This window comes from Aplidium turbinatum, chromosome 14, assembly GCF_918807975.1.
Source record: "Aplidium turbinatum chromosome 14, kaAplTurb1.1, whole genome shotgun sequence".
In the NCBI taxonomy this organism is placed as follows: Eukaryota; Metazoa; Chordata; class Ascidiacea; order Aplousobranchia; family Polyclinidae; genus Aplidium; species Aplidium turbinatum.
Genome location: NC_137485.1, coordinates 13,159,319 through 13,303,497, shown reverse-complemented (window position 1 = coordinate 13,303,497; position 144,179 = coordinate 13,159,319). Strand labels below are relative to the sequence as shown.

The following is a 144,179-nucleotide window of genomic DNA, read 5'->3' as shown; positions in this document are numbered from 1 at the left end:
ATTGGTGATTGATAAACAACCCTCAAAATGTATATATGATATAATATAATTTTAACAAGATGTTGCATCGTTTGCTCTTGTCCTTAGTTAAAAATCATTAGCCTACCGATCCATCAGTACATAATAGTCATTTATCGGTGAAACTTGGCTGATACTATCAGCGATACTAAAAAGATTTATCAAAATAAACTTTTGATAAATAGTGTCTTGTTGTAATAACATAAGCTATTAAAAGGGCAATAACGTAATGGATAAATCATGCGGATCAAAGCGTTTTTGAACAGTTTTGATTCGTTGTAATTTTAAAACAATTCTGAGTGATGTTATTTTAGTAAATTTTAGAGCAGTTAATTAGCCTATGGTTTCTTCATTTGCTATTATGATTTAGCATTAACATGTATATATATATATTGTCATATCCTGGGCCCTGGCTTTACGCAGGGTAGTTGAAGATCTGGATTCAGGCAAGGAAGCCAATCTTCATGTCCACCTTCAGACATGCCATTAAGTATCTTGCCAAGGACCCACCCTCGTGCATTTGATCGGTGTCGAACTTGATCAAATTATCTGTCAAAAACAGAAACATTTAAAAACCAATATATATATAATTAAATAATGTATGACAAGGTAACAAATGATTAGCACTGGCATGAAGCTTTTTAATTTGCCTTTCACTTTCTTGTGTTACTCTCAGTGATAATGACTTGAAGCCTCTTACAGTTTTGCTTGTCTTGGCGTTTAAAAAAACTCCTTGTTCCTTTTGAGTAATTTTTGCAACCCTAAAGTAAGTAAAGTATGTCGGGATCGGCCTAAAAATGTGATATCGGTAATGATGCACCTCTAGTTTTACGTTATGTTGATACTAGTTGTCAGGCGTTGGGCCATTACTAGTGAGCGGAGTGTTGAAGATTATCATTCAATTTTAACTTGTTCACACTTTTATAACCAGACTAACAATTGTATATGTAATGTTTTATTTGATGTAAATTTTGCTCAGTTTTTATTTTTTTATTTTTAGTAGTTTTTCGTATCAAGTGCTCTTCCACTGTAACATTGATTGTTTGTTATTTTCTTTCGCCAAACACTCAACATTTTTTTAGTTTTGGCTGGTAACATGTGTTGAAATTTCCTTGTGATTATTTCTGGAGCTGATGTATATTATAATAATATTGTACATTTGCTGAGATTGAAACTGGTGAATTCATCCACCTGCACTAGATGCAGCTAAGAAAGTAATGGTTGTTATTATTATACTGTGTGTGATTCTTACATTTACCATTTTACTGAAGAGCAAAATCAACGGTACTTCAAGTACATTGACAACATTCTTGATCAAATTATCTTGTCATATGTTTAACAAATATTGTTGATTTGTTGTGATAAATTCTTAAGTTCTACCACATGAAGCAAACAAGATTGGAAGTTTTGCCTACTTTTTTCACGTAAGTTTTATTCTTTTTTATCTTCCGTTTCTTTTGATGATTTGCACACTACAATAGCGCCAGTTTTCACCAGACCAACATCTTAAATGTACATATTTTCAAATCAAGTCTGCCAGTGGAATACCAAGAAGTCTTGACTTATGTAAGAACATTATGTTTCCAACAAGCTGGTAGATTTCTTAGAAAAATTAACTTTAGGTCAACGTATTGTATCGTTATTGCATCATCATAGAATTTTCTGTAGAATGTATTAATTTAACGTTTATCCTGACAATTCTACCAGTGTAAACTATTACATGACATCAGTAGACAGACCAACATGACTCTTACATTGAAGAATTATGTCCAGTAATTATATTAAATGACTACGTTTATTCTTGGTGGTTTAGCTGGAAATAAATGTAACAAACTTGTAGCCACAGGAATTTATAAAAATGACGGATCGCTGTGGAGTCGAATGCAGCCACTCATTTAAATGGTGAGCTTTTCCGAGAACGCTCATGCATGTGAACAGCTTACCCCTTGCAACTATAACGCCAGTCTGCTGACTTGGGTCTAAAAATAAATTACTGTGTTCTCTGATTTTGATTTGACGTGCACACGCAAGATTACGACATATTGTTTGTTTGTGTTTCGTCGTTATGTTTTGATTGTTTTCAGAATTACTGCTTTCAACTGTTCTTCAATAATCATGCATCATGTAAACTGTTTTCACTACTGTTACCATTTTAAAATGTGATATATTATCTTCTAATACCACACTTGTGTACTTTATAGATTGAAAGTAACATCAATATTAACTTTTTCTTGTACATTTTCTGACGAAATAAAATCTTTTGAAATGATCAATGATTTCTAGAAATACACAGATGGCAATTACATAGATGAGTCATCATCGGTTTGTTTTTTACCACTTATCCACTTTTTCGTAGCCTATCCCGCAATATTCCATGATCATAGGCAGTGATGGGCATTATCGGCGATAATTTATCGGCGATAATTATCGGCGATAAATTTTTATCGCTTATCGTTATCGCTTAACTATTTTTTCAGTTATCGTTTGTCCTTATCGCCAAAGGCAATATTTGATTATCGCCGATAATTAATCGCCGATAAATTTTAAGTGGAAAAGTGGAAAGACCATGAAAAGTAATATTTTTACTAGCCACCTAGTTAATGAAACTAAAATTAAAACCATTTCTTCTTCAGTGCCTGAAGTGTGTGTGCAAAGGTCGTTGTCATGGGAGGGGCACTCCCCCTGCAACGACGGCCCTGACAACACAACAATTTTTAGAGTTGCAAATTGCAATGCAATGAAATGCATGCAACAAGTCTCTTGTTGTTTTGCTGCAATCGGCAATCGCGAGTAAATTTTACAATTAAAATGTAAGCGCACAGGCGGTACAGATTCCTTTGAAGCGAAGCGACAGAAATTGGCAAGTGGTTTATGAAAGTGTCTCAATACGAGGCCGCATTTACATCGGAAACATGGTCTTTCGCGCCACCATCACTGAAACAAGTCATTGCAGAATATGATATTGCTTGAAGCATTTGACATGCAGACCGACATCACACTTTTTGCATCTTGTAGTAGTTTTTGCATGACAATAGGCGCATCGAGTTGCATGGTAAAATTATGCTAAATACAGTATAACCTTTCTCATATACCTATGCTGCATAGCCGAGTGGTGAGAGCGCTGGAACGGCAATCGAAAGGGCAGGACACTTAAAGGCATGCCTGAAAGTGGACATGAAGACTGGCTTCCTTGCCTTCTCGTCCACTTAATCTAAATCTTCAACCACCGGGCGTAAGCCTGGATACGACGACGATTTACCTATTTTTATTCCCACTAATAATACAGTGCCTATATTGTAATTCTTATCTCAACGACATAGCCAACGCTCAATCAAATATTTTTATTCCCACTAATAATACAGTGTCTTCTGTGTCTATACCTGTATTGTAATTCATATCTCAACAACTCAGCGTTCTGTTATTGCTTTAATGATGGTGATCACAAAGAAAACAGAAAATTTATCTGAAATTATCAGTAAATTACGATTATTATGTTATTGTTTTTCAACAAACACGAATAATTTGACAAGCTTGATGGATTTCACAGTATGCACATTTTTACTACCAATAACGCTTAAGATTACTGATAAATTTTCAAGCATTTTGCGTTTTTTGAAACTTTTTCAATTATTGCTGACTTTGCTGTAAACAGCCCGTAGAAAGCAAAATACAAAGTTTGGAGTTTTTTATGGTATTTTCATTTGATTTAATTATTTTTCCTACTGCACGTAAGCGGCAGTGTAACTCAATTGATAAAAGCATCCAACTGGTATCTGAAGGTATAATTATAAGCACGGCGGTTACTTCAGTGGTTTGATTCTGGATCAAGAGGTTGACGATTCGATACCTATTGCCGCTGTTGCGATTTTATTTATGCATAACTTACAAAAAGTTTTGTCCCTTTACAGTATATTATATTCAATTTTTCGTCATGTTGATGAAAACAGTTCGTGCTGCATGGGATGGGGCAGCGCTAATAAAGAAAAAAAAATTATCGTTATCGGACATTATCGGCGATAATTTATCGTTATCGCTTAACTTTTTTTTGATTTTTCGTTTATCGATTATCGTTATCGCTTAACTGAAAAATGAGTTATCGCGCCCAACACTGATCATAGGACATAGGCCTTTATTAAAAAACGGAAGGGGCTTTATTATATAGGCTACTTCAACGTCTTGAAATTATAAGTATAACTGTCAAATGACATTATTCGTCATTGTATTTGAGAATTTTCTCAATTTCGTTGAGGTGGAAAGCTGCTTAGCCTGTTTCTGTAATCTCTTGTTTGGTGCTGATGCCATGCATGGTTGCGCCATAATGGCGTAAAATGTAGGCCTAAGCCATTGCTTGTAATTTAAACTGAGAATAGTACAAGCATCAAGGTTCAATAGAACGTTCATAAGTCTCAACGCAAACCCAGCACCCAAACACAAGTGCTATCCGACGCATGCCAAATGTTACGCTTTTGCTTAAAAACATGGCGGCACAATCGTTTTGTTCGGTCAGCTTTCATTTCAAGTCATAAGGCTTGGTGTAGTCTGAGTTTGTTTACCGAAACCGAGCTTTTAAATTTATTTACCGAAACCGTTTGCAGATTTTGGTCTGTGTACTTCGATTTGTAACTTCATCTGTAAGCAAAGTTTTAGAATTTACAACCGGTTTTCGTCGCAAAAGGCAAAACCAACTGGCACGAATAAAGTTCGGTAGCCACTTTAACAAGGAAAAATTTTGGCACTGCAATTGACTAGGATGCACCGCCAACCAATCATAAGCTACGTTTTCTATGACGCGAAAAAGATGATGATACAAAGCAAATCAAGTGATGGATTTTCTGTCAGCTGGTTGGCTTAGGGGTTAGGGCTAGAAATTAGTTATTTCATTGACGCGGGTTCGATTCCCACCACTGCTATTGCCCTTTTTTCTTCTGTAATTACCTAATAAAGTTCAAAACAAGCATTAACTCTCTGGCTGAGTGCTAGAAAGGTCACAATTGGACGGTAGCCTCTTATAACATGTTCTGATTGGTTGGCGGTTGCATTCTAGTCAATTGCAGTGGCAGAATTTCTACTTGTTAAAGTGGCTACCATAAAGTTCAGCGATAGCAGCCTTTCCTGCACCCAACCAATGAAGCGTGACGTGGAAAACAAATCACTTCACGAGCTGAGTTCATAGTGGTGAAGCACAGTTTTTGAACGCTTTGGTTGTTGTTTTGATCGAACAGTCGCTCGTTTTAGTCTTACATCTTGTATTCAAAGTACTTTATTGAATGAGTAGGCCTATTACAAATCTGCTTTCAGAAAATAATTGAATTTACTGCGGGCCATGGGCCACCTAAACTACCGCCTACTATAGCCTACTGCACGCGACCACTGAACGAAACGACCTCGCATAGATAAATTTTATTTTAAAATAATTCAGTTAACAGCTAAAGTAGGTGGGTAGAATACAACTAAAGCAGCCTAAACTTGTTATTTCATTAAGAATTTAAACTTGGGCTTATAATCTTTTTGTGCAGCATTTTCGTTGATTACTTGATGTTTTTGTCTCACCTTGGCCTATGCTTAAGGTCACTCCAGGTTTCTAGCCACTTCATGTGACTTTGTATAATAAATCATAAGATTGCAACACACACCCTTTCATTTTGAATTTAACTAAGCTTACAGAACAGGTGGAATTACCAGTGGCGTACGCAGGGGGGGCCATTGGGTCATGCCCCCCCCCCCCCTTAAAAATGTTTTAGAAGTTAACGACGTAGATTAAGGCATTTAATTTGTTTTGCATTGCTCTGTCAAAGCAATTACTGTAACAATGTTGTTTTATAGGCTAAGCCAATACGAAATGCATGGCCCACTCCACCTACCCCACCCCAGGTATGCCAATGTAGCATGGTGTTCTGTAAGCCTATTACAGTGATTAGTGAGAGAGAAATGGATATAGTCTAAACTAAAACCATACTGGGATATCATGAAGACATCTGGGATATCAATGGCCAGTGGCGTAGCCAAGGGGGGGGGGTTACAACCCCACTTGGCACGCGTGTGACGTCACGATATTGAGAATGATGCTTTCAGTCTCTTTATGCTAGGGAATGATGCTTTCAGTTTAAAAAAAACTAGCCTAATTTTAAACAAAAGTGCATTAAAAGAGCGAGTTTTGCCAATGCCAAACATTCAAACATCTCAGCCAGGAATTAACAACAAGAAAACATAGAGACTTAGCTTTATTTCCGAAAAATGCCGAAGAAAACATGATCTTATCCTTTTGCTATGCCACCTGACAGCAATATTTTACAGAAATATTCATACCCACATTTTTGTTGAAAATGCTCTCAGAATGCACCAAATTCAAAGTAATTTTTCAAAATTTTCTGGGGGAGGCCCCCCAGACCCCCCGCCGCTGGGTGTCGTCTTAAGCGAAAACGCCGTCGGGCTTCGCCCGCCGGTCGTCAAAACCCCTCTTTCGAAATTCCTGGCTACGCTACTCTCAATGGCCCCCCCCCTTGAGAAAATCCTGCGTACGCCACTGCTTATTACCATACTTTTTGGTTAGGCTACTATAATTTTGTTAAATTATTAGCCTATTCACTATTGTCTAAATATTTGGTAAACTTTTTAACATTGTAAAATTCAAATTAACTTCAATTTATGGTAGCCTAGGCTAGTGTAGCGGCAGCATGGTTGAGTGGTAAGAACGTTTGTGCGTCTGTTCGACACCGCTCCCGGCTGTGACTTGGGAAAGACGCTTAATGGCATGCTAAAATAAGGGTAACAGCTGACTCGAAGACTGGGCTATATATATCTTCGCTGCTTCCTGTTGTGATCGCAGCAGGGGGGTCTAGGTGGTACTTTTGGACCCGGACCCGGGTTTAAAAGATTCCCCGCAACTTCAAACATTATCAAGATCTTAATATAATCAGATCTAAAGGAATTGCCATCAGAGGTTAAAACAGCCACTTCCTTCGTCAGATGGTAAAGTACTGGGCCCCCTTCTGGGTACCGGGCCCACTTCAGCTCTCTGGTGGTAAAATAGCCACTTCATCCACCAAACAATACAATGAAAATTTAGTTTAGTTTAATATAGTGATTTCCCTAACCATGAAATATAACCCGAAACACGAATTTCAAAATAAACAAGCTTCTTCTTCGTCGTATGAGCTGTTCTTCTGGACTATATGTTTGGGCATGATGTCATCAGCCACTCGACAGTCTCGTCATCCAGGGCCTTCAGTCCAGGAGCTCCATGTGGTGGTTGATGGATTGGGCAGTCATGGACGACATGATCTACTGTCTGGTCTGTGGCGCCACAGCTAATGAGACGCCAGAGCTAATGAGACTGTTCAGCGCAGGGTGGGTAGGAAAATGCTCTTTTCAGGGCACGGCAGTGCTCGCACTGTCGAAAAGTACCGACGACCCACCGTACTGCAGCTGAACACCGAGGGCATCACGGCCAGCAAGCTCAACATCATCGAGCACCTGGCCACCAAGCATCAATAAACAAGCTAATGTTTGTTTAAACTCAAAAACTGAAATGGGAGGCTACAGGTAAGAAGATTGCTATCCCTATTTCTACACTAAAAAATATACCAAAACCTCTTTTCAGATTGCAGCAATCATCAAAAGTTTGACCTAGGCCCAAAAACCTTTTCCAAATCAAATTGAAAACTTTCTGACCGTCTGTACTAACTTTGCTGTAAATTCTCTTCTGGTGACCCTAGAATGACCAGTGAAACATCAATGGAATCGGGAAGTAATCGGCTTCTCTAGCGCCATGTGACAAAAATAAAAGTTCAAAAGAGCAACCGCTAGATAGAGATAGTAAGTTTTGTGGTTCGGGAAATTTTAAGATTGCGCAGGATTTGTTAAACAACCTGCTTTTGGCATATCGGGTTTGATCTATTCCTCTTAATTTTCTACTTTGAACGGCATGTATCATCCTCATTTTAACAGCAACCTTTACATTCATAACATTGTCGATGAAAGGGGCCCGAAAATAAATTGGTAGGCTACCGGGCCCGAGAAATCCTGTCAACGGACCTGGATCGCAGTGTAGGCTACATAGCCTACTCTAGCGGGTCTAGCCTATATGTTGTCGCAACGTGATTCGGCTAGTCTATCCCTGAACCTCCATGTCAACGCTAGCCTACTGGGCAGGCTGAACAAATTATTAAAATCCTTGTGAAGTCGAAAAAAAAAAATATTTAAAACGTAGCTTGCATTTCAATCCTAAAGTAATCACCAAACTTCTACGGAAATCCAGTGTTTATTTGTTTGGGAAAATGCGAAGTGTATGCTTGCGTTAAATGCTATGAGATGTTCTACAGGTGAAAATTAAGCTAAACTATCACAAGATGTATAAAGTGACAATCTGCTTTTATTCCGACGTTTCGTCAATCAGACACGACTGACTTCTTCAGGGGGCTAGACCAGGTAGTGACTACCTGTCTAGCATGGCAAAACACAGGACATATTGCTGAAAACAACTAAACATGCAAAATGAAAATTCAACTTCTGGACAAAAACTTATCGCGCGCAAAGTTTGAAATAAGTTGGAAAAAAGGGGGGACTTAATTGCGATCAACAAGAAACTTAAATAACAACAAGATAGGTGAGTGAACGGCATGAGTCATGAATCGAGTTTTGTACGCACTACTGCACAGTTTTACAATCAGCATGAAACCAATTTAAAAAAATGTCAAATAAGCACTTACCTAAAAGTTTAGTATCGGTTCGCCTACTTATAATTTATCGAAATTTTTAATTGATATTTTATCGCCATTGTTGAACCAAGAATACACTGTAAAAAATTCATCTGAGTTTGTACAATTAATCAAAAACACCTCTGTTGATTGCAATAATTGCTTTGTTTCTTTTGATGTTGTGAGCTTATTTACTTCCGTTCCTCTCAAAGAATGTTTGCAGATTATCTCTCAATTACTTTCGCAAGATAAGTCTTTACACGAACGCACTAAACTTTCTATCAATGACGTCACAGAAGCTTTGAAATTGTGTTTTGAGTCTACTGTATTTTGTTATAATAACGTTCTTTATCGTCAAATTTATGGTACGCCGATGGGTTCTTGCATTTCCCCGGTCGTGGCTAACCGATGTGATGATTGCAATTTAATTTATGTTGGCCAAACAAAACGAGATCTCAAATCTCGCATTAATGAACACAAAAGAGCTTTCAAATATCAACGCCCTGAACATTCTGCTCCTTGCATGCATGCCATAACTTCAGATCATAAAATAACTTGGAGCAATTCTAAAAGTTGAAAGTGATTATAAAAAGCGAATGTTTTCTGAAAGTTGGTTCATCAATCAAAAGCCTCATGTAATGAATCGCAATGATGGCATCTCTTTTCCCGCTATCTACAAAAAACTATTGTAAGTGCTTATTTGACGTTTTTTTAAATTGGTTTCATGCTGATTGTAAAACTGTGCAGTAGTGCGTACAAAACTCGATTCATGACTCATGCCGTTCACTCTCCTATCTTGTTGTTATTTAAGTTTCTTGTTGATCGCAATTAAGTCCCCCCTTTTTTCCAACTTATTTCAAACTTTGCGCGCGATAAGTTTTTGTCCAGAAGTTGAATTTTCATTTTGCATGTTTAGTTGTTTTCAGCAATATGTTCTGTGTTTTGCCATGCTAGACAGGTAGTCACTACCTGGTCTAGCCCCCTGAAGAAGTCAGTCGTGTCTGATTGACGAAACGTCGGAATAAAAGCAGATTGTCACTGTATACATCTTGTGATAGTTTAGCTTAATTTGCACCTGTAGAACATCTCATATCATTTAATTTAATGCCTGGTGAACAGCCTCATTCAATTTTCTGAATGCTTGCGTCTTGATCAATAGGTCGTTGGGCTATTGAGTCCAAAAAGCGACCAAAACAAGGTAGTGTATATGAGTAGTGCGTTATGCATTGTATTGGGGGTAAATGTAAGTATAGCCTACCCTGCACATGCATAAAGCTGTTTGATAAGAACCCTAGATAAGGCTGTTTGGTACGAACCCTAGGTCGAATCCTTTGCGATAAGAAAAGCCATCAAACTACGTCCAACGATATTGACTACTATCTCGGTTTCACACGCAAAATTTCAGTCATTTTCCACGGTTCAAGAAAACGATAATGTCCCATTGGTAAAGCGTAACACTGGTCACCGATTTCTCCTACTTGACTTTCATTGAGAGTTCCATTTATGGTCAGCCCAGATAGCCGCAGAGATGTTTTGTCCACCAGCACGGTATAGGTGTTGGGATCACGGAAAATTCTCAAGCACACGGCTGTCTGGAAGAGAGCTGTCAACACTCGTGACGGCCAAGTCAAGGTTTGTCCTTTGTTCCTGTTCCCCAGCAACCGGAGTGAAAACTGGCTGGTTCCTTTGGGTTGAATAGAAAGGCAAGATGGTTTGTAGAGGCCCACAGTCAGCCAATAAATCTTCGTCGCTGCTTGTGTTGTTGTAGCCCCAGTCGGTCTGCTAGCAGTTGAAATCGCCAGTGTAGAGACTGGGGGAGGAAAACGTTGGAAGGGAAGAAGGTAACTTTGGAAGGGCTTGCAGATATTGACGATGTTATAGTCTGAGATAGCCTATATATGCACACCCACTCAATCTCGGCATCAGCGGAAGATTGATCGACATAGGTCCACTTGAAGCTCTCATGCACAAACGTGGCAATGCTGTGCTTCCTGCTTAGGGTAGATCCGGCTAGCGTTTAGTTGGCAATAGCTAGCCTATCTGCAGAGGTGCAGTGGGTCTTTTGAAGGAAGATAACGAGTGCCCAGTTGGTATGGGCAAGCTGCTCCACAAATTTGAAGGTAGGGTAAAGCTAAACAAAGGCAGAGGAGCATAGGGCCGTGGAGAGGAAGATCTGGACCCGTGATATCAATGGGCTCTCCGGACTCCAAATCAAGGCACTTTTAAGCCTAGCCTATCATAGCCTATATCCAAAGAATAGGCCTACGCCGTAGTTTCTTTAAGTTCCCGGGCCTCTTGGAAAGGTTTCAGTTACGGTACTAAAATCATCCAGGGCCCGAGTACGAAAGTAGGCTACGCTCCTAGACTCTCCCTTCAAAGCTACTGCAGAGTAGAGGAGTAAATTGATTATTTGAAATGGTGATCAATGAAAAGGTTATTGAAAGTTTAACTTGATTTTTATAGCCAACAAAATAACCAATAGCCTAATAAATCGGTGCTGTTCAAGCAGAGCCAGGTTAAAGTTTTGGGTTATTTTTAGAAATTACATTTTTTGCAGGCAAGGCTACTTTATATCACGTAAATTTGTCACTTTCTGCTTTATGGCACAGGTCATAACATATTCCCATTGTAAAAGAGAAGCAATATGTTCAAACAAAAAGCTTTATGCTCATACCCACCACGTAGGCAAGGCTACATATCAGAAAAAGGACTTTGATTGCCTACTTTTCTTGACAACACAAAACTAAAAAAAAATGTAGCCTACCGTACCGGTACCGTACTGAAATAAGTTAACTGGTGATCAAGATTGGTGTTAAAAAACTTGATTTATCCATATCGCCTAGAACCGATAGCTCCACTGGTTCAGCGTTGTCGGCTGCGTAGCCGAGTGGTGAGAACGTCTGCGGACGTTCGAAAGAACGTGGGTTCGAGTTCGACACCGCTCAAGAGCATGCAGCTGTGTCTAGGCAAAGACACTTAATGGCAAGCCAAACTAAGGGGAGCAGCTGACTCGAAGACTATAATGTCACTTCGCTGCTTCCGGTCGTCTGTTGTATCGCATCTGTGATCAGGGCCGGATTTAGCTGATGGGGGGGGCGGGGCACTTTTAGATCGGGGGGCCCCCGCGCAAAAAAAATTTTAGCGCCTACGGCGCGAAAAACTACGTCTACAGTAGCATTAATCCAGCACTGCACAAACAAACATTTTGCAGAAACTTCAAAGGCTGAAAAAAAAAAAAAACATAAAATCACATTTTTTTCCATCGCAGTGTAGGCTACTGTGTGTTATCGCAATGGGCGCAAATAAAAACACGATTATTATCAGCGCCTGACTTTATCAACGATGAAACTGCAAAATTAATGCGGCGCTGGTTCGAATCTCATTGTGTGCGCTTGTGCAACGCGCGTTTCAAGGATTGCTGCCCATTCAGTGGAATCTAGTGAATGGAATAATTCACAGGCAACACTTACACAATAGGAAACTTTCCTCTAACACGGTGACCGGGCTTGCGTCAGTGGTTTAACTCCACAAGCATGCAAAACTGCCTAGATTAGGCTCTAAAAAAGCTTAGTCAGTCCGAAGATAAAGATTCCCACAATCAAATAATCACCAACAACCAGCTTTATGTTGTAAGTAGCCTATATCTTTGTTGGAAAAAAATCAAGGTTGTGACTTGTGAGTTTTTTTATAGGTATCAGTAATTTTCTACCGTATATTTGGGCGCAACACGGTTGCAGATCGAAAATAGGAAGGACTTTGTCAATCAATCAATCAATGTTTTATTTGTCAGTAACAGGAACATAGGTACATGTTTGAAATATGCAATATACACAATACAAAAGTTACACAAGTTCCCATACCGACAGGGAGACAACGAGACGACCATACGGTCTACTTGTCAATTGCTACCCTACGGAAATTACGATCTTGCCATTTAAAGTAAGCTTACAAGAGAAAAAATAAAACGTTGAAACGTTCCCGCGCTTCAACAACAACAAACGCAGAAAAAAAAACAAAAAAAAAACATATGTGGGATCTGTATGTTTTTCTTGGCCAATTTTAAATTTAGATTTAAGTTTGTCTTCCCGTAACGTTGAGTAAAGACTAGGCCTCGTACAAACTTCAACTTGAGAAAAAATGAATATAAAATCAATCATCTACTTCATTGTTCAATTGTAAGAGCAACCCAATTTTCTGACACAGCCAAGCTGAAAACGACCCTTTCTGATATTTAAACTAACGGTTCACTGATCACAATTAATGCGTCGGGAGGTGACGTTTACGTGTCAAAAAAATGGTTTACCTCTGCAAGTTTATGATTCCATGTTTATTGTGCCACTTTGCGGTTATTTTCGCCAGTGGAAATGATTAAAAAATATTCCAGTTATGAAATGATGGTTCATCCTTTCTTTTACAGAATTTTGTCCTTTTTGTTAAATTGTTCAACTTGTGACTTACTTTAGTCTTAACCATGGGAATGCCACGAAAGAAGACCAAGACTCCACCAGTGATGAGCCATGAATTTGTTATTCAAAATCATGCAGATATCTTAGCTTGCATTGCTATTGTGATTGTTATGGGATTGCTATCAGAAGTAAGTAGTGCTGAAAATTACTTTCTCAGATATCGTATTTTACTGAATACTGAAATATTTTGGCGTTTATCAGAATAAATAATTGCTTCTAGCAATCATTTTATCAGTAAAAACAACGTTTATCTGATGAATGTTGCAACTAGTGCTAGAAGTGATATTTTAATAATGGCTAAATTCTAAATTGTTACCATATGTTTGCTTTGTTTACAGTTTCAAGTCACTGACATGTCTAAAGTCTTACTTGACACAGGATTGTGTTGCTCTATCTACATTTTTGATGAACACATGGCTATATTTACCGCACTAGTGTAGCAAGATATTTTTCATATCAACCACTTATTTTCAACCACTTATCAAAAACCCTACTAAAATTTGGCAAGAAGCACGAGATCGATCAAACTGGAACATCATTGTACATCGAGGGCTGCATCAGCTATGATACCTAAAGAGAGAGAGTAGCAAGATAGAATTCTGCCCGTTTTATTTTTTCTAAGTATCACTATTTTGGGATCTGCATTAGGGCATTTTACCCTCCAGAGAATTGTAATAGCTTTATTTGATTTATTTTGATTTGCTTTTTTGACTTGTTGTGTGGGATTACAATGATGTGTTGCAGCATACATCACCATAAATTCAGCGTTACACAAACTTAAGTTGTGAAAAAAAAATTCATGTAATGTTCGTTTGTCAGTTAACCACTTACGGATGGAATTGTTTACCGACAGCGATGTCGCTCAGACGGTATTAAGTTTAACATTTTCCGGTGTTTCCACTAAAGAACAAAATATAGTGTTTCCAAAAATGATTTAAACATTTGAATTTTCGAAAGACGTATATATCTGCCATCCGTCTTTTCGTCATGTACCGAAATGCATAAATATATGTCCGCTGTCTTTTCGTCATGTACCAAAATGCGTAAATATATGTCCGCCGTCTTCCAGCAACACTTTTTCTTTGCGTACAAGTACGTCATCCGAGCTGAAGTGGTTCAGAAACTGTTTAATTTTTTAAAGATATTACTGTAGGCCTATTTAACAATATGAGAAACACATCAGTCACATCATTACCGTATCTACTTATCAGCTTTAAAGCGCAATGACAAGTGAAAGTTATATATATCATATACTGCAATATATGAAAATGCATGCCAAAAAGGGAGTTAAATTTAATTAAGAAGAGATGGGTGCTTGATTGTTAGGCTACTGAATATGGGTTGTACTATGAGCTTTCAAATGTATATGTGTTTGCTTGTAGATTACATCAAAAGTAAGCAAATTGTTCATATTTTTACAATATGGATTAAAAAATGAAACCGAATTAGCTGAATTGGAACCAGGTGTTGCAAATCGTAAGTACGAAGTATTTTTCTAATAAGAGATTTTTCCTTCTTAAATTGCTTGTTTTATGCTGTAAAATTTTATACATTGCTTGGAAATTCATGCATTGCAAGACCTGTGTGAAATTTATAATATGAAAAAAAGGTGATGTTAAGCTGAAAGTACAATAGCCTATTTTACAAGTTATATACATTTTTTATCGGATGAACAGTCTAAACGCCTCTTTTCAAGAATATCAAATTGAAAGCAGTGCGAGTAGGCTAATATCTCTCTGACTTCTGTATAACGGATTTGTAACTTTGTTTTTGCTATTTAAGTTGAGGTTTCAATTACCAAATAACCTTTGATCAGAAAAATGGCCGCTGCATGTGGACTAAATGAAAGTTTGTGTTTTTTTAATTTGCAGAATATGAAAGAGGAATGCTTGATTTTTTTATTGTATTTTTTGCTGCATTGATGCTGGCGGTGACACATGCTGTCATACAAGAGTATGCAATCGATGTGAGTATGAGTGCAAGGTTTCATCATCAATTGATTGATTTAAACAGTGTTTCACGTTAAGAATTTTAATAGTGTGAGAAAGCAAAGTCATTTAAGCTGAGCCCTGAAGACCACTGAATCAGTTTGTAGATTAAAATTTAACTTTGATGTTGGATTGTACGCTATAACTATCTTATGCTTGTATGGGCTGAGTAAAACATTATGTTTTTTACAGAAATTTGTTCGAAAATTACACTTGTCAAAAACAAAAAATAGCAAGTTCATTGAGTCATGCCAGGTTTGCATTTGGTGTGTAATCTCTGCAGGATGGGGTGCTCATATAATCTACAAGGTATGTTTCAGTCTCTGCTAAGTGCTAACAGAAACTGTTGCTTGAAATTACAACACAATCATTGCTTAGTACATGATATTGTTCCATATTGATCAATGACATAAAACTTCTGTTGTATCCAACAGAGTGGACTTGTTCCAAGCATAACTCTGTTATGGGAAGGATATCCTCACAGCATCTTGGAGTGGGAAACCAAAATCTTTTTCGTGTGCCAGGTATAATATATTATATATATATAAAAGATCTTTTTAGATCTCTTGAAGAGTCACTTTTATATAAAACAATTACGTGTCTTACACCTACTACTGGCATCTATTCTATATTCTCCCAAATTTTAACAGGGCTCTACTTTTTCACTTAAAATTTTTTATTGATATATAATATGTATTTACTAAAATTTTACTATTTACTATTTAGTGTGGTATTTGCTAATTAGTGTGGTACTTTTTCTTGATTATACAGTAAAGTTTGCCTTGTTTGACTTAGTCTCTGTTATCATTTTGCCAAAATTGATATGCTTTTTCTGGGCCCTTGAGATTTTGGTAATGCCTCACTCTACTGTATAATTGCAGGTTGGTCTCCATAATGTTAATTATATGCAGTTATAGTTGATGTATGTGTGTTACTTCTTGAGTGCATAATTTTTGATAGTACTTTTGTTGTTTCCGCAGATGGCGTACTGGTTGCATATGTATCCTGAGTTGTATTTCCAAAAGACCAGAAAGGAAGACATTGCAGACAGGGTTCAATATTATACTTTGTATCTCATCTTCATCACCGGAGCATATATTTTACAGTAAATACGTGATATTTGGTGTTTCGTTTACAAAGTGGTTGCTTACTTACGAGCCCGTACCTATTTGTGTGGTCTAATTTGTAGTGATTTCGTTCGTATTAAAAGTATTTGTATAGAAAATTTTTTTATTCTTATTAGGTTCTGGAGAGTGGCAACTGTCATACTCACCTTGCACTACACTGCCGAGGCTATTTTCCACTGCAGTCGTATTTGCTACTATGCGGAAAAGAACGACCTGTCCAAGGCTGGGTATGTATATGAAGCTTGAGCTTTTAACGCTGCAACAATGAGACAGAACATACATAAAAAAAATTTTGACAAAAAAAAAAGGTCAAGTCTTAGAAACCACAGAATATTTTTCTTGTTTGTATTGTATGTGAGTATTTACTATGTGAGTAGCCATTTTTTTATAAGGATACCGTCTTATTAACACAGCCTCACATATTAGGGCATGACTTTGTAGTTGCACTTCAACTCATAACAGGCATTACAAATATATTGCATACGGCCACGATTGCATACTATCCTTTGATAAAAAAAAATGGTTACCTTCACCGATGCATGCTGCGTCTTGATTTTCAGTTTCAAGATATGGACGTTTGTGTTTCCAGTCGTTCGGCTCTTCATTCTCTCACTTAGCGTAGTTGTGTTCTGGTTTGGCTTGGGCAATGTGGAAAATCAAGGTTTGGATTTATCAACGGGAAAGTTTAACTCGTTTATAATAAGGTAACGAATTTTTGCAAATATTTAGTCTATGTGGTCATCGCAACGAGACTAAGATATGTGCTGTGCATTGAGCCAATGGTCTCTTGTTTGATAGTTCATGCATCCTAGTACACATGTTTGTAAACTAAAAACTGAATTTTTATCGAAAACCATTCGATTTTGTAGCAGCTTCCAATACTAAATATTTTTGAAGTGTAACTTTACGCCATCCCAACCTTAAAAATCATATTTTTTACTAAGTTTTACATAAAATTGCTTCAGTTATGCCTCACCAACAGCAGGTTTGCTATGATTGAGATAAAACTACTGCCTTAAAAACCATATTTTACACTAAATTTCTCATAAAATTGCTCCTTTTCTTAGTCACTTTCGACCCACACCAGTTTTGCAAAGATTAAGATGCGTTTTTGTTGTGCACAGAACGGTATGTTTGTCGAGCTTGTGTCTCTTGCAAGTGTGGCTGATGACTCCGTTTGTCAACTTGCAATTGAAACGGTCACGGGAAGCCAGCGCGACGAAGAAGAAATCTGGTTATGGTGGAAATAAATCGAGCCGCGGAAAAAAGAATCGTAAGTCGCATTCCTAACTACTGAAAGCCACTCTTTTTACATTGATTCAACATCTACAATTGTTGAACCAGTGTAAGAGGGGTGGATTTTGTCAGCTGTCTTCACCTTAAAGAGGATCGTTAGAGAATTGTTTCAAAATAGACAAGACTCTTAATCTTAGCATAAGAGTTGGATTAGAGATAATGTTTGCCGTCGGCTCCAGCTCGTGTCCGAGCATTGGTTTCGTCTTCAAATCGAATTTGGCTTTGTAATTGTATGGTGGTGTCGTACGTGGCTTTGGAGACCCAGTTTATGATGGAAAATACGTGGGCAAAAGTCACATTGTATGGAAGGTGCGGGACGTGGTAATTTTAGCTTTTCTAGAGATAATGTTAGAATGTATTATGATAATGTATATGATAAGATATAAGCAGTGGGCTATAAATGGGCAATTTTTAGTTTTGCTTTAGGGACAGTTTTTTTTGTGCTCCATTTAACCTATCTCAACATGAAATCACAAAATTTTTGGTCTGAGTTCCAAGAAAAAAGTGTGCAGGGCGAAAATTCAAAATGGCCGCCATTTTCCCTGAAAATCGCGATTTTAGCCATAATTTGGTCATTTTGGGGTATTTTTACCTGGTTGTGGTGTCTTACCCCATGTTTGTGGGGTCAGGCAATCTGTTTAAGCAATAATAAGTAGGGTTTAACTTTCACGTGTAGAGTTATGATATTGTTTGACAAAATTACCCACTTTTTTAAATCTATTTTGTGGTTTTTGTTTCGAGCATCAGCAGACTACAAACTGTATGAAATTGTCCTGCCTTCAGCTAAATCAATAAAAAACTTCAAACACAAAAAGGCACTCTGTCAGGAAGTAGCATCTGCAAATGCAGTAAATAAGAAGCCCACAACAAAAGTAACTCTGTACAGAGAAGTAGGATAATAGACGGTGATTGGCATCTATCCCACTTCGGTGATTCTCATCTTAAATTTTTTTAATGATGATTGCACTGAATATACGATGATCTCTCTATGTCCTCTCTTCATTGCCTTTGAAGATAGAGACCAAATAGTTGCCTTTATTGTTACGATGAAGAGACTACAGGTAGCTGCCAATGACCCTCGCTGGACTGCAGTACGTCTTTGGGAGCAGATTGATGCTCTCACGACAGATGCAGCAAGCAAAAATCTCAAGATTGATATAGGTGTTGCAGAACAACTGGCATTAAAGCATGTGCCATATCATTTGCTTTGTAAGTCCCATACATGTGAACGGTTCGATACAGACAATCTCAAAGCTATGGCTGCTCTTGAAAACAAAACTGGTCTTCGTAAACTCATTGTCAAGAGAGAGTCAGCATTGCAGGCCTAAATCCGGAAAAAATCTGTGGTTGAAACTACACTGTACTCTGGCAGCTCTTTTAAAGCTCGTAGCCCATGAAGGAGATGGCAAGACAGCATCTTTAGCAGAACAGTTTAGAGGAAGCTGGAGTATATAAGTCGTTTAACCTCTACAAAGAGCGACGTTTTACCCGACTTGAATGTCAGGCAGGTGCAGTCTATGATTGCATTCCGTACATGAAGCAGTTTATTGTCAAGACATAATAATCTTGTTAGAGCTTGTAAAATTTACCTTGAGAATGATTTCATCATAGCAGGATTCAAAGCACTTGCAGATTTTACATACTAAGTGACAATGCCCTTCCTTGAATGTGTGGAACGAGCAAACCAGGATTTGTTAATTGACATCCTTCTTCAGCTCTGCAGTGACCTTGCTGAAAAAAGATACACACCCTCCGGGACTACACTATGTAGAATGGACACATGTGAAAATGGAAGACAATGCTCCACAAAGCGATCTTGATCATCTTCTTCTTGGAGAGATGTGCAATTGTGCATCCAGACTGGAAAAGTAGAACTGCAGTGCAAGCGTAAGTATTGGGATGTTTATCTTAATGCTGCTCGAGCAACTCCTCTCCATACACTGGTATCCAACCAACAAAAAAAACTGCCGACACACAACTTGATTGCAGAGAGGTCTTGGTCAAATTTGGTTATCTTGCTTCACAATCGGCCAAACACTCAAACATGATGTTCAAGGCAAAAAGGATCAAAGATGACCTTATGCTAGCCTGTAAGAAAGACAAATCAATGAAGTTAAGCGGCCAACCACTACTATTCTCAAACAACTACATTTAATGGAAGTAACCTGGAGCAACAAGCAGAAAGAGAAGAAAAAGCAAAAGTTGAAAAAGAATTTACAAAAGAAAGTGAGAGCCAGTGATTTTATTTACCAACTCCTTGTGAAATGGAAAAAACATAGGGGGGGGGCCTTTTACATCTGTCCATGAAGTAAAAACTCTTGTTTCTAAAACGCCACCTAAGCTGAAGACATTCTTAAGGCAAGAAATCCAATATCAGAGAGAGTCACCCACCAACATGATGCAGAATGCAGATGTCCGCAGAGATCTTTACCAGGTCAACAAGGTATCCCAAAATGAGATGATTGAGAACCTCACTGTACTCCTTGGAAATGATTTCCAAGTTGAGGAAGCAGTGGTCTTCCCTTGTGAAGAGGTAAAGAGGCAGAGGGTCAGGATAAGGAAGGCCTGGTGTTCCAGCCAAACCTGTCACTTACCGTCATATGGGATGTGGGAGAAAACAAAAGATGGTACGCTGGGTTTTACCTCAACGATAATGGGATGGAACATTTCGAGTGGACCATCTGATGCGTGCTAGCACAGGAGATGAAACTTGGCAGCGACCACCTGGCACTGATGACATTCAGGACACTATGGAGCAACAGATTATCCTTGTGACAATTTCAGGAACTTGGGTCTTTTCTCGGAGAAAACCATGTTACATTTTAAACAATTCCCCTGAAATTGAAACTGTGTTTAAAGAAATAACACAATATAAAGGTAAAAAAAAAAACGATCAATTTGGTAAAAATTAGTATTAAGTCAACCTCCAATCGTCAGTGACTTTTCTGATATGCACTAACAGATTGCCTGACTCCACAAACATAGGGTTGAACACCAGAACCAGTGAAAACAAGCCCAAAATAACAAAGTTATGGCTAAAAATGTGATTTTTATGAAAAATAGCGGCCATTTTGGATTTTTGCTCTGCACACTTTTTTTTTGGATACAAGATCAAAGATTTTGTCATTTTATGTTGAGATAGGTTAAATGGAATAGAAAAAAACTGTCCCGAGTGAAAAATAACAAAAAAAAGTATTTTTGACCTATGTATAGCCCACTCCTAATAACATCAAATATAGTTACTACTTTCTAAAAAAAGTTTCTACTTTCTACAATTTTAGAAAGTAATAACTATATTTGATGTAATTTGCTCTGCTTGGCTTTTTGCTTGGCATTGAGCAGTTTTTGTAGTACGGTATTAATTGTTTAATAAGATATGATATGATTATAAGGACGGATAATGTTATGAGAATGTTAGGATCAAACTTATCTAGCGATTCATATCTCCTGACCCGTGTCTATGGTAATTACATTGCTCTTGGTTCTTGTTAAAAGATTATCTTTCATTGCAGAGAAAAAAAGTGGTGAAGCAGAGGTTAGGAATGGAGCTGGTGGCAAAATGAAGAAAAACTAAGAGGGCTTGCTCAACAAAATTCCTGCTTACGCTTCGACACAAGCCAAAGAATTGACAAAACCAAAGTTTTTAAATCCTGTTACGTTTGGACATACAATCTTAAATCCAGATTTTTATAAATTGCCTTGTTTTCTTCCTACTGCTTTTCCATCAGTACTTAATTTTCTTCACAGTTGTTTGTGAAGATTTAAATGGTTGTAGAGTTGAAATACCACAGAGAGGGGTTGTATGGGTGTTGAAATCGTTGTCTTCATGTTGTGGTTTGGGTTTTGGTTCTATGGTCTATAGTTCTGTTGTGAAACTTTGGGTGTCCGACGTTTTCTTCGTAAATTTTTCTTCGTAAAGTTTTTCGTAAAACAATTGTTCGTAAGCAATTCTTCGTAAAAGCAATTCTTCGTAAAGCAATTCTTCGTAAAGCAATTCTTCGGGCATGCAATTGACCGTAATACTAATTGTTCGTAAACAAATGTTCATAAAAGTTAGGCTACAGCTTTTTTTTAAAAAAACAGTTACAATTGTTTACGAACAATCAATTAGGATAGCCTATATGCTGGAGATGTGCTAATTGTGCTTAAACACATAATTGTGCCACTGAAAGAAATCTGCAGCTCCTTGCTCGTTCAAAGCACTGGTATGCTGACGGCACCTTCAAGACAGTGCCTTCACTGTTTGAACAGCTTTACACAATACACGGACTGACGGAAAACACTTCAGTGCCTCTGGTGTATGCCCTGCTGGGGGACAAAAGGAGATAGACATACATTCATGGAGTTGTTACCTGCTGTTCCAGAGACAATCATGACTGACTTTGAGATGGCCATGGTCAATGCAGTAAGCAGAGAGTACCCACTTTCAACTCACCGTGGCTGGTTCTTCCATTTGTGCCAGTGCATTTGGAGAAAAAACGATGGGAATGTATTACCAGATGTTGCTCAGCCAGTAATTGACTACTTTGAAGACACTTGGGTTGGGCGCCCAGATCGTCGTCAAGGGTGCCGTCCTCCAATGTTTGCAATTCAAATGTGGAACTGCTATGATGGCGTCCTCAGTGGCCTTCCCAAAACTAATAATAGCATTGAAGGATGGCACAGAGGGTTCATGTTCCAGGTATCTGCAAATCATCCAGATATTTGGAAGTTCATATCTGCAATCAAGCGACAGCAAAACCTAAATGAGGTTCGCATTGAACAGTATGTCAGTGGCCAGGCAGGACCCCCTCCAAAGAAGAAGTACAAGGACAGTGCAGAAAGACTATCTAGAGTCGTCCGAACCTGGCGTCAAGACTTTCAAGATGATGAAATTTGTGATTAGCCTACTTGCGTGGAATTGCACACAATACTTCATACTAAACTTGGCTTGTGGACAATTTGCACGAAGTTACTTAAAGTAGTATTGGTAGTGTTAACAAAGAATTGCTAAACACAGACAATTGTTGTATTCCAATAAATAACAAAAAATGCGCTTTTTCATTGTGCTTATTTGTTTATGTCTCGTAACTTGGTTATTCAGGAAAATTTGCATTATGCACATTCATCGGAAATTGCAAGACAAACCTTGTTGCGAAAAATTGTTCACGAACAATTGACCTATCACCTGTTTACGAACAATTCACCTATACGAAGAATTGATGTATACGAAGAATTGCTTTACGAAGAGTTGCTTTACGAAGAATTGCTTTTACGAACAATTGTTTACGAACAAATGTTTTACGAAAAACTGTTTACGAACAATTCACCTATAACCGAAACTTTGTTACTTCTAGTTTGGTTGTATGCGCTCAAATCAGAGTTTTTCATAGACAAGTAAACGGGATTCTGCAATTATTAAAAATGTGTTTTTTAACAGTATCGCAAAAGTGATGTATAAACCCATTACCCATTCTTCATGTTTTGTGTTCAGATTGTAAATGCTTTAAATTTTATTCAATTACCGATACAGATATGATACTGTACTTGGCAAATTAATTGTACTGTACTAATTTAGGAAACAACTCAAAGTGAAAGATTTACATGCGAATTGAAAACCAAAGCAACACATTTGTCTGCTTCTTACATTGCAACAGCTGCCACCCTGGACAATGGCGTTTTCTTCCATTTGTTCAAAAAGCTTTACATTTGCATTTAACACCCAGTGGTTCTTAACCTTTTTTTGACACGCCTCCCTTTAACAATAATTATATTTCCTGCTCCCACCCCCAGTTTCGAATAACTGTACATCAAATGTATCTTGTTTTTTGTTAATTACGGTACATATTAGTGAGGTACCGTACTTGAAACTGATTTTAGGCAACTAGATTTTTAATGCAAGGTATAACTTCAGAAATTGCGCAACGTTGCTTACGTCCTCAACTTTCAGCCTGTCGTTGGTCTTGACAGCAACTGCAGTAAAAAGGAGGATTTAGTGGATTTAATAAAAAGTGGCTGACGCCCTCCCTCCGGTTAAGAACCACTGATTTAGTCCCTTTGCATCTTCGACAAAAGAATACGGTTGCGTACAGTGTATAGTAGGATGTTTCATTTTTTCACGATTTTTGAAATCAAAAATGCTTGGGGTCTAATCAGATCGGATTTTGGCCACAAACAACCGATCCAAAATATTTTTTCGATCGGACGACTTTTAGAGGGTGCGCGGCTCCCCCAAAGTTTGAAAATTTGAAGCGTGGGAAAATTTGCAGGAAATATGCGATATCTCGGTAACGGAAAGTGATAGGAAGACGTGTAAGGTGTCAACTTGTGCGGAATGGCCAACTTCCTATCTGCGTTTAATACATTTTGCTACCCTATCTGCAACGAAAAAAAAGTTAATTGCAAAAAACTGTTTTTTTCATATTTTCGATGTTTCGTTCTACAGAAGCAAAACCCTTGGAACCAGTAACTACAGTGATTACAAGTTATAGAGAGCAACAAACATGTGCTATGGCATAGGGTACAAGTGTGCATCGAATGTTACACAACAATGGACTTCCTTTCACGATTGGCTTAGAATACCGTCATCTCCTATCGCACAGTGTCTCTCACATGTAAACGTTTCAGCATAAGCTACCAACACAGAGTAATTAAACAAAACAGTTGACATTGACGTGGCTGTGCAAATCAAGAGTCATACACCATGTGAACGCGAAGAAAATCATAAATTCAACAGTATGTACAATACTTGCGCACTAGAGGTACTCAAACGCAGGAACAGGGATCCCCCAGTCATGACCAGTGAAAGCAAAACAAATAAGCAACATCATGTAGAACGAAAATTCGGGCATGTTACCCAAGAATAAAAATTACTGCCGGCATGTAACACTTAATGATTATTCTTCAGCATTGCTTAAATGCACCAATAATCGCATTAAAGACAGCTTCACTATTAACAGAAATTTCCTTGAGAAAATACTTTACTCCGATAACTCTTTTCATAGTTTTGTTCTTTGCTCGATCATGCGTTTGAACCAAAAACACATAACGATCCATACCATTCACATTTCGATCATCATAATGAAGCTGCAGGAACTCGGAAGCAGAGATGTCATCATCACATTTTTCTAAACACAGCTTTCTTGTTTTCTCCCTACATCTATACATGGTAGTCGGTGAGGCAGCAATATCGTCACCAGCACATGCAAGCAACTGGTCAGATTGTTGGCGAGTAGAAGTGTTTCGCCGGTCAGCTAACATACAGCTTAAAGAACTTACGGCAGTTTTTCGTTTTTTTGTGTACATCTTGCCACCTGTTACTGCTGTCTTGGCGAAATCAGGATCAAGAATTAAGCCTCGTGTCTCATCTTCCGAAGACTCACTGCTGGAAACGGTTATATCAGCAGGTCTTCGCCTTAGCCTCTCCTGTGCTACCAGGCTGGAAGTTTCTGAGCTGGTCGAATAAGAGCAAGATGGTTCATCTTCGCTTGGTAACTTTTGCTGGTAAGAACTCTGATGACTCAATCTATTTTTTTACAAGAACTCTGATGACTCAATCTATTTTTTAAAGTAAACGATCTGTCGCGAGATGCAGTAATAAACATCTTTCTAGCAGAACTTTGATCTTGCAAAAACTCAACCTCCTCTTCTGGGATACGGTGCATCCATTGACAGCTACAAGAAAGTCTGCCGTTGTAAAACTTCACCTGTGATGGAATGGCACATTTACACTTGCAGATATCAAACAGCTCATGGAATATACCTTCTGTCGCTCCCGTCTGTGGCTGTTTTCTTTTCTTGATTGCCTTAAATTTGTTTATGAGCAGTTTTAACCTGGTCTCAACTCGAATGATGCTTATCACCGGAAGGCTGGCACTAACCCAAACATGAACTATATCATTTATCAACTGTCCCTTGACATCAGCAAAACATGGAGGCTTCTTAAAGAACTTGGGATTCGTTTCACTGCATTGCTTGCATAAAAAAATGTAGTGGTGAAGAACGCTTATGTTTGTGGGTAGTACATTCCCTGGCAGCTTTTCAAATTTCTGCAATGTCTCACTGGCGTCAAGTCTTGTTTCTGGCATAATAGCAATTGAACTAACTACTTCTGGGTACAAATAGCCAATACTTAAATCTTAACACCTGCAATGACAATCCATGGTAAATTATACCAGCAGATGGCGAATGACATCGACTCAATCTGCAACGGGAGCTTCTCAAAACAACCCTATACATTATAACTAACAAATCTTCTTACTAGAAACTCGAACAAGAATGTAGTTCTGAAAACTTAAAAAGCACAGTATAATATTCTACAAGTCGTCCACCTGCATTGTTAGATCAAAGTGCATTTAACAAAACCTTTTGTTCGTAAAAAATGTCATTTGTCATCACTGCAGTTACTGGAAGGGATTTGCTTCTGTAGAACTGGGAAGAAAACATCGAAAATATGAAAAAAACAGTTTTTTGCAATTAACTTTTTTTTCGTTGCAGATAGGGTAGTAAAATGTATTAAGCGCAGATAGGAAGTTGGCCATTCCGAACAAGTTGACACCTTGCCTGTCTTCCTATCTCCTTCTGTTACCGAGATATCGCATACTTCCTGCAAATTTTCCCACGCTTCAAATTTTCAAACTTTGGGGGTGTCGCGCACCCTCTAAAAGTCGTCCGATCGAAAAAATATTTTGGATCGGCTGTATGTGGCCAAAATCCGATCTGATTAGACCCCAAGCATTTTCAATTTCAAAAATTGTGAAAAAATGAAACATCCTAGTGTATAGACATTAAAATATCTTTAAAGTTTATTGCAAATATTATTCATGCGGCGTTGTTTAGTTTGTTGCTTTGTTTAGCACTAAGAGCTGTTCAGAACGTGTTCCCTGCAGATAATAATATTTGCTACTGGGTGCCTGTCAATGGTGTATATTTTCTTATTTGTCTAGCATTCCATGTCTCGAAGGCTTATGGTCAGTGATACACTGCCTTGCCATTGCCAGACGTCTGCAGATGACGAATCAGTGTAAAAAAGACCTTGTTTGGTGGCTGGGTTGTGTGAGCGACGTTGACAGAATAGTGATAAATGCCTAAATCACAAGCTACTGTAATTGCAATTGTATTTTATTGTAAAATTTGTTTTCACAGGTTTAATTTGTCAAAGTAATAACCATGTGACTTTTATCGACTGCAATGTAACGTGACTCCCACAAAATAATGACCATTGCATCGATTTTTTTCTTTGTAGCACTGCATTATGAAGACTGAATTGTTTTGCAAGTTTGGCTTCCTGTGTATTGCGTTAGCACGATCGCTTTTTTGTTTTCTGTTGTTTGCTCTTTAAAGGATCAAGACTTACAGCTCCAATTGTCGAAAGAAACAAATAATTTAGTTATTGTAAAGATACTTCTTGATCATGGATATTAGGTTACGTTATAAACTACTTTATAATTTACGGTAGCATCACCCGTTTGTTGGTTAAAGATAAAAATTTACTGCCATTCACAAACTAGCCGGAGAATGTTTTTGTGTAGTCTGCAGAGTTTTACATTTGTTAGCAATTTTTGTCTGCTAATTTTCGAGCTAAATACGGTTGGTAAATACACTTTGGTGGTTTGACATTTTGCTGTAATTTGGTTGTGAAGGAAGAATAGACAAAAGTAAAATTTGATTTGGATCATGTTGTGAATGTGGTTGCTTTATTACGTCACATGACAGGTGAATTTAATAAAGCTTGTTGCTCCGCAAGATTCTTTTACTCATAACTTTGCATACTGAGCACTATTCTAACAGTGGAAAATTACCAAATACGTATCCTTCAAAAGTGCGAGAAGCTGTAGCTAAGTCCAATGGCGTACGCAGGGGAGGGAGGGGGCATTGGGCTTTGCATCCCGTTTTAAAGAAAAGTTTCAGCAATTTAGCGAAGTAGAGCATTCAATATATTTTGGATAGTAAGTTTACTGTAAAACCAAATAACAATATTGTTAAAAACCGAGCAAATACTGAATCCTCGTATCAATGCCCCCCTGCAATTACATACCTCACTGACTTGAGTTTATCTTAAATGTATTACAAGGCCTGTGAGAAAATGTCTACTTGTAGATAGTCCTAAGGCCTGTGAGAAAATGTCCACTTTGGAACTATCTACAATACGATGGTACAATTGTGGTAAAAAGGTAATTTTCTTGCAAAAACTAGAAAAGGCTCGGCAAAGTGAAAATAAACTATAAATTGCGAATGTTTTCGGCCATGTGGGCTACTAAGGTGAGAGGAAGCAAGTTTTCTATGAAAGGCTTCGACTTGGAAGGTAAATGGGAAGAGCAAACGGGACGTCCAAAAAGAACAGGTGCAAAATGAGGCAGACAAAGTCGGACTGAAGGAAGAAGATGAGATGGAGAATAGGAATAAAAGCAATCGCTGCAAGGAAAGAATCGGCCACCCCTACTAGTGGTAGCCACTTTAACAAGACGAAATTCTGCCACTAAACTTGACTAGAATGAAACCGCCAACCAATCATAAGCTACGTTTTCTATGACGTGAAAAAGAAGATGATACAAAGCAAATCAAGTGATGGATTTTCTGTCAGCTGGTTGGCTTAGGGGTTAGGGCTAGAAATTAGTTATTTCATTGATGCGGGTTTGATTCCCACCACTGCTATTGCTCTTTTTTCTTCTGTAATTACCAATAAAGTTCAAAACAAGCATTAACTCTCTGGCTGAGTGCTAGAAAGGTCTTAATTGGACGGTAGCCTTCTTATAACATGTTCTGATTGGTTGGCAGTTTCATTCTAATCAATTTCAGTGGCAGAATTTCTACTTGTTAAAGTGGCTACCCCTACTAGTGGGGACAAAACCGAATTTGGATGATGACCTATTAGCCTTTATCAAGCAACTACATTACTGATCCACATGGATAGGAAAAACATAGCCTACCGTAACTGATCTACATGAAATGACTGTTACATTTGCCATTTGGTGAGTGTGTTACAATTATGTTACAACATACGCAAGGGCCCAGGTAGAAATATTTCAATGGGCAGCGCTCAAGAGCATGTGACTGTTTCTTTGGCGCGGGATACTTTATGACATGGACACGATACACGAAGATAGGCTTTCTTGTCTTTTCGTCCGCGTAATATGAGTCTTCGTCCACGGTCCACCTGGTCCTGGAGTAGCCTAATCCTGAATACGACATATAAAATGTAGGCTATTGATGCGTTAGGTTTTTCAATAAGAGTTTTAATTTTTCGATAAAGAGAAATAACTTGATTTGCTAATCAGATTTTGTAATTGTAACCTTACACAATAAGCTTACATCACAATGTCAATAACATATACCGTAGCCGTAGCCTACCATTTACCAGGGCCATTAAGACGATATTGTGGACCTGGTAGCCTATCGTAGTCTTTCTCTGCTTCCTGTCTGCTGTGAAATCTAGAGTGTTATGATCCTATTTTATTTGCATTGATTATAATAATTTGTCCACCCCGATAGCTCAATTGGTTAGAGCGTCACTTCTGGAACGAAGAAGCTTCAAGATCAAGCGGCGCTGGTTCGACTCTCGGGGTGTGCGCTTGAGCACCGCACGTTAAGGACTGCTCTCCATTCAGCGGCGTCTAATGGATGGAATAGTTCCCCGGCAACAAGACTTCAACAATCGGAAACTTCACTCTGTCAATCTCGGTGACCGGGCCTGCGTCAGTGATTCAAAGCCTCTACAAGAATGGGAAACTGCCAGGATTAAGCTCTGCAAGAAGCTTTCCCACTCCGAGGATAAAGATTCAATCAATCAATCAATTGTACCGTATACTATTCTTGCAACAGACGAAATAAAATGTTTCCTCTCTACCAATGAGATCCTTGAGCACCAAATCAAGACATTTTGTGACAAAAACCCACTGTATTCAAAGAGTTTGCTGTGGTTTGTTTATGTTCCCGGGCTCCTAAAATTATTCCCGGCCAAGGTCCAGAAGTTTCCCCTAGACCTCCTCTCTGTCAACGCTACTGCCATTCACAACCATAAAGAAACGCTTGGTGTGAAACAATTCAATCTGATAAGCCAGGAGCAACAAAAGACCATTTGGTCAGCTTGCTTTACTAACATTCAACTGGTTTTTAGGGCCTTTCAGCGCAGGACACTCTAATTGGTATAATTGAATTTCCACAAGATGATGATGTTGTTTTTTGCTAGTTTGATTTATTCGTTTTTTGTCATTGTTTCATGTCGTCAAGTTATAGCCTATCTATTTTGTGAATCGTGCAAGGCCTGGTGCGTTGCGCTTGAAATGGCTTTGCCCGTGGTAGGATTTCTTTGTGGGGTTTTCTTTGCCTGCCTTGCTCTTTGTTATGAGCTAAACGCATCAAGACGTGTTCCCCTTACGACCATCAGCACTCTTGATAACGCACCATGGCCGATCTTCATAGCAACTGTCCATACAAATCTTCAATATATCAGCTAAAGTTATGTAGGCTAATAAAGTTATAATATGTTTATTTGTTTTGTAACATTTTTTTTTATTTTCCCTTTATATCTTAAATTTTTCTGAAGGTGTTCCGACCGTGCCAAATTTTTTTCAACTCAATAACTTACTTCGATCACAAGCACGTTTTAACGTTCGCGTTTTGTCGCTTCTACCTTTTTCTCGACCTTTGCTATGTTGACGTGTATTGTTTTGATATGATGGTCAGAAATAAAAACAACTGAACTGAACTGAATTCAGAAACACAGACTGTCGAATTTAATAAGAGATAGCAATGTTTGAAAAAAACTACGTTGATGGTGTTCGGATACTCCCGAATGGATGTTGATAATGGATAGCTCAGTTGGTTAGCGCGTGACTTCTGGAACGAAGATTTATGCTCTTTTTTTTATACTGTACTACAGTATTGAAGTTTCTATCTTCTTCATTCCAACCACTAGGTGACAATTACACAAGTTGTCATAGATACGCACGCCATTTCTCGTGGCATTCGATTATTCCAGCTTGATCATTATTCCATATTTTGGTCTAGTGACAATAATCGGGAAAGCGCATATGTCAAAACAGTACATTTGCATTGATTTTACTTCAGCCGTGAGTAACTATTTTTACAGTGTACTTTCCACATTCTTCCACGATTGGTTGAGATCAAATGAGTTTAGAAAGTTCAGTAAAATCAGTTTGCAATGAAAAAAATGTGTATATACAGTATGTAGGTACGGTATCTTTTTTTTTTTCAAAAAAAGGTTATGTAAAATGAGAAAACTTAAATGTAAAAGAGGGTTCTTCACATAAAGTTTTCGAAGTTTTTTTTTATTAAACTTGGTAAATTTGCAATGAGAAGAATCTAATAATACTAGTGAACCACCGATAGTTGGCAACGGCATGTTATATTGTAGAGGTTAGCCTACCATATGATGTTTTTATATGTACTATAAATGATTTGAGTTTTGAATTTTACAGCATGCTAAGATGTGATAATTAGTGAAAAAAACATGAGTACCGGTACCCATAAAATTAAAAGAATTATTCCGACATTTGGGCATTTTGTGCCAAAGTATGAAATTTCAAATAGTTAGGAAAAAGGTTGAGGCCAGGTTCTCGGACCTAGTGTTACCAGACAAGGAATTCTGCCCTAATTTAAGAAAACTTTAAATCCTTTAAAGACATATATAAACATGCAATTTGGTAAATTTGAAGTCCTGGGCAGAGAGCAAAACCCTAAGATTACGTCTAACTTTAATCCTAACCTTCACCCTAACTCTGGGCAACTTCTATGAATAAACAAAGCGTTTGATCACAACCATGACAACCAGTGCCATAAAGATAACCACTTGTAACAAAAAAGGAAGTTCTGTTTATCATACATGTTGTATGAATCAGAATCGGATGCTGGAATGTGGGAAGTTTGTGTGGTAAAGGAACTGAAATATGTGAAGAACTAAGAAAAAGAAGGGTGGATATATGTGGCCTAGAGGAAGTAAGATGGAGGGGACAGTCAGCGCGGTTTTTAGGTGCCAATGGGAGGAGATATAAGTTATGGTGGTCAGGAAATAACACAGGAATCGGTGGTGTTGGTTTCTTGGTAAAAGAGGAATTATGTGAGAAAGTAATAGAAGTTAGAAGAAGGAGTGACAGAGTGATGACAATGGTACTTGCTTTTGAAGAGGAGGTAGTGAGGCTAATCTGTGCATATGCACCTCAAAGTGGTAGGGATTACTTAGAAAAGGAAAGTTTTTATGATGTTTTGGCAGAGGAATGGGATTTACGGAGTTCAAAAGAGTTGGTGTTTGGATTAGGAGATTTTAATGGGCATGTTGGAAAACAAGCAAATGGGTTCGAGGGCATTCATGGAGGGTATGGTTTTGGGGAGAGAAACATGGAAGGAAGAATGCTACTTGAATTTTGTGATGAAAGGAAACTTTGTATTGCCAACACATGGTTTAAAAAGAAAGAGAAAAGGAAGGTGACTTACATCTCAGGAGGACATGAGTCGGAAATTGATTTTATTGTGGTTGGGCAGGAACAGAGAAAGTACTTGAAGAATGTGAAAGTAATTCCGTGGGAGTTGCAGCATAGACTAGTAGTAGGAGACTTAAATATGAAAAAAGTGAAGAAAATTGTGAAGAAAGAACGAGTTTTTGTGAGAAATGTGTGGAAACTGGAGGAAAAAGAAACGAGAATTAAGTTTGTGAAAAGAGCAAAAGAGCTGGTAAACATGAGTGCGCAGGACTTGTGGGCTTCATTTCAGAAAGGTGTCCTAGCAGCATGTGATGAAGTATGTGGGAAAAAGAAAGTGAGGAGGGATCGTGGAGACACATGGTGATGGGATGAGGAGGTGAAGCATGCGATTTCACAGAAAAGAGATGCATACAAGCAGTGGCGCAAAAATGGGTCAGAAGAGAATAAAAAGAAGTATAAGAGTATGAAAAAGAAGGCAAAGAGGGTTGTTGCAAGAGCTATGAAGAATGGTGCTGAGGAGGAACTTAATAAAATGGGGGAAAGCCAAAACAAAGTATTCAGACTCATAAAGCAAATGAAAAGGGATGGGAAAGATATTGTAGGTTGGAAGATGTATAAGGAGTGGAGATGGGAAGTTGCATTTCAGCCCGGAAAGCAGAGGAGAAGTGTGGAAGGAACATATGGAAAATGTTATGAATAAGGAGAATGTATGGGATCATATGACAGAGGTTGGTCTGGTGGAGGGTCCAGTGGGAAAGGTTACTCGTGATGAAGTGGTGGAGGCAATGGGACAAATGAAACTGCATAAAGCAGCTGGTCCATCAGAAGTGAGCGTAGAGATGATAAAAGCAAGTGGAGAGTTGGGAATTGAAGTAATGCTACAACTTAGCCAAAGGGTATTAGATGGAGAGGGAATGCCGGAGGAGTGGAAGCATAGTATTGTTGTTCCACTGTTCAAGAGAAAAGGGGATGTGAGAAGTTGCAGTGCATATAGAGGTGTAAAACTACTAGAGCATGGAATGAAAATTGTGGAGCGAATACTAGAAAAGAGGTTAAGAACATTGGTGAAATTAAATGATATGCAGTTTGGATTTATGCCAGGAAAAGGTACAATGGGTGCTCTGTTTATATTGAGAAGAATGCAGGAGGAATACCGAGAGAAGCAGAGAAAACTATATATGTGTTTCGTCGACTTAGAAAAGGCATTTGACAGAGTACCAAGGAAAGTGATGGAATGGGCAATGAGGAAAAGAGGTATACCGGAGGTATTAGTGAGAGCTGTGATGTCTATGTATGAGGATGCAAGAACAAAAGTGAGAGTTGGATCAAATTATTCAAACGAGTTTTCTGTGAAGGTTGGTGTACACCAGGGATCAGTTTTGTCACCTCTGATATTTGCTATTGTGGTTAACTGAAGGAGTGAGGGAGGGCTTATTGAGTGAAATTTTGTATGCAGACGACCTGGTCTTGACAAGTAATAGTATGGAGGGAATGGAGAGAAAGTTTGAGAAATGGAAAGAAGCATTTGAAACCAAGGGTATGAAGGTGAATCTTGAAAAAACAAAAGTGATGGTGAGTGGAGCAGAAGGAACAGTTGTTGAGAGCAAAGTAGATCCCTGTGGAATATGTGGCAAGAGAGTGATGAGAAATTCAATGCAATGCAAGGAATGTGGAAAGTGGGTACATGCAAGATGTGCTAATGTCAAGAGAGCCGCAACAAGATTGGCGAAGTGTTTTGTTTGTGGGAAATGCAGTAAAGGAAGGAATGAAGTGGAAGGCCATGATGATGAGTTCTGCCATGGCATCGAAACAGTGACAGACTTCTGTTATCTGGGTGATCGGATAAATGGAAGTGGTGGATGTGAAGCAGCGGTGACAACAAGGGCAAGATTGGGCTGGGCAAAGTTCAGGGAATGTGGGGAAATGTTGCATGGCAGAAAATTTTCACTAAGGATGAAAGGAAAAGTATATCGGAGCTGTGTGCGGCCTGCAATGCTATATGGTAGCGAGACATGGGTATTGAGAGAGAGTGAACTGGCAATCCTGAGAAGAACGGAAAGGTCAATGGTGAGAGCAATGTGTGGGGTGAAAACGAGAAGGAAAAAAAGGACTGAAGAATTGTTGGATATGCTAGAGATGAGAGAGACCATAGACCAACTGGCAAGGGCAAATGGAGTAAGATGGTATGGACATGTGATAAGGAGGGAGGAAGGAAGTTTTCTTTGAAAGGCACTAGATCTAAAGGTGGATTGGAAGAGGAAACGCGGTCGTCCAAGAAGAACGTGGAAACAACAAGTGAAGGATGAATTTAAAAAAGTCGGACTGAAGGAGGAAGATGCAAGGGTGAAATGGAGAAAAGGGATTAAGACAATTGCTGCGCGGAAACAATCGGCCACCCCCACTAGTGGGGAACAAACCGACGATGGATTATGATGATGATGATGATTGTACGGCATAAATATAACCATGCAGTGGCAGCTCATGCAATTTGGTTGATACACCACAGATCGACACATTCTTTTGCAATGGAGTTATATTGAAAGGTTCTACTTGCTGTAGCATTGGTGTAAGTTGAGGGTACACAAGAAGATGGTCCTCTATTTGGAGCTTGGTGCCGCAGATACATGTAACTAGGCCTGTGTTGTGGCTGTTGTAACAGTGCATATTTAGTACGGCCAACACCGGTTCTGAGTCATTTGTAATGAAGGGGCTGCAGTCTTGATTTGATATTTTTATTAGCCGATATATACCGTAATACTAATAATCAATAAATTTTATTATTATTTATAGCTAAAGGTATGAACTGGAAGATTTCATGAAATTCCTTATGAACTATGGAACATTTTTAAGCCTCGTGGTGGACACTGATTCCCTTTCCAGCTCAGAATAGGCTCTAATTATGATTAGTTGTGCAAGACCATCTTTCCCTGCTTGCAAAGTTCAAGTTATACCTAATCACTTATCTGCTCATTTGTTATCTTTTTCTAATAGTCTTATGTTACAGTATTTAACCAGCCTTGAAAAAAGTTCCTGGGTGACATGTTTTATATCCAAGAATGGCTTTCATAATTTCTGAATTGTATGCAGGTAGCATTGCAATGAAACTGAGTTGATCAGCAATCTTGTTTATGAGATTGCAAAACATTTTATCACAAAGTATTGAATGATTTTTAATATCAGAAATGGTTTTACCCTTCATATTGGTGCAGTGGTTCTCAACTGGGGTTCATGAAAGTTTATAAATTTGCAGCATGATTGATGAATTATGACTAAAAATTGTTTGTAGTTTATTTGATTGAGAACCACTATTAAAATATTGAGAACCACTGTATTAGATTATATTAACTAAGTGCTCCTTAAACTGAGCAAGTACACCTATTGACAATTTTATCTGCTTTATACAATACTTGACTTAAAAAGTTCCTTTTGTATACTAAAGTTTCCATAGTGTGCCCTGACTTCCATTGCTGGTTGTCTTTTTTTTTTCAAAAATAAGTGGAATTAGGGTAGAGTGAAATTTAGCTGGAATTTGTAGTATTAGGCTAAGCTTCTCTCAAAAGCTTCTCATTGTTTTAAAGCCAATGCCTCACATTATCAAACAAAAAATTGTAGGTTATAGTTACATGGTCTTAGATTTTTTTTATCGCAGTTAAGTGTCTGAAGTACAATTAGAGAAGGGCACTCAGCAGTGATGTTATTATTCTTAAATAACAGCTAAAAGCATTGTTTTCAACCTTTTTATTGTGTAATCATAATGGTGAGTGTCAATAAGTGCTATAAACAAATACGGTTTTAATTATTGGATAGATTTTTACCAAGATTCTGTTCAAAATTTGCAATAATTGTTTAAAAATGTCTATGTACTGCTCTTTGGTAACAACTGCTACTACTCGTTTCCCCAGAGAGCTGTTGATAAAGTGCTTCATTCAAAGATTAATCCAAGCAGTACATTTATTCTCATTCATTCAAAATGTTGTCTATTTAATCTGAACATCTGCTGTCAGTGAACAGGTATTCTCATTTGTAGGCTATGAAATGTTTATGAAGTAATGCTCTCTCTAGCTTCACTTCTTCAGGTCTTGTCCTTTGATTAATACCGTAGCCTAATTCATTATTTAAATTTTCAAGATGGACGAAGTAACTTCTTCATCAAGTGAGTGAGATACATAGCTACCAATGCTTGTTTGAAGTCCAGTATATGCTATGGTATACAAGGTATCTTTCTTGTTTATTTATGCATTGCAGCATCACATTTCTATTCACTAATTTGAAATTGAGTTGGATGTGGCATTCTATTAAGCGTTGTAGGTTACAGGAGCTTATAGGTGTTGGCATATACCGTACCTTAACTGCAAGTTCAAACGTGATAAACTCAGTCTTTTGTGCTAAACTCAGACTCCTAAAACTCATACCACTACTGAAAACAACTTGAATTCATGAATTCAGTAGCTTACCGGCAATTATGAAAAAAGTAAAAATGTTATGCCCAATGCAGAACGAATAGGCTACTATTAGTTGTATGCGCAATATTTCATATTACACTGCTGTAGTATAGGTAATTTGTTAGTAATTAATACTAATTATAATTTCATTATTTATATACAACTGTCACTACAATCTAACCAAGATCTCTTAATATATCTTTAGCCTGTGTCACCCTTAAAAATTGACAGTAAATTCACACTTATCAAATGTAATTGTAGATGTTGATAGCTTCAAGTTGGAGACTCTGGCTAAGCCCAAGCCTGTTCCAAAGGGATTTGTGGATGATAGAAGATCTGTTTATTGGGTTGACAAGTTACCACCTCAACCTCCAACAACATTTGGTTAGTTTATCGTTCTAGTTATTCTTTTAAATTACCATACTAGTATATTGTAGGTCTTTGTAAACACCAATAACTCAGCCAAAACTGGTAGACCTACTTTTTTTGTTCAGTCGCAGTTGAATTCTAACTTTCCCACAATTTTCACTTAACTTTTGCAAATTCTTAATTAACCACAACCTATTCAACTATGTTATGTAGATCAATGCTTCCCAAACGGTGGGTTGCGACCCATTGGTGGGTCGCGAAGCATTTCTTAATGTTACTGAAAGTTAAATTTTTCTAAAAAATACTGACATTACGATGGATCTCACAAGTCGCAGTTTGGTCTTGAACAGTACTGCGCCTTTGCCATCGCTACTCTTATCTTCACTTCATTTGTTGACTTTCCATTTTCATGAATTGTACACCCTTTTTTCTATTGGATCGGGAAATTATTGCATTATCATTACGTAACAATTATGCAACAGTGTAACAAATATGTAACAGTTAAATGTGCTGTGTCGTATTAACTATTTCAGTACGTACGCCAGTAGTAAAGATGCCATAGGCCTAATAGAGATGTCATAGCCTATCTCATTGTGGGTCGCACAATAAAACTTGGTTTAAAAGTCGGTTGCGAACTGAAAAAGGTTGGGAAGCACTGATGTAGATAGTTTACTTCGGTAGCCACTTTAACAAGTCGAAATTCTGCCACTGCGAATGACTACAATGCAACCCCCAACCAATCAGAACATGTTATAAGAGGCTATCGTCCAATTGTGACCCTTCTAGCACTCATCCAGAGAGTTAATGCTTGTTTTGAACTTTATTTGGTAATTACAGAAGAAAAAGAACAATAGCAGTGGTGGGAATCGAACCCGCGTCAATGAAATTACTACTTTCTAGCCCTAACCTTAACCCCTAAGCCAACCAGCTGACAAAAATTCATCACTTAATTTGCTTTCTATCATCTTCTTTTCGCCATTTTTTACGTCACTTAAACCGTAGCTTATGATTGGTTGGCGGTTTCATTCTAGTCATTTTCAGTGGCAGAATTTCGATTTGTTAAAGTGGCTACCGTTTACTTCAATGTGATCGATTGATTGTGAGAATCTTTATTTTCTGACAGAGAATACCTTATTGGTAACTTAATGTTTGTAGTTTCGCTTACTTGTTGAGGCTTTGAACCACTTACACAGGCGAGATTAACAGAGTAAAGGTATGTTGCTGAATGAAAGCTGTCCTTGATGTGTCTTCTTTAAGCGTACATCTCCAGAGTAGAACCATTGTATTTTGGTCTTGCCGTTGTTTTATTCACAAAGTCTGGCGCTCAACCGACTGCTCTGGGACTGATCATCATCATCACCAAGTTCCTTCCTCTTTTCGAGGGTTGGAGGCAATGAAGCGTCAAGTTTCTGTGTTGTGCGATTTTTCTATTGCAGTTTGTAATCAAGTCTTGACCAGTCTTTAATACCATTAGTCAAAATCTTGGTGGTCTGCCCCTAATTCGTTTTCCATTCGTTTTTTCTTCTAATGGTTGTCTTTGAATAGAATTATAGCGAATCAACTGTTTTCAATTTTCTTGTTCTAATTGTTTGTAGAACTTCCATGTTAATTTGTATTCTAAAAGTAGCTATATACATTTTCGTTTGTGATTTTATCTTTTTATGAAATTGATATATAGCCTACTGTAGATTCTATTTGAATAAGGACCTTCTGATGATCCCCCTTTTAGGGTGAAACAGGTTGTAGAGGTTTTAGAGAGTAGTAACTGTATTTGATGCAATTCGCTCTGCTTGGCTTTTTGCTTGGCATTGAGCACTTTTTGTAGTATTAATAGTATCGGTATTTATTGTTTAGCCAATAGGCTACTTATATTATTATTTATATGGGAGTGGGACTGATATACAACTGAATATTACCCTCTTTCCACGCATGCTAAAATAATTGGTTTCTTGTAATCATTTATTTGGGTAGTGGCCTATGTTATTTGCCTTATGCTAAATCTCTATTTTTTAAAGTAATGCAGAATAATAAATATACAGTCAATATGGAAAAACGCTTTTTAAAAAAAAATATTTAAAATGTAGTCTACTGATAGCTTTCTGGTTTATCATTCTATTTCACGTCATCTTGCTTCACACTTTTTCCTAGGCTACAGTTGCCTTGTCTACATAGTTAAGCTTCACTTAAGGATTTAGTCGAATTAAAATTTTACAGTTTTGCATACGCACGAACAACCTTATAGCATGTAACTCAAATGTGCATAATTCAGGAGTAATATAATCAGTTGTATTACCTTTAATTAGGTTGCCGCAAATTTTATTTTCAGCATTATCTCCTCGGCTAGAGGAAATGGTTAAAAGTAAGAAATATCACAAAGACTTCAAGCCGGATCGTCCAACCGCGGTCTGGCCAGTTTCCCCGGCTGCTTTAGGATATCCTGAGAAGCCACGTTTAAAAACACTATCCAAACCCAAGCAGTATCATCCACAATGGACTCCGGAGCGTTCCGTTTATACTGACGTGAATGAAGCGGCTAAAAACGCAGTTACAACGAAACGGTGCGGCTCAGTCACTTACTTTAATTTCTTAAGCACGTTTATTTTAATAGAATACATTGGGCAATGCCATTAGTGATATTTTGATTAAAGCTCAAAGAAGATAATTAGTTGCATTGAGCTCAAAGAAGAGAATTAGTTGCATAATTAGTTTGCATTGTACTTTATACAAATCTGTATTGTTGAAGATTATATATTTGCTTTATTACTATTAATATGGATCACCGGTTTTGTGCATCAGTCTTGCTTGCGTAGGCCTACGCTCGAAAAACTTATGAAATGTTTTCTTGCATGGTCTGTGGTCTGTTATATTATCAGTGAAGATTATTTTGCTTAACGTAGCCATGTCTAATTTGTTGACCTTTTTCAATGAAAATTACTCAGGATGTGCGAATTGGCCAAGAGTAAGCATTACGATCCGCTACTGATCAAGTCGAACAGTTCTTGGGAATGGGGAGAATGGAAAACCGATGTCCCAAAAGAATGTCTTACTCATGTTGCTTCGAGTCGTCTGGAGCAACTGGCAGAAACAAAACCAATTCCCAAAACTTACCAAGACAACAGATCTGTTATGTGGCCAGTGTCACCAGGGGCTAAAAATGCACAGGTAAGCCTTTTTGATGAGAAGCTACCGTAGACGATTTGTGGTCCCGGAGCTATGAAGCGTTAGTTCACTAGTTGGAGTTTCAAAAATAATTTTTTTAAAAACAGCTTCTGCTTGCTAAACAATGTTTTGTAGAATTTTTTGCTTTATGACAGTTTAAACTCCGTTTATTTTATGATTGCGATTTTAAATCAGTCGGGCAAACATATTATGTAGCTTACGGTAAGTTACCACTAAAAAGTCTCGCAAATTTTACGAGATCAGTAAATACAGTAATTAGCAGTAGTGTTGATAGAGGGTTCAGGGGTGTTTTTGGACTCCGGATCATTTTAGGCCTCAGAATCTTTTTGGGAGCCTAAAAACGCATCCTTTTGGAGTTATTCTTTTATGTAGGGCACCCTGGCCTTTTTTTGCTATCGCACTCAGGCTATCCTCTCAACGACCATGGTAATTAGTACTTTAACAAGAAGACTTTTAAATTTAGATCCGGTTAAGCAAAAATATTTACAAGGCCCCTTATCTGATTTCCAAAAAAAAAAAACACCTGGCTCCACAACTACAGTTAGGCCTATTATTTTTTTACAAAAGAATAAAACGAACGCTTTTAGACACTTCTCTTTAGTATTGTTATGTCGAAGTTACTGAGTCTAGGCTACTTTGTCTTCGCCTACCCACCTCACAGCTAAACTTTTAGGCTACACTCGGTTGTTTGTGACTTACCTGAATTAGCATAGTTATGTAATAACCTCACAACGAAACTAATTTTTCAGCCCTCAAACCGAGAACACCAACTGGCGAGACCAAAAACGAGAATCGCTCTTGATCAAGACTACGACCCATACAAGGTCACTTTTGCAGCAAGGAACGCTGTTACGTCACCACGTATAGATGAGCTTTGCAAACCTATCCCAAGAAAAGTTCGTGTAAAAAAATGAAGTCACTATTTCTCTTTCACAATATATTGCCATCAGCTGTTTTTGGGAAAAAGTAATAAAAAGAAATTCTTCATACTTAGAATAGGTATCACTGATTGATCATCATCAAAGCAACATTGCATCAGTAAATCATGCTACATCAGGCTACGAACTTTTATAAAAACCTTACATAAATATATTAATATAAATATATTTACATAAATAAATATAATATAAATATATATAAATAAATATTACATAAATATAAATATATTTTATCATATATCTTACATAAAATTTTGATAACTGGGGAAGGTCTACATCAATTTACTGCAACTTGCCGTTTTGATTTCGTGTGTGGACATTGTTACTTGAGCTACTGACGGATTTAAATGAACACGGTGACAATGCAATTATTGCGGTTTAGATTTGAGATTAATTTTAATTGAGATATTGTATGTATTTTATTCGTTTAATGTAATTGAGTTCATAGATAGCTCATAAGTAAAGTAGTTTTATCATTTCCATATAGATTTTTCAAAGCTTGCCTTCATCTTGTGTAAAACGTGTGACTCTTTAAGTCTTTATATTTGAACAGTAGCTAGTTGTAGTTTTATTTGAAAACTTTGTAAGCTTAGATGACGTCACTCATACATGATAAAACATTTTTGTCAGTTACTTTCATTACAGCCATTGCTTGCATCTGAGATTACGTTTGCTTTAAAAAAAATTGCCCCGATTCACTCGTTTCATGTGCCATGAATTACCTTTGTGCCTTACCTACTGTAGAGATCATGCTTTACCTTTGAGATTTATTTTGTTGCAAGCTGTATCGATTACTTTTAGTTGATGGTTTTCCTTTTTTGTTTTAGGCTACGGTAGTAATTTATTTTAATGAAGTCAGAATGAAATTTTTCATTTTGAAATAAATGATTGTCATGCTGTTTGGCGGGCTAGTTTATGCATATTCCTTCTAGCCATCTGCTCCAAGATGCGGTGAATAGATTGTAAGGACGAACAGTAGCCTACACTGAGTAGACAGCAGGCGATTAAAAGAGTTGCATTACTGCTTTCATTTTGACACAAATTTGGCAATGCTATATTGTTAGTTAGCAAGGAATTGATTAAGCATTTGTTAGTCAGCAATGGTTTATTCGTCACACAAAACAAAAGTCTAATCCCGCTTTAGTGCGTAATATCAGCAAAATCAAGCTTACGCAAACTCGATCGAGATTGACAAAGTGAATTTTTTCGCTTGTTGTTGAAGTGTCTGTGAATTATTCTATCCACAAAGTGCCGTTGAATGGAAAGGTGTCCTTGAAGTGCATTGTTTCAACGCACAATGCGATAATTCGGCATTGCTTTACCGCCGTTTCTTCGTTCACAAAGTTGAACCCTCTTATCCAAATGAGTTGTAGTGGACTATGGCCTAAAGCGCTAACGGGCTGAATAAAAAGGCAACCACCGTAAATATTACAACATTAACAGAATTTAAAATCAGATACATATAGGCCTAACGAGGCTAACGTCATAAAATAGGGGTGGAAAATTTTTCAATAAAACGTTAGAAAAAAAGCATACTGTAGAGACGCATGGTAAGTGGGTTACGCTTACAAGGTAAAATATTTACTTTGCTTTACAGTCGTTTTCGATCCAAAAAATTTCATTGTCGTATAAGCAGATATTGTCAAAAAATATAAAATGACTTTTATTGAGAAGTCGAGCAATCTATTTTGTGGATTAGTCGTTAAAAATCGTTTTTGAAATTCATATTATGACATTACATCGCGCTTCATAAAAGCTCACCGCCTGGCACATGAAAATCCCTGCTGTGATTTTGTCGCTTTGTCGTAAACGATAAAAGGATTTATAAACCTAGGCTTGCTGGATATTCCAGATTTTGTTTTAACGAAATTAAAGCAGTAAAAGCATGATCGAACTGAAAAAAATTTCGTTTCAAACCAATCTCGAAAAAAATTGTTTCGAGAAAGGCCAACCACTCAATAGCATGTTGTATACACCTTTGCCTTTCTTTGATTACAAGTCATAGGCCTAATGTGTCAAACTATTTACAGCAACACAAATTTTGACAAATCATATAGAGTGGAACTATGTTAGCAGCCTTTATGGTATTCACAAGGTTGCTATTTTTGTCCTGTCGAGGCTTCACTTTTGTGTAAAACGTTTGTCATTGCGTTTTGCAAAGGTTGGATAATGTTTGTTTCTATGTTTTTCCACCTGTGCTCTCCTGAAACAATAAAAGTAGGCGATTGGGCGCTGTAAAGTTGAAGAATATGTAGGGTAATTGTTCGTTAAAATCAGATTTTTTAACTCATAGGCTACATCCAAAGCAATGTCTTTAATATGCAACAAAGCTGTTCCTTTAACGTGGCATACTGCTTCCGCACAATCCATAGCCTACTTACTTAGCCTACCTATCTCTGTGGTGAAGCATCTTCAATAACGCGTTTTGTTGAAGTTGGAACAAACGATATTGGTAATATTTACTCCTATCGTGAGTATACGTAGCTTCACCGTAACGCTTTTGCATGGGCATTTCTTCTTCACGGATGTCCGAATTGCTGCAAATGAATGAACTCAGGACTCAATATGTTTGTTTTAATAAATTATTATTTAGGCTATGTTTTTTTCAAACAATATCTTTTACATTTGCTTCACTCACTGGACTTAGCACAAAGTGTGACGTAAACTAGGTCGTTTACAGAAAAACAAGCTATTACGATGAACAACGCCGAACCAACGCCTTCTATAGGCTGTACATAAACTACTTTATATCTCCGCAAATAATTATAAATAAAGCTTTTAAAAGTCCTTTCATATCTGGCATGTAGCCTACAAAGGCCATGAAAGAACATAGCCTAAACCTTATCATTATAATTAAGGTTTAAATATGGCCTGCTTCTAGTAAAAATTTTGTTGCTGCAGAAAAGTTCCAATTTATAGAAACGTCCTAAATTTATTTTTGATGAAGTCCGAGTTTAGGCTACGTCAAGTGGTGAAATATGTGGTAGGCAATATTATTTAGTAGAGGGGAAGGCAAAAAATCTGTAGCCTATATTACCGAATATTGTTGTTGTTTGTTAATGACAGTGATCTTGATGTCCAAAAAAAAGGTTCAAAATTTGGGACTTCTTTTCTAAATTTTTCCTCCTTGAAGTTTCTGCCAACGCTATCATCATTTATAAGTGGCTGATATCGGACATTTGGATGCACATGCACCATGGCATTTTTTGCACCGACATCAAAGGAAGGGATTTCATGTTTTGATATTCTATAAGATAAACAGAAAATTATTTTATGGAGCAAACGCAATTGCAACTGATAAAAAAAACATTTCAGTAACTATACAGTAGTTCTTACCAAGACACAGCAATGTCTACAGACGTTGAATCAATGTAAAAATGACTGATTTGCTGCCTGGGTAAGCTAAAAATGAAAATAGGCTACAGCCTAATCAGACTTACGAATTTTGAAGTAGGTAGGCGTAGGCCTATATCATATAATTTATAAGCTGCCTGAAGCCTAGGTTTATATCTTTTCTACGGTCACGTAGCATAAATGATGCAACCAAATAAATTTTATTCCGATGGAAAACTGTGCTTTCATTGCAAGACTTACTTCCGTAGTAGGCTACTTACTTGCTTCCTATTAAACCCTCACCACATTTGGAATGAGCAGTGAAGATGAACCCAACATAAAGGACAGCCAAGTAATTGGATTTCAACGTTCTCTTTCCAAGAAGAAAAGAATTCATTTTTGTCGAAATGTGCAAACTTAGTAGGCTAGTTTATTTTTAAACTAGTGTAGGCTATCTATTGGACTTTCGGTATTTATTTTCAAAATTATTAGTTTTAATAGTCACAAGCTTAGCAGTAACACAAATAAGTTACTCTCGCTAACTAAATAGGCTAGGTAACTTTTAAGCTAAAATCTCATGGAATTTGATTGATCTTATTTTTTGATAAAAACAATAATTCGTAAGTTAGGGTATCTTTCCTCTGAACTGAGAAAGCCATTTTAAACCTTAGCTTGATTTTAGACGGTTCGCACAGCAGGCTTTGGGGGAAGGCTAACTTATTATAACCTGTAGGACTGTGACAAATTGAGCCAATCACAAATAGAAACTAGGGTGGAGATAAAAACACAACTAGGCTCCATTCCGTTATCCTTCAATCCTTGATATCGAAAACTGCTCCACTGGTAGCCTAGGTCTTTGCCAAGTAGGGCTTATGTGCAACTCAACCATATCCGAGCTGGTGTCCAACTTCTACCCTCAACCATAGGCATCTACGGAGTGGAATTGGAATTTTACGGAGTGGAATTTTACATCTACGGAGTGGAATTTTCCTTCTCTGGCAAATGTGGCGTTGAGGATCGTCCTTTGTTATGTTGACTTGTATTATTTTTGATATGATGGTCAGAAATAAAAAAACAACTGATCTGAACCGAGGAACACATCACGGACCATCTCAACAATAACTGCAACTTCAGTCGGACAATATTGAACGAAGATTTGGGCACATACAGGGGCGCCGGAAGCGGGGGGAGGGGGCGGATGCCCCATGCCTTCAGTTTTTCTGTGGATGGGTGGGCAGAGGAGGAAATGGTGCCATTTTAAGGTCATGTAAGCTACTGCACATTTTGCAATATAACAATTTCTACTATTCGCTTTTAGTCTAATTGTAATCTTTCATTATTGCCTCAAAATAATATTCACGACACAAAAGTTTGTATCACAGTAGGTTACATCTTTATAACATAGCATGATGCCCTTTCATGCCATTGTTCTTTGTATACCGGACATTCATTATATCATTACTCGATAATGAGCTGATAGATGAGCATTATCACTATATCTTATCTTAAAACTTAAAAAAATAGTCTTTCAGCAACAAAAGTGTCCTTTTTTCATAATCCTGCCCCTGCAATCAAAAATCGCTCCGGCCCCCCTGGGCACATACGAAAGCTCAGCGGAGCAAGTTATTTCATTTCCATGCAACAGATTTTTGAAAGTGATCGTAAACTCCGAGCTATTCTTGAATATCAATAACATATGTACAATTTAACTATACCGCACCTTGCCTTTCTACCACACAAAGATTCAATCAATCAATCACATCATGTGATCTGTTTCAACACCTTTTGATGCAGTTACCTTTGATTCTCGTGGAGCCTATATCGTTGAGTTTGAGCTAGTCAGAAGTAGGCCTACTGTGCATTTTTTTCCTTTTTATAGTTATAATAAACCATTGTATTTTATTCAGATGTAGTTAAATTGTATTTATGTTATTCCTGAAGAGGACATCTTGTGATGTCGAAAACATTCGATATTCAATTTGTTGCGTAGTTTTGTGTTTCTGTAAATGTAATAAATTTGAATATGTTAAACTTTATAACGTTGCTCGGCTTCGTATGCCTATGGTTCAACAAGACAAACTCTCTACCGAAGCTCTATAAATGTTAAACTATATTATAAACATCTGTATGCCAAATTTATTGAATTATTTAAGCTTACAGTTACCATTAACATACCCTTGTACTATTTGACTTGTCAGGGAATCGAACCTAATTCACTAAATTTGAAACCAGCAGCACGATAATCCACAGAACGCCATCTTACTTTTCTTATATTAATTTATTTCTATCGCATATGAATATTTGAGTCTGCATTTCAACTTAGTGTGCGATAAACCTTTGGCCTCTGTTTGGTCACATCAGAAATTCAGTTTCCAGTCCAGATCCTACTATTAAGAATTAAGTCCATGGATAGACCTTCTGTCAACAAAACTCAAATCCTCGTAGGCCTATGGACACTACACAGCAACGCATGATAAAAAATTACAGTTCAATCAGCCAAAAAACCACAACTGACAAAACATATGCGAGCTTCGATTTAAAAATTGAAATCTACTGAGAAGTTTTTATAACTAGGCTACTGCTGCTAGTCAGAAATGGCATTCAGGTTGCACAGCCTCAATTTATATGCAGTCAGCTACGATCGATCGCAACCTTTGTGGTCTAGACTGGTTATTAAAAATACACACTTTCAACAAAAAATGTGCGTATTCCTCTTTGAATGACACTTTTAGGTTGAAGGTTTGACATAAAGGGCATTTGTTTTGTTTGTTTGTTTATCTTTATCCTGCATTGCGGGAAAGCGGACTTGAGCGCTATGCATCGGTGTACGCCTTCCGACGTACACCTGACCCACGCTGCAGCTGACGGCAATGACTGTTTCCGGTTGTCTACTCTACTTATGACTTAAATTTGGTACTACCCATTACTCGAAATCGATCACTGGGTAGAGGCAATTATCGTAAAGTTTCTTGCCCAGAGAAACAACAGCAAGTGCGGGTGGCTGGAGTCGAACATGCAGGCTCTCGACTGCGAGCCCAACGCACTAACCATCAAAATCAAAAATCAAAATCAAAAAAAAAAATTCAAAATCATAAAACAGAAGTTTTGCTTTATGTTCAAAATCGTTCAATGTGGGTTATGTTTTAAACTGGCTTTGTCACTACCAAAGAAGATTTAATGACTTTGTACAGTAGTTCGGTGGGATGGCGTAACGGATAAGGCGTTCCAGTTATGCAAACCTGGATCGACTCCCGCCTTCAGCAGATTGTTGAAAACACCGCTCACCTCTACTTAGGGTTTAATAGACTGGGTGGGCATAATTGTTGCAGGAAAGGCGGCCGAGAGAAAGGAAAGGTCATCCTACTTTCCTTAGTGCCGAAGGCTTAGTACAGTGTTTCTCAACCTTTTGTGGCCCTACGCCCCCTTTATGAACTAGCAAAATTTTACCACCCCCCAATAAAAACGAAAAACGAAAAAAATACTATTAATAATACTACAAAAGTGCTCAATGCCAAGCAAAAAACCAAGCAAAGTGAATTACATCAAATATATATTTGCGAGCATGAAAACAGTATAGGCCAACTGGTAGTCGGTGTGAACCTTGGGCTTGGTGAGAAAGTGCCAGTTTCTTCACATCCGGTGTAAAGCCAGTGAGGAACATTCGAAGATCACCTCTTATGGATATGTCAAGTGGGTTTTTCTGTTTGGTAGGTAGCAGAACAACACAGCTGAATCCCTTTTCCACCAGGTATGAGGTAGGAAATGCTACCACGAAGATACGAGCTCTTTGACGACATCGTTACGCTGGGCAGTAGATAGTTTAAACCAGAATGCCCCCTAATAACCAAAACGCCCCCTTAAGCCTAGGTAATCATACCGCCCCCCTACAAAATCAAAACGCCCTCCCCCCCCCCAGGGGGCGGTACCGCCCCCGTTGAGAACCACTGGCTTAGTACAATGAGAATCTTATCTTCTCATACCCGACACTTGAATCAAGTATGGGACCACCTTTACCTTTTACAGTAGTTCCTACCAATTGAGCCTAATAATTATCACATTTATTAAAATAAAGCATAGGCCTACAAGGAGAGAGAAACCTTTTTGTTTCGTTCAATTATTGGACAGAAACAGAAATCTGTCCAATAATTTGGGGCTTAAGTTAATATGAGTGAGTTCGGTTAATTTGTTGAGGTATCCTGGATGTAGAAAAGTTTTGGTTTACTATCAAGGACGTAGGCTACGTTGTAGAGTCGGATCAATAACACCAGGCTCCAATACCGGGCATGCATGCCATGGTATTTCTTAACAATTTTAATGTAGGCCTATGCAATATAAAATATTCTGTTGTAGTCTAAGTTATACATTTTTCAAAGTTTTCTGGCTCAAAATTAACTAATAACTAAGGTCAAATAGCCAACTTACCGGCAGGGCCGTATTTAGCCTAAGTGCTGCCCTAGGCAGAAAGTGCTGCTCCCCAAAAAAATTGTTTCGATGGTGCGCTACGATTTCATCATCATCATCATAATCCATCGTCGGTTTGTTCCCCACTAGTGATTTATATTTTCAATTCCTTACAAAAAAGTTATTTGCACTGTTTATTTAAATAGGCCTACATCAATGAATGTCATTGGTGTATAAAGAACTAATTGTTTAAAATCGCTTCTGGCGGGCTTTTTCTCTTGCAAACAAATCAATAATTTTTTCAAAGTCTGTAAGTTAGAAATATGTAAAGATGAATTAATGCTCAAAAATGTGAGATCATTCATGTGATCATGCTTCAACGTAGACCGCCGTGCATTCTTGATCAGCTTCAAAATAGAGAATGATCGCTCTGCATTGCAATTGGTGACCATTGTGCAAAGTACCATTCTAATTGCCACTAGAACATTTGAGTATACTTCCTGCAGTCGCCTTTTCACAATAAAATTCGCCAGCACAGCAAAAGTAATATTTCCAGCAGTAAGTCCATCCGCGAAAAGTGATCGCAAAAATGAACGGAGATGTATGCATACTCACTTTCAAGATTCTCAAGGTCATCAGAGTAGTACTCCTCCAAGTCAGTAGCCTTTTGATTGATGTATTCAACAGATAGTGTCGTCAATTGTTCAATAAATGCAAATTTGGTGTAAGATCGTTTTTTCAATTGTGCTGCAATATTGTCTAGAATAGGCAAAAAAACATTTCTTTTCAGATTGGTTCGCTTATCCACAGTGACAGTGATATCATTGTCTCTAGTTTCACCGGGTAAAAGTTTCATTTTTCTCTGCCGTCCCTCTTCATAATCCACTCCTGGAAGCTGGTTCTTTGCCGCATCTTCAAATTTGTTGAAAAATTTATCTGCCTCTGATCGAATATCGGCTATTAAACTCCCCATTGTATCATACTGGGATACTGTAAGACCAATGTCAGCGTTGGCAGCTTGCAGTGCCACTGAAGATCGTGAAAAGTGTTGCAGTGTATAGGCCCAAAACACTGTCAAAAAAGCTGTCTCCAGTTTGTTCTCAATGCCGCCATTTTTATAAAACTTCATGAAACTAAAGTCCTTTCGTAAACTAGTCTTACTTTTTGGCTTGTTTACATACTGCATCAAGGCAAGTACACAAAATAGCCTGCAACTTTTCCGTCAACCTAACATTGACTAAAAACATTTTTTCTAGGCTCCTTTAAATTTACTTACAGTGAAACAAACCGGACAAAGATTAATAAAAATTGCACAGACAAGGCGATGACTTGCCATACACGACTTACCGCACTGTTTATAAATGTGTGTGATGTGACAACATATTTATTAATTGCTATATATCTGAATATATCTGTTGTGAATTATTATATTAACGTACAGTATTATCAATGTAATATATTCGTATATTTTGCCGCCCCTAATAATTTGCCGTCTAGGCAACTGCCTATTGATAAATCCGGCCCTGCTTACCGGGCTCTTTCAAATGACGTTAGACATCCATTAATGGCTTTATTGAAAAGAAGAAAACTTGCAGTTCGTCACTCTTAAGCTTATTTCCTTGAAGGTTTAGTCCTATATTTAGACAAGAAACATTTATAGTTGTTAGTGGTTATAAATCCAAAAATGTAGCGTAAAATTTTCATCTTGAGTTTTCAGGTAAATTAACGAAATGTCAATCAAATGAATAAAAATTTATAATCTTGACAAGGGAACGTTCAAATATTACGTAACGCCTTCGAGGGGGATGGGGGGGGGGGGGGGTATGCAAAGCGTTACGTTAGCGTCACATCGGGGGGGAGGGGGTTCAAGCAAAACGTTACGTAACGCTTTCGAGTACGGAATGGTAGTTTTTTGTGCTGAATTCGTAGTGAAAAAGCGTTACATGGGGGAGATGGGGATTGAAAAAAGCGTTACGTTGGCGTTACATGGGGGAGGGGGGTCAAATAGGCATACAATGGCAAGGCACGGATCAAGAATAATCAAACCACCAAGTGAATGAAGTAGCCAAGAGGATTTAGAAATAAGAGCCAACTTAAATGCAATCCGCTGACGAAATTAAGTAGTCAGCCTAAATTAAATGCAAGTTTTGACTTCCATCAAACGAATTTTAAATTAGCAAAGCTAAAAAACGTTAAAAAAAATAATTAGCAACTTATTTTTAAATTATGATGCAGTTTAACCCATTATTAAAGTGAAAGTTAGGTCTAATAGAGAGCAAATTTTAGGATGGATTCAATATTCACCACGTTATTAAAGCTTAGCTTATATGCTGAAATGATTAAATTTCATGTGGATTAACTGCGATTTTGTTAAGGGGAACCAGGGATTTCTAGAAGTTCAAAATCCCTGAGTGGAACATTGAGGACTAAGGGATTAAAATTTAGAAAAAAATGTGAACTTCAATGCAACGTTGCCCCGGTAGCTCGCAGTTGGTTAAGCGCCGGACTTTGTACACAAAGAAATCATAAGATTAAGCAGAGCTGGTTCGCCTCTCGGGGTGTGCGCTTGAGCAACGTAATTTAAGGACCGCTCTCAATTCAGTGGCACCTAATGGATGGAATAATTCACAGACAACCACAACACTTCGACAATCGGAAATTTCTCTCTGCCAATCTCGGTAACCGACCTGCCGTCTGCGTCAGTGATTCAAAGGCTCAACGCCAATGAGAATTGATATTATTGATCTAGCTACCGTGACGTCACACACGTTTCACAACGTCCGGCGTTGACAAACCGCTACTAGGTACTACATGTTTGACACACAATAGTCTCAATAAATAGCGTTGTTCTTGTAGAGTTTTAATGAAAACGAAGACAAAAGTGTATGTTATTTGCACCTACTATTAACAAGCACAATGAAACGACAGACAATGAAACTATCACATCACTATGGGAAGGTTGCGCAAAGATAAATCATCTTAATCACCCGCTTTCTAACAAGGTCAGATTTAAAACTGGACAAAATGGGCATGTACATCGGAGTTTCCACACAAATAAATCCTAATGAGGCGTAATCGTTTTTCTCATGATCACATTATGACTCCACCGTGAACGACTTAGGGAGCGGAGCATGATAGAAGATCACCAAACGGAGGATAGGCGGGTATGCCGATTATGCAAGGGTTGACTGTTTTTAAACGAATCAAAACTAAAAATGACAAACAAGTGCTTCGGGCACTGACAACCAAAATAAAATACATAACCATTAATCAACGTTTATGTGATGGCAAGGAAAGTTAATTTAAACCAATAACCTTTTGTTCATAGCGGCCGTTGCACAACTTTGGAGAGTGGCCAGAAAGAGTATAATGCTATTTTTGTGAACATTTCAGGAGTGGTCTCAGCCATTGTTCGTGATCTTTCTCCGTTTAAGCGACTAAGATACAACAGGGTTGAGACGGGTAATCCTTTGACACTTCTCAACCCACAGCGGTTATCAAAAGGTTAAATTTTCATACCAAGTAGTTTGATTAGGTGATTATTTTTTCTTATTTTATCACACACAAATAAAGGAGTGTATGTTTAATCCCTAGAAACGAAAATTCGTTTACGTCAAAAAAAAAGCTAAGAATACAGTGAACACAAACTCTATAAATTGCACAAAACAACACCCTACCTACTGATACCACAATATATGAAGACTGAAAAGGCTAAAATAAAACTGATTTAGTTTCAAAAAGATCACCTGCGCGTCTAAGATGCCATTCAACAATTGTCGTATAGTGTGCTACAAGGGTTTTTGTTTCCACAACATATCGTATTTTAAATATTTCGATAATCATGTACTGAAAGAAACTATTCATTGTTTTTTTTAGATCGTTGCAATTTTAAGACCTTCGCATCAGGTGCAGTTCGTTGAATTGAACGTGAATTAAGAGTTGGCAGTCAACGTGCTTCAAAAAACGTCTGCGATGCACTTCTACCAACAAGCAAGCTTCATTGCTCCTGTTGGAGTAGGAAACATTTGGTACTAAGCATAGCGCATATACTGGCTAGAATACTCCTTCAACAATCTCGCAAAATTTTGAAAGGAAAGAGGTTAAAGCAACAAGCAAATTGAAGACTGGTTGATACCCAGACAACAAAATCTATCATTTTTACATTGATTCAACGCCTGCAGACGTTGAATCAATGTAAAAATGACGGATTTTGTTGTCTTTGCACCACGTTGTTAATGCACACCGGATGAGCAACAATATCAAATTTGCGTCAACAAGATGTAGTAGAACGTTGAATAAGCATATAAGAGCAAATACTTTGAAAGCAACATGAAAAAATCAAGCTACATCTCAAATATAAAAAATAATTTTGACTTGCACAAAGTTGATTGACAAAATTGCAAAAAAAATTCCTTTGGTTCAACGTTGGAGGACCGTGAATGTTAAAAACCAAAAGTTGTGGATATGCAACAGCGTGTCCACAACACTGAAGGGATATTGCATTCTATTTGTCAACCACTTGTGGCCTGCCGCAGAATTAGAAACAATACTACACAGTGAAGTTATGATTGGCGAAAAAATGATCAACTACATTCCAGACTGACCAAAGCAGCCATTTTTACATCGTTTCAACGTCGTACGATGTGATGAGACGTTTTGAAAAAAAATGAGACGATTTCGAAAAGTGATGAGACGATTTTGAAACGATGTACAAAGGGCAACTCTTGCCAGCTGGATTAGCATATGGGTTGGAAAACAAGTGTTCCTCGAATGCAATTTATTCAAGCAATCCCACCCACACGTTTTGTACAAGTGAACTCGAAGAAGGTCACAGGGGTTAACATTCAGAATCATCGGCAAACAACTGATCGTGATTCTGCAGCATTATCATCACAAATGTGTTGATAGGACCCATTGCAACCAGTGAAGCCACCTAAATATTGAAACGTTTAAACATAAATAAAAATAATAAAAAGTAATAACTGCATTGGTTTTCAATCCTAAACCTTTACAAAGTCTTGGGCAATTCCAGGGTAACGGCATTCCCAAAAGTATTCGATTCGTGATGGGTAAAGGTAAGGCAAGTTTGCCGACCACTGAGATATCAGTAGGCTAATTGATGGATCAAACTCGTAGCCTAATTAGTTGACTATTAGAAGAAAGTCATTTATACCAAATTAAATTTAACAACAAGTGTTTACATTTCTATAAAGTATTTTTGAAAAAAAAAACAAGTTTCACTTGTCAGTGGCACTTTAAACGTAGATAAACAAAGCCAAGGCATTTTTACACAGAAAACTTGTACTTTCACCACGAATGAAACCATAATATGATGCAACATAAAATAAAATCTGTAAACTAAAGCAATTAAAATTACCTGATCCGTAGACCACACAAGATTGGGCCCGAACACGACAGCCAGATTGCTACACGTCATTTTGTTCGTGTCAGAGTTGGCATCAACGAGGTGCAGGAAGTCCATGAGGTACTTGAGGGTGTTGTAATTACGGCGAGGAAGCTTCTGTAGCAAACTTGAAACGACACGGACTCGCGTCTCCGCATCGACATCTGATAACAAGAAAATATTACATTAAAAAAACGTGACAAAAATGTAGAATTCAATAATTTTATTGGAATTTAGGTTCATGATCTAGGCCTTATGAAAGCCAATAACCGTCCATTTAAAGTTTCTCTTAATTTTTAGGTGAATTTTAGCAGTTTCAAACCCTAGAGGTCGTATCCAGGCTTACACCAGGTCGTTGAAGATTTAGATTGAGTGGACGGGAAGGCAAGGAAGCCAATCTTCGTGTCCACCTTAAGGCATGCCTTTAAGTGTCCTGCCAGAGACACAGCCGCATGCTCTTGAGCGGTGTCGAACCGGCGCCATTTCAATTGCCGTTCCAAGGCTCTCACCACTCGGCCAAGCAGCCGACACCCTAGAGGTGATCGCGTTGCTATATACGTTTACGCGACAACAAATTACATTCTATTTTAGAAACGAAGTGAAGATAGGGCAACACCTCAGCAAGAAAAAACCTTTTAAGTTGTGAAATTCCATCAATGTTTGAAAAGAAGATCGTCATTTTGGTTGCAACTTACGTGTAATATTGAGAACGTATTCGTAAAGGTCAAAGGTTATAAGTGGCTCTGGTAATTTTCTCAAAAACGACTTCAGGGTAACAGCGGCTAAATGAGGATCATCAAAAGAGACCTGCAATTACAAGGGTATGATTACTTGGATGCAACTTGATGTTCAAACAACGCAAAAAAAAACAAGATAAAAAACAAGTAATTTTTTAATAAAAAGTTATGATAATACTAAGAATAATACATAATCAATAAATGCATTTGGCTTAACTGTCTAATTGAACTCAGATCTATTCAAGACAAAAGCATGCCGTTCAGGCTGTTGAGAAGATATTTAGGGCCCTGTACCGATAGGATATTCGGGCCCCAAATCAAGACACTTCTAAGAAAAAAAAACACTAATATCTATTCTAAAAATACGCGGTTTCTTCAAGTTTCCGCCCTCTTGTAAAGGTTATGGCCTCCCTGGTCGAAAAGTACCCCCTATCAACGCTACTGATGCGGTTTATAAAAACAATTGGATTTATATTTACCGGCTTTCCCTCGTTGTACAAGGCCTGGACTTCTTTCATGGCCACATTGGATGCAGACCTTCTGAATAGCCCTTCGGTGCGTAAACCTTGGAAAAGCATCAGCCCAGTGTGAGATTACAATTACAGCAGCAATAGAAGAGAATATAGCAGTTAGCAATACACTGTGGCTCACCATTTTCTTTCAGATACTCAACAGTTTCCATCATAACTTTAGGTATGGGAAGACCAGGGTTGTTCTCTTCAAGACTGCAACGTCAAACCGATACGTTTTATTTCATGAGTCAGCACAACTATTGGTGGGTGACTCAGCAAGATCTTAAACGTTGTTTTTTCAAACACAACAATACCTAAGCAAAAAATAAAAGCCCAAAATGTAGATACCAAACTCATCATTATCAATAAACAAAATTTTTGAAAACTGTACTGTCTTCATGGTTCATGCTAGCACTGAAGATGAAGACAGTACAGTTTTCAAAACGTTTATTTGCTGAGAGTTTAGTATCATTTTGGGATCTTTATTTTTTGATCAGAGTAACCACGCGTTCCAACCATATTGCACGAAAGCATCTTTCCAACAAAGTTTTTCAAAACTGTCTTACCGTTGCTAGCAAGAAAAGGCTACACAAAAGCTGTAGCCAAAACTTCACTCAGCAAATATTACATGATACGGAAAAGCAAAACAAATCTTGTGTGGATGTGGACTACCAGTTGTTTACAAATGATATCAGTGAACCGGTTGTGACAACTTTATAAGCATGCTCTCTCACACAGTAAGCCAGTTCTTTTTTACATCGATTCAACGACCGTAGACGTGGAATCAATGTAAAAAAGGTCAGATTGCTGAGTAGCTTTCCGATGACCAAAGCAGTCAATATACAAACAATCTCTTGCAGCGACAGTTTCCGCTGACGTCATCCACTACCCCACCAAACAGTAAATCAACCGATTTTTACATTGACTCAACGTCTGCAGAAGTTGAATAAATGTAAAAACGGTTGATTAGCTGTCTGCGCCAGCGCGAGAGCGATCCACCTCTATCATAACATGCGCTGTTGATTTCTGATCAAGGATCGAGTAAACAAACAAAAGGAACAGATTGAACTTACAATTCCAAGGAAACGGCGAATTGCTGAGTCGGCAACGGAGCCACAGGTTGACTGCTATCCACAGCATCTCTAGGCATATTAGAGCTATTCTTGGCGTTGTGTCGCTTTACCAGTTCGGCGTCATGTCTGGATGATGCAAAGACAATGCGGGTTTTCATGAGATTCACTTGCATGGGGTAGGGTGAATATTTGGGTGACAATTAAAGCTTATTCCAAAATAAATTCAAAAACAATGTTTAGTTACAAATGACGAATCACCACCAATAAATGTGGAGACCGAAAGCTGAAAGAATGAACTTGAGTCAAGCTGTACTGCTTAGACTTGGTGAGATGCAAACAGCCATGTCATCTTCAGCACGATAAAGCAGGACTGGACAAAGCTACTGACCTGGATTTTCATCAGTGTCTTGAAAGGTGTGTACTATCTCACATGTAAAAACTTCAAGAAACAAGACATGCAGAAAGTTACACTTAGAAACTCCGTATACGGCAGGTTGGCATAATTTTATAAACAGTAAAGTTAAAAGCAGCAAACTTACTCCAGAACGTTTGCCGGGATAGGTAGTTGGTTGAGAGAAACTTGATCGGCGATTTCGTGAAGAAAATTAACATGGCGTACTTTCCTACCAAACTTGGCGCTTATGATAGGCTTGAATACATTCATGAGGATGCGGATGAAAGTCGTAGGGTGAACAATGAACAGGGATTTGAGATTCTTCTTGTATCTGTTAATAGAAAGTTCAGTAAAAGGCATTCCCAGACAGAAAAATTTGCTGTCTGGGTTAATGTCTGTGTGCGTTTGAGTTTCTACTAACGTTTGATCAACGTTGAGTTATGTAAAAGAACGTACTTGCGGTCAAATTCCCGATATGCATCTCTCAGCCAAGACAGAGATGGTTTGTTGCGGCTGTTTAAGCCATAGTGGAAGTAGATGAGGCTGTAATCCGATTCCACATATTTGTCAAGAGTGAATATCAAATATCTGGTCGGATAAAAATAGATTAAATAAAAAACACTGTAAAGAGAAACAAATGATGTCATCTTTGGAAATATATTTGCAAAACAAAAATGTCTTTTAATCTTCAAAAGACTAGTTTGTCGCCACATCAACTTGTAGTTTTTTTAAAGCTGCAGTTAAAAATGTTTACTGCAGTGTGGTTTGCTGGATAGAGAAATTGCAAAAAATTGTAAATGTTACCTCCATCAAGGCATGAAATGCAAAAAAGAAAAATCTTCATAGTGTAAAAGCTAAAATGATGAGTGACTAAACGTATGGCGTTTTACTAGTAGCCGGTTTAAGGTGATTTCAATGCAAGCCGTTTAATAATTTATTTTTCCTACTGAATAAATCACCTTAGAAACTTCTTTTGATCCAATTCTTTATTTGAAGGAAGCTTTGAAGCGCTGACAACAATTACTGGCCGACCAGTTACGTCCACGCCCGATACCTGCAAATAAAATGGATGCAGAAAGAAACGGTTTCAAAACGTTGATGTACGTACTGAAAGCTGGTAGTTCCACACACTACTCGTAGAGGTGCTTTACTTCAATTATTCCATATTTTGCAATGTCAGCGAACTGAGCAGCAGCTTGCTGGTCCTCGTCCAGCCAGGCACCCTTTGAAGTGATACCACGATCCCCACCAGCAAAAGCTTCGTTTGGAATCGGTCCCGCAGCGTATCGCATCTCTGCAATGCAACAGCAATGTATGTGGTCGGCGTTTCTCAAACATAAAGTGAAGAGGAAGCGTTCATTTCATGACCAGTTGTTTTGTTATATCAGAAGAATGTTAAAAAAAAACGCTCCTCTGATGTTCTTAAATGTTCATCAGAGACTCTTTGTAAATACAGTGCCGTGTAACTGACTGACGTAATCACGACCACTGGATTTTCCTTAAAAAAATTCTTTGAGCACGGTCAATCGTCGAGCTCAGGTTATAGGCTTAGCACTACAGACACGTATTTTAGGATGGGTTGAGTTTGAGTCGCCAGAATTTCAGAAACATTGACAGAACGTCGCTATGTCCGCACCCCCGGAATGTGTGACTATAACTTGAATAACCAGAAGTGGAAAGTGCGAACCACTTTCAAGTCGTTTGGTTTCAAGCCAGCGAGACAAAACAAACTTCAAAAGTCATGAATATGATACATGGCAGGAGTATGAAAAACGCTTTTATGTGTCTAGTCACCACAACACACGGTTAAATTTTGCGAGGATGGCTAATTTCTGCTGTCTGCTAACTGATTCGTGATGACAAGGCGTCTTAGTCACTTCAGTACTAACTCATAGTCTCAATTTCAAAATCCTAACGTCAGTGCTGTGTTTTTTGTTTTTTTTTGTATGGTAGATGGACATAACAACTACATATCTCCGCTAGAAAACACCTAACATGAAGCAAAGCGCTAAAACGTTTGGGGAAGCCCTTCACAACTCCATGACGTAAGCTGGGATTTTTGCCACCCGTGTTTTTTTAAAGCACAAATCCTTGGTTACTGTTCATTGTAGAATGAAGACAAACGACGTCAAATCAGCGAAGCGTGACTGACGCTAGTTCAGACAAGTTCCAATTGAGAAGACGTTAACTTTTGCCTATTCACGCCAATATTCATGGTTGAAGATTTAGATTAAGCGGATGGAAAGACAAAAAACTTATTCCTCTTGTCATTCTTCGAGATAAAACACAGTAATCAACATCAAACGAGAGGGAGTTGTCAATTTTCTCAAGTTTCAAGAAGCAACGTCTGTGTTTAAGGTTTCCTAAACGTTCGGTTTCTGTTTAGTGTGTAGTTATGACAAGATTATAATCGAACAAAGCCATGGGCCAGTCGGCTTGAAAAGAAATGTTGAAAGGCAAGTCGATTGATGTACAATTGTACATTGCACAGTATTCAATCAATTAATATGATATCCGAAAATCATCGATTTGATAAGCAAACAAGAACGGCCAATTTTGAGTTTTTGAACCACGATTGCCTAGAAGCCCTAGATCAAGAGTTGTAACTGTCTTGACGTGGTTCGAACGGATTTTTCAGCTTGACTTAGATTTGACACAACCAGCAGCAAAAGATTAAAAAAAACGAGGATTGAATGCTCAAGGAATACGGCTGTCTGCGGTTATGTAATGCTCTTGGTTCGCCAATTGAGCACTACTTTGCTAGCAGACATCTTGCTGTTGCACCGTTTCGGCAGTTTGAGCACTTCAAAGATGGGTGAGAGTACCCAAATGTGGTACCTTGCGTACCACAAATGGAAAAAATCACCATGCTGCATCACTTATATATAATAGTAATAAGGTGTTCTCATCTAGTGTACGATTTACTGCACTGAGAGATCTTAAGGTCAAAACAGTGGCGCCTTGTTTGCAGCTTTAAAACTTCATACGATTTTGTTTGTAAAGTCGTATAATGCCAGATTAAAAGTACCGTACCGTAAGGCTCAACCGTAGCCGAACATTTTCTACAGCAACTTCCCATAACGCGTTAACATTGCGCTCGACTTATCTCCGGAAGCCAACATACCAACAGCAGCTCACCAAGCTGTAATGAAATAACTTTTCTACACATTGACAACGGTAATTCAGAAAACCTGAAAGTAAGAGCTAAAACATGAGATAATTTGCAGCAATAAATCTCACAGGCCGGTGTTAATTTCACAACTCCACTTTTCATCTCTACAGTTCAAAGCACAAGATCGCAATTCAATCCACAAATCGCATTAAATTACAGTGCTACTTCACAACTCAAAAACTACAGTGCCCAGTGCTAAAAACACACATAGAACACTGGTTTTGACTGATATTCTTGCGCGGTGTGATCAACGACTAGCTAAGGTCTAACAACTGAACGTCTGTGACTGCATTTCTTGCTTACTGCGCAAGGTAACATGTATACTACTTCGATGGTAGTGATAAAGTGACGCCTTTGGCAAAACCGCAATTACTGAACCGAAAAAACGGTCAATAAGGTCGTATTTTTCATCCACAACGACGTCTTGAAACCCCGAAGTGAATAATCGTACCTCACGAAATTGTGATTCAACAATAAGTGAATGAAATAGGGAAAAAGCCTTTTGGGGCTCTACGTTAAAAACGATACCTACAAACATTAAAAATCGCACAACCAAGCTATAAAAACGATTGTGGGTGGGAAATGGTCTGAGCACGCCACGCCTTACTTCAAGCAGCTAAAAACACTTAAAATAAAGTAGCCTACGGTACATAAACAAATTTCTAAATCTATGTTCAAACATGATCATAATTTTCTACCCTGTAGTTTTTACAACTACGGTACGTAACTATTTAAAGGAGAGAGCAAATATTCATAAAATAGCCAAACTAGAAGTTCAATGAATAATGATAAACGTCATTATTTGGTTCGTCGGTGTGGTTTTCTGCAAAACTTCAACCAAGCATCAAATACAGTGAAGTTAATATAAAACTCAATCCTGCTAGATACGAAAAAACCTCAATTTATACATTTAGGAAACATTATTTTATTAGTAAGAAACAACATTTCCTAATTCCAGAATACGAGAGACGGTTGTAATAGGCTAATTCTGTTTTTCAGTTTAGTAGCTGAATCCTTTCCACACGAAATTTTGTATTAAACAATAAAAACACATACAAAAGTTGTGATGCGCAAAATGCAGCCTACTCATAAGCAAACTGGAATTAATAAAAGTAAAATAAAATCAAAAAATTTAACAATGTCAAGTTAATGTCTCTTGTTAATGAGTTAATGTTAACAAAATATACCAAGTTGTCAACTAGAGTACAATCAATTACAACTGAATGTAACACATTTTCATGGAATTGTGATTATAATTGTAATTGAGGCTTTTTTGTTTTGTATAATATACTTGTAATTTCAAAAAAAATTTGGTCCAAATCACAATTACATATGGTAAGTTTGCACCGGAATGGCCTGTTTCGGTGAGTCCGATTCGGTGAGTCCGATTCGGTTAGTCCGATTCGGTGAGTCCGATCCCTTAACGGGGGATTTTTTCAATTCTTTTTTTAAATTACCGGGTACCATAGTCTAATTATCATTGCCGTTTTAGGGTTAGGGGTTAGGAGTTAAGGTTAGGGGTTAGAAGTTAGGAACTCACCGAATCAGACTCACCGAATCGGACTCACCGAATAGTAGCAGACCCAGTTTGCACGCATGATATCAGTAATTTGGTTGAGCCGCTAGTTGGGGTTCAAAAGGGACTTTTACATCACAACCTAATTTTTATCAAATGCAATTCTACTTGTCTTCATGGTAAAATCAAACTTTGAAAATTTATGGATGAACATAATTACTAAAACATTTAATTTTTGCAGTTGAAACATGCAATTTATTACATTTGGAAGTAATAGTAATTTAAAAATTTAAAAGCAATGTATATAATTGTTATGTAAGTGTAACTAAAAATTTTGATAATGTAATTACATTGAAAACTGTGTCATTGTTCCAACTTTGGTTACAACCACCAACCACCATAACTACTGGATCTAGACCCTCAGTTTTAAGTTTTAGACAGGAAGCATTACTCTGCAGCAGTGATTCCCAAACTGTGGTACGCGAAAGGCGAAAGTCTTCCGGGTGGTACGCGAGAAATTCAGTTAAATTGACACTAGTTAAAATAAAATGATAGAACTTGCGCTAACTTTCAGATTACACAATGTGCATTATTTTGCCATAATTAATTTTTTTTTCTGATGGGATTCAAGCGTTTATGACGCAATACCTAGGTCAGTGATGCTTAAACTTTTTCGTAGCCACGCTTTTTGAAAAGTTTGATTTGCGACAACCCAGATTAGGAGTTTCAGTCATTTTTATTTGCTACAGTTTCATAATAATGAGACATGAGTTCTAATGCGCATATTAGACAGGGAAATATATGTAAGCGTTTTATTACCGCAATTGATTGTCAATTCAATTTTTCATTTTGGCGCAACCATGTAGAGAACGATAAAGTAAACACACGAATTTGACACCAACAAAAGGGAAAGATGACAAGACCAATAGGTTTAAAATATGCATCAGTAAAACACTGTTTGGAAAACACCATTATCTTAAAAATCACAGTCACCAAACCTAGAATGTAAAGAAAAAAATATAACTTTTATTTCGTCGATTGTAAAATAGGCCTACAATCAACCCTTGCAAGGGTAACAAGGGCGATTTAACACAAAAGATATTCAAAAAGTGACAAGTTTCTCGAAGATTTTACTTTGAGAGTCTCGCATTCAAAAACTTAATAGTAATGTCATAAAAAACTTAGAAAGGTAAAGATTGCAGAAAACCGGCCCAGTGTGACTGTGCGGATTTAGTATTATATAGTAATTTTAAAATAAATTTAGATAAGTCACGAAAGGAATCATTGGGTGACGCCCTTGAAAAATTGAAACAAAGCACCAGGACGTCTCGACGCACAGTTTGAGAACCTTTGACCTGGGTTGATCAGCAAAAGCACTAAAACTTTTCAGTTTTCAATGTTGCTGCTGATGGTAGCAGAAGTAGTGCAGCCTATTTATTGGTCTTCTACACATTCGACAACTTAGCAGCTTAATTAAATTAGTCCAAGTATAATGATCTTTTTGTCTTAGAGCCCTGTGCTAATATTTGTTAAAATTGTTTGCTTTTTGTGGTGTATTGCCTATTTTGTTTTGTTTAGTTTTGTGCCTATTTGTTTTGTGGTGTATTTTGAGATTTTCTCGGAATAGATGGTACGCGAACACTGTATGAAACTGTTGTATAATACACGAATGAAAAAAGTTTGGGAATCATTGCTCTACACCAGTGTTTCTCAACCTTTTGTGGTTCATGACCCATTTTAGGTGTTTAATACAGCCTGCGACTTCCTTTCCGTTCTCTTTTCTATAGATAGGCTATAAAAATTAGCACAAAAATACATTTCAATAACATTTAATTTCAAAGAACTGCTGAATGTCACAACTTTAATGTTTAACGTTTCAAACCGGCCTCATGGTGTTGAAAAAATTCTAAATGCTTGCTGATGTGATTGGAATGCTTTGTTTCTAAATGCCGTTTTAACTTTGATGACTTCATAAATTCAGCACTGAGAATTACATTGCACAAAACACACTGTGGCTTCTCAATGCTGTTGCTGACAATGGAAGTCAAGCCAAACATTGAATACTCTGCAAAATATTTTCCTTTTTTGTCCATGGAAAGTATAGAACTGAAAATATTTATTATCACTGAAATACGTTTACTCCTGACTCACTATAAACGCAACTGCACATTGCACAATAATTAAAATGAGATATAGACGAATGTTTTTTAACAACTTTGTTGTTCTTCACTTTTACCGCAATTTTCTTCACTTCGACCGACCAAGGTTTTTTTGACAACAGTTCATTCGTTCTACTTTAACAAACGATGATAAATTGGCCTACAACCGAGCTACGCGTTCTCTTTTGTAACAGTGCAACCAAAGTCACTTGCTACGACATTGCTATATACTAAAGTAATTGCTGAAAAGATTTTTCATTTTTCTGTAATTCTTTGCGAACCCCCTGGGGGTCGCGACCCCCAAGTTGAGAAACGCTGCTCTACACTCTACAGCAGGGCTTCCCAAAGTGGGGGTCGCGACCCCTTGAGGGGTCGCATAACGAAAGTCGGGGGTCGCAGAAAGTATACAAATTTTACAAAAAGCACTGCTTATTAACACTTATATGAAAGATGCTGTGAAAGTTATTACGGTAACTTTAGTAAGAGTCGTGCACTCAATAGGCTACTCGTATTTGTAAATTTATACAGGCTAAAGAAATATGGAATAGGAGTTTAAAATCCTCTTTGCTGCATTGTAAACGTGGATTTCAAAACTAAAGCTAATGCTTTAAAACGATACTAGTGTTAAAAAATTAATTCGTGATTTTTCCAACGAAAAAAAGTTAAGACTAACTCCGTCGTTTTTGTAAAGACATTTTTGGAAAGGCTTTTCAAATCATGCTATTTGTCAGGTTTGTTTGAAAAAGGGGAACGAATTTAATTTGTTCTTCCGAGGAGAAAACATCTATGTTTTTACATTGAAATCTAAAGTTGGAGCATTCATCAAAAAATTAAACATCTAGAAACAAAAGATTGAAAATGATTTATTTGAAATATTCTCATACTGAGAAGTTTTTGGCTAACAATGGCGTGGAATCAAATGTTATCAAGCCTCTGGTTATCGACACTTGTCAAGACTGTTGAAAAAGTTAAAAGAGTATTTTCTTCTAGAATTGAACAATAACAACTTAGATTGGATCCAAAACCCATTTGCAATGCAAAAACAAAGTAGTCTACGGAGCACCTCTCTTTAAAATCTCAGAAAAAATTTGCAAATTTATCTTTTGACTCTTGAATTGTCTGGAAAAAAGTCACACTTTTTGGCTTAGCCTAACATTAGAGCGGATTATTCGCCGTTATATGGCTTTAGCAGTAACCGCACTCCTGCCGTGTGTCTCCACGTATATGTGCGTGTCAGTGTTTTCAACGTTGATAAAATACCGTTCCAGCCTAAGCAACATTGGAAACGCCTTGAGACCAGCATTGACAAACATCGAGCGACTTTGTAGCAGAAAGCAGTCGCACCCATTACACTGAATAAATGTGTTTACTTTTTGGTTTTGTTTCCAGCAGGCTACAAGTAGGCTAGTAAAGTAGTAGGCTTCGAGTACGGACAGCTTGTCTTTACTTTTCGTTTAAATTAAACATTTCAATAAATATCACAAACGTATATTTTTCGCATTGTTTATCCTTTCAACCGTATAATATAGGGTTGCGGAAAATTTTAGGAGATTAAAAGGGGTCGCAAGCAAAAAGTTTGGGAAGCCCTGCTCTACAGTAATATCAGTACAAAATGAAACACCATAAACTTGGAGAAATATACAAGTTTTTTGAAGGTAAAAACTACTAAGAACAATCAAAAGCAAAAATTATACTGACACAAAATTATATTAGACTAACAGCACAAATTGAGATGCTTCAACATACTGTGTGTTGTTTTAATAGTGTTAATATTCTTAATTAGATTCATATCAGTGTTTTGTAAACTTTTTTTTATTGGAACACTGCATAGTTATTCCAGTTGACAAGGAACCACAATGACAATTTGATGCAACTTCGAAGTGCTGAGCTTGCATTGCCTAAGTTTCGGCTCCACAGTCCACATGACTGCAATAACAACCTCATTGTGACCTAGATTGCTTGTGACAACACAATATACAATATCTGTGTTTATTCTCGTGCTCATTCCTGGTTAAGAAAACGCTTAACCATTACCAACATGTTAACATTAACAATGATAATAGCATTTATATGGTGCCACAACCACAACAAAAAATATGCTCCTAGGTGTACAACAAGTGTAGGCCTACACGGCATAGTAAACAAAATACCAATTACTCATAGTGACATCATAAACACAACAGACATGTTAAATAGAATGTTTTCCAGGCGTGTCTTAAATTTATTTACATTTTCTGGGACTTTTATATGAATAGAATAGGTAAATGACTTTGACAACTAGCACCAACAGCAGAAAAGCTGTGGCTGCCAAAATCAGGGTTGATCTCTAAGTGGTCAAAACTGGTTTTGACTACTAAGCGGTTTAAACCTGGTTTTAACCGGTGAAAACTAGGTTTAAACCGGTCAAAACCCAGAACAATATTTTTCTCTAGTGAATGGTCGGCTACCTGGGCTATGGGCTATTTGGGAAATATAAAAGCAGTTGTGAGTTGTGACCATTTTGATATGCAGGCCTCGAAATAGCTGCCGGCCAAGGCCATGGCAGCCTGAACTTTCATTAATGGCCGCCATTATCGACCTGTCAGGCGGGTCTACTACAGGGTTGAGAAAAACCCGGGTTTTTCTCAACCCAAAAAAAGCCCAACTCGCATGTTTTTTAAAAAAAAAACCTTTTTTCAGTAAATTGATTAAACGAATCAATCGTATAATCGTATCAAAACGTCTGGCAAATAGGTGATTCGATTATCCGATTTCGTCTGTACGAGTAGTCTATTGAGTGCACTCTTACTAAAGTTACCGTAATAACTTTCACAGCATCTTGCACATAAGTGTTAATAAGCAGTGCTTTGTGTAAAGTTTGTATACTTTCTGCGACCCCCGACGTGCGTTACGCGACCCCCACTTTGGGGAGCCCTGATCTATGGTATCCAAAAAAATTTCCAGTTCAACAGTCAACACCTAGCAAAAAATGCAGCTGTGTCCCACAAGACATTTTCTGACATGTCAGAAAGAGGAGACAAAGATTTGCTTCTTTATTTTTCCAACCACTAAATATACATTTATTTATTTTGATTATATATTTGAGATAACATTTTTATCATTTATTGCTACATCATAATTAACAATTGTTTTCTATTTTTCCCAGTACATAAATTCTAGACTTCATAATTTACGTGTTACGGTACTTGATTGCTTTCCATCAGTTGGTTGCATTTCAACTTCTTCCTGCTTACTTTTGTTTTTCAGTGTTGTGCCTGATGATTTACGCACCTAACATGAAACCTTAGGTAGTGCATGACTTAGCCATTTTAGCTTTTTGTAACATATGTATGATGTCAAAAAATACTCTAGTAAATAGGCTAACAATAAAAAAATAAAACAAACATTGCAATATTCGACACAAACTCAGCATGTCCTAAATTTCAGTGATTAAACACCAACCTTCAAGTTCTTTTGCTTCATTTCGAAAATCTTCAGCCATTCTTTCTTCTTCAAACCCATTGAGTTTATCATCCACTGACAAGAACTCTAATGTAGTGTCAGGAATAGAAGGTTGTGAATCCATTGCCAAATCAATCAATAACTCTTCTGTTGCAGAATGAGCCATTTTCAAAATTTTGAAGCATATAAAACTTGTGTAGTAATACACTGAACAGCTAAATAAAAAATAATCATTTTTTAAAATCAACAACATTTCATCAAGCTGAAACTTTGCAATGTCTTGTTTAATTGTTTGTTTGTCATATCTTTATCCTGCATTGCGGGAAAGCGGACTTGAGCGCTATGCATTGCTGTATGCCTTCCGACATACATCTGACCCATGCTGCAGCCGACGGCAATGTCTGTTTCCGATTGTCTACTCTACTTATGACTTAAATTTGGTACTACCCATTACTCAAAATCGATCACTGGATAGAGGCAATTATCTTAAAGTTTCTTGCCCAGAGAAACAACAGCAAGTGCGGGTGGCTGGAGTCGAACATGCAGGCTCTCGACTGCGAGCCCAACGCGCTAACCACTCGGCCACTGCATGTCAATTCTCAGTGACCAGACCTATGTCAGTGGTTCAAATTCAAAGCCTATAAAAATATTATGTATATATCGCTCACCTAGAACCGAACTATGCTATGTCCACTTTTTGCAAAAATCACTTTTTCAACTTTTCTTGGGTTTTGGACATAGCTCTATCTGATGGCATGCTCAGATTTCTCTTATGTCTATTATTTTAGCTTTTATCCTACGTTAAGTCCTGCAGAAATTTCAAAATTTTCAAACTAAACTGTGCTATGTCCTTCCCTGGACTTAACATAATGTCAACCTATTAACTGTGTCTGGACATAACATAATATGTTGGACTTAAACTAGTTGCTACTTTTGACTGATTGAAAATGCTGGACATAATACATGTTGTGGAAAGGTGATCTTCGGGTTTATTTATTGATGGTAAATTCTCAGCACCTTTATACCATTGTGTCACTCAGAGATGACATAGGCTGGTCGCTATGGGTCAGAGAACATCCCACAGCTTGTTTTCTGTGTGACAGGCTGCTATTTTGACAAATTGTTAAGGCATTAATGACCAACCTTTCAGTTTTTCTCCAGTCCAGTCCAGTTTTTTCTCCAGTTATTCAAAACCAATACTATCATAGTGACAATCACTGATTAATTTATCCAAGTTGTTGACTTCAAAAAATTTGTGAATGATTCACCACAATACTCACATATCATGAGAGGCTCAACTTTTGATTCTGACGTGAAAAAATACTGTGGAGCAAGATTATGCTATTAAAGTTTTGCAAGGTAAATCCAGTCAAGCTATACTTCAAGTACAAATATTCAGAGCCTTTCAGTGAGATAGACTTCATAAAATCAAGTCGACAGAGCAGCAGACGACTTGCAACTGAATTTTCATTGCCGTTAGTTATGGAACTACCCAAACGTTACAAATCACAGCTTGCAGTAAAAAAGGACAAAAAAGCCGATTTGATGAAGTTATGCAAAAAAACCTCATTCCTCCACACCACCACCACTTTTATGCAGACATTCCAGAAGTAGCTGAACAGTAAACACCAATGCTAGTTTTGCTTTTGTTTCAGCTGGACTCATCTTGACTACCAAAAGAACTGTTGAAAATTCTGAGATCCTAAGTATCAATTTTGCTGATATTTAGGTTGCAGAGTTATTATCTTTCCTTGTAATTTCATTATGTTGTTTGTTCGTTCTGTAGATATATACTGTTGGAAATTAGCATAGAGATTTTATTTAACCATTCCTTGAATTCTAGTTTTATGAATGCATCACTGGTTTGTGACAATGATTAAGGTTGTCAGATCAACTAATTTAGTAAATATTATATAGTATTGAACCATAGAGAAATAAAACATAGTAACTTTAGCGGGTTTAGCATACTTTATTTCACACAAAATATAACATAATTAAATAAAATAAACTCAAACGTTTTCGACACGTACGTGTGTCCTCATCAGGAATTAAATCTGCAATACATAAAATGAAAAATCGTAAGATAAATTTGACTATGCACTGTAACTGTAACGACACTCTGGACTGAAAGCACAAACTGAACAAATGATACGAGAATGATTGCGAGTAAATTATGCGGTGGGAAACAGATCACGTGAGGTGTAGACTACAGGCATTGGACAAAACAATTAGAACACACACAAAAGGAACGATGAGCCACAGGCGAATAACTGCCGGTTGTGCTTTCAGTCCAGAGTGTCGTTACAGTTACAGTGCATAGTCAAATTTATCTTACGATTTTTCATTTTATGTATTGCAGATTTAATTCCTGATGAGGACACACGTACGTGTCGAAAACGTTTGAGTTTATTTTATTTAATTATGTTATATTTTGTGTGAAATAAAGTATGCTAAACCCGCTAAAGTTACTATGTTTTATTTCTCTATGGTTCAACAAAGCAAACTCTCTACCAAAGCTTTATTATATAGTATTGTTTAATAAGTTACAGTGTTATGATTGGGATGTTTTTTTTTAATGTCCACATGTTAATTTGGTTGAGCTGTTGGAGATTATTTCAAAGTCTGATGAAAGTTGGTGATTAGGCAGCTAAATTAGAAATTCAGAAATCTTAGTTATGGTTCTATCTAACAAATGTGATTGCAGCATAAAGCAATAAAGCTTTAAATGTATAGCAATAAAGCTTTAAATGTAAACTTTAGTAAATTTTAGCTTTAAACTAGATCTTTTGAGGAGGCCATGTACCAAAAGTCCAAAGAAGACCTGGCAGATTTTATAGCACTATTGCAGAAGATGTGTAAGAGTATGGCAAAGAAACAATTGAACATAATATCACATTTATAAGTGAAAAGATTGTGTAGTACTAAAACAGGAAATCATGGTTCTGCTGTCAAAAAAGTTTACAAATGCTACCTGGAAGCTACTATCTCAATTTATAGCTCCATCTCAAATTGTTTTAATGTAAAAACAGTGGTTGGAATACTTCAATCGATTTTATAAGTATGCTATGTCCGTTATTTTATGAAATTACCAGTTAGAATTTTCAAAATCAAACAATGTTAAGTCCATCCGATACTTAAAAAAACACTATATTGCTCACCCTAGTGGTTAAAAAGTATCATAAATGATGCCTAACAACCAGCAAGATATTACTAGTCACGCTGGTACAAAATATTGCGTATATATCGGGAGATAATTTACAAAAACCCAATTCAAAATCTATTTTCCTGTTTTTCTCAAAACTTGAAAAATGGACATAACATAGTTCGGTTCTAGGTGAGCGATATATGTATAACTGCCAATAACTTTTCAAACAGGCTTTTTCAGTACAGACTACAGAGATAAAAGTTTAATTATAGCAACTAGTATACACAGGCCTTGTCAATTTGCAAACTCACACCAAATCCAAAAAATAAACTGAACTATAATAATGACTGGAGAGTGAGACTGGTGTAATCTTGATTTGTAGGCTAAATATACTTCATATCTCTTAGAAATGATAGCCCTAAGAAACCAAGTAGATAAAAAGTACAAGCATTGAACCTCAAATCACCGAATGGCTTCACTTTGAATTACAAATCTTTCCCTGAATAACTGAAAAGTTTGGTTGTTCATCAGGCTCAGGATATTTCTGGTTTCTAGCTTTAGTTGCCAGATGCTTTTCAAATTTCCAGCAAAAATATATACCCATTTGGTCCACAATTTGCAATGGTAACAATAAGAGCACAAAAGTAGTTTAAAATCACACAAAATATACAGAGACATGTCGTCCCCTGCTCAGATTAGCAACTTATCTTATCGCTTCTGACTGAGCCTATCAAACCTTACCTTCCAGTCAAATTATATGCTTGCAACACGAAAACTTTCTTGCCAATCTCAGTAATCAACTAATCACGCCTGTATCAGTAGTATAAAATCTCTACGAGTATGACAAGCACAGGTACCTTAATCTTTTACAGTAAAGGGTTTCTCAATCAGAGGATAAAGATTCAAAACCAACTGGTGTGGAGGTGACAAATTTAGCTAACTGGGGTCTTATAATTATCACTCTATTGACGTAACTTTATATCAAAGCATGCTTGATATCTGCAAAACATAACTTCTCTGGGTATAATTGGATTTCCTCAAATGATGATGTTGTTTTTGCGTGTTTGTTTTTGTCATTGTTTCATATAGCCAAGTTGTAAGTATTTTGTGAGTCGTGCAAGGCCTGGTGCATTGCACTTGAAATGGCTTTGCCCATGGTAAGATTTTTTTGTAGGGTTTTCTTGCCTGATTTGCTCTTCTTAAATATGAGCTTCTCCATTAAGTACTACGCATCAAGATGTGTTCCCTTCACTCATGACCATCAGCACTCTATAGCGCACCATGGCCAATCTTCATAGTAAGTGTCTATTTATACAAATCTTGAAAATATCAGCTAAACCTATATATGGGCTAATGAAGCTATTTCCTGAATATATTATGTTCAGTAGCGTAGCCAAGGGGAGAGTTTTGGGGGTTACAACCTCCCCCTTTGTCACAAGTGTGACGTCACGACATTGAAAATGATGCTTTCAGTCTAAAAAAAATTGCCTAATTTTATACAAAACTGCATTAAAAGAGCGAGTTTTGCCAATACCAAACATTTAAACATCTCAGCCAGGAATTAGCAACAAGAAAACATAGAGACTTATAGCTTTATTTCCGAAAAATGCCAAAGAAAACATGATCTTATCCTTTTGCTATGCCACCGGACAGCACCATTTTACAGAAATATTCATACCCACAATTTTGTTGAAAATGCTCTCAGAATGCACCAAATTCAAAGTAAGTTTTCAAAATTTTCTGGGGGCGGCCCCCCAGACCCCCCGCCGCTGGGTTATCAAAACACCCCCTTTCAAAATTCCTGGCTACACTACTGTCTACTGATTATGTTGTTGTTTTTATTTTTGTTTGTAACTTTTTCTCCTTTTTTTTTTAACTTTCTACTGTATCTTAAAATTTTCTGAAGGTGTTGTAACCGTGCCAAATTTGTTTCAACTTAATAATTTTCTTATTTCGGACACAAGCACGTTTTGACATTTGCGTTTTGTCGCTTCTACCTTATTTTCGACCTTTGCTATGTTAACGTGTATTGTTTTTGCTGTGATGGTCACAAATAAAAACAGCTGAACAACTAAAACAGCTGTTATCCCTGAACTGAACCAACAAAGTTGCATTTGGGGCATTTTTGAAATAATTGTAGGAAATTCATTTAGATGCGTCTGGCAGCACTGGAGAGAAGTCGGCAGTTGGCACTCGGTGGTAACGCTTAGAACATCACACAACTAAGGCGAAAGAGCCATGTCCATTGAGTCCTGTCTTTGTCATGAGTTACCAAGGGGGTGGGGGGAGACTTGTATACCTGGGACTGGTATATAAGTCCCCCCCCCCACCCCCATTGGTAACTCATGACAAAGACAGGACTCAATTCAATTTTCTCTTTCGCCTTAGTTGTGTGATGTTCTAGGTTTTTCCGCACTCAGCATTTGCCAAAGTTGCCAGTTTTCGATTTTCCCATGGCATTGATTTTAAGAGCTAGTTTTGTTTCGGAGTTGCGGAAAATTTCACCGTTTGCTGGATGTGCGCTGGCTTACTTTGTTTGGTTTCCTTTCATTTCAATAAAAATTTCAAAAAATAAATAGTTTAGGCAAAAACTTGTTTTTTTTGCTATAGCTTAATTGGTTAGCGCGTCACTTCTGGAACGAAGAAACTTCAAGATCAATAGCGGCGCTGGTTCGACTCTCGGGGTGTGCGCTTGAGCAACGCACGTTAAGGACTGCTCTCCATTCAGCGGCGTCTAATGGATGGAATAATTCCCCGGCAACAAGACTTCAACAATCGGAAACTTCACTCTGTCAATCTCGGTGACCGGGCCTGTGTCAGTGATTCAAAGCCTCTACAAGTATGCGAAACTGCCAGGATTAAGCTCTACAAGAAGCTTTCCCAGTCCGAGGATAAAGATTCAATCAATCAATCAATTTATTCAAACTTTCAAATTTTGTTTTACTTAAGTGCTGCCGGTACTTTTCATCAAGGTATTTGTGGCCAAGTGTTTACTGTAGTAGGTTGGCCAGTCCCAGGGTTGGAAAAAAATCATGATTTTTTTAAAAAAATCAAAAAAATCGGATTTTTTTGATTTAAATCGGATTTTTTTGATTTAAATCAGATTTTTTTGATTTTTTTTATATAAAAAAGCTTCGAGTCTACTTGGGGGAAGAGATCATTTTAGTAAGATAGCAGAATTATTTTTAACCCTTTGATTGATTGAAAGGCTTTGCTTTGCAAGTGTTTAATCATTTTTATTATTATATTGTAGGCTAGCCTGTCTAGTGTCTATTGCACGGTACTACGACAGTTTATCGAAACGACAGTTTATTAAACGACAATTAATCGAACGACAGTTTATCGAAACGACAGTTAATCGAACAACACTTTATCGAACGACTGTTAATCGAAAACCTAACCCTTACCCTAAGCACTAACCAGTAACCCTAATCCCTAACCATTATTCCCTAACCCCTGAGTATTCCATTGCATATGTGCTTCGTCGTTCGATAAACTGTCATTTCGATAAACAGTCGTTTGATGAACAGTCGTTTCAATGAACTGTCGTTTCGATGAATTGTCGTTCGATGAACTGTCTTTCGATGAACTGTCTTTCGATGAACTGTCTTTCGATGAACTGTCTTTCGATGAACTGTCTTTCGATAAACTGTCGTTCAATGAACTGTCTTTCGATAAATTGTCTCGATAAATTGTCGCGTCAGGCTATTGCACATATTTTTAAGTAGGTGTGATATGTTGCTTTATATATACTAAATCATAATGTGCATATCGAGATTGTGGTATGTCTCAGACTGTCATCTCACTGCACTAAAATCTTTTTTTACATTTGAGCACACATTACTTTGCTTTTTTGCTCAACTGATGCATAGCCTACAACCAGACTTTTTGCAAAGAAAGTTTAACTGTGTAATATAATTATGTTACCGACGTATAATACCATACCTAAACAATAAAAGTTCAGATGACACAAAATTGCAGTTTATTTTACATTGAGAAGCTTGTACATAAATACAAGCTCGCCAGCTTTTGCAGTGCCCAATCGATTTCGAACTTCTGATTAAACCAGACCAAAAGTGGAAAAAACTTGCTCAAAAACTATATTTAGTGAACAACACTGTTTGTGAACTGCCAAGTAAACGAAGTTGCCTTTCAAAACATGCATAGCCTATAGCCTTAAGCATTTAAATATAACTTTTGTATTACAGAGAACATTTGTTGATGTATTTATTTTTATTTTAGCAAATAAAAAATCATTTGATTTTTTTAATAAATTTTTTAATTTTTATTGTTTGATTTAAATCATGATTTAAATCAATGATTTAAATCATTTGATTTAAATCAGCCAACCCTGGCCAGTCCTGATCTACAGTACAGGGCCCCACCATCTTGGCTGCTTCAGGTTAATCCAGCAGTCCTAGTTCCACCATGTTTGGCGATGGTGTTGGTCTTCAGGAGCCTTCAGTTTCAAAACTTCAATTTTTTGGACACGTGCTGCAAAAAGGAAAATTACAACATCTCTCTCTCAGACAAAATTGAAGGGAAAGGCAGACAAAAATTACCCTATTAAAATTTTAAACTAAGCTACTTATATCTTACTGTAACATTGTTACATTTGATACAATAATATGGAAATAAGTTTTTTCTTTTGTTAGAAGATTCAAATCGTCATCTAACTTTATTGTTGCCTCCCATAAAAATAGGTTTAGTTGAAATGGACTTTTACTTGATCATGCATACTAATTAATCATTTTATTACATAAGTGCTTTTTCTTGTTGTATATATAGCCTATATATATCCAGATTATAAGGTAAACCCACATATCAGTAGGCTATCTATAGCCTAGGCTTTTCAATTACACAAAAAATTGAGGCAGTGACTGTTGACCAATAATGGGTTGCCAGTGTTCGGTCGCTTGTTGGTTCATCCTGGTCTGCATTCTTCAATTGGTGCGTATATAATCTGTTTCACAAAAAATTGTAGTGGATTTCAATTTACTTGCATAGTAATAGACACATTTTCTTAAGTTTTAAAAAAAGTTGAATAAGTTTGAATAACTTTTGTTTAAAATTGGTGAATCCTTTTAATTATCATTTTGTAGCGCATGTGTAATTGTGCATTATTGTTTATTTGCAGACCTACTCTTACTTTCTAATTTATAACAATTTTTTTCAACAGGTTACAATTGCTGCTCGTCAAACATTCGACTTCTTAGGCTTGCAATGGTCTTGTATTGTGGCAAATTTTTGTCAAATTGCTGGAGCTGTTGTTGGTTTGTATGGTGTATATCGTCACAAACCAAGACTTCTTGCTGTTGTAAGTACTTAGATTGATGATGATACACTTTTTAACAAAATATAACATGATTACCTTAATGTGAATATAGAGTTTTAAACAAAATCAAATATAGTTATTACTATCTAAAATCTTAACAGCCTGTTTCACCTAAAGGAGGATCATCAGAAGGTTCTTATTCAAATAGAATCTAAGAGTTTTAAAATATATATATGGTATTTGTTATTTTTAAAATTAATTGTGTTGTATATATGACAAGCCTCTATAGTCCTGGCGGCCATGGCTATCGAGAAGTCGTTAAATGGCCTCCTCCGAAACTACCACGCCAGTAGGCCATGTTTAGTTGCTGGCTTCCACAAGCTTTTCTGTTTACTTGCATTTACAACGTTTTCATAAACAAGGCAAAGTCTTTCACAGGCTGATGAAAAATGTTGCTGATAAAAGTTTAGCTAAAAGGCTAAACGTCGACGAAGACTAGCTCTACACCTACTTGGGAAGCAGTAAATACAACTGCAAATATGTTTCAGGGCTTTGTTTGCTTGTTCTTAAACCTGAATGTATGCAAAAGCATGATATGAATTAACAAATTTTTAAAAACACGGATTTATTAGTGTGGCTGCTGAACGTGAGAGTTCGGTTGTCGGGAAAGAGCTCTCCAGTAGACCATGCTTGGTTTGCCGGAAAAATTAAGGAGCTTAAAGGCCTGTATCATTATTAAACAACATTGTATACGTAGCTTTTAGATACTTGTACCCATATATTTTACAGTATTCAACATGGACTTTAATATGGATGGGATGGAATATATTTGTAATTTTTTTATATCTTGGTGTGGGAAATCTGAACCTGGTATGTGGCTGTGTTTGGAACTTTCTTTAAATATCGATTATATTGTTAAATGTTAATGTGGTATTAACAGCATTTTCAGTGTAATTGGTGATCGTGTTGCGCACATCATTTCATATCTTATCAAACGCAAAAATTTGTCTCAAAAATAGTCTGTGTGGCCTTTAGAAAGTTGGGCATGAGTAAAAGATTTAAAAATTAGAATTGCTGGGCTGTTACCTTCTCCTATTCTACAAGATATCATCTTTCCGTCCGAGAATCAAAATTCAAACCAACAAATCATGTGTAGCTCATGCCATATACATTTAAATCCAGGAAAACCATCTTGTAGTTCTCAATCTTGGATTAAGTGATTCCTTTACGTGGTTCAGAGGCAATGTGTGGGATTGTGCCTTTACGGTTTCGACTGCTGCCACATCTCCAAACCTTATTGTGTCTGATCAAACATGTTTTGTGGACTATCGATACATTGAAGTATTCCAGTCGGCTGTACAACTCGTCTTATCGGTAAGTGATTTAAGAACTTGTTTAGTAGACCTAGTGGTGCATCAGAGGCAACATTTTGGCCAGATGTTGTGATTATAGGATTTCATCTCCAACTGAAATTCCCGGCTGTTGTAATTGTTGTTACACAACTCCTACCAAGTAGTGAAAGGTTAAACACTCTAAGCAGGCACTTTTGGAGAAGGTTCCATCAAAAGATGAAACTTTTGATAGATTTCAAGTTTTTCAGTGTTTTTGTTTTCAAAGTATTTAAGATAAAAAGAAAATCATCATTCCAAAGCTTGCACACACACCTGCGCTTCCAGGGCCATAACCGCTATCACTTTCGGTCTGAAATCGAAAAAAAAAATGTGAAAGCTGGCTTTATCACTCATGTTTAGCCAGCTTTTGCTTTCATGTCTTAATGAAGATGTTTGCAGGTTTTTGGATTCAGTTTCTCCTGTTACGTCATTGGAGTCTTGAGGGAAGAAGATCAATGTGAGTAAAACCTGTAAACTTCTTTGCACTGTTTCTACATGACTAGACAGTGCTTTTTCATGAGTGGTCAATTTCACGTTTTTGAAACAATTGCCAAAGTTTATGAAGACAGCTTTTTGCAATGAAGAAATTTTGCTTGATAATAGGACCTTTTGTATCACTGACGCAAAGATTAAAAAATCCCACCATATTGATGGCAGTTTAACTGATTTTAAAATTTGAATCCTTGAATTATTACCGATCGTGATAACACCGTTCTGACTGGTACAATTCTTTGTCGCAAATAATACAGTGATGGCAGTTAAAAACAGTTATCATGTTTTTTAAACTGTTGGATAAACAAATGAAAGTCGTACTTGTGTCAAGCCTGAGGAGTTAACCAAGTTGAAAATTGTCTTTTGTTGCATTGTTACAGTTGACTTCGACGAAAGATTTCATGATGGTGCAGTTAAGAACAAAAAATCGAAAACCTATCAAATGCAACCATTGGTCCAGTAAGACAACTTACGTTAAACTTTGTGGTGAAATAAATAATAACAAAACGGCTGAAAACTATATTTATTTTTTTATATTTTTATTTTTATACGGCTATATTTTTACCAGGGATCCAGCACAAGCCTCTTCATCCATTGTATGAAACTCAATCATTATTTCAGCCGTTGAAAGCTATACAATCTTGCACACTTGATTTCTTCTTTTTGCCTGCATTTTTTGACATTGTGTATCGCCGTCAAATTAAAATCGTTTTGCTCTTTGCCGTTACAGTTGGATTTTACCTAAATTACGTTGCAGTTGATTCATATTTTTGGTTTGCTTTTTTCTGCAATTGTTGCTCACCTGTTACTGTCGATTTCAATTATTTACTGTGCAGAGATAAACGTTGTTGGTACTCTAACATTTTCTTTTTTTTACTCTATGTATCTGCCCATGTTTTTGTGCACCGAAACCTCTGACCGAAACTCCTGGTTACTTTGAATAATTTGCTTTAGATAAAGTTTCGCTAAATGTGTGCCTTGCTTTGTTTACCCCATCATATCTTTGCTTGGACGTTTTTCTTCACGAATATATTATTAAACTCTCCGACATCATGTTGTCAGTGTCTCTCTGTTTTTGTTGACAGAAATATCCTTCTCTGGATACGTTGTAGCCTTTGATATATAATTATAATCTTTACAATTTTGTATAAAATATGTGTAGCGAAGAAAAGTGTTAAGTCCTTAACCAACAGAGCAAGTTTCATACTGCCAATGTACAACCACACTGCCTTTTCCTTGTTGGTCGCCAGACCAGCAAAAACCACAGTTATAAAATTAGTGTTGCCGTTGCTAGTTGAACTGATTAAACGTCTGCAGACGTTGAATCAATGTAAAAATGACGGATTTTACTTTCTGGGTCGAAGTTTGTTGTTTCATTGCACGTTCAGTGTGATTTTTTCTACAACATTCGTGACAGGATAGCCTATGAATTTTCTATGTGGTGGAGGTAGGCTACCCGGTCATTTGGTCGACAGGACGTTTGGTCGACAGACGTTTGGTCGACAGGACGTTTGGTCGACAGGACGTTAGGTCGACAGAACGATTCATTTTAGGGTTAGTTAAGGGAACGTTCAAATATTACGTAACGCTTTTTTTCCGAATTTTTGACCCCCCCTCCCCTATGTAACGCCAACGTAACGCTTTTTTCAATCCCCCCCTCCCCCATGTAACGCTTTTTCACTACGAATTCAGCACAAAAAACTACCATTCCGTACTCGAAAGCGTTACGTAACGTTTTGCTTGAACCCCCTTCCCCCCGATGTGACGCTAACGTAACGCTTTGCATAAACCCCCCCCCTCCCCCTCGAAGGCGTTACGTAATAGGGGAGACCGGGGAGGGTTGTTACAATTTTCAGTAAATCTAAGATTTCTCTTTCAATATTTGTACAAAGTTGCTGAAAATTTTATGTAATCTTGCCACATCACCAGTTGTTATAAATACAACTTCAAAATTTAACAAAGTTATGTTTACAGGAAAATATTTGCATTAATATATCAATGAGTCAGTTGTAACAAGTCACCCCAGTATCGAGGTGACTTGTTACACAGATGGGGTAAAATGTTACAATTTCAAATAGGCTGTTCTATTAACTAATTTTTCTTACTAAAATACCTAAAACTGATGGAATACGTTGACGCAACATTCTTGAATTTATTGAACATCCAAATTTAATAGAAAAAAATCATGAACAAACAAATAACATCATTATTGACAATGCATTGTCACCAGGATTGCAAACACATGGTCTCCATTCAACCATTCATGGTATTTGGCCTCAATAAGGCACCCTTTATTAGTTTTTGGCATGTTTAGGCACAGATACAGCAACAACAGATATTAGTAGAACTTAAAAATGTAATCAACTATTCTAAATAATACAAAATTTGTTATTTAAGTACCACATTAAGTACTTTTTCCAGTTGGGATGAGCAAGCATTACACTGTGTAACAACTCACCCCAATAGTACTTGGCTGAATAAGATCAAGATATGTCAAACATGTGACACTCAGCTTTAAAATATTTATAATGAATCAAAGGTATTGCACTTCAAGTCTGATTTAACTTTGAAGCCAGTTAAATATCACTCATAATTTTGTAGCAATAACATTTTCTTTGCCAAAGCAAAAATTTACTTTTCATACCCTAAAACAGTTTTTCATCAATAATTTTCTACTGCAGCCTTCAAAATGGCTGAAGCTTCGTTTGCACATGGAAACTAAAAACCTGAATAAAACAACTTAATTCCAGCGGTTGATGTGAACTAATTTAAAAGTTAAAAGGACTGTAACAACCCTCCCTTGTAACAGATCTCCCCGGTCTCCCCTATTTGAACGTTCCCTAACTAACCTTAACCCGTTTCTAGCACTAGTTGCTACGTTCATCTGATGAAGTTGAAAGTAAAATTAACAATAAACAAGATGGTTTATTGCTTCACTGACGTTTCGCGCACCATGACAATGCGCATCCTCAGGGAAAACAACATACAAAATAAATTTCACCAGGTTATATGCTCCTGTCGACCAAATGTCTTGTCGACCAAACGACCGGCTACGGTGGTGGAAGAGCAGCTTAATTTTAAAAAACTGTAGTTCTAGAAATTATAGCCTATCGATTCGCGTTGTCAATTGTCATGAATGCAAAAAAAAGGTCACGGAACCTTACACATTACATCCTTTTAGTGTGTAGGCTACTTGTCAACTGTCAATTTATTAGTCTTAACAAATCTATCAAGCTACCGTATCATAATAGGTAGGCCTATTGTAACGACAACCAGTGCTTTAAATGAGGAAAGATCTGCTGCAAAGAAACTAATTGTAAACACTTTCATTTAATTGCGAGGTAAACATATTAAAATGGTACAACAGAAGCTACTTGCCGTTGATAAAGTCTTGTTAATTTTGACATGGAAAGTCTTTGATCTTCTGGCTTGAACTTTAACAATAGGCCTATTTCTTTTTGCTGTTTTTCTTGTTTCCTCACTCGTAGCCTGTAGGCTATATAAAAGTTAGGAGCATGGTCAATCATAGATTGAAGAAAGAAAAGCATAAATGGTGAGGAAAAATGTACTGTGGTTCACAAAAACAAAAGAATAAAAAAAATCATTTAATAGACCTTTTGCACATTCAAAATCACCAGAGCATGACGTTTGAGTTACGCGGAGTCTGAGGGTTGAGAATCGCTTGTTTACTACGGTTTATGAAGGCGTTTCTTGTTATTGCAAGCAAGCGTGAGGTCGGTGGCAGGTGAAAGTAAATTTTTTGTGTTTATGAATTGTTGTAGATTATCGGCACACTTCAATTCTTGTTCGTTTTAATCATAGTGTTGGCTAACAGACTAGGAAAGGCAATTTAGGACGCCATTGTGAAGCGTGTGCATTTTGACCGGGAATTATGGACCACGATAGTGGCACCTTGTCTTGCAACATTTTATTTTCATTCTGCATAACATAATATGCAACGAACCAACCACATTTTATTGATGATACCAAGCATAGTCACTGGTATTTTTCTGTCGAAGATGTGAAATTGACAAATTTTTTTATGGTCCTCTCTACATGAATACGATGGCGTGCAATACTTCGTTTATTCAACACTTTGTCCTCACTCATTTGAGGCCTTCTGCCTAGGAACGGTGAGATATTCAAATGTAGACCAATACCATGTAGGCTAAGTCTTTTTCTATAATAAACCCTTTATCGGCCATAACAGCATCATGACGTGCAGTTCATTAGCAGCTATTTTCTGCTTCAAAAGGTGAAAAAATCCACTCCTCTGATATATTTCTTTGTCACTCACATTACCAGTGTACAACTGAAATACAAACATATTACCCCCATTTGGATCAACTCCCACTAATGCCTTTGCAGTGTTCGTACTTTTATAGTTCGAGTACGTTTGCGACTGACGGTGAAGTGAGGACAGTGTTTCGAGACGTAGGCCTACTTCAGTGCAGTCGATGATGATCATGGTGCTTGGGTAGTCCTTTTAGAAGTCTGGCTTCATGGTTGCTATGATAACGTCACGATGAGGGAATATGTTCAAACCAATCAACCTTAAATACATGAGGTGCATTCATGAATGAAAAATACGATGTAGCCTACAGTACCTACAGTACGAATGCAGAACTAATACCAAACCTTGTGCTTTAAGTCTGTATAAAACAAACCCAGGCGAAGCTTCAACACCAGCAAAAATTCAATCTTTCACCGCTAATTTATGTAGATGCAGTGCTCCTGTAGCATTTTGAGGTATTTCGAAAGTAGCCTCGTCATTAAGTTCTGCATCAACATTTTGATTTGCATGCTTAGCTTTTGAAGCTGTATAATACAAGAAATTTTTCCTATCTTTGCCTGGCAAGATCGCTTCCAATACAGCAAAGAACTGGTCGAAGGTTTACACTTCTGTAGCCTAAGTTTACAACTTAAAAGAGTTTTATTTTCTGGCAAATTATACTGAAACACTGATACACGCCTGTAAAGACCACAAAACAACAGCTAACGCAAACGTTAAACAATTTATTCGCCTGCAAACTACGCCACTAACCCTATCGCACAGCATTGCAAACAGCAGCTCGTCGTTCACGACTCCAACGTCACGCTCTGTTGGTTTGTTATGCAAAAGGTCTATTGTTGGTCTTTTTATTCTCTCGTTTTCTTGTGCCACTCTCGGTTTTTCTTCACTACTTGATGATTTTTTTTTTAAAATCTACCAATTTTCTACATTTTATTCTTTGGCAGGCACGATTGCAGGGTTTCGAAGTTTGATGGTTAATCCTGACAACAGACCCACTCCTGAACGTACCGTAACTGAATTTTTTCAACGAAACAAAAGTAGTTAATGAATCTTAAGGATTTTTATTATCGTAAGTTCAAATTTGAAAAAAAAAATATCAAACAAGAACAAGAAGACTGAATAAAACATGTTTTTTGCAAGTAGGCTACCGTATTTGAAGCACTTCAAAGTACAAAAGAGAACTTCCACGGTTGGACCGCCACCGTAGCGGTGACATCTTGATCCAGTGAGACAACTGAAGCAAGGAAACTTTTTCTTGACTTTAATCGTCTGCGTGCTGGAGTCAGGGATATTTAAAGAAGGGGATGCGAAGGCTCGCAGCGATTGCCTTATTCTTATGACACTGCCAGGGCGATAGTTTGTAGCGCGTGAAACATGCTGTTCTTTTCAAAAATGCAAAAAGTTTTGTAGTGCAAGTGGTAGGCCTACAGTCAGCTACCAAAGACAGTCAGTAAACGTTACATAGAGCATATTTAAAGAATATTTGGAAAGACAGTTTAAAAGTTACCAGTAAGCTGTTTTCCTTAACAAAGCCTTTGCAGTAGGCTAGATGTAAAGCAACTATACGGGTAGTTGAATTAACAAGTCACCATGAGCATGCAGTGAGCATTCAGGCATGATGCTAATAGGGCAATGCAGGTGATTATAACAAAATTTATTGAACTACCATCGGTACGGTACCAATTTTTATTTTACGATAAACAGAGATTAATTACGATAACAAAAGCCCTTCTACTGTCAGACGTATTAAAAGCCTTCGTATCCTAGCTGGAGTTCGGCCACATAGGGGTTGTCTCAAATCCATGTTCTGACAAGATCTTTCTTTTCTGCTGGTCACGCTTCTGATATTGAATGGAGAAATTCCATGCACAATTTGTAGCAACGTGATGTTGGTTAGTTCGAGACAGCCTATAATCAAACGGCAGCTTTGGTTCAATATAGAATCGATTTTCTTGGCATGTGCAGAGTGCTCCCAAACTGGGCAAGCATATTGAACCGGATAGCATAAGGCCAAAGCAGTTGACTGGCATTGTATCAGGAAGGGTACCAGTTGTCCAGTGAGCAATCCCTTACTTCGACTTCCTTAATTTTTGTTCCCTAATAGGCTACATGAGCTTTAAAAAACGCAAATATTGTGGAGAAAATGTCTTGCAAAAAGTTTCAAACAACAATAGTTTATCTCAGGTCCCTATAAATTGAACTGAAGAGTTTGAAACAGAATATTTTGTCATCTTCAGAACGTCCAAAAAAATTCATTTTTTTATTTCAACTTCTGCTATAGGCTATTGGCTAAGCTGTTTTCATCAATTTCTAAATCAAGAAATTTGTCAGTTGTCAAATCATTTTTTTGTAAACGAAAGTACTGTAATTCAATTGAATGGCAAAAGCAGCGGTCAACAACTCTGTCGCATGTAGTAGTGCGATAGCCTACTGACGAACTCAGTCTATTATTTTTTCAACATGGAAACACCATTTTCTTTTGTTCCTTGATTGTGCAAGTGCAACTGAAAAATTGCAGGTCAGGTCAGAATTAATTAGTCTGAATTCATTCACTTGTTTAGCCTACCAGTACTTTTATTTATCTTCATAAGCAATCAACGGTTTATGAAATTTGTTGTATGAACCATGTGCAGAACTTGTATTTATGTTATCAATTTTAAATAGATTATGTTTAAGTACCGTATGTCTGCGGTAGAACAGTTGAATTAAATCAAGGTGACTTGAAAGTTAGCAACAAAGAAATCATTATCAGTGTTGTAGCAAGACATAACTTGTCGAGACCAACGCAAGACTGAGACCTAGTTTTTTTCTTTGAGGCAAGGCCAAAACACGATACATAAAGTTTGCTAAAATTGCGGTTGAGACGAGACCAAAACGAAATGAGACTTTGGATGAGGTTTTACTATACAAGCTCGGAATGGCCCGTTTCGGTGAGTCCGATCCCTTAACGGGGGATTTTTTCATTTTTTTTTTAATTATTGGATACCGTAGCTTAATTATCGTTGCCGTTTTAGGGTTAGGGGTTTGAGGTTAGGAACTCACCGAATAGTAGCAGACCCATACAAGCTAGCCTACACTTTAAGATTGATACCTTGCCATGCTATCATGTAGGCTTATGTTTTGTTATTGTTTTGCTTGATGTTCATTTCCACATTCAACTGCAGCAAGGTGATGCCTTCCCATACGACAACCGAAGTTGCCCGCCCTGAACAGCCATTAGACATGAAGGGCGCATGCTCTGGGTCGGCATCACTCTGTACAGGATGGAGTTGCATGGAGCTCTGTGAACTACAATTGCTATCTCGATTTGTTGTCATTCGCTTGATTGCAAGAATCAATTACCAGGGCTCACCACTAGGAGGTTGACAACTTGAGCCCTGCTCTGGTTGCAACAATTGGGAGATGTTACCTGAATTGCTGCCTCATAAGCAAGAAGAAGATGTTGATTTTGATAAAGAAGTATACGTAGCCTACTTTTTTAACACATTTCCGAAAGTACGGTGTACATGTTGCAGTACCGGTACTTTTCCAGCACTAAGCCATCTGACATTTGTATAAAGTGGTAAATCACTAAATTCTACGTCCGGAACACTATAGGTACATATCAGCCTTTCAGAAGTCCAGTTGTACTGACGAGACCTAATAGGTTGAAACAGTATAGGCTCTGCTGTCTACAACTTTAAATTAAATTTTTGAGACTTTTTATTCACATGCTATACTTGTTCTAATTGAAATTACTTTCTGTAACATAAAATACAAACTAAATCAAAACTGTGAAAGCTCGCGGGCCGCAAAAATTCCATCCGCGGGCCGCATGCGGCCTGTAGTTGGACCACGTTGTTTTACATAATTGGCAGTTTGCAAAAAAAATGTTTTAATCATACAAGATGTTGTGGGATGTTTGCTGATAATGCACATTGTTGTATAACACAGTATATACTAATAAACTCTCAAGTTTAATTAGAGTTGTAGGATTGTACTACACAGTGTACGGTAATATATGTATTATAATAGTATATATACCCATTGCAATGAAGTTAGCACATACCAGTACACATTTCTAACAATAGTGCCTATTTATAATAAACCTTTTTTCTTGAGCAAATTGGTTAAACAACTCAGTTGGATAATCATGATTAACTGATTTCGTCTGTAGAATAATGTGATCTCTTTAATTAAATGTAAAGTACCGTGCATTTAAGCAAATAAGTCACAATGCTGAACCTGCAGTTTTGATCTTATTTTAGGAATCTTAAGAAGTCTTGTTTAGGCTCTAATAAAAATTGAATGCTAAAATGATGGATGAAGAGGATGAAGAAATCTGCAGAGTATGCAGGTCAACTGCATCCCCCGACAGACCTCTTTTTCACCCTTGTATATGCACTGGAAGCATCAGGCATGTTCATCAAGATTGTCTTGTACAATGGCTTCGACACAGTAGAAAAGAATACTGTGAACTCTGTAAACACAAGTATACTTTCAAACCAATTTACAGCCCTGACATGCCTAATCGACTCCCTTTGCGAGATTTGTTCATGGGACTATCGTTGAGTATTGGTTCAGCAGTCAAGTGTTGGTTGCACTACACTTTAGTGGCTGTGGCATGGCTTGGGATTGTTCCGTTGACTGCATCTAGAATTTATAACTGTGTGTTTGCGGGATCTGTTTCTGCTTTAACATCATTGCCTAAAGACATGATTTCGACAAAAAATATTGCTTTGGATATTTTACACGGTTGTGTAGTAGTTACTTGCACTCTCAGTGCTTTCATTTGTTTGGTGTGGTTGCGAGTGCAAATTTTGAATGGAGAATTGCCCGCATGGCTTCGTCAAAGGCCAGAGGCACAGCAAAATGAAGAAGTTGTTCCAGCACCACAGAATAATGATGCTCCTCCTGAAGCCCACCCTCCCCCAGATGATGATCTTCCTGATGTTGATGACAACAATAATGCTAATGCAGATATCCAGGAAGATGTGCAAGTAGAGCAAGGAAATGTGCCAGCAGATCAAGAAAATCAAGCAAATCTACCGGCACAGCAACAACAAAACAATTTTGCTCTCGATAATATCAATTGGAATGCAGTAGATTGGGAACGTGGGGGAGATGATGCAACCTGGGAGAGAATTTTAGGATTGGATGGGTCGTTTCTTTTTTTGGAGCATGTGTTCTGGGTGGTGGCACTGAACACTTTATTTATTTTAGTGTTTGCTTTTTGTCCATACCATCTTGGACACTTCTTCCTCTTAAGCATTGACTTGAATTCTTACATACTTGCCACAGGTTTTGATAGCATACTTACAACATTATGTGGCTATATTCTTATAGCTGCAGGATTCCTAACATGTCACTTTGTGCTACAAATTACAAAGTTTCATTGGCCTGGATGGATGTTTGGGTTGTGTTACATTATACTGAAAGTGGGTCTTCTATTTTTGGTGGAGATAGGAGTATTCCCTCTTGCATGTGGTGTTTGGCTTGACATCTGTACTTTAAAGGTTTTCAACTGTTCCCTGCAAACTCGCCAAGAAAGTTATCTTGCAGCTCCTGGAATCTCCATTTTTTTTCACTGGCTTATTGGAATGGCATTTGTTTTTTACTTTGCTACTTTTTTAATGCTTTTAAAAGAAGTTTTGCGTCCAGGTGCATTGTGGTTTCTCAGAAATCTGAATGATCCGGACTTCAATCCTATAAATGAGATGATACATCTTCCCATTTATCGACACTGCAGAAGATTTTTGGTGTCAATAGTCATTTTCGGTTCCATGATAATTATCATTGCTTGGTTGCCAGTGCACGTCTTGCTGTTTCTGGCACCAACTTTTTTCCCTTATAATTCATCTGTTCGAGGCACATCACCCATGGGAGAGTTTCCTTTGCAACTCATAGTGCTTCACATTATCCTTCCTGGTTTGTTAGACCAAGGAAACGCTAGAACGTGGCTGAAAAAAGGAATTCGATACTGGGCTTACGTTACCGGTACATTGTTTGGAGTGAAGTCATATTTACTTGGTGAGGAAGGAATACAGCATGTTCATGTTGACAATTTTCATAATAATCCACAAGAAAACCTCAACCAAGAATTACATGACGAGCCTATTGTGCAGCATGAGTGGAACATAAATCAACCATACATTCGACCAAAATTTTTCGCTTTGCGCATCATACTAGTGATTATGTCCATGGCTGTAACACTGACATTGTTATCTTCTGCCATTCTTTTAATACCAGTCGTTCTTGGTCGATATGTGTTTGAGTTTCTTTTTGGTGCTACTGGATTGTTAATAACACATCCTGGAGAAAGTCCTTTCGTAATACATGAGTTGTACACATTTGCAGCAGGACTATATGTATGTTATAGCTGTGTTCGGTTATATTCTATGGCATGGACATGGGCCCCAAGAGGTTGGAAAATCATCCAAGAGAAAATTGTGGATTTCTTTACTGTACTTTGGAAAACTTTTGTACTTAGTGTATTTATATTAGGCGTAATGCCGTTGTTATTGGGTCTCATTTTTGATCTTGTCTTCGTGATACCGATGAGAGTTCCCTCATATCAGACTCCCATTATTCTCCTATCACAAGACTGGGCATTGGGAATCTTCTTACTCAAGTTGGGAATTGCAACTCTATTGGTAGGCCCGACTACATGGCTGAAGCAAGACTTGGAACAAGCATATCAGCTTGGTCTCCGACATTTGAATTTATTTCACTGCATCATTCACACTATTTTGCCGGTGATTTTAGGCATGCTTTCTTGCCTTGCTGGACCATACTTCATCGGTCATTTGATTCCGATTTTGTTTGACTGTAGTTTGAAATTACAGTATTTTTTTCATTGGCAAATTTATCCGATTTTGATTTTGTCTGCGGCATTCACTGGGTTTTTGTCCTACGAAGTGAAGCAGTTTCATCGTTTGTGTGATCACATTAAAAATGAGAGATATTTAATCGGAAAACGTTTACAAGATTATGATCCTTCTCACACACAAAAAGTATCCTGATTAATTAATTGTTTAGCGTATCGATAAGGTGTCTTGAGAAGTTGCATAGAAATCAAACATGGTATCGTACAAGATTCGAACCGTGAGGTTAAGATACTAACATTACTGCACCGGTACCAAAACTGCATGACATGTGCTGTCAGCTGCATATACCATCACACGTGTAAATGCACAAAAAATTTCAAGCAACGAATTTACTTGCAGTTAATTTTTGTTGAATGTACTGCACCATGGCTTGTGCAGTGCTGTCGATTTGTTTGGAAAGTGTGGCATGGTAAGCGGAATATCGTCTTAATTTGATGTTGAGTAAAACCAACGTGACATGAACCATTGTATTTGAGATGTTGATTTAATGGTATATATATATATATGTTCCTGATGTATTTTACTGTGTCGCATAAATTTGGGATTTATTTTGCTGTAACTATTGTTGCTACATCTGACATAATTCATCTTTTGCAACCTTCACCGTTTTCAATTCGTAAGTCTTTTTAAGCTACGGTAGGTGGGTTTTTTATTCAAGCGTTATGAAATGGTCGATCTGTCTCTTTTGCCCTTTGGCCATCAAGAATTGGAGTTGTGACGTACGTGCACGTAAGGGTCTGTTCAAATATCACATGACACCCTGATTAAAGAGGACTGCAGAACTGTCCCATTGGGTTATTAATAGGTTGGCAACAAACATCAAATGGGGAGGTGGGTGAACAAAAGTCAAGATGTGGCGCCATATAACATTCAAGCAACTCATTTTCATCGAGTAGCGAATTTTCCTCGGCTGGAGAGGCTATTTGTATTCCTTCCGCGAAAGAATAAAAGCTATTCAACTATAAGAATACAGTAGGCTTCCAACATGCAATACTGGTGGTCAACAGAGCAACGATTTTTGGTTCAATTTATATCTGTCATTATTAATTTTGTATATCGTATCAAAAGAATTTTCTGAACTATGCCGCTACGGTATCGCCGTTGGGAGATGTTGACATTTTTGTGTTCCGCTTTTTGGGTTGTAATATGAGTTGATAAAACATATTGTGTTTAACTCCAGCAGACGATAAAATCCGTCATTTTACATTGACTCAACGTCTGTAGACGTTAAATCAATGTAAAAGTGAAAGATATTGCTATTTGGCAGTGATGTACGCGTATACAAAAAAATATTGACGCCGTCAGCGTAAACGTTCGAAAAAACATACGCCGTATGCGTCAACGTAACTTGTAAAAAAAGTTGTCAGCGCATACACCTAGCGTAAACTCATTTTGTTTGCTAGGTGCCAAATATTCACACGGCATAAACCACTCGAAACAAACAAGTTTTATTTTGAATTTCCACGAAGAAACACAAGCATCTGAAAGTGTTCATCTGACATTTTGCTGCGTTTTGGTTTCTATGTCTTTGCCCATTGAAAACATTCTTTTTACATTCTCAAACAACAGTTAAGACATTAAAAAGTATACGTTGGCGTTATACGCTAAAAAACCGCGAAAACTTTACGGCGTAGCCTCAAGCGACAACTGTCCAAAAAATGTGGCCGTAAGCGTAAACAAAAAGTCTACGGCGTAGAATTTGTGGCGTATACGTACATCTCTATTATTTGGTATGTGTGGGATAAGAACATGGCGTCTAATGACACTTGAACAGCTTCTTATATTATTATCCAAACCTTACAAAGATTGAACTGCCCTTTGTTTCCACCATTACATGCTGAAAAGCCATGGTCCTGCTTTAAAGCTAGCCTGCAAATCAGTGCTTTTCACTGCAGTTTTTTTAGAGTCCCAGCCATGATACCAAAGGGGGAGATCTCCTTTATGTTTTTTACACTTCTAACGCTATCATTTCTGACACCGAGGCCATGTGGTTGTCGTTACCATCAGTCGCTTCAAAGCTGAAGCTTCCTGAATGTGCAGGAGCGACGTGAGCTAATTGCCAAGAAACGTCTTAAAGTATACAGTATTGTCCCAAGCTCAAACTTGGTTGTGCAGTGATTATTGGTAGCGTGACTTCGGAAAAATGTAAAGTACTGTGCTTGAACTGAGGTTCAAGTTGCTTTTCTTCAATTCTGAACGTCATGAAACGCTCTCCTGCAATCGCCACTGGTGACCAAACTTTTTTGTTGTAGCTGAATTCCTTTGAAAAGGAGATAAAGCGTAATCACAGCTGTCAATATGGCCTCGTCCAGCATCATGATCGTGTAGTTAGCGTGCGTATTTTCTTGAGCGTTATTCCATGATTTTATTGAGCACAATTTTTGTTAGACTGCTGCCTGTGTAATTTCTAAAATCTAACGCATCGCAGCTTGCAAAATCTCCTTTTGGCGTGTGATTCAGGGTCTGCTGAATCAAAGTAAAAAAGGGTATTTTGCTGGCTTGGAATACACAGGCCATGCGTTGTTTGACAAATTCTGCAATAAAACCCCTTGAATGTTGTGTTACATAGATATCATTCTGTTTCTGTGAGAAGTGATTCTGTGAAAATCGCTTGTATGCTGTGTACAATATATTCAATGCACCCATTGAAACTAGTTTTCTTTCAGTTAGCCAGCATACATGCAAGCAGTAGCCGCAATGATCATTATGGGATTTTTTTCACTCGCGAAGCTGTAAGGAGAGTTTACAACTGGCTGCATAGCCGAGTGATGAGAGCCCTGGTTCGACACAGCGAAGAGCATGTGTCTTTGGCAAGACACCTAGAGGCATGCCGTCGATTACGGAGTGGCGCCCCTTCGACTATAAGTCCGTAATTTCTCTCATGATTATATCAATGTACGCATGCATGACATTGACAGTACGCTGCTCTAAACAGAAATGCCCACGCCCCTTCTTAGGGCTGTTTCCTGCTGAACTGAAGGGGGTTTATCCTTACTCCACATGAAATATATCAACAGGCGACCGCTAAGCAGCCAATCCTGATTCTTAAAACCGGTGCAGTCAATAGACCCTAAGGCGAGGCGGCGCTCATGTGAATCGGGTAAATGTAAGACATATTTTTTTAAGTAGAAAATTCAACGTTTGTAATGGAAAAAATCTAATGATGATTGACAGTAAAAGTACGGCAACATGCACACCGGAGAAGCAATAAAACACGATTAACAACATGAGTTGGTTGAAAACTTCGTCAGGTTTCTTTCTGAAGCTTTTGGTTCCAAGGCACCTGATTGCTGCTGTGTTGCCAATTCGAACATCTCTTGCATGACATTGACGCTACGTTGATTGCATAATTCATTTTCTGCTTTGTCTTCATCTATACAACCGAGAGAAATCTCGTAGATGGTAACTCACAGTCTTCCATGCCGTCGCCCTATAGTCAAAGAGCACTGTTATCAGATAAATGAGACCAATAAATAAATTGAAGGGGCATTTTTTTACCTTTGCATCGCACGCCCTGTCAAAAACTTTCAATTTCTATAAAAACACTTGTTTTAAAATGCTATTGTAGATTTTCAACGCCGTAAATAGATTGGCAAACACGTACGCTACAACTTGGGCGTGAAATTGCATTGCTTGTTCTGGTGTAGCTGATGCCAAAGACGTTTCCGTAGGAAGATTCTTTATCGCAGTCATGAACCAAGACGAAAAGGCCTGCAAGATTTAAAAGTCAAGTTAAAACGAAAGATTGAAACAAACACTGTTCTTATGTACGCTGCTGTGACTTTTGGTACAATACATGGAAGTGCGACTTACATCATTATCCCGTTAAACGGATTTTGCCGCCCAATTTATAAAAGTTTGCACATCATAGAGCTTTGGAAGAGAGGTCACTTTTTTGCGATACAGACATTCAAAACTTAGCAACATCGAAGGTTTAACAAATTAACATACTTTATTGACGCAAAAAAATATATAAATAAACGAGTAAACAAAATTTCCGAACGTTTTTAACACATCGTTGTGTCCTTCTCAGGAATAGCCTATAATAATAATTACATTTGCGACAAAAAATATTATTTTTTACGATAGCTAGTAGTTACTAAAAACAGACTTAAAACAACTTGGCATGCAGGACAGTTTACTGAAAAATCTTAAAAACGGACATATGGATTAGTATTTACGTAATGCAATTATAATAAAAGATAACCACTGATACCTGTCGGTCCCGAGATATTACAGCCCACCAAAGTTCTGCGATGTCGGGGTAGAGGAAAGTGGGTATGTGAAAAAGACAAGCTTGCAAGGATTGCGACACAATTTCGCTTCCATAGGTGGATACTATCCTTTCTACGATGCTCTGAACTTCGTCCCCGCTGCCCTGCAATGAAAGAAAAATGTTTGAACCATTTTGATAAGCGACAAGCCTGAAAATAGAAGCGTAGCACTAAATTTTCTGGACTGGACCAAGATGGTTCACGCGAACGGCAACTTACTTGAACTTTGGCTGAACATTCGATGATTCCTCGTAAAAACTTAGTCACAGACGTATTCGCGTCACGATGGGGTAAGCACAGACCAGCGAGAGCGCATTGAACCAGGGTAGGGAAAGAGCCGTGCACTAAAAACTGCACGGGTGACTTTTCCATGAACCTGCCAAGAAAATAAATGAAGTTGATATCAGACCGCGTCATTTTGCGTCACCACAAAGCAAAGTTTTGGGATCACCTGCTGCACAATCGGAATAAGTCGTCAACTGTGTCAGGATGATTTTCAAGTCCTCTTTCCTGGTTCAGCAAAATCACTGTCGGTTCAACGAACGACGCAAGCATAACCGAAAAAGCCTGGTCTTGACCATACTCGTCGAGCTGTGACAACAAAAACTTGATAACTTGTCCAGCCTCAGTATCCATATAAACATCATGAAATGATATACTTTGTTCAGAGAGTTTATACGCATATTGGGTTTTATTTGATAAACGAGTTTCGGCCGTCTTGTCCAACTAATCCAACGTTCAAAAATTGACCCCTCTAGTGTGTGGGTAATGCTAAGAGAGGATGTAGTGTTACATCTAATCTACTGTAAAATGCCCACTGAAAACTAACCAGTCGATTAGAAATCTTAAAATACAAAAAGCATATCTCTCACCAAAACACTCCCCAAATAAAGAAAACAACTGTGCGGTTCCAAAGCAAATGTTTCGGTGATTGTTTCAGTGATCGGACGCAGCAAGCTGCTTTGTATCGACTGGCCCACACATCGCACAACAAACCGTATGCACCTGGAGAAAAATAACTTTTGTCATTTTATCACATTTTTGATGGTGTTGACTGTCTTGAGCGTGGGAAGAGTAGCTTTGTTGTGCGAAATGTCTAAACAGCGACCAACCAATAATGACCCACACCATCAGAGACGATGTAGTGATTGGTAGGATGTCTGGTTGCTTTTGTAAGCTTACTTGAAAAAAAACTTTACAGGAGATTAACTAAACAGGGTAAATACAATGAACATAATATCAACTAAAAATCAAACGGTGGTCATTTAAGTTAATGCTTTCACATTTCGACCGGGAGGCATATTTACAAAAGGTTCCCTATTTTGTGCCTATCTCGAAAACTGACCAATCAGAAGCCGTATCGCTTTCTTACGTCATTGCGTCATTTACGTTTTCTTTCTTTGGTCTTCTGCTAGTTGTCTTAATGTCTGGTACAGGAGCAGGCTGGTAGGTTAAAGTTCGCAAGTTAGTCAGTTAATTGAAATGAATGAAAGCGCGCATAAAATAATTATGAATGGAAAATGAGTTAGTGTAATTTTCTTGGCACTCGATGTAGCAGTTATAGCAAGTTAGTCAGTTAACTGTAGCCTAGGTAGCCTACTGGTGCAAGTGAAATTGAGCCTGACAAATTGGAAATGTTAATTTTTTTTTTTGGTAGCCTAACCTAGGCAATTGCTGGCATCATGGCTTCTCAGGTAGCCTACCACCTGTGCAATTGGTAAAGCGGTTAGAACGTTGCAAACTTGAGAAAGCCTGTGCAATTAATATCTTTCTCCAAGTTGGCTAATAAAACCACAGATAGTCTAGGCTGGTTGCCAGGGTCAGCAAAGTTGCCAAAGTTTAAAAATGAACAGCTGTTTCGAATATTGAAATTAAGAGAGCGAGGAGGTTCTGCTATTAACATTTTCTATTTCTACGCATAAATTCGTTGTCCTTGAAAGATTTCTGATTTCATCAGAATTGTAAGGCATGCAGTGCATGTATGGAGAATACGCCACTGAATTAAGCAATGTTCTATTAAAATTGCACACATTTTGCCCCCTAAAGTGGTTCTGTACGGTTATAGCTGTAGGCCTAGGCTATAATAGGAAGTAAATCAATATTGGCTAACTAAAAGGCTAGCTTGTTAGTAGTCCAGAAAGTTATTTTCATTAGTTAAACTACCATTCAACGTTTTATAGGCAGAGAAAACTTTTTCTCGAACCGTAGAAAATTTCATTGTCATTTCATTATCAGAAAGTTATTTATAAACAAAAGTATATACATACACAATTACATATGTTAAATTTTAGTAGCAATCCAAGGTTTTAATCGGATCTTTCATTTAGGTTTTATTGTGATTAATTCAGTGCTTTAATAATCTATATTTGTGAAATGGGGTTTGTGTGTTGTGTAACAAGCTGTAAAAGTGGGTACAACTCTTGCAAGACTGCAGTGAAAGTAGCCTACCAATGTTTTAATTTCCGAAAGATGAAGAAATGAAAAAAAGATGCTGCCTGTTTCATAAATTTAATTGCAAATGTGTGGAAAATCATGTCTGTTACAACACCTACAAAAGGTAAGAATAAGATCAAAAGAATGGCTTTAGTTTGATTGTTAAATTTAATTAATTAGATTGAAATTGTGTAGAGGGACAACAGTACTTATTACGGCCCAGCAAATAAGTTTTGCTCATTTATTCACCGTCTTCTGACTTTAATTCGAGGCAAAAAAGGTTCGTTTTGGCGAGGATAGTAGGTCTAAATTGTATGTTGTGTACCAATGGGTGTACACTACTCAGAAATTGCTAATGTGCATTGTATTTTTTCAGCTTTTCGAAAAAGAGATGAGATGTGTTCTCCAATTGAAGCTGATGGAATCAAACAACAACCGAGTTTGACCTTCTTGGGAAAAGCTAGAGATCTATTTATACTTTGGAAAAAAAGAAACCTTTCTGGGCTCACTTCACAGACATTTACTGCATGCATTCAGACCATGGGTGCGGTTCCAGAGTTGGCGCAACATTGATAACCAACCATCATTTCACCTATGTTATTTGTTATACCTCACAGCCAATGGAGTTGCTACTCTCATATACACCTTAACAGTTTTTTCAAGCGTGCTTGGTATTGTACTGTAATGTTTATTGTATGCTTACTTCACATTTATTTACAACCAATCGTATGAAGTGAGTATTGGTGAAGTTGCTGTTGTATTCTGATTGAATAAGATCAAATTTTCATTGATTAGCAATACCTTATTGTGGCAGGGTAGATTGTTTATCAGTGTGTTGTGATTTGACTACATAATCTCCTGGTCATTCCGGACTATTTTTGATGGCCATATCTCGAAGAAGTATTTGCTTATTTTTTATTTCTTTTTTTTAACATGTGATATATTTTATTAAATACAGGTCATCTTTACGAAGCAGACACAAAATGCTGACTTTTAATAAGTAATCACCCTATCTACGAAGGGATAGGCCTATAGCTGTTTGCATGATTAACTGTCTTAGTCATTGATTAAGTATATTTACGTCTACTTGTGTATATCACGAAACATAGTGTAATCTAAATGGCGACATAAAGTAGATATTTACACTATAGAATATTTGACTTGGGTAAATTTGATCGGTGCACGGTCGTTTGGTCGACAGACATTTGGTCGACAGGACGTTTGGTCGACAGGACGTTAGGTCGACAGAACGATTCATTTTTGGGTTAGGGTTAGGGTTAGAGTCAGGGTTAGATTAGGGTTATGGTTAGTTAACTAACCCTAACCCTAAAATAAATCGTTCTGTCGACCTAACGTCCTGTCGACCAAACGTCCTGTCGACCAAATGTCTGTCGACCAAACGTCCTGTCGACCAAATGACCGGGTACCATTTGATCAAAGTGTTGGAAGCATAGGCGCCTAACTATTTTTTTGGCCGTGGGGGCGAAAGCGTGTTTCACCAGCAGCAACGTAAATTCAGCGAAATGTCATGCCAGGTGGATGACGTAATTATGTTGTCACACTAGAATTGCTTTTATTGCCACACTCGGAGTTATCGCTACGTTCGACCTACCGTTAATTATTATAAACAAAACTCGACCAAAACACATGCTATGCGTCTGCGTTGGCTAGCGGTTGATGGACTGCGATTCTTTAAGCTAAGCGCAACATAAAGTTTAGCAACGAACTAGATTTATTGGCATGAAACAAGAGACGAAAAGGTTTACTAAAAGGTATTGTCTGTAAATGGAATGAAAATACTAACTTGATCATACGCTTGAAAATATACCTGTTGAAAGCAAAATCAGTCATGTTTACATCAATTCAACAGCACGTCACCTTGAATAAATTTAAAAGTTGCTGACATCCGTAAACAGCCCTTGAAAAATAGTTACGGAGAGACGTTTGATTAAGTTTTCGACTTGACATTGCTCCCTTTTCACTACAATATCGCAACTTATGGCTGACCAGCTTTCAAGTTTCAATTCGCTGCGATACGCCCGTTTTGGTGTTGCAGATGAAACAAAAGATGAGCATATTCCCCGCCTTTGATCGGGTTTTTATGGCAACGGTCGTGTGTGCGCCATGCAGTTTGCGCGAGTCCATTGTTGTGTTGATTATGCCACGTGTGCGCAATGCGGTTTGCACCAGCCCTTGTTACGTTGGTTAATGGTTACCTCGGGCCGAGACTTCAAGTTCATTTTCACAGCAAGCGATTCACTGCCGCGACAATTCTCTGCAGAGGTTTCGACTTTCGAAAGCGACATCGAGTCTGTTTGCATGCACATAAAGCTAAACGCACGCTGCGTCAACGTAGCAAATTATGTTGTTTTTGGGTGCATTCAACATCTGATGACATTGAATCGACGCAAAATGGTAGATTTTTGCTATGTTTCAGGCAGCAAAATCAGTCATTTTACATTGATTCAACGTCTGCAGACGTTAAATCAATGTAAAAATGACAGATTTTTTTTTGGTGTGGGATTGTAGCATCGCTATTCGTTCTAGTGATTATTTAGCGCGAAGCTGTTGCGGTTTGCATTTAAAAATGTTTTCCTGCTGCCGATCGCTAGTTCATCTATTGTTTTATGTATCAATGCAGCATAAAAAGTTGCTCCCACGCATAAATATGCGTGGGGGCCTGGCCCCCACGGGTTAGGCGCCTATGGTTGGAAGCATTAATTACGTTGTTCAAATTGCTTGTATCATCAATCTTATCATTTACTTGCTTCCTTGATTGTCACTATTGCATGGTATTGTGCTCTGTCATGTTACATCATCTGATGTATCTTCTTAAAGAAGTAAATTGTAGTAAATGAATTTTATGCATAACGTTTATGTTTTTATCTTACCAATAAAGTATCCTTAAAGATGACAATCATATTCCAATCATATGCAGGACATATTTAAGCAGGATGAAGAGCAGCTGTTTACATTTGAATCATGCCAGGTGGTAAGATTATTGGTAGCCTATCAACGAGCTCCTGCAGAGCGTGCTCTTTGTGACCATAGATCAAGATAACCTGTTTAAAGGTATGAACACTGATCCTCTAGACAAGTTCCATGCAACGCACTTCTCTGCAGTGGCGTAGCAGCCACTTGGCGGTTCTGGCTCTGCGCCAGGGGCGGCAAAATGAGGCTGCACAGTGCACACAGCACGAGAAATGAAGTAATGCAAAAATAAATAAAAAGTAAAACAAGAAAATGATTTACAAAGAGACAGCTAGAACACCTTAAAAAATTTAAGGATATAACAACAGCTAAAAAGCTCGAGTTGCTTCTTGCGTGATGTTGGATAGCTGTAGCCTGAACTTCGTCTGTTGTTCAATTTTAAGTAACATTGATTATGTCATAAATCTAGAGGAGTTTCTCAAAGCTCAAAATGATAAAGCCGTATTTACGTTCTACCATGAATGATGATCAGCTATCAGCTCTATCGATTCTTTCTATAGAAAGAGATTACGTTCAAAAACTTGATTTTGAAGATATTATTGCTGATTTTGCTTCGGCGAAAGCTCGAAAAATTCAATTTTGAGGCGGCTATTGATCTATTATTTGCCTAATACATTTGTTGTCCATTTTTTGTCTTTTATTTTGTCGTTGAGTCTTCCACATTTTTCTTTTATTTCATTAGAAAAACAAAGATATCCTTGCTTAACGCCAACGGTTTGATTTCTAATATGCTTTGTATTTTGCATTTGGGTTGCAAACGTAGAAAGTTATGAGTCAAACTTTGTAAATTATAAAGTCAAAATTTCAAGATTTCAATTTCAGTGAAATGTTTGCAACATATATAGGAATGAGATGTAGGGGTGAAATGCTTTCTTTTTGTCCGATAGTCCAAATCTAAAATTGCAGATAAAATGTATTGTAAGAATTGGATAATCATCACGGTTCATTACTGCACATTGTATATTCAGTGATTATTTGATATATACAAAAATATTACGAGATATAGCCTGCCACAGTACCAGCCTAGCGATTAGCCTGCCAGACAGCAGAGTAGACACGAACAGCGAGCAAACTAAGATTGCCAGATGTTTTTAAAATTTATAGCCCAACTGCTACTGAAAAGTAGCCCAGTCGTCGAAAGTGATGAAACAAGTCTAGAATATAGTCAAAGCTTTTTTTGTGAATATAAAACAAAACAAGAAAAAACGCCACTGCTAACATTTTTCCGCGACTTTGAAATAAAACTAGCCTAACTCCAGGGGAAAACCGCAGAACTGGCAATCCTGGAGAAAACCTACGAACTCGACGCAATCACGCAAAGAAACTTTGCAAATGAGTTGACGTAAGAAAGCGATACGGCTTCTGATTGGTCAGTTTTCGAGATAGGCACAAAATAGGGAACCTTTTGTAAATATGCGACCGGGAGAGATAAGCGTTTGAAAGTTCAGGTGATCATGTTTTTCGCTATTAATGTAAAACAAACAACAAACAAGCGGATCACAGCAACTACCCACCTGCACCAACGTTCAACGATGCGATTGTCAGCTTTGTGCCTGTGCAGAACCATGCGCAGTACTGGCCACATCTGCACACAATCATCAATTTATCATTGGAGTCATTGGTACTAACGTCATTGAACGAAAAGGTTGCTTCGTTCGTCGGTTTACAAACCTTTTTCGATGAAGTTAACTGTTTCATTTCGCAACGCTGATAAACCTTTTTTTCTGTAGCTTTCAAGACACCACTTGTACTATGCGAATACCATAGCGGTATGGCCTTTTGAGTAAAACTGTACATTTATGTGGTACCTCAAGAATAACAATGTAAAATAAAATAAGAACAACTTATATATATAATAATTGAGGGCTGTATTTCACTTATCAGGTGAACGAGCAAATGTAAAGCGACTGCACTCTATGGAATGACCCGATTCGGAGAAAACCGATTCGGTGATTTCTTAAATCCAACAACGGCTTCTGTTTATTTAGAGAATTTGTAGAGAACATTCGGGAAGGCGGTTTTTGTATATACTTTCCCATACCCATGCAAACGAGAGAAAGTTATTGTTTTAGAAAGGTAGATGAAAATTAGCCGATATCTTGTAGGTGTATAGGCTATCGCGATATCTAGCAACTTTAGTTGAGATATTTTCGCTGAGACTTCATTTGATTAACCACCATTGTTAATCATGACACGCCGTTTGACAACTGTTTTATTTTTTCGCTTAGACTATTTGATTAATCTCTATTATACGCGAACTCCTTTGAATAAACAGATGCCGCTGTAAGATTTCAGAAATCTCCGAAAAAGGCTTTCTCCGAATCAGTTTCTCCAAATCGGATGCTCCGAATAATAGCAGACCGCACAGTCACCCTACGTCAATCTAATCACTGAGTAACCATAGTTAGCAAAATCCGTTGATTTTACATTGAATTATTTAATTCACTCATTCAATCAATGTACAGTGGAAAAATGGATTTTTCGAGCCCGGTCGTTACTGAAAGTGCATGTTTGAATGATGCACGAAATACACGAAACACGAAGAGGAATTACTGTTATGATCAACTATAAGCAGTCTTGTAAATGATGAAGACACCTACAGAACCATAAACTACTAACCTCTTCAGTAACTTCTTTGCATGGATGTACTGATCCGTTGGATAAATGCTTTTTAACGTCAACATTACGAAATATCGCCGCAAGCCTGTCCAACCAAACCGACGGGTCTTTGCTGGAGCGGTTGGTTTCTGTTTGTGGTGAAAAAGTACAAACTAGTTCACATCACTAGCTTAGAAATAGACATGATTGCTGAGTTGAATGGATTTTGGCGCGTCCGGAACAGGTTCTCATAAAATTGGAGGGCGGGCGTTTGTGATCTGACTCCTCAATATTACTCATAGAAAAAGAGCGATAAAAAGGCTCCGTTGCCATCATACTACATGAAAAAAGGACAGTGTTCATCCACCCAAGAGGCAACAAAACACCAAATATACGTAAATGTTTCAAAAAATGTTTCCTGGTCCTGACCATATGTAAGCTACTACTGTACAAGTGATCTACCATGGACATTAGCAGCCTTATTGAAATGTTTCAGCAACAAAATCACCTTGACCTGAAACTTCCTCATTTAAATGTTGGTTAAGAATGTTGATTTGAGAAGCACACAGTTGAGCCACGGCGTCTTTGACGTGCTGGGGTGGAAGATGACTTAAAACAGCAACAACACCTGGAAACAAGCAAAAACAACTTGAGTTGAGATAAATGTGATGGATAAAATATTGTGAGAAATTTCTACCATTGAATGTAGAACAACCCTTTTCTTTGTAACCTTCTTTCTAAATTCTGTCAGTCTCAAGCAAGTGACAGCATACATTGAAAACTGGTTATGGGCTGAGTACAACTTAATTGGCTTCATCACTGTAGCTACTATCAACAAACGAGTGTGCTACAACATGATGCGAATCAATTAACTTTTAAGAAAATATCACTCTCATGACAAAGTATACAACGACGACTCTTGTTAAATCAAGAGGAAACAGCACAAAACCAGTAAGATTTGATGTCAGCTGCATCATAAGCAGTATATAAAAGCAGAAGCTTGTAGATAAATAAACGTAATTTAACTTTTGTGGCACCTTTCAAAAGACCCAGAGTAGCTTCGGCAGACACGTTCAGCTCATCAGATACCTTGAAACAAACCAACATATGATTTCCACTAACCATAGCACACATTGTACACTTAACCGACACGCATTAACATGAAAAGGAAATGTGTATCATGTCAAATTGAAACAGGAACTTTAGTGCTAAAAAAATCACCATCTTCTCGTTTTAAGGCGATTGTTCTAGCTGCGAACATGCTGATGCATATCAAAATGATACTACCATAGCTACCTGTGGATACTACTGATTGTGGAAGAGTTGCCAACGAACTCACCTGCATCAGTTGGATTAAAGCGGAATAGTGCTGAGCCATTTGCTCACGACAAGTTTCACATAAATACTGAAGTGAAGTGGCGCCGGCTGAAGCCAGTTCTTTCCTTTGCAAGGCGGTGGTGAGAAACTGTAGCGAGCTGTCTGTATGGAAAAATTCACAATCTGAACTATGATTGCAATAACATTCATTGGCAGCGTAGAAACTCATGAATCATGTATCAACAAAAGGATCGGAAGTTTAAGACGTGTTGCAACCTACCTCGCAATTACAGTTTAAAATCGAAGTTCTTTTTCAAAATCTATGGACTACACAGACAGCAAATCAATCGGTTTAATTCAACGTCTGTAGACGTTGAATCAATGTAAAAAACGGTTGCTTTGCTGTCTGGGTATGGGGACCTTCGACTTTGTCCAAGAAAGAACGCACCTAACATTTGAGGATGTTTTTCTATCCAGCCTGACAATTCACCAACCAGCTGCACACTGGTATGGTACACTGCTATGTGGGTGTCTGGGGGGAGGTGAAGTATGGCTTGAAGCACTTGAGGCACTACTTGCTCATCGTTGCTGAAAGATCATAAATGTTGTTAAGAATTTCAAATCAGAGTAAACGAAAACTGAATGGAAATGCATTGAACCAGAACATCTTTTCATGCAGATTTTGAATTATTGTTTCAGTGTTCTAAAAATGTCACGCCCAAAAAAACAGTATCAGAGTTTTCATTTTCGTTTTTGCAGTGTAAATACAGCAATGATCCAAATGGTAGATAAACCTTTGCTGTTTGAAAATAAATAATAAAAGACTAGTCTTGACTCTTCACACCATTTCAACGTCTGGCGACAATGACATAATCCTCAAAAGTAACTTTAACAAGCAACCCTTGCCTTTGGTGTATAGCAACCATTGGAGGAATTAGTTGCTCTGTCTTTTTAAGTAAATAAAAGCGAAGAAAAACTTACAATTCGACATGCTTTGCAATGGCACTCATCACAAATAGCGTGGCTTCTGTGATATCCCAGGTGGGTGGATTCTTTGAGTTGGTCAGCATTGAAAAAAGGTGAGCAAAGCATGCAGTGACGCCAACCATGTAAACAACGTCGTGGACTAGTTCGGCGGCTCTTACTCGGAAATCGCTGAAATCGTCACTTTTCTCCAGAATCGTATCCTGAAGCACAAAAGGAAACAGCGATCTGGTCGTTACACAAAAGTAGCTTTCAAAAGCACAACTATTATAGTTGGAATATATCTTGAACGGGTTGACGAGGAAAAAAATCAAAAAATTTGACAACGAAAAAAATTCAATTTTTTTTTATTGTCAATCGTTCCATGTCACTTAGAGCATGCAGCTAATCATAATAAAATTAAGTATGTAACAGTTTTAATTTCAATGTACGTGAGCTAAAACAAAGTTAGAAATTGTGTAACTCACAATATCAGGTTCCATTTGGCAGTGCCTAACCAGAGAACATATAAGTCGCTCTATAAATGGACCAAAAGCAGCTTTCACGTAGGTTTTATCCGTTGCATAGAGCATCTCCGACAACCGGTACCAAAAATTAAATGTGATATCTGTCACCTGAAAGTAACGCAATACACGAAAACGTCGGTTAAAGCTGTTAGACGTTTGCACCTAAAAAGTACACGCACAAACAAAATTCCGAAAAAATTGCTATGACTTTGTTATTCACTAAACTGCACCAATTTGACCAGATCATACAAAGGATACCTACCTCATACTGACAATGACCATTACACAATAGAATCAGGTCCAGGGTTGCCAAGTCGCCTAATCCTGAACCAGGAGTACTGACGATCACCTCTAATAAGGATTCTCCTAGCTCCGTGAACACCCGACACAAGTTTAAGCATCTAAACATGGAAAATTCAAGTTTTTATTGCAATATTTCTACAAACTAAACCAAACGAACGGAGTTAGCTCTCCTGAACTTCGGTTGCTGTGAGTTCTTGCTGTAGAAGATGCAGTTACTGCAATGAAAACCTATTCATTGGCAAAAATATTGAGATAGTACATAACACCGTACTTACTGGTGATGGTTGTGGTATAGCGCAGCGGATAAGACATTGGCTTTCCAACAATGTAAACCTGGTTCGACACCCGGCTAAAGGTGGTTGTTGAAACCACAGCTCACCTTTACCTAGGGTGTAATAAGTTGGGTGGGCATAATTGCAAAAGGAAAAGCGGCCGAGAGAAAGGAACTGCCAACCCTGCTTAGCACCGAAGGCTTAGTACAATGAGAACCTTACCTTCTCATCCCCGACACTAGGACCACCTTTACTTATTTACCCTGCTACACTATCTTAGTACTTTAAATAAATAGCATGAGACGATGCCGTACTTGTCGGTGTCTTCGTGGGCAACAGCATTGTGGTAGGCACCGCGTAATGAATGTGTGCCTTGGAACAGCAGATTTACAAGGTCAGAGTGTTTTGTAACGTCCTCTGCCACAAATAAAGCGGCACATACGCAACTACAGGCACTTTCGTAAAGCGATGGTGATACGGTGACGTCTCTCTGAAAGTGTATGAAGAAATAGACGAATTAATTAAAAGATTATATAACCAATGTCTTGGAACCCAGACAGTAAAATCCATCATTTTTACATTGAATCAACGTCTGCAGAACTTGAATCAATGTAAAGATGGCGCATTTTCTATATAAGAATGACATAGCGTTTAAATTTCAACCCAAGTTTATAGTGCCATTAGTGCCAAAATTAAAATGAAGCAAATACCTTTATTAATACACGTGGCACATTGTCTCTGCTCGTATGAAATCGCTAGTATACTGCAGTGCAGCGATGAAAGAATTATTATTATCTATCTAGAAGTATTTTCATGTCCTTATGATGACAAAACTAGAGATGTACCGATATATCGGCATCGGTGATATCGGCCATTTTTTGAGTATCGGTATCGGCAAAATTTGGCCGATACTGTGGCCGATACTAAACATGTAAAAAAAGGTGTTTGCTGCGGATTTTGTGGAGAAGCAAAGATATAGATTTTTTAAAGTAGTAACTAACGTCACATTGATGTAGAAAAATAACAACCCGTTAAAAATTTTGATACCTCACACTCCCATGACTTCATGCGCGCACCTTTTGGCATTGTTTGCTTACAGTGATTCTTTCATTCAAACAAAACGTTTTGTTTCAGCAGTTTTGCGTTGTTCGATTCTTAAGTTGTGAAGGAGACTCAATTTCTCCAATATTTATCATTTGTGTTTCTTTTTTACTCTCCGCAGAGGATAAAATCAGGCCAAGACCACCCTGGTAGCAAAAATGTATAATTTTGCATCGTTTTTACGTTGCTAAACGTTTAATAAAAAAAAAACATGTAACTTGGTTGTTTTTAGTAAGCTGGTTCTATCAGTTTGTGATTTAATTTCCACCTTTCTTTGTAATAAACTCACCAAGCTTAAACAATGTCATGGCAGAGTAAGTAGGCTCAAAATGAAAGCAATGGGACTACGAATCCTCACTAAACTAATCAATAAATGGTCTTGTTGCCCCTAAGATGACAACCTCATTGTGAACAAAGGAGCGTTCTTCCCGGCTATCAGCACAAGGCTGAGCACTCACTAGTACAGCGAGCTGTTGCGATTCGCTAACCATAACGGTGTAGCTTCCACGCTAGCCATTTAGACCATCCAATCAACTATATGTTTCTCGGCAGCCGTTTTGTAGCAAGAATTGACATCGACAAGAATTGAAATGGCTAGTGTGGAAGCTACACCGTTGTGGTTAGCGAATCGCAACTGCTCACTGTACTAGTGAGTGCTCAACCTTGTGCTGATAGCCGGGAAGAACGCTCCTTTGTTCACAATGAGGTTGTCATCTTAGGCGCAACAAGACCATTTTGATTAGTTTAGTGAGGATTCGTAGTCCCTTTGCTTTCATTTTGAGCCTAATTATTCTGCCATGACATTGTTTGAGCTTGGTGAGTTTATTACAACAAAAAGTGGAAATTAAATCACAAACTGATAGAACTAGCTTACTAAAAACAACCAAGTTACATGTTTTCTTTTTAAACGTTTAGCAACGTAACTAAAAACAATGCAAAATTATACATTTTTGCTACCTGGGTAGTCTTGGCCTGGCAAAAGCTTTTCAACCAAATGACAAGCGCCCTTAGGTTGCACATTACTTGTTGAATAGTTTTTGTACGACTACACAAATCACTTGGTTTACATTTTACATCTTATCAATTATTATGATAGCCTATTTGGAGAGTTTGCGCAAACCCTTTATTATTTATTTATCAGAAACCCTAATTATGATGTAATGTTTCTTCCCTTATACGCCAGTCCTCAATTACGGTGGTCTATCATTACTAAAACCTACTATTATGACACAACAATGCGGCTGAGACTGGATTCTTGAATCTTTACTAAATTATTTAAATTATACACCATGGGTCTCGGGAAACACTGGTCTTGATCACACACCAAACTAACAAGTGGGTCCACGTCCCACCTCATGGGCAACAACCTCGACTGGTTGGCTAAAACTTGTTAGAAATCCTGCTGCCTTGCAGGAAATACTTTTCTAAGTAAAGGCTAGGCCCACCGCCAATAACTGTGGTTAGCGTCAAAAAGAGCATCCGGCTGGAAAATCTATGCTCCAAAATATTATTTAAATGCAGCAAAAGCTAAAAATGGCCCTTAGTCCCCAGCAGCCCTTAGATGGGCAAGGGGTGCGAAGAATCTCTGGGTTCCGAGAAAACAAAAAAACATTGAAAAAAGATTATGGTGTTAGAATCGGATGCTGGAATGCGGGAAGTTTGTGTGGTAAAGGAACTGAAATATGTGAAGAACTAAGAAAAAGAAGGGTGGATATATGTTGCCTAAAGGAAGTAAGCTGGAGGGGACAGTCAGCGCGGTTTTTAGGTGCCAATGGGAGGAGATATAAGTTATGGTGGTCAGGAAATAACACAGGAATCGGTGGTGTTGGTTTCTTGGTAAAAGAGGAATTATGTGAGAAAGTAATAGAAGTTAGAAGAAGGAGTGACAGAGTGATGACAATGGTACTTGCTTTTGAAGAGGAGGTAGTGAGGCTAATCTGTGCATATGCACCTCAAAGTGGTAGGGATTACTTAGAAAAGGAAAGTTTTTACGATGTTTTGGCAGAGGAATGGGATTTACGGAGTTCAAAAGAGTTGGTGTTTGGATTAGGAGATTTTAATGAACATGTTGGAAAAAAAGCAAATGGGTTCGAGGGCATTCATGGAGGGTATGGTTTTGGGGAGAGAAATATGGAAGGAAGAATGCTACTTGAATTTTGTGATGAAAGGAAATTTTGTATTGCCAACACATGGTTTAAAAAGAAAGAGAAAAGGAAGGTGACTTACAGCTCAGGAGGACATGAGTCGGAAATTGATTTTATTGTGGTTGGGCAGGAACAGAGAAAGTACTTGAAGAATGTGAAAGTAATTCCGTGGGAGTTGCAGCATAGACTAGTAGTAGGAGACTTAAATATAAAAAAAGTGAAGAAAATTGTGAAGAAAGAACGAGTTTTTGTGAGAAATGTGTGGAAACTGGAGGATAAAGAAACGAGAATTTGTGAAGTTTGTGAAAAGAGCAAAAGAGCTGGTAAACATGAGTGCGCAGGACTTGTGGGCTTCATTTCAGAAAGGTGTCCTAGCAGCATGTGATGAAGTATGTGGGAAAAAGAAAGTGAGGAGGGATCGTGGAGACACATGGTGGTGGGATGAAGAGGTGAAGCATGCGATTTCACAGAAAAGAGATGCATACAAGCAGTGGCGCAAAAATGGGTCAGAAGAGAATAAAAAGAAGTATAAGAGTATGAAAAAGAAGGCAAAGAGGGTTGTTGCAAGAGCTATGAAGAATGGTGCTGAGGAGGAACTTAATAAAATGGGGGAAAGCCAAAACAAAGTATTCAGACTCATAAAGCAAATGAAAAAGGATGGGAAAGATATTGTAGGGGGAAGATGTATAAGGAGTGGAGATGGGAAGTTGCATTTCAGTCCGGAAAGCGGAGGAGAAGTGTGGAAGGAACATATGGAAAATGTTATGCATAAGGAGAATGTATGGGATCATATGACAGAGGTTGATCTGGTGGAGGGTCCAGTGGGAAAGGTTACTCGTGATGAAGTGGTGGAGGCAATGGGGCAAATGAAACTGCATAAAGCAGCCGGTCCATCAGAAGTGAGCGTAGAGATAATAAAAGCAAGTGGAGAGTTGGGAATTGAAGTAATGCTACAACTTAGCCAAAGGGTATTAGATGGAGAGGGAATGCCGGAGGAGTGGAAGCATAGTACTGTTGTTCCACTGTTCAAGAGAAAGGGGGTTGTGAGAAGTTGCAGTGCATATAGAGGTGTAAAACTACTAGAGCATGGAATGAAAATTGTGGAGCGAATACTAGAAAAGAGGTTGAGAACATTGGTGAAATTAAATGATATGCAGTTTGGATTTATGCCAGGAAAAGGTACAGTGGATGCTCTGTTTATATTGAGAAGAATGCAGGAGGAATACCGAGAGAAGCAGAGAAAACTATATATGTGTTTCGTCGACTTAGAAAAGGCATTTGACAGAGTACCAAGGAAAGTGATGGAGTGGGCAATGAGGAAAAGAGGTATAACGGAGGTATTAGTGAGAGCTGTGATGTCTATGCATGAGGATGCAAGAACAAAAGTGAGAGTTGGATCAAATTATTCAAACGAGTTTTTTGTGAAGGTTGGTGTACACCAAGGATCAGTTTTGTCACCTCTGATATTTGCTATTGTGGTTGACGTTGTAACTGAAGGAGTGAGGGAGGGCTTATTGAGTGAAATTTTGTATGCAGACGACCTGGTCTTGACAAGTAATAGTATGGAGGGACTGGAGAGAAAGTTTGAGAAATGGAAAGAAGCATTTGAAACCAAGGGTATGAAGGTGAATCTTGAAAAAACAAAAGTGATGGTGAGTGGAGCAGAAGGAACAGTTGTTGAAAGCAAAGTAGATCCCTGTGGAATATGTGGCAAGAGAGTGATGAGAAATTCAATGCAATGCAAGGATTGTGGAAAGTGGGTACATGCAAGATGTGCTAATGTCAAGAGAGCCGCAACAAGATTGGCGAAGTGTTTTGTTTGTGGGAAATGCAGTAAAGGAAGGAATGAAGTGGAAAGCCATGATGATGAGTTCTGCCATGGCATCGAAACAGTGACAGACTTCTGTTATCTGGGTGATCGGATAAATAGAAGTGGTGGATGTGAAGCAGCGGTGACAACAAGGGCAAGATTGGGCTGGGCAAAGTTCAGGGAATGTGGGGAAATGTTGTATGGCAGAAAATTTTCACTAAGGATGAAAGGGAAGTATATCGGAGCTGTGTGCGGCCTGCAATGCTATATGGTAGCGAGACATGGATATTGAGAGAGAGTGAACTGGCAATCCTGAGAAGAACGGAAAGGTCAATGGTGAGAGCAATGTGTGGGGTGAAAACGAGAAGGGAAAAAAGGACTGAAGAATTGTTGGATATGCTAGAGATGAGAGAGACCATAGACCAACTGGCAAGGGCAAATGGAGTAAGATGGTATGAACATGTGATAAGGAGGGAGGAAGGAAGTTTTCTTAGAAAGGCACTAGATCTAAAGGTGGATGGGAAGAGGAAATGCGGTCGTCCAAGAAGAACGTGGAAACAACAAGTGAAGGATGAATTTAAAAAAGTCGGACTGAAGGAGGAAGATGCAAGGGACAGAGTGAAATGGAGAAAAGGGATTAAAACAATTGCTGCGCGGAAACAATTGACCACCCCCACTAGTGGGGAACAAACCAACGATGGATTATGATGCCAATTGAAAGCTTTTTTTTAATAGTTTTATGCAAATAAGGTAAAACTTAGCATTTGATATAATTCCTTGCAAATACCAAAATTGCTTCTTTTTGTAACACCAAAGTATCGGCCAAAATATCGGTATCAGTATCGGCCTAAAAAAGTGATATCGGGATCGGTATCGGCCAAAATATTGGTATCGGTACATCTCTAGACAAAACCATTAATCAGCAAATGTCTATTCGTGAAAGCTGAGGAGTTGGCGGAAGAATATGACCGTGATGACATTACCAAAACTCTGAAGGGTGGATCGAGTAGTTGGCACCTTGCCACGTGGTTGCCAGGCAACACGCCCAGATAAAACCAGCTTCCAAGGCATTTGAATATTTTGCATAGCAACTGTTCATCCGAGACAGAATCTGTAACAAAATGTTTGTATGAATTTTTCTTTTGGAATTCAACATATTACACGGTGACAAACTGGTGGTGATGACCTGCACTGTATGGTTTGAATTTCCTGTACACACAAACAAAAAACTATGCAATGGTTTGCAATATAACCTCTTGATGTCTGAATGCAGTGTTAAAAAAGTTCTCCCAGTATGGTTTCCATGCAATCGTAAGTACACAAATCTAGTATCACAATTACGTGTTAGCAACTTTACCTATACAGGATTTAAGCAAATCTACAACCATAGGTGCAGCATTTTCCATTTCATCCAAAATTTCAGTTCTTCTGTTTTCGCCAAGCCTTATATGGCGATTATTCACCTAAAATGAGAAGTACATCACATGTTACAAATTTGTAAATTAAAGAAAATTTGAATTAAAAATACCTATGCTACATAACAAATAACACAAAAAAAGCAGTGATGATGATGATGATAAGTGAAAAAATTAATGCAAAAAACGTTTGTTTTACACAAACGTCAAGTACCTCTTCAGGAAGAACAGTAAGAATTTCCAGCAGGTAAGGAAAGTGTGTCAATTCCTTCCCATACCTTGAAATATAAGCAGCAGTTGTGTGATTTGCAAAAAAGCATTCAACAGCAGTGAGGGGATATGCATGCCTCACAGCAGCAAAAAAAAAAAACTTTACATGGACAAGTGGGGATCAATTAAATCACAATATCATACAACAAAGACTTGCGTCTATAAAGATGAAATACGTAGAAGATAATAGTCCACCACGTCTGAGCAGTGAATCGTTCTCAACTTTTTAAATGGCCCGCTTGCTAAACCAACAAAAAGGTTTGTGTCACAGCTTCTCATAAAAGCAGTGTTTTGATATCACAATGCTTAAATTAGCACTAGTGGAGAAAAAGAATGCCAGATGGGAAAAAAATGGTTGGATAGAGTGCCAAGAACCCTGTGATAACATGTCCCGCTTACTCACACATAGGCGCCGACTCCAGGGGGGCGGCGCCCCCCGTGAATTTAGTTCGGGGTGGCTGCCCCCCGCAAATTATTTTAAAAAAATCCTAAATCAAATGGTTCTAAGTTCAGATTTGCGTTAGTTTGACCTTCATTGCGGCTCGATCTCAATTAAAAGATCTACTTGTTGCAACAAGAGCGCTGCTCCTAAGATAACAAAAGAAACAGAAGTACGGTAGCTGATAAACGCCAGCATGGTGCCGTTGAAGCATAGTAACAATGATTGAAAAACGTTTTTCTTGATTTCTTCTGCTTTGTTTTTTCTTGGGAGTGTCAATAACGAGGTGCGGTTTGCTGTTTGCTCAGTTTAGTATCTACGCGTATTAAGAGCTAAAGTTTAAAGTGACCAGCATATAATTCGAAGTAGCCTACAGGTCTCGAAATTCGTTTTTGTTGACGGCGGACAAACGTGTCCGGTCTGAGCAGCTATCTCGGCGGACAAATTAAGTCTCACGGCTGACACACCAGTTTTAGCCGTCGATCGTCATGCTTAATCACTTTATCTTGATAATAATTCTTCGCCATTTCAGAACTATAACTACGGTTTCAGAAGGCTTTTTAAGAAATTCAGTAAAGTCACTCTGAAAGGCTTTCATCAGACTGGTAACGACTTGCGCTTGAAGAGTCAAAGCGCCGTGTAGCTGGTCAATACGTCACATAACTGATTAACTTCCACCGAACGAGGTCCTGTGGCTTATTGCGTCACAATGCTCTGGGCAGGAGTCGGAAAATTTCTACACTAACGCTACTATTTTCTGCTGTGCAAAGTTTCACAGGCTTTTTTCTTTAAGCTTATTTTTGCGTGTCATGTGAGCGAAAGCGAATTTTCCCTGAGTCTTTTCTTTCTTACTGTAATACCAAAACTTAACAAATTTTGTTGCATCTTGCTGTAATAGCCTTACTCGTATAATCTAATTTAGTAACCAACCTTGCCGTATCATTATTACTCGGAGATCAAAGCCAGACATTGTGACGTAAAACTTGAACTAAATTGCGCGTGATTAGTGTAGAAGTCCTACGGGCCGGAACCGGCCGGCGAACTGATTTCATCCGGCCCGCTACGTGCTGCGGAAATATAAGCTGCACTACAACTGTTAAGGCAAAAAGTTACCAAACTTTTTGTACAGGACTGACGTTGCTGTTGAGCTACACGCAACTTGCTTGTCCTGCTAAGGACTGTCCTTAAATGTAGCAAACCTCGCAAACCTAGTAAACGTAGCAAACCTCGCAAACCACAAGGTTGCCAGATGGTATTTTTTTAATTGTATTTTTTTTTTCTTGGCGTTTTATTTATCGGGTGCATGTTCTTTAAAACCCTTTTGACTATGATATTTGTTTAGTGTTGATGTTTTATTTTTATCAGTAAAAAGATATCAAAATCTCTGCTTTGTTGGTTATGGTTAGTTTTGATCTAAATACATTTAAAGCAATGCCTTTGCGATCAACATTTGTGAGATGTTGAAACTTGAAAGGTAATATTAACGCAATATTTGGTAGTCAGACATTCGAGAATCAGTACTTAATCCCTTAGACCAGAGGTGACGAACCTGCGGCCCGCGGGCCGTATGCGGCCCGTCAAAGACTTTTCTGCGGCCCGCAAAACAATTTGACAATCGCTCATGCATTAAAGACAAAAGACATCTCAAAGCTGTTTTATGCCTTCACTGGTACACCTTTCCTTTGCTACAGGTCGAGGCTGACAGATGAAAATCTTAGTGTGCAGTTGAGAGTTGCCACATCGTCTGTTCGACCTAATATTGAACGCTTAGTCAAACAAAAAAACTTTCCAAAAATCCCACTAAGCAAACAAATTCAATGCTTCAATGTTATTTTTTAATATTTTATGCTTCAAAACTGCATTAGATAGCTTCAGCTGTATGATTCGCATGGGCTTTTGTTTGTTGTTTGAAAAAGAAATTTCATTAACTGATTTGTTGTTTCAGAGCATATTGGTCGAAAAACTTCGTCAACTTGAGCAAAAAGGATAGAGCTAAAAAAAGAAGAAATCATACTCATACGAAAGCAAACGCTTAAACTGGAAAATTAAGCTTAGAAAATTAAACTGTCTTAAGTGCAAATACTGTTGCTCTATCTTTTTTGCTTAAGTTGATTTGTTTTTATTTTTACTGTTGTATGTTTCGATTCTGCATAAGATAATTTCAACTGTGTGGGTTTTATTACTTTCATTTGCCGTTTGTTACTTTTCTTGAATAATATCTTGAGTCGCTTCTAAAAGATTTTGTAGTAGGTTACAACTAAAAAGTTGTGTGGCCCGATAACTCATGTGTAATTGACAAAGTGGCCCGCGACCGCAAAAAGGTTCGTCACCTCTGCCTTAGACCATGGTTGGGTGAGTTCACTAATCACTGGTTCTCTAAAAACCGGGCTGCAGACGATAAATAAAACTTAACTTTTGCAGGTGACCGTAGTTCCTGGGCTACGCCGTGTGACACAAAAGGAAGAAGTTCCTAATGACAAGTTTTTGTGTGTTTAGAATGTAAGGAATATTTTGTAAACGAAACCGGTTTTTCCAAAAGTTTTGGTCATTTGAAGTGTGTTTAAAATGCCTATATGCTTTGGCTCCTTTTTGGGCTACTTGCAAAAAAAATTGGTTTGAAACGTGTTTTTGGCTGGGTAATTTTGTGGAATCTGGCAACTCTACAAGGTTTGCTTCTTTAAATGTAGCAAACCTCGCAAATCTTGAGAAAGGTTTCTACAATTGATGGCCGATGAGGTTTTCAACTGTTCATAGTTTGCATCAAATAATAGGCCTAGACTACAGACAACCTTATCATTACTTGTTGCTAGTCTAAATCTATCTTCTTTAGGGAGACTATGAAAACCTATTGCGGCAGGCTTTCAAATGCAGAAACCTTCTCAAGCTTTGTGAGGAATTCGGAGTTCGCGACATTTAAAGACGCCCGCTGAGAAAACTTCATAACTATCAATTGACAAATGCACAGACCTTATTAAAAGTCATAGCCTAGATACTAGATAGTAGCTACCATCACTAGGTAATTGTACAAATGTACAAACCTTGTGAGGTTTGCTACATTTAAAGAAGCAAACCTTGCAGAATTGCCAGATTCCACAAAATTACCCAGCCAAAAACACGTTTCAAACCAATCCCAAAAACAAACCATTTTTTTGCAAGTAGCCCAAAAAAGAGCCAAAGCATATAGGTATTTTAAACACACTTCAAATGACCAAACCTTGGAAAAACCGGTTTCGTTCACAAAATATCCTTTCCTTTCTAAACACACACAAAAACTTGTCATTAAGAACTTCTTCCTTTTGTGTCACACGGCGTAGCCCAGGGCTGGAACTAAGGTTGTCTGCAAAAGTTAAGTTTTATTTATCGCCTGCAGCCCGGTTTTTAGAAAACCAGTGATTAGTGAACTCACCCAACCATGGTCTAACTAAGAGATGGAGTACTGATTCCCGAATGTCTGACTACCAAATATTGCGTTAATATTAACTTGCAATAGGCTATCTCACAAATGTTGATCGCAAAGGCATTGCTTTAAATGTATTTATATCAAAACTAACCATAACCAACAAAGCAGAGATTATGATATCTTTTTATAGATGAGAATAGAACATCTGCAACATCAACACTAAACAAGTAACATGTTCAAAAGGGTTTTAAAAAACATGCACCCGATAAATAAAGAGCCAAGAAATTTAAGAGAATACAATAAAAAATACCATCTGGCAACCTTGTGGTTTGCGAGGTTTGCTACGTTTGCTAGGTTTGCGAGGTATGCTACGTTTGCGAGGTTTGCTAGGTTTGCTACATTTAAAGACGGCCCTGCTAAGTGCTAAATAATGATTTTTCCATATTGTTTCTTCTTATGACATCACAAACTTTGCTGTTCAAAACACCAATGTTTGATCAGTGCGATATCTCTGTTTAGGCAAATCATACCAGCCAGACTAGACATCATAAGCAGAAGGATTTGGACAATTCAAGTCAATGGAGATTTTAAATAGTTGTATATCTTTTCGCAATTTGCATCCGGCCGGCAGCTGTAATCTCGCAGCAATCCGGCCCTCAGAGAAAAAAGTTTGGTGACCCCTGGTGTAGAAGTACCTGTACTCCTATCGAGTCTTAGCGAAGAATTCACCTTTGTTACGCTGATTCAATGTCATCAATCGTTGAAGCAATGTAAAAATCGAAAGTTTTCCTCTTTGAATGGAAGCTAAGGGATACAGTATTCACATTTTCTAGATGCGCTGGAAATTGAATGATCGCAACAATTGTTCGACGTTCATGCTATGCAATGATGATTTGTATCGCTAGTTCCTGTGTTATTTCTCGGCGGACAAATATGACCGATCTAGATGGTACTTCCCGCGGACATCACATGCTGTGACGGCGGACATGTCCGATGTCCGCTGTGAATTTCGAGGCCTGAGCCTACATTATAAAGTTTGGCGATATACAATGGCATATAGAGTAGACGCAAACAAACATCAATGCTGACAAACCTACATCAGCATTTTGAATGTAAGCAATCAGTCGGCTAGAAAGTTTGCCCCCCCCCGGCGATTTTCAAAACCCGGCGCCTACGTACTCACACACATTAGGATATAAAGTTTAGCCATCATTATCATTACGTTTAGTCAACATAAGGAGACCAATAAAAGAAAAATCCACTTTACCAAAAGAAAACTCGAAATTTGGCATTTCAATTTATTAGACCACAAAAACGTTTACTAAAAACCTTACTTTTGAATAAATGTCACTGCTGGCATTTTCCATGATGGCATCTGTAAGGCTAAATCGCAAACCGCTAGAGAAAGCTGAAAATAAATGTGGATTAAAGATTGTTCCCAAACTGCAGTCCAGTTCAAAGGTTTATGCCATTTTACCAACTAGCCTCTTAAAAGTTCCTTGCAAGATACCATTATTGATAAAAGGAATACCTCGGTACATGACTTAATGCTGCGAACACGAATGACACCAACCCTAGGCCGCATTGCACGAATAAAGCAAAACATGAGTGATGCAAGACCTGAATGTCGAAAGGCACAAATGAGGCAAAGCTCGACTGCCACGATGCATAAATGACGCGAGACTGGGTTAAATTAACATGTTTCTTTAATAAGGTAGTAATTTCATTTGCTACGGTAGCAAATTCAGCTTTCAGTTGTTACACAAACAAAAATCTAAAAATTGTTTTTGCACTTAACAAAATAAAGATGAAGGTGTCACTAACTTATTTGTTGCTTCTTAATCTTAATGGGCATGTCTGCATAGAAATTTTAGTAATCAGTAAAATTCTAGCAAACTTGAAGTGTAAGTCTGGCTTCCCGCAGTTAATCTCGTTAATCGTGCTTCAGGAACAACACAGAAGGTCAGTTATAGTGCTTTGTTTTCGGAAGATGACCGATGAGGTTCAGACGGGGGTATTTAACTTGAGATGGGGATATTTAACTTGAGATGAATATTTTAGTGATAGACAATTGTTGATCTGTAACATGCGAAGTTGTATCCATTATCCAATAGACCGACTTGGATTAAAACTTGGCCATTTTCACTTTGTGCGCAACATGAAAAAATTCATAATAGACAAAAATTAAGTCATATGCGCAATTTGGCCAGGGACTCTTGATTTTCAGGAATTTGGCAAAACGGTTTTGAAAAGCTAATTATTGAAAGTAGGCTGCATGATAGTCACAAAGATAAAATACCGTGCATTCAACTCATCAGGCCTATGTCAATAGGTGGTTTGTTTGGGTTGACAGTAGCCTAGTTTTGCTTTTATTACATAGCCTCACTGGGCTAATAATCAACAAAAGCATAGCTTAAAGCAGCCAACAAAATTAGAAATTTCCATATCGGCCACACATTTTTTACTTTTTTTGTTCAGTCACAGAAAACTTCTTGACTATTATTTCTGACATCAGAACAAAATTTATCATTTGGCAAATATTTGTGAACAAAAGTAATTAATTTGGCTTCTAAAATTTTAAGCTGTTGTCTAAATAAATTTAGTAAGATATAACCAAGTCTTGCGTCATTCATGTATTGCGGCATTCGAGCCTTGCGATATTCCGGTCTTGTGTCATGAGAGCCTTGCGTCAATGCGTCATTTGTACCTTGCGTCCAAGCGATGGTGTCATTTGTGCTTGTGTCATTCAAACAGCATCATAAAGTCGTGTATCCGAATATATGCCTTTATATTTAATTTTTATATGAAATACCTTATGCAATATGATTTTGCACATTCACTAGCTACTACTTTACAAACTAGTACAGTATTTAGTTCTTCATAAACTAGCACTTCCAAGAAGGGATAAAACAACGTATTTTTCAAAACACACTAACATGTTTTAGTGAATATATGTACAGAAAAGGGACATATGAAGCACGTTATGTTTAAACAAAAAAACTTTGATGGACAAGATTCAAAGCATTATCTTACTTGCGTGACTAAAATAGATGACAGGCCACAAAGCTGTTCAATGTGCTGCAGTAGTGATTCTTTTAATGAATCATGTGTAGTTGCAGGCAACTCAGAAAAGGAATACAAAATCTAAAAGACAAATTCGATTATTATAGGCACTTCTTAGAAAGGCACTAGATCTAAAGGTGGATGGGAAGAGGAAACGCGGTCGTCCAAGAAGAACGTGGAAACAACAAGTGAAGGATGAATTTAAAAAAGTCGGACTGAAGGAGGAAGATGCAAGGGACAGGGTGAAATGGAGAAGAGGGATAAAAACAATTGCTGCGCGGAAACAATCGGCCACCCCCACTAGTGGGGAACAAACCGACGATGGATTATGATGATGATGATAGGGTTTTTTATTTTAATAATTGGCATTTGCACAAAACTACACTCTTAAATGTGTCAAGCTAACAGTGTGTTGAAGGTGTTTCCAAAGCATTACGTGTAAGAAAACAAAGCATCCATTGCATAGGGCCAACAACACAAGCCTTAATAAAGCAGCCGGCGGCCATCGCGGCCATGGCCGCTAAGTAGTGCTTGAATGACCGCCGGTGCTACCTTCTCAGTCGGCCAAGTTTGGCCGCCGGTTTCTTCTAGCCAATTTTTTAATTTTGCAATAGAATGAGCGTGGAGTAACTGTCGAAATAATGTAGTATCAAAGAGTGTCGCAGAATTAGGTCAGCGTGTTATCATCACCACTGTTGTATTGTGCGGGAACATTTGCTATTGTGTATATGGAATATATCCAGCTGCGATCACCAGCTGTGGTAGCCTACCAGCGCATTCGGCCAAAGCGCATTCATCCATTGTGCGCGAGTAATAGCGTTAATTACAGTGACGCGAAACCGCAAGTCTCAGGTTTGCGATTTTTTGCATGATTATAGAGCAGTACTAGACGAACGTAACTGAACAAAAACAAGACGAATTTTCCGCTTATTAAATGATTTATTCTAGAATAAAGTTTTTTAAAAAACTTTCGCTCGTTTGCATTCTTGTTTGTAATTCCCGACGTTTATTTTAACAAAGTGTTAATCTGAAGTGCTAATTTACAGCGGCTGGCAATATTGTCGTTTTTATGTTGATGCAGTGTTGTCGGACATTGAGTCGTTGTTAAAAAGAAGAACTAGGTTAGTTGACATCCGAGGGGAAAACACGTGTCTTCATAGTTGAGAAATATTCCCGCTGTGGGTTAGTGACTTCACACCCTCAAATTTGGTGACATCATAACGGTATAAATGGTCAGATTTAATGAAAGGCGGTATATACTATACATTCGGTAATGCAGTTGATACAATTTACTCAGCAGCTGAAACAATTTAGTGTCGTTAGATGGTCCCGCAATACCGGACTACAATCCCGATAAAGCAGTTTTTGCGTGGTACAACGATTCTATTGCAGGACGTCGCCCAGACTTCAACAACGCAAAGTGATCATTTTAGCATTGTTGCAAGTTTAATTCTATTTACGTGTGCTATCGTTATTTGTATTTTGGCCTCCAAGCGCGCAGATTTGGCCGCCGAGAAGGAGCTCTTGGTAAGCCACGATGGCTGCCGGAAAAAAATACGAGTTTTAAGGCCTGCAACAGAAATAAGAGTAGGTCAGTGATCAGTTTTTTCAGTCAAAAGCTTTTTCTCGATCAACATACATCCTATTTAATACAGCCTGAGCAGAGGTAAGTGGTGTTTTTTCCAGCTGAGGCAGGGTTTGAATCATAGGATAAGAAAGCCAAGCACTTTACTCAATCAGCTTTCCACTGCAGGAAAGTATATCAAATATGAATTATATTACAAATGAAATGCATATTAATAGAATAATTGGGCATCTCATTGGGACACTTTCAAAAAATAACATTACAAGTGTTAAGACTTCATTTTTACATGTAAACATTTTCGGGTCTGCTACTATTCGGTGAGTCCGATTCGGTGAGAGCCTTTTTCGGTGAGAGCCCTATTCGGTGATTTTTTTGAATTTTTTTTTGAAAATTATCGGGTACCGTAGCCTAATTAAAACCCCTAACCCCAAAACCCCCTAACCCCCTAACCCCAAAAAACCCAAACCCCAAAAACCCAAACCCAAAACCCCAACCCCTAAACCCCTCTAACCCCTATCCTCTATCCCCTAACCCTATAACGGCAATGATAATTAGGCTACGGCACGCAATAATTTTAAAAAAAACTCACCGAATAGGACTCTCACCGAAAAAAGGCTCTCACCGAATAGGGAACTCACCGAATCGGACTCACCGAATCGGGCCATTCCGAAACATTTTCATTGAATGTGTGTGCTTATACCATTTTTCCATTCTTAAATGTTTGCAGTTGTTTGATTGTTTTATAAATATTTTCTAACCTTAGTTCGTATAGTTTGAGCAGCAAAATATGTAGACTCAACATCATTTTTTAATCGCAACAATTCATCTGCTGTTTCCCAAGCAAAGACCTGAAACATGCAATATTTACATTTAAACTTGGCAACTGAAATGCGATGTAATTTTTTACAGTATATTGTTCGAAAATGTCATAACTGAATTTTTCATGCATAACGTATATATATACGATATATATAATAAAAACACATTTTCGGGTATGGATAATATATTTTTATAATATATCACAATATACTTTGACAAAATATTAAAATGACGAGCTTGAGCTTCCCATTGTTCTAAGAGTCAATCTGGGGCTTGTAGGTTTTAAGCCACCAGCAATTTTATCAGAACTACAGGAGAAACATCGCAAAGTATATATTAGGTGAGCGCGGCTTAAAACCTACAAGCGCTGTCAACTCACTCATATTCCACCACTCGCGCAATAATGACCAAAGTATATATATGTGAAATATAAAATCTTAACTTCCTATCAATTTCAATATTTCAATGAGGCAGTAAAGGATACAATTTTTCATCAATCAGTTAAACCATTATAAACCAAGCTATCAATTGATGCCCCACACATATTGTGGAATGTGGATAGGTGATCTGATATGATCAAAAAATAGTGGTTACAAGATGGCATGTAATTACGATAAAAGTTAACAAGAAGTCCTAATTATTCTTCTTTGGGAACCAAACTGTAGTATTAGTAAAGGGGTTAACCGTATCTGTTACTGTTTCCTTTTGGCGTCAAGAGTTACTGGCCGAGACCATCAGGTCTACGTCTCTCTTATTGCTAATTACTCTGTCGGCTTATATCAAATAACAACGGGAAAAAGTATGCCGTTGGTCAAAAGCCTTATCTATCACTTCAATCAATTTATTTCGCAAAATATATTCGTGATTATGTATTTTAGGTAGAAACGGTGATAAAGACTCGGCTTTTGACCTATTTTCGCCATTTCTTGGTCAAATTTCTCAGTTCACATTTTATTTTGAAAGTCTTCTTGCGTTGAACACAGAATTTCATCAATTTTTTTTTCCGTTTTTGTGCAAACAGTATTCCATGCACTTTTTGCACTACAAAGCAATTTGCACAAATGACAAATTACCTTCCTAATTATTGTCTGCCAGCAAAGAATGACTCATATCGCGTCAGATCTTGACTCCCTACCCAGACAGCAAAATCGACATTGAATCAATGCAAAAATGATAGAATTGGCTGCATGGGTACAGAATAGAATTTTAGCTCCGCCGACAAACACAAAATGAAATCGCACGCTAATAGTAAACTGTCAATCAAGCTATTGAATATCAGCAAATTTCTTGCATTTCATAACTGGCTGTGACAAAAGGTTTATTGTGAACTTCACAATTATCCGATACCAACATAATCGGGATTAAAAGTTGGGACAAAAAAAAAAAGTAAAAGTAAAGAAATCTCAGGTTTCTAGCGTCACTGCTTCTATGTGAAATTGCTGAATTAGCAAAGGGCGAGATCATAGGGTCTACGCCAGTAACAGGTACGGTTAACAGATAAAAAAATTCCTTAAAGGAGTACACAAATGTGAAATGCCAAATTGGATGATGGACAGGGATTTTTAGAAGCACTATAATAATGGTGCTCACTGCCCATATGTGCAAGCATTGATGATAATTGTGATTTACACATCATGAGCTACACTGGTTGAGCGAGTGCTTGCTGATAAGCAACTCAATCACAACAAAACAGTTAGTGGCACAGGCATACAAAGTTGCAATAATATACTGATAAAAAGCATGAGTTTTAATCGTATATATACAAAATACACTAGTTTACTCACAGAACGTTGAAATTCTCCGAGCCATTTTGAAGCCTTTTCCTTTTCTGTAGTGTCTGCATCATGGTACAGCTTGTTGACAGCTTCCAAGACTGTTTGTGCATTTGAAGAAATGCTAGAGCCAGCAGCCATGATTTCAAATCTTCAAACGTAATTTTATAACAAAGTATCCAAGCAAAACTCGTTATTTTTTGATCTACAAGGGGCAAATAAACCGTCAACATAGGCTGGTTGGCTGCATAGCCGAGTGGTGAAAGCACTGGAAAGGCAATCGAAAGGGCGCCAGTTCGACACCGCTCATGAGCATGCAGCTGTCTCTTTAGCAGGACACTTAAAGGCATACCTGAAGGTGGACATGAAGATTGGCTTCCTTGCCTTCCCGTCCACTTAATCTAAATCTTCAACCATCAGGTGTAAGCTTGGATACGACAAACAAAAAAACATAGGCTTACTGGTACATTAAAAAGAATACACAAGTGACATTGCCTAGTTATTCTTTCCTGTTTTCTTGTCTAAAAAATCCATTATGTTAACATATAAAATGAATTAAATAGACAGTGCCACACTTAATTGATTAATTCAAAAGATAAAATAAATATACTTAGGACAGGTATGGTACTGTACCGGTAGTTCATTTACCAGTACTTAGCCTAATCAGACAAGAAGAGTTGAGGTGAATTTCTAATCAAAAACTATTTTGAAAATTGAATGAGGCTGTTCACCAGGCAATTAGTTACGGTACCGTAAATAACATGATGCATTTTACTACTGACCGTGCAAATTAAGCTAAACTATCACACGATGTATAAAGGGATTTTTTGCTTTTATTCCAACGTTTCGTCAGTGACAATCTGCTTTGATGAAACGTGGAATAAAAGCAAAAAATCCCTTTATGTGTGATAGTTTAGTTTAATTTGAACGGTCAGTACAACGCATCATGCTATCAAAACTATTTTATTGGTCTGACACAAAGTTTCTCACAAAGAGATTAGAAATTTTGTTACACTCATGTTCCTGGTTACTTTGTGTTCCGATTTATAAATAATTAATTTACATAAGCAAGTTTTAACCATTCTGCAAGGTTAGCGTCTTACCAAATACCGATTGCCATAACTCACTGGACAACAAAATGTGTTGCCAATCGTGTTGCCAGTTTTGCTAGATTTTAACTTTTGATTATATTCAGTGTGTTTTTGTTTTTCAATAAGGTTCTCGAATACAAAATAATGTTTGAAACAAAACAATTTCCAAGATAATTGGAAGTTTTGTAATATTTCGCTTTAAAGCTTATGAAAGATTAAAAAATTTAGGCATGTATATATAACCATGATCAGAGCTGCCGGATTGTTCATTGAATCTAATCGAATTTTTGGTTTAGTGAGCAATGTATGGGCCGAGAATGCAATAGGCCAACACTGTCCACAAAAAACCTATCGCATGCGATGTTTGGCCGGTCTTTCCTGAGTAGCCTACAAAAAGAGTTTTTCTGGGAGTTAGAATAAGATAACATCGGGCAAAGGACTTTATTTCGTTTGGGAAATTTACACAAAAATAAAATCAATGCAAAGTAGCCTAATTATGTAACAAAAACAAAGCAAAATTTTGAAATACAACGCAGGCTATTTTGTTTGAATCCCACGCGAAACTATAGTTCCGTGGTTCTCAACTGGCTCCGCGAAGCGATTTCAAGGGGTCCGTGGAAGTTTCCAGCATGATTGATTAATTACAAAGTTTAAAAATTTGCTGTGATTTATTTGTGTATTACAGCGATTCTCAAACTGTACGTCACAACGCACTGGTGCGTCGTTTGAAATTTTTTAAGAACATCACACAAAGGTTTGGTTTCCCAACTAAAAATAATCATGAACTTATACCGGTACCGGCACCAAAAATTCTATCAATCTTTGATTTTTCATCCTGTGTACCAACATAGGCGGCTAGGCCTATAGCTAATAGCCTAGCCCTAACATAACTTTGTCAATGTCATCAATTGTCATGTGCGCCGCGGGTTCAGAAAATTTTTCCAAGTGTCGCTTCGAAACATTTGGTTCCAATGAGACGATATAGGCCTACCAAAATTTCAAATAAAATTTATTTAGGGGTCCGCAATCGCTTCGAAGGCACCAAAAGAAATCCGCCAAAACATAAAGATTGAGAACTGCTGCTATGGTTCATGTATCTTATTCTCAACCAAGCACTTTTTATATGCAAGCTCGCTCAATTTACACTTCATGACTCTTTTTGCCTTGTAACATCGTTTTCAAACATATAACTAAACCAAGTTGTTAATGATTTCGAAATGGAAGACAATGGTTTTTTCGTCTAAACGAAATTTTGTATTAAAAACTTTTTAACATAATACGAATAGTTTACCAGTGATGTACGCGCATACAAAAAATATTGACGCCGTCAGCGTAAACGTTCGAAAAACCATACGCCGTATGCGTCAACGTAACTTGTAAAAAAAGTTGGCGGCGTCAGCGCATACACTAGCGTAAACTCATTTTGTTTGCTGGGTGCCAAACATTCACACGGTATAAACCATTCAAAACAAACAAGTTTTATTTTGAATTTCCACGAAGAAACACAAACATCTGAAAGTGTTCATCTGACTTTTTGCAGCGTTTTGGTTTTAATAACTTATGTCTTTGCCCATTGAAAACCTTTCAACTTATTCAAAATTTGGAAAGTTTGATAAAAAAAATAACGCAAACAACAGCTAAAGCTATTAAAAAGTATGCGTTGACGCTATGCGCTAATAAACCGCGAAAACTTTACGTCGTAGCCTCAAGCGACAACTATCCAAAAAAATGTGTCCGCAAGCGTAAACAAAAAGTCTGCGGCGTATAGCCTACGTAGGCCTACATCTCTGTAGTTTACCAAAGTCAAATATCATTGAAAAGCCAAGTCAGTTACAGTATTAAGTTAAAGCGAGTAGGCCTAGTCCCAACATGAGTAGCTTAACCTACGTGAAAACTGTAGTCTACTAGCCTAATAATTAGATCAGTGGCGTAGCCAGGAGGGGGGGGGTTGGGGGTTACAACCTCCCCTTTGGCACGCGTGTGACGTCACGATATTGAGAATGATGCTTTCAGTCTAAAAAAATTGCTTAATTTTAAACAAAATTGCATTAAAAGAGCAAGTTTTGCCAATACTAAACATCTCAGCCAGGAATTAGCAACAAGAAAACATAGAGACTTAGCTTTATTTCCGAAAAATGCCGAAGAAAACATGCTCTTATCCTTTTGCTATGCCACCAGACACCACCACTTTACAGGAATATTCGTAACTACATTTTTGTTGAAAATGCTCTCAGAATGCACCAAATTCAAAGTAATTTTTCAAAATTTTCTGGGGGAGGCCCCCCAGCCATTGGGTCGTCAAAACCCCCCCCCCCCCCCTTTCTAAATTCCTGGCTACGCTACTGAATTAGATCAGCCACTAGTGAAAACAGACCAGTTAGCCTATTCAAACGGGTGGTTTGCTTGGGTCGATGTCAGCCTAGTTTTGGTTCATGCAGCTTTGCCTAACTAGGCAAGTAGACACAAAATTAAGAAACTTTGATGCAAGCTAGACATTTTTTTACTTCGATTCCATCACAGAAGATTTCTTGGTTACCGCGTTACCCTAGCCTGATCACTGTTAGGCCTACTATCAAAATAAAAATTAATGTCTTTCTTGACCTCGATGTAGACAAAATATAATTAGACAATTTTGCGCTGATGAGTGACAAAGAAAAATGATTTATCAGTTAATCACTCATGTTGGAAAGCAATAGCATCATGGCAACAAAACGATTAGGCCTACAAAGTTCAGATATCCTTCTCAATGGATGCAGTTGACACGTTACAACCGAAGATGAAGATTTTAGCAATGCAAAAAAGCATAGAAATGCGTTTTTCTTAAAATTAGAACAGCGAATCCTTACTTGGCTGACAACTAAAAAAAGACGAAGAACGATCAAAATTCTGATTGTGGCCGAAAGACAATAATGATGTCATAAATGCGTTTGTTAATGCTCGGATGGAGCAATGTTTTATAAAACACCTACGGTACTTTATTTATGACGTAGTATAGGCCTACTTGAATGCCACTGCTACTTTTGTCTTGCATTCGAGTCTTTATAACAACAAAGTTTCAAGTGCATAACTTGCGCAATTAAAGCGACTGGTAACTCCCTCCCCCACATCCCAGAAATTTCAAACCAATTTTATGATCTGTTGAGATACCGAAGAACAATAGGCTACATAATTACATATGCGATTTAGGTCGAGTTAAAACGGTCAACTGTCTGGTTTGTATATTTCCAAAAGACATTTCGTAGTGGTTTTCAAATATCTTATCAAAGGGCCACGAAGATTCTGAAGGCGCAAGCCTTCGGTAGCCAGCGTATAGCTTTCAAGAAAGGTTGCGAACATGGCGTTGTCCCATCCAAAAGCTTTACATGGCTCTATCACCTGCAAAAAACACTTATTAAGACAATTGATAGTTGTTTTTAAAGCTTTGTTAGTCGTGCATATCAAGACACACACCTTTTCAAAAATATCAAAAAAGTAGTTCCGCATTTCTTTTGTTTTATACAAATTGGATGCAATTCCAATGATTCCTCGCGATAATTGCCGAAATAAACCATCCGACCATTGGGTTTGCGCATCATTCACCTAAATACAAACATCTTGCATTTAAACCTGAATGAAAGCATACGATAATTGCAAGTAAATGAGTAAGACTATACCAGTTTCAGTGGATCGGCTTTAGTCTTCTGCAAGGTTAAGGATCTATGCTTGTCAAACAATTTTTGATCTGAAATTAAGATTTTCACTCCTCTTAGCTCGTGGAAAAACTCCTGGTCCAGCTCAATGTCTATGTCAGGAGCAGAAGGATCTGCAATTTAATTTAAATTACTGTAAATACACATATGTAGGCTACTGTATAACATCAAGCAATAGGTTAATACAGTAGAATTCGCCAAATTTGTTGCCCCTAGTAGATTGGAAAAAAGTGACAAATCAGGAGAACTGATTTGTTCAGGAATCAGGAGATTATACAAACAGGCCAAAACTATACATGGAGCATTTATTCGCTGTTAACTCAGTGTGTGACGTTTATCGTTGAATACAAAATGACCCTTCTTTGTTTGGGATCCTATGCGTGTTGATCTAACTAATGAGACTGCTTGAATTTAGCTGTAAATTTATAGTAAATGCAAAGACGAAGCGTGAGACGCGTTCTAAATCCCTACTGTGAGGCAGGAGCAAACGTGCAAGTTTAAGAGGAGCAAACCTGAATAAGGCGTCGGCTACTGTGATTTTCCACAACCATCAATCGTCCATCGTTTTCATCAAATTTGAAAAATCCTTGTTTGTCAATGTAAATTATTGAAAATAAATAAGATTCTTACAAATTTCCAAACGTGGACGCCCCCGGTGCCTCTGACCAGGAAATCGCCCCATCATTACCGAGTACTTGGAGTAACTCACCATTACAAAACATAATCCAACAAAAACCAAACACCCATCGACTAAAATTACGTCATCCCATTTGCAACAAAACAACCAAGAACTATGATTTAAATCAGTGGTTCCCAAAGTGGTCGCCAGCGCCCCCTGGGGGTGTTTGCGACCATGAAGGGGGCGCTGTAAAGTGGGCGATTGGGGGGCGCTGAAAGTAAATCGGGGCAGTTACAAGAAGAGGATTGCAAAGTATTTTTTGCTATGTGATTATGTTGGTGACGTTGCTTCGCAGTGCCTTAGAAGTTTGTTGAGGTCGTCACGCATGACTTACTGTACTTTGAAGCACTGCGAATACGCAGATCCGATCTTTTGAGCGCTTACTACTCCACACCGAAGTACGATGGCTTTCCAAGGGGAATTGCCTAGCACGATTTTATTCGCTGTTTGAGACTGTCGTGGAATTTCTAGAGTTGTGACCCTGGCCTTGCGAATGACATCCTGGTTGTGAGAAATGATATCGCCTACTTGTCTGACATAATTTCCAAATTTAATGAATCCATCCCTTCAGGGTAACGAAGTAAATCTAATCAAAGTGAAATCGGAACTGCCTGGATTCAGTAATAAGCTCGCGTTGTATCAGCGAAATTTAGCTAGACGAGAATTTTTCCAATTCTCGAGCTTGCATCAATTTGATACCAGTGACAGAAGCATATCTGGTTTTGATGTAGAGACGTACACTTCATGAAGTACACAAAGACATGGGAGTTCGATTCCAGGATTGGTTGGTTTTGAATCTTTATCCTCGGACTGACAAAGCCTTAATTGGTTACTTATGGTAGTTTTGCATACTTGTAGAGGCTTTTGACGCAGGGCAGGTTACCGAGATTGGCAGAGTGAAGTTTTCCGATTGTTGCCGGGGAATTTTTCCATTCATTAGATGCCGCTAAATGAAATGCGTCTTGAGCCGGGCGCTCAACCACTGAGGTAACGGGGCGGACAAGAATGTATTCTAGTTAGAAATCCCTAACTGGATAATCGACCTATTCCGTGATATTTCCGAACATGGAATTCTTGAGAAGGAACTGATAACATTGCAAGGCGATTTTGCATCCACCCGAGTTCAATATCTCGCGTCAATCGTTCTGGCCACAGAACTAAATTAAAGAGAAATACCCTCACGTGTGGAATCGGGTCAAAGTTTTTATCATAGCCTTTCCCAGCTCATACTTGGTGGAGCGTGCTTTCAGTGCTGTGACAACGCTTCTGGATAACAAAAGAAACCGTCTTGACATAGTTAGACGGGGAGACTTAAGATTGTTCCTATCCAAACTGGAACCGATATCAAGAGGGTGATGACATTGCACTAACCTCATCCGTCTCACTAGAGTTGGACTTTAAATTGTAATGAATGGAAAATAACTTTGGCTTTACTTTTTTTGTCGAGGGGGCGTTTGATACTTTGTTCGTTGTCCAGGGGGGCGCTATTAAAAAAAAGTTTGGGAAACACTGATCTAAATGATGAACGGAAAGAATATTGGACAAAAAATCGACCATATGATTGAGACATTATCGACGATTTTAACGTTATCCCTCTAGGTTTCTCGAGATCCAACAGAAAGGAATAGATCAGTTATAATAGAATGTTATCCCGTCATGGTTGAACTGCTACCACTCTTCATCAATGGGGTCATCAAAACACACCAATCTGTTCAAATTGCGAAAACAGCAAGCAAGCTGTTGGTCATTTGATTTCAGACCGCCCATGGACTGCACTACCCGGTGGTTTCAACACAGTTTACCAAAGCGGAAATATATTTAAAAACTGGGTAAAAGACGAGTTTCAAGTGTGACAACGCCAAAGGAAACTACTACAACTACCGGTGCTTAATTCGGCGATTTGATTTCAGTTTTTAATTTGGAGATTTGATTTCAGTGTTTTGGCCAATTTGATAAAGCTTTTTGGATTGTGCGATTCTTGATTTGACATCGCCCCAGCATCGACCATTCGAAGTAACTATAGAGCCCAGATAGTTGAAATTAATTACTTGTGAGACGGTTGTATTCTGTATTTAGATTGTGCATAATGGAATTATTTCCTTTGCTGAAATTGTCATGCAAAAGGTTTTCGTTGCGTTCAAGTTAAGTCCAAGGTTACGTCAAGTACAATTTGTAAGCTGGAGTTTGATGTGGCGATTAGTATGGTGTCGTCTGCGTATCTTCTGTTATTTAAATGTTGTTCGCCTAACGAGATGCATTCGTTGCCATCTAGATGTCGCAAGATTATTTCGCCATAAAGTGGGAAAAGATTACGTGAGACTACGCACCCCTGTCTCAAACCTAAGGAGTATTGTGTAAAAATTTTCAATTGCACGAATTGCAGTTGGGTTTTCTGCATTTCATTTCATTCAAAGGAATTCTGCCAGGACCGACAAAGATGTGACGAATAAGACAAACTGGCAAATTAAACGCTGACAAATTCTAATGTACAAAAAAACATTTAGTAAAATATTAGCAATCGACTGATATTTAATAAACCAGTGTTTATTGGGTTAATTTGGGTCTCAATAGAAAATAGCTAAACTGACATTGTCAAATACTTTCACATACAGTGGGCTATGCATGCTATTCAACCAATCTCAACTGAGTAAATGTAAGAAACAGTCATATATGGCAATATTGTCGTAGAATGAGTATGTTATGCTCTTTAATTTCACCTGTTGCACCAAAAGTCCAGCTTTCCAAAAGAATTTTTGAGCATTCCACAAAATTAATAAATGTTAAAGAGAACAATTTTCGTCTGCTGCAATCTAACCTTTGATTTGCTAAAAAGACGATTGCAGAGTAATCCCTAAAATGTAAATTTAATTTTTTTCGACATTAAGTTCTCTCAAAAGCAGCACTTCACTGCACACCATTAAATTTAGGTTATAAACTTGAAAGTCACACAAGTTAAACTGAGTCTAAGTACTATAGCTTACTGTACCAGACTATAATACATAGCAATATATATTTCATAAGTTTCACTGTCAAAGTAAACAACTGTTGGTGGTGATCCTAACTCAGTTATGTTGGTATTTTGAGTTCAGCAATGCCATGTAACAATTGCAAAGTAGTAACTTAGATAAACCTAAACATCCATGCAGTGAATATAATTTATATTATATATAGTACAATTAATGCAACCTAATTTGATGCATAGCCTATTCATTACCAAGCAAGTTCTAGTGGAAGCAAAAAATGCTTTTGAATGTTGTCAACTAATCGCCCAGGCATGTCTTCCATTTGTTTCAAGACTCTTCTACAGTTATCAAACTAAAAATAACCATCAATTATGTTATTTATGATATTTGCTTAAAAAGGTGATTTGATATACCATAGTCGTGTTTCAGTATTTTAGAGTAATTAAAAAAAATGAAGATATAAATGATATATATATATATACAAAATAGATGAAGGATTGAAGGTATTGATAGGTAGATGACCGATTGACTGTGTATACCATGTAACAGTGTTTTTCAGCCTTTCTTAAGCCATAGAACATTTTATGCAATAAAATAACTTGTGGAACACTAAACAAAATTTTATAATGATGCAAAAAATAAACACAATAACAATTTATTTAGTTTCAGTATTTCTCAGTGCGATATCTGGGTCTGGATGAGCACAAAGTTGATTTTTGGGCAGAAATTGCAGAAAAATAAATGTAAAGCCCTTGTGAATTTCAACCAATGTTCCATAAAACACGAGGTAAACTAATAGAATTCCTGCGGAGCACCCGACGGTCTTCCATGAACACTAGTGTTACGCACAACACTGCTGTATACATTATAGTCTGTTAAGATACAAATATGATGTGAAACAGTTTAACACCTCCAAAATAAATTACTTGTCTTTGGCATGACTTAAGCTTCTTTCTTGTTTTAATTGCAATTTCATCTAAGTCACGTCTGGTACTTTTACTAAGCTTTTTTCCAAGAATTTCCCTTATTACAACTTCATCAAATTGATAGTACCTTAAAAACAAAAGGACATATATTATACTGCATATGAAATCTTTTTACTTGCATGAAGTAGAAGTACTGCTGTTACATAATAGTATAAACAATTAAACATGTGAGTGAAGATGTGAGATGGCATGAAATAACATTACCATGTTTAAACTTTGACAAAACACCCAAAACAGAAAAAATTTAAATGTTTAAGCACAACACTAAAAAAGTTTTTCTATGTTAATCTGGATTGCTTCATAATGAAATCAAGCTTGGCATAATACTCTTAAAAAAGCATACTTTTTTATAAGCTTTGTTTGAGACTCAGCACAAATTTGAAAGGTCATTTGAGTTGAAAGCATCAGTGGATTATGAAGCATTGACTCAAGCATTCCATATATCCGATAGTTGTCAAGAACATATGAGTAGTAAAATGATGAATTTTCTTCTGCACTTTCATTAGAAGATTTCATCAGTAGATTGCTTGCTTCATCAGCTGAAAACAATGAATTTTATTTATCAATTTACCAAAAATTAAATTGCAGAGTACAACAATTTCAAGACGACTACAGTAGGCTAACTTTAAGAGGCAAGTTTAAAGACGCACAGAAGAAATAGGCTACAAGTTGTACAGTTTAGTTCTGTTTACAAAGATATGAAAGCGTCAGCAGACACAAATGTAATACAATACAGTACGGTAACTATTATTCTTCCACAAAATACATTTTATCACATTGCTAAAACTCTGAAAATGCCTAATCTAAAGTTTAAAGCTGTATGGACTATGGACCAGCACATTTAAATCAAAAGTTTGTGCCCTTGCTCCAAAATAGTTGTACTACATATATGTATACTGGGTCTGCTACTATTTGGTGAGTCCGATTCGGTAAGAGCCTTTTTTGGAGAGTTCCCTATTCGGTGATTTTTTTAAATGAACCACGGGGTATTATGAACCAGGCCATTTTCTGGAAAACTGTTGGAAATCCTAAGATCTCATTTGCATATTTTAGTCACAGGATCACCATGCTTTTTTTGGTACCATCATTTTTGGTCAGCAGTTCTTTGTTCTCAGTAGAACTGTAAAAATGTAGTTTTAGGGGTCAAAAGTAAATTCAGTTATCTATTTTGGTAGGCCTGGCATGCTTAGTACAGGGACTCTAGAAATCTAGATTTTTATTCAGGGATAGGCTATAGTTATGAAATACTGATGCAAACTGATTTTAAGCTTTATGTTGATTTCGTTTTGTTAGGCAATAGCTTGAATAAGAACACTCTAGCCGGGGTATTATGAACCAGGTGGTTTCTACCGCAAAAGTAAACATTCACTTTCAAGAAGCCCCCATCTGGTGATGTGAAAGATGTAGGAACTGGCCAAATCGAGCAGGTTCTCCCTTATCCCACCTACACAGGGCAGACAACCAGAACATTTAGCTCAATCCGATTTGAATACCACTTCAACACTGAACATGAAGTTAACTGATTAAGTAAACTAAACATTAACCTATGTGACTGAGTGAACTGTTGTGACTTCATAATCTGCATGTTTTTGAAAAATGCAAAAATAAATTTTGTGTGCTAGCTTTCTTTACCAGTGGTTGGTCATGAGTTGTTTGTCTGAATCCATTGCTAAGTTTGCATGCAAACCACACAACAATCGTTGTTAGGAGACCAGTTGTGTAGATTACTACGCAAGTGAAGATTTGCTGACTGCATTGGAACCTCACAACTTCGGCTTTTCCTATTCAAATAATGCAAATAGTCAGACTTGAAAGGCAAGAAGTTCCTAAAAATCTTCTTAACCCCACTCTACAAATTTCAGGGTTGATAATCACTGATTTGAAGCATTTTATGGAAAGTTGTTTATACTGGTTCATAATGCCCCGGCAAGGTTCGTAATACCCCAGGCCAATTTTTTATGAAAAACTGTAATAATTCAAATTTTTTAGAAGTTAGTGAATTGTGCTTGTGATATGGGTCCACAAAAAGTGTAGTGGAATTAAAGGGTCACTCAGACCGGACCCACGCTACTCATGCCCACGCTGTCAGGGCACAGCAAGACCAATAGATGGCAGGCCGGTAAGCGAGGTTGAGATTGAAGGTGGCACACTTGACGTGGTAGCTGACTTTTGCTACCTTGGTGATACCATGTCTTCTGGAGGGGGGTGTGAGCATGCGGCTATAACTCGGTGCAAGTCAGCCTGGAAAAAGTTTAGAGAACTTCTCCCTATCCTCACAAGCAAGCAACTTCCTGCTGCAACCAGAGGACAAGTTTACTCCAGTTGTGTGAGGAGTGTCATGCTCTATGGCTCTGAAACGTGGGCTACTTTAGCAAGCACCGTCAAGCGCCTACAACGTAATGACAGAGCGATGGTAAGATGGACCTGCCTGGTCGGGCCTGAGGACAACATCCGGTTTGAGACTCTGCTATCAAAGCTCAAATTAAAAGACATCAGTGAAGTCCTCCAATTAGGCAGACTGAGATGGCTTGGTCACGTTGAGCGCAGCTCAAGCTGGATCTCACAGGTCAGATGTGTCAACATCGCAGCACAGCGGGGTCAAGGTAGACCAAAACTTTCTTGGGAAGAACTTGTAAAACGTGACCTTGTAGCCCTGAACATGGACTCTGCCAACCCAATAAATCGCGAAGTGTGGAGGGGAAGACTTCGTTCTCGACAGACAGACAGGCCACACCTTCGACATGAGGATTAATTCATGGCCTGTATAATTTAAATTGGTTGATGATGATGATATGTTAAAGAAAATGTTAAAGACTATGCAACCAGAAAATTTCATAACTTATAGATCAATTAGGGAGCGAAAGAGAGCATCCCGAATTTTTGTGGTTCATATTGCCCCGGTCTCCCCCCGTAGCCTAATTATCATTGCCGCTTTTATGTCGTTTTAACGTCGCTAAACGTTGAAATAAGACCCTAACCCGTAACCCCTACATTTAACCCTAAAACGGCAATGATAATTAAGCTACGGTACCCGATAATTTAAAAAAAATCACCGAATAGGGCTCACACCGAAAAAGGCTCTCACCGAATCGGACTCACCGAAACGGGCCATTCCAATGTATACTTGTATAAGTAGAAAGATTGAAATACACTACAGTATTATTAATATACATTGTACATATGTACTCCATAAATTTCAATGCATAAAAGTGTATTCTTGTGTTTACACAGGCTATTATTCATTTTTGTTTCATTTTATGGAACCGTTACGAACATGCGTACAGGTCACTGCAGGTCCTAAGCACAGATCAAATCTTCCATCAACTGATATCTTACACTTCATAGATTACAGGTACCGTAGCATATTTTGAGAGATTATAGAAAAAATATAATAAAACCTTCTATATGCTTCAACCACATGTCATAAATTGCAAAATCAATGTAAGTGATATTCCCCACAAATACATCAACATCTGGAAGAATTTCCATTTCAGAAGTTGATAGCTTCAAGTCCAAGTCTCCAATAAACAATAAAACTGCATGCAAATCAACACAAAGCTATTTAGCACCACAATTTCATTAGACTAGGCTACACTAAATAATATCAAAAAAGAAAACTGATGAAGTAGTTTCACAAATGCTAAATTTACTAAATCTAGTCAGGGCTGTAAAAATAGCCACTTCTGGTATAAAACCTCTCCTATTGCAAAATTGTTCCCTCTCAACAAAATCGCCAAAAAAAAACGATTTCCTGAAGCATCTTGGTGTAATGATGGACCACAATTTCAACTGGATTGCAGATTTGTGTATTGTGTTGTTTTGCCTAGTCTATGATATTGCTTTTAAAACTAATAAAATGTGTATATTTTTCTGGCTACTTTGTTTTAAAATCTTGATGACATACACCAATGCAGTACAAGATAGTTGTCTAAAAACAGATTCTTTCTTATTAGATTCAAGATGATCATTAACAAAAAAGAAGTTTCAGACTCTGGTTTCTGTAAACACTTTCACTACTGGTGCAATTCTGATTACACCATAGTCTTACCCACTGTTATACCATAGATCACTTACTAATATATTATATATAAGACTCGTCTCTGGTTATAAAACGTATAACGTATATTTGGTAGGCCCCTACCTTTTCACCCTTGTAACTTTTTAGCCTTCTACTATGTTTGGCATGTATTATATTGTTTTTGTTGTGATCAGGGTTGCCAGATACTCAAGCTATAGTAAGGCCAAATCCATTATAAAATAAGGCCAATAAAAGGCCAAATTTTTAATTTACTTCTAAGGCTAAATAAACGCTAACAACTTAATTGAAATAATTTTTTGAAAATGCCATTTTACGATCAAATATGACAGATAATAATGTAGCACTGTCAGAGCATAATGACCGGTTCGTTTGCATAGTTTGATTAATGAAAAATTACTGTAGTAGCAGATAAACTAGAAACCATTATTACTTCAATTCATGAACAGTGCTATTCGGAACATCTAGCTAAGCAATAAGCATGAATTTGTCTTATGGAGTATATGTACCAGGGATGTCTACAACTACAGGATTGGAAACTATTTTCAGTGCTATACATGACTACAGAAGAATTATTAAAATAAAACACTGTTTGTATCAACTAAAGAATGTATAAAATTTAATTTCGCAATAACAATATAAAATATAGCCTTCACTCACATCAAAACTTATTTCATGTATAGAAGTTTAAAACCACGAATCTAAAAAATCAAAAATAAACAAAAGCAAAGATTCCCTGTCGTTCTGTAGCATTTTGCGTATTGCAAACCGGATCAGAAGTAAACGTGGAGTGTTCAACAATCAGTGAAATGTGTTGTCGTAGGCTTTTATAATAAACTTATTCACAGACCAACCCAGTACGAAATCAATACGTTTAAGATGTCATAAGAACTAAAACTAATACTCGGTTTTGAAATTATTTAGCAACAAAAAAAATACGACAAGATTGCACAACTGGAATGCAAACACATCACATTAACAAACAAGGCAAGTGTATACTTTACGGTTTACGGCAGGTGCAACTTAATAGAACCGCCCTGTCCACCGCCAACACATTCTCTACTCTCTACCTATGTTTCTACTCACTAATTAAAATTAAAACGATTATAGGTCAGGCTCTAAGTGATACTTTTATATTACAGTTGAAATTGAATTTCCTTAAAATAACACTTTCTAAACCGATCAAAACTTGCAGCCATAAAAAGGGCCAAATAAGGCCAGATTTTCTGGCCTTATTTGCGTCAACTTTTTTAGGCCAACTGCAATTTAAAAAGGCCAGTTTTCTGGAATTTGGCCTAAAAAAAGGCCATCTGGCAACCCTGGTTGTGATCATGATGGTCAGAAACAAAAATAAACTAATGTATCAGTGTTGCCCGACGCCTTCCTCTGCTTCTGCAGCTTTTTCATTGTCATGAGTCTCTAACTGTTTCAACTGCATATGTTTGAATTTTCAAACTATTTTTGCTTTCTGTTCATTCCTTGCCATGGATTTCATTTTTCCAAACACAATTTCTGGTTCTTTCTAGCAAAATTTAAAAGTAGGCAAAACTGCATTATTTCATAAAAAGAAAGCAAATGCCCTAAGAAAAGGTTTGATTTTGAATCTTTATCCTCGGACTGACAAAGCCTTGATAGGTTATTCCTGGTAGTTTCGCATACTTGTAGAGGCTCTTGACGTAGGGCCGGTTACCGAGATTGGCAGAGAGAGGCTTTCCAATTGTTGAAGTGTTGTTGCCGGGGAATTATTCCATTTACTAGGTGCCGCTGAATGGAGAGCAGTCCTGAAATGCGTTGCTCAAGCGCACACCCCGAGAGCCAAACCAACGCCGCGTGAGCAGGGTGCGTAACCACTTAGCTAAGGGGGTTTACAAAGCCTTGATTGATCATGATAAAATGATAGTTTTTTCAAACTGCTTGGAACCTCTGACCAGACCACTGGTCTCAGCATCTGCATGGATTTTTTGCCAAATTCTGTATTTGATCGATTTCTAAAATAGCTACTCCAAAAAAACCAACTGAGAAAGTACTTAGCAAGTATAAACGGAGCAAGTTCAAACTGAGCAAGCTCTAACTGAGCAAGTCCCAATTGAACAAATTTTAACCATCAAATTTTGAGGAAACAAAACCAACAAAAGGAGTAGGCTACCGGTATCAAAGTCACATTAGCAGAAAGAAAGGTTTTAATTGTAACAAGTCTTCTAAAATTGATGGAATCAAGTTTGAAATTTGAAGACTAATTACTTTTGTGAAACAGCCTTTTATGAAATAGGCCTAAATAATAATAAGAAACTTCTTGCAAAGCAATATCTATTTGAATAAGCTTAACTGAAGATGATCTAGCTTCTAGCTGATCGAAATCGATATTTAGCTATATATGATTGAACTGACTCGTGTGAGAATAAATTTCTTTGCATTACAAGACATGTAACCGAGTCGTTCATATCAAGAATTGTTGTGGGTTTGACACCTGTCAGAAGATACTTCATTTTCTTGATATGAAACTTCTTGTAACAAACGAAATAAATTTTGTACACTTGTACAAAATAAAATTTGAAACACTCCGCTATGACGACCAATGTAAACTTTTGTGAAATTACCAATGAGCACCTAGATCTGTAGATGATGATGTTAGCATATTCGGGAAGCTATATTTTATCAGCCTTGACCAATAATTTGATCAGTTTACGTTAAAATCATATGTTAGATGTAACAAACAAGGTTATCATGACTGAATTCGGTACCAGTGTTCAGCAAACTGGAAAAAATTACTCCAGATGGGGTAAAAGGTTAATTGACTAAAGATTCCAAAATTTTGATCTGCTCTTTGTTCTTCTGTACTATAGTACTTTAGCAACAACTCATCCTCAATGTCACGACTTCTTTCTATCTCTTACCAGGAAAAAGACTTGGAAAGATTCAATGACGTAGTTTAATGGGTCAAACCGAAAAGCAGTCAATTAAATGTCGAATAATTCTACTTGTGAAATGATAATCTGACTTCTTGAAGAACTTTAACGAACGGCTTCTCAAATAACTCTAAATTCGAACACAATTTATATCAGCACCAATTCTCATCTACTTGTATTCAATTACTTCAAGTCTCAATCACCAATAATTTCTGCATCAACTACCAATCCACAACTCATAACACAACTCTCATAACCAACTCAATAATAATCATCATAATAATCATTCCGCAAACTACACCACTATTTATAGAAAGTTGTTTCGGTCTAGTAACATCGAGAAGGTTACGTAATGTCACATTGTTCTGTCAAGTTACAATAAATGTCAACAAGCAGAAGCTTAAAGAAGTCTAAAGAATGTGACGTAGGAGTAGAGGACTGTTACATAATACAGATTTCGTAATCATAGGTCCATTTGTAAACAACCTTGTGACATCATCACAAACGATATTGGCAATTGTGAAAACAACAGAACGTTCCAGATACAGAATGATCTAGAATTACGTTATTAGCAACGACTTCACAATTAGAGGTTACTACTGGTCATTGACCGATAATAACATACCGCTCAAGAATTTTATAATGAAAACAGCACATTCTGTCAAGACGCAAAGCAGCCCGACGCGACGCCTTGCACATTGATTGTGACACTCAAGATCTGCACTTTTGCAACAATTTATTGTGATTTTAATTTATCTTACACAAATTAGCTTTGTGATCCAGCACACAAAAATTCATCGTTAAGCTACTGTTTACAAGCAAATTTTATTGTAGTTTTTAATTGAAAACATTTCCAATCAGTACGGTAAATTCCTAAATATAATTAGACTATCATATTGCTTTTTGCAATAATATACAGTTTTTGACTGGACAGAACATTTCTTGACTTCCAAAAATATTGCCATACATTTTTAGTTTTGCATATTGGTAATGGTATGGGACAACTCCATGTCCAGATTGGACCATTTGGTCTAGAGAAGTGAACTTATCAGTACCATATTTTCTTAAACTTTTTGCTGCTGCTGGTTGCAAAAACCAATTTCTTTAAGCAATTATAATTGTGTTTTTATTTGTGTTTTTTATTTGCGCCCATTGCAATAACATACAATACACTGCGATCACAGATGCGATCCAACAGACTACAGGAAGCAGCAAAGTGACAGATAGTCTTCGAGTCAGCTGCTCCCCTTATTTTGGCTTGCCATTAAGTGTCTTTGCCGAGACACAGCCGCGTGCTCTTGAGCGGTGTCGAACCCACGTCCTTTCGAACGTCGCGCAGACGTTCTCACCACTCGGCTACGCAGCCGACAATTAATGAATCAACTCTAATACAATTGTCATAAACTTTATTTTTGGCAGTGAAAGTATCACAAATGGCATTAATTTGTTGTAATACTGGCACAGTGATTTAATTGTGTCATTGTTGCTTACCAGTATCTTTAAATACAACTCTTTTTCCAAAATAATGCAATGTTTAAATACTCAAGTTGCGAACAAAATCATTTTAAGGAAGCTCATAAAATCACAAGCATTGTAGATTATGATCAGGTTAGATACTCAGTGGTAAGGTAAAGGACGTTACGGTAGTTAATAAAAAAAAGGATATAGAATCTATAAAAAGGATAATAAATCTATATGACAAGCAAGGTATCTTGGGATGATATTGGCTTGACAGATTACTCACATGTAACCAGTCACCCAGATAATTGACTATACAACCAAGCTCTGTTCCATCACACCAGATTTTGATTACTTAATGTAAAAAAATAGTTGAAAAATTACTTTCAGCATTCGTAATACTGGTATGCTCTGGAAATTTTTAAGATTACTTTCAAAGTCCGCTTTCAAAATTTTGCTTGTAATCTTGAATTTCTTGTTAAGAATATTCCAGATTTTATTTAATCAAAAATAATAGAATTTTAAGAAAATATTAAACTCAAACAACAATTTCTACAATAAAATGAGTTCACCATTGTGCAGTTTGGACAAGAAAAAGAAATCTCCTTCAAATCCGTCTAGAAATTTTGGGTTGGTGTTATTTTTATCTAATTCATAGTTATGGATAACTAAACAAGTAGTCTGGAAATTTTTTTTATGAAAGTCTATTCACTCTGCTTTATTCTTGTAAACATGATATGTTTTGCAGATGAGTGTAGAAAGCAAGAATTATGACAGAGTAGCCTATTAGTGCACTATTTTGGCCTAGTACTCGGCTCGGCTTAAATAATACTATTAGCCAAGAAATTATATTGATTAATAATCACTTGCTTTGTTTGCTGAGGCAGACTATTTATGTTGAGTTATGCCATTTTCCAAAATCTGTTTCTATGCTTTTTGAAATCAAGTATTAGTTCATCTATCATAGTTTATTCAACCACTATCAAACTTAGCCAAATAAAAGTCTCAAAATTGTATATTGATATTGAACTTCAAGCCATTGCACTGGATAACATACCTAAATTTACTGGACAGATCTTGTACCATTCTGACACAATTGAGTAACTTGTTGTTAAATGAATGCAGAATATTAAAAATTAAGGGGCTTGTGCGTTTAAGCCACCCATGATTTTATGAGAGAGAAATACAGGAGAAACATTGCTGATCACCAGGCAAGAGCGGTTTAAAACCTACTAGCACCAAAACTAAATTATAAATTGCCTTACTTCACAATTTGAAGAGGCACTAAAATCTAATCGTTTAAGTGTAGGGTGTTTTTACTAAATTGTAGAAATACCTCAATCAATTTTCATGTCAATCGGGTCATATAGTATTGTATATACTGAATAAAATAGAATGGAATAAATGAAATTGACAGCAGACTAAATAATGTAATTTGCGCAATTTAACAAAATATTCTAAATTTACTCACATTGATAACTTCTAGTATTGTATAATGTATATGTATATTTTTCTTCAGAAAACGAAGTATGCCTTTTCGGAGTACTGAATATGCAAAAGAGCGAGAAATGCTTGATGACTTTGAGCAGCAGATGACTTCTTACAAGACCCATTTAAAAACATCGGACTCTCCTTCCTCTTCAACAGCATCATCTGCAGATTATTCTGTAGATGGACTGACTTCTCAAATGCTGATGGGTCCTGTCAATTCAAGATTATCACCAATGCACCACCCTCTTGGACAAGTTTCAAAGTCTCGATCTACCAAAGGTAATATTTTTTCAAATCCAAAAAAATGTAATGGAATAGAATTTAATCAAAGCTTTTGTAAATTTTATAGGGCTAAGCTAGAAATTGAATGATGCTAGTTGAGCCGTCTATTTAAGACATTTGTTTAAAGCAGGGCACTGGAGTGTGGAGTCAGGTAAAAAAATGTACGACTTCTCAGTTTATAACTGGCTGACTCTGGACAAGCCAAATATCCTATGACTCTAACTCCACAGGGCTTTGGAGTTGGGAAAAAAATATACGACTCCTGTGATTAAAACTGGACAACTCCGGACATGCCAAAATCCCTTTGACTTCATGACCCTGGTTTAAAGTATTTGTTCACTAGACAGTTTGCACATTTGTAGACCATTTCTGTGAAAAATAAGTTTTGGGAAGATGTTTTAAACATTGTTGTAGTGCCTCCACCAGATGACATGGAACTCATTTCAACCATGATGAAGCGAATCACACAATTAGAAAAACAAACTGCTTATTACAATAAAGAAGTAGTGGAAAAGACAAGACGAATTAAAGTTTGTGTTTGAAAACTACTGTGTTTTAAATTTGGTTGCTTCTAAACCCAATACAGTACTTAGTAATTATCCTCATCCAACTTCGATTTTATCCCCACTAGTGGGGGTGCTCGATTCTTTCCTGGCAGCTGTCTTGTCTCCTATTCTCTATCTCATTCTGTCCATCTCATCGTCCTCCTTCAGTCCGACTGTGTCTGCCTCATTCTTTATCTATTCTATAACTTCCGGTTCTATCTTCTTTTTTAAATGTCCTCGTTTCTTCTTGCCATATACTTTCAAAGTCAATGCCTTTCAAAGAAAATTTTCTTCCTACCTTCTTAGTAAATGCCCATACCATCTTACTCCATTTGTCCTTGCAAGAGAGAAACATAGAGCAGATAATTACATATACTGTTGTAGTTTGAGACGTATATTTCAAAGAGTTAAATGTGAAGTAAAAATGATGTTTTCATGTTGGGTTCTCTTAACTTAAGTGCACGATACTTGTAAAATAAAGAAATTAAAGAAAAATTTATCTTGTAACCCATTTTTATGTAAAAATTTATTTAGTTCTTTTCTATAAACTGCCCTGATTGTGCTCAGCTGTATTGAATAACATTGCTTGATAAAGACTTTTTGATTCATTGAAACTTATTATATATTTTAGATTCTTGAAGAAAAACTATCACTATTAAGTAAACAACAGGAACTTCGACAAACTCAAGATCCTACCAGAGCTGAACAACTCGAGAGTAAGTGTCACCAGCTTCAGCAACAAGTTTATGAAATGGAGGTAAGTGAAGCTTTTCTATACTCATTTTAACTTGGTACCAGCGTTTACATATGCTTGTTTGGTGCTGTAGCTGAAGTATGTAGTATTTGTACTTATTTCAAGATCAAGTTGGATGTTGCATCATCCACTGATTTCTATACCAAGTTGATGCTACCGTGGTAGAAATCACATTATTGCATCATTTGCTTTAGATTTGAAGGCAAGGAGCATTTATGCCATCATGTTTAAATATTTTTTATCATTTATATATATATTATATATAGTAATGGATGAGCAATTGCGTGGCCATTTAGGCAAATGCTCTGAAACAGCCATGCGTTAGAATCCAGAATCTGTAATTGGTAAATAGCCTCCTAAATTGCATTTCACATCATATCATATATACAGACTACAGTAGAGTAGTAGCCTACTTTCACCAGTTTAACTATCAGGCCTTCTTGCATAAATTAGTTTTAGTGTAGTATATATACACAAAGTGGCATTACTTGATTTTTGTGTACTGTACAATATCCACTGCGTTTTCAGTTTATTTTTGGAAATTTACTTCACAATCACATCCTTAAGTCCTAATTTAAAGTTTGTTTTAAGTGCCTTGTAGTGTTTTTTCATCATTTTTTTAATTTTCTAATAAAAACTGGACACATATGATGCTTTGGGTTTTTTTAAGTGTTTTTTTGGGTCGGGTAAAATACCGACAACCCTGCAGTAAAGTAGGCTACACTAGAGAGTTTCAAGTTTTAAAATTGGGACGAAATAATTAGGAAAGTCGTTTTCTCTTGCCAAACATGACCTCAGTGCTATTGAATTTTCTTTGTTGCATATACTGCCTGCATACCTTCTTAACATGCAATGAAAAATTACTGTTAGACTTTTTTTTTTGTCAAAACGCGGCATTTACAAGAGCAAATAACATCTTAGCCACATATTTCTAGACATTTTTAGCTGATTATGGAATGGTGTGGGTTGGCGAACAAAGCGATCCTTTTTCTGACAACTACTTGAAAAACGAAGATAACAGCTTTCCAATTGCTCCTGTTACAAGCACCCAACCTCAGTCAGGTAACTACGTCTTATGGAAACCTGTAAGGTTGTATACTATTCTTTGATTATAAGACTGTAAAATCAAAATTGACACTTATTGGAACAATTTTCACGTTGCCAGGTTTGACTGTTGGCAGTGCCTCAAACTTTAATATTGACTACGACCTTGTTCTTCGAAACATTCACGACTTAAATGTTATTGCTGGTGAGGGGGAAT

General features: G+C 37.6%; 8 protein-coding genes across 9 annotated transcripts in view; 5 read left to right on the top strand and 3 right to left on the bottom strand.

Moving 5' to 3' along the window:
• Positions 1-13,136: 13,136 nt before the first annotated feature.
• Positions 13,137-27,248, top strand: LOC145783039 (translocating chain-associated membrane protein 1-like). The gene is made up of 10 exons (XM_082594807.1): positions 13,137-13,308; positions 14,563-14,656; positions 15,052-15,146; positions 15,361-15,477; positions 15,603-15,692; positions 16,149-16,273; positions 16,412-16,522; positions 16,856-16,999; positions 17,420-17,568; positions 21,104-27,248. Exons 1-10 carry the CDS (start codon positions 13,186-13,188, stop codon positions 21,163-21,165), a joined length of 1,110 nt encoding a protein of 369 aa, XP_082450933.1. The 5' UTR covers positions 13,137-13,185; the 3' UTR covers positions 21,166-27,248.
• An 8,834-nt stretch (positions 27,249-36,082) lies between these two features.
• Positions 36,083-41,830, top strand: LOC145783440 (sperm microtubule associated protein 2-like). Its single transcript, XM_082595316.1, has 5 exons — positions 36,083-36,161; positions 36,712-36,834; positions 39,146-39,377; positions 39,759-39,981; positions 40,749-41,830. Exons 1-5 carry the CDS (start codon positions 36,137-36,139, stop codon positions 40,911-40,913), a joined length of 768 nt encoding a protein of 255 aa, XP_082451442.1. The 5' UTR covers positions 36,083-36,136; the 3' UTR covers positions 40,914-41,830.
• A 10,409-nt stretch (positions 41,831-52,239) lies between these two features.
• Positions 52,240-67,281, bottom strand: LOC145783229 (rho GTPase-activating protein 8-like). The gene is made up of 11 exons (XM_082595036.1): positions 67,080-67,281; positions 57,943-58,085; positions 57,751-57,845; positions 57,248-57,379; positions 56,937-57,122; positions 56,398-56,523; positions 55,464-55,537; positions 55,292-55,377; positions 54,771-54,882; positions 54,049-54,239; positions 52,240-53,604 (listed from the first exon to the last, which is right to left on the bottom strand). Exons 1-11 carry the CDS (start codon positions 67,243-67,245, stop codon positions 53,509-53,511), a joined length of 1,407 nt encoding a protein of 468 aa, XP_082451162.1. The 5' UTR covers positions 67,246-67,281; the 3' UTR covers positions 52,240-53,508.
• Positions 67,282-75,020: 7,739 nt separating this feature from the next.
• On the top strand, positions 75,021-78,425 carry LOC145783481 (sodium/potassium-transporting ATPase subunit beta-1-interacting protein 3-like). The gene is made up of 7 exons (XM_082595366.1): positions 75,021-75,174; positions 75,404-75,541; positions 76,289-76,369; positions 76,682-76,873; positions 77,290-77,347; positions 77,763-77,841; positions 77,951-78,425. The coding sequence occupies exons 1-7, from the start codon at positions 75,118-75,120 to the stop codon at positions 77,982-77,984; spliced, it is 639 nt and encodes a 212-aa protein (XP_082451492.1). The 5' UTR covers positions 75,021-75,117; the 3' UTR covers positions 77,985-78,425.
• A 7,509-nt stretch (positions 78,426-85,934) lies between these two features.
• LOC145783382 (E3 ubiquitin-protein ligase MARCHF6-like) lies at positions 85,935-91,187 on the top strand. Its single transcript, XM_082595237.1, has one exon. It carries the CDS (start codon positions 85,972-85,974, stop codon positions 88,675-88,677), a length of 2,706 nt encoding a protein of 901 aa, XP_082451363.1. The 5' UTR covers positions 85,935-85,971; the 3' UTR covers positions 88,678-91,187.
• A 479-nt stretch (positions 91,188-91,666) lies between these two features.
• Positions 91,667-122,232, bottom strand: LOC145783269 (transportin-3-like). 2 transcript variants are annotated; one of them, XM_082595092.1, is made up of 23 exons: positions 122,051-122,232; positions 120,206-120,295; positions 117,833-117,943; positions 116,134-116,207; positions 110,905-110,968; positions 110,633-110,738; positions 110,259-110,386; positions 104,535-104,710; positions 103,908-104,046; positions 103,607-103,753; positions 103,137-103,342; positions 102,604-102,743; positions 102,178-102,317; positions 101,876-101,927; positions 101,347-101,466; positions 100,860-100,987; positions 99,755-99,825; positions 93,689-93,821; positions 93,268-93,407; positions 93,036-93,192; positions 92,759-92,920; positions 92,147-92,253; positions 91,667-91,972 (listed from the first exon to the last, which is right to left on the bottom strand). In XM_082595092.1, the coding sequence occupies exons 1-23, from the start codon at positions 122,177-122,179 to the stop codon at positions 91,912-91,914; spliced, it is 2,781 nt and encodes a 926-aa protein (XP_082451218.1). In that variant the 5' UTR covers positions 122,180-122,232; the 3' UTR covers positions 91,667-91,911. The 2 variants fall into 2 exon arrangements, with proteins under 2 accessions (XP_082451218.1, XP_082451220.1); XM_082595094.1 differs by having other exon boundaries at positions 101,353-101,466.
• Positions 122,233-125,658: 3,426 nt separating this feature from the next.
• LOC145783287 (acidic fibroblast growth factor intracellular-binding protein-like) lies at positions 125,659-135,036 on the bottom strand. Its single transcript, XM_082595120.1, has 8 exons — positions 134,845-135,036; positions 131,790-131,985; positions 131,387-131,513; positions 130,712-130,812; positions 130,215-130,348; positions 126,783-126,931; positions 126,580-126,708; positions 125,659-126,504 (listed from the first exon to the last, which is right to left on the bottom strand). The coding sequence occupies exons 1-8, from the start codon at positions 134,933-134,935 to the stop codon at positions 126,331-126,333; spliced, it is 1,101 nt and encodes a 366-aa protein (XP_082451246.1). The 5' UTR covers positions 134,936-135,036; the 3' UTR covers positions 125,659-126,330.
• Positions 135,037-140,332: 5,296 nt separating this feature from the next.
• Positions 140,333-144,179, top strand: part of LOC145783314 (UBX domain-containing protein 11-like) — a 9,338-nt gene continuing 5,491 nt past the window's right edge. The window contains exons 1-6 of the mRNA XM_082595160.1: positions 140,333-140,476; positions 141,366-141,616; positions 142,034-142,149; positions 142,796-142,921; positions 143,854-143,980; positions 144,084-144,179. The exon at positions 144,084-144,179 is cut by the window's right edge and continues 38 nt beyond it. Coding sequence (XP_082451286.1) covers positions 140,409-140,476; positions 141,366-141,616; positions 142,034-142,149; positions 142,796-142,921; positions 143,854-143,980; positions 144,084-144,179 — 784 coding nt within the window. The 5' untranslated portion in view covers positions 140,333-140,408. The remainder of the gene's footprint in view (positions 140,477-141,365; positions 141,617-142,033; positions 142,150-142,795; positions 142,922-143,853; positions 143,981-144,083) is intronic.

Coding starts and splice junctions, on each gene's coding strand:
- LOC145783039 (XM_082594807.1), top strand. CDS start 13,186: ATGGGAATGCCACGAAAGAAGACCAAGACTCCACCAGTGATGAGCCAT. Junction 15,693..16,148: donor AAATCTTTTTCGTGTGCCAG/GTATAATATATT, acceptor TTGTTTCCGCAG/ATGGCGTACTGGTTGCATAT. Junction 17,000..17,419: donor TTTAACTCGTTTATAATAAG/GTAACGAATTTT, acceptor TGTTGTGCACAG/AACGGTATGTTTGTCGAGCT.
- LOC145783440 (XM_082595316.1), top strand. CDS start 36,137: ATGGACGAAGTAACTTCTTCATCAA. Junction 36,835..39,145: donor TCAACCTCCAACAACATTTG/GTTAGTTTATCG, acceptor TTTTATTTTCAG/CATTATCTCCTCGGCTAGAG. Junction 39,378..39,758: donor AACGCAGTTACAACGAAACG/GTGCGGCTCAGT, acceptor AAAATTACTCAG/GATGTGCGAATTGGCCAAGA.
- LOC145783229 (XM_082595036.1), bottom strand. CDS start 67,245: ATGGCTCATTCTGCAACAGAAGAGTTATTGATTGATTTGGCAATGGAT. Junction 57,123..57,247: donor TATCGGGAATTTGACCGCAA/GTACGTTCTTTT, acceptor TTCTATTAACAG/ATACAAGAAGAATCTCAAAT. Junction 54,883..55,291: donor TGTACAACGAGGGAAAGCCG/GTAAATATAAAT, acceptor TTGTAATTGCAG/GTCTCTTTTGATGATCCTCA.
- LOC145783481 (XM_082595366.1), top strand. CDS start 75,118: ATGGGTTGCCAGTGTTCGGTCGCTTGTTGGTTCATCCTGGTCTGCATT. Junction 77,348..77,762: donor CTTGAGGGAAGAAGATCAAT/GTGAGTAAAACC, acceptor GCATTGTTACAG/TTGACTTCGACGAAAGATTT. Junction 77,842..77,950: donor CAAATGCAACCATTGGTCCA/GTAAGACAACTT, acceptor TATTTTTACCAG/GGATCCAGCACAAGCCTCTT.
- LOC145783382 (XM_082595237.1), top strand. CDS start 85,972: ATGATGGATGAAGAGGATGAAGAAATCTGCAGAGTATGCAGGTCAACT.
- LOC145783269 (XM_082595092.1), bottom strand. CDS start 122,179: ATGGCTGCTGGCTCTAGCATTTCTTCAAATGCACAAACAGTCTTGGAA. Junction 104,047..104,534: donor GCCCACGAAGACACCGACAA/GTACGGCATCGT, acceptor TTCCATGTTTAG/ATGCTTAAACTTGTGTCGGG. Junction 93,822..99,754: donor ATCGTTGAACGTTGGTGCAG/GTGGGTAGTTGC, acceptor ATTTTTCTCCAG/GTGCATACGGTTTGTTGTGC.
- LOC145783287 (XM_082595120.1), bottom strand. CDS start 134,935: ATGGAAATTCTTCCAGATGTTGATGTATTTGTGGGGAATATCACTTAC. Junction 126,932..130,214: donor CTGGACTTTTGGTGCAACAG/GTGAAATTAAAG, acceptor ATTAAATTGCAG/ATCCTTCTGCTCCTGACATA. Junction 126,709..126,782: donor AAGCCGATCCACTGAAACTG/GTATAGTCTTAC, acceptor GTTTGTATTTAG/GTGAATGATGCGCAAACCCA.